The 112,500-nt window shown below is 36.0% G+C and overlaps 4 protein-coding genes across 9 annotated transcripts; 2 read left to right on the top strand and 2 right to left on the bottom strand.

Moving 5' to 3' along the window:
* Positions 1 to 22,347: 22,347 nt before the first annotated feature.
* LOC144957018 (protein usf-like) lies at positions 22,348 to 38,377 on the top strand. Of its 4 annotated transcripts, none has more exons than XM_078887941.1 (5): positions 22,348 to 22,480; positions 32,414 to 32,557; positions 34,263 to 34,447; positions 36,007 to 36,202; positions 38,128 to 38,377. In XM_078887941.1, exons 2-5 carry the CDS (start codon positions 32,447 to 32,449, stop codon positions 38,320 to 38,322), a joined length of 687 nt encoding a protein of 228 aa, XP_078744067.1. In that variant the 5' UTR covers positions 22,348 to 22,480; positions 32,414 to 32,446; the 3' UTR covers positions 38,323 to 38,377. The 4 variants fall into 4 exon arrangements, with proteins under 4 accessions (XP_078744067.1, XP_078744071.1, XP_078744069.1 ...); XM_078887945.1 differs by lacking the exon at positions 22,348 to 22,480 and adding an exon at positions 28,196 to 28,312; XM_078887943.1 differs by lacking the exon at positions 22,348 to 22,480 and adding an exon at positions 28,241 to 28,340.
* LOC144956347 (uncharacterized) lies at positions 29,543 to 30,508 on the bottom strand. Its single transcript, XM_078886844.1, has 2 exons — positions 29,937 to 30,508; positions 29,543 to 29,771 (listed from the first exon to the last, which is right to left on the bottom strand). Exons 1-2 carry the CDS (start codon positions 30,506 to 30,508, stop codon positions 29,543 to 29,545), a joined length of 801 nt encoding a protein of 266 aa, XP_078742970.1.
* Positions 38,378 to 48,628: 10,251 nt separating the features above from the next.
* LOC144957011 (uncharacterized) lies at positions 48,629 to 91,824 on the bottom strand. 3 transcript variants are annotated; one of them, XM_078887928.1, is made up of 19 exons: positions 91,214 to 91,824; positions 90,292 to 90,440; positions 88,839 to 88,950; positions 86,886 to 86,971; positions 84,354 to 84,445; positions 81,395 to 81,506; positions 79,136 to 79,242; positions 78,282 to 78,408; positions 72,544 to 72,664; positions 71,747 to 71,832; positions 70,828 to 71,102; positions 68,252 to 68,311; positions 67,081 to 67,242; positions 63,022 to 63,150; positions 62,589 to 62,703; positions 57,516 to 57,668; positions 53,432 to 53,634; positions 52,323 to 52,438; positions 48,629 to 50,046 (listed from the first exon to the last, which is right to left on the bottom strand). In XM_078887928.1, the coding sequence occupies exons 2-19, from the start codon at positions 90,398 to 90,400 to the stop codon at positions 49,845 to 49,847; spliced, it is 2,367 nt and encodes a 788-aa protein (XP_078744054.1). In that variant the 5' UTR covers positions 90,401 to 90,440; positions 91,214 to 91,824; the 3' UTR covers positions 48,629 to 49,844. The 3 variants fall into 3 exon arrangements, with proteins under 3 accessions (XP_078744054.1, XP_078744055.1, XP_078744056.1); XM_078887929.1 differs by having other exon boundaries at positions 91,134 to 91,220; XM_078887930.1 differs by lacking the exon at positions 91,214 to 91,824 and adding an exon at positions 90,757 to 91,010.
* Positions 91,825 to 110,052: 18,228 nt separating this feature from the next.
* LOC144956346 (uncharacterized) lies at positions 110,053 to 112,166 on the top strand. Its single transcript, XM_078886842.1, has 2 exons — positions 110,053 to 111,209; positions 112,040 to 112,166. The coding sequence occupies exons 1-2, from the start codon at positions 110,053 to 110,055 to the stop codon at positions 112,164 to 112,166; spliced, it is 1,284 nt and encodes a 427-aa protein (XP_078742968.1).
* The last annotated feature ends 334 nt before the right edge of the window (positions 112,167 to 112,500 follow it).

Below are 112,500 nucleotides of genomic sequence, written 5' to 3'. Positions count from 1 at the left end.
CCTCCAGTTTGCTCACACTTGATACAGTACAGATGTTCTTGATTGACTATCATTCAATCGTGTCATAGATTATTTTTATATTTTCATGAAGTGTCTTGTCTGGCATCTTACAACTACAATTAGAGAAAGAGTTGAAATGTCAACTTGAATATTTCATTTTCATATTCCATGTATTTTATTTTTCTGTTATGATATTGCTTTAGATTGCATTAATTGATTGATTGTAGCCTTCCTAAACATTTATAACTTGAGTTTCACGGAGAATGATTTCATTCAATTTCTGAAACCAAGCGCCATTATTTATAAACTAAAGCTTTCGAATCAGTTGAAGATGATAAGTCGTCTATGAAAATGTCTTGATTTATTTACATTATATATATATAGATAGATTTCTTTCTCTTCCAGTTTTTAGAAAATGTCATTCAGAATAATTTATTTTATCTTCTTATCTCTCACGTTTGACAAAGTGAAACCCGTTTATGTATTGTGAAGCTGGTGGGGTTCCCGACCTCCCATAGAGGGCAGGGAGGTACTAACTGTGTCTTCTATCCCCCCCCCCCCCCCCCCCTTATATCTGTTTTCCAACTTGCTTTCTGTCTTTGTCTTGAGATTACTTGGTTTTGTCCTGACCCTGGCCAGATACCCTGGCTGAGAGGGAAACAGTCAAATGCATAGTGAAGAGTTTTGGGAGGATATTTTTTTTCCTTGTAAATCATCTCTCTGTTATGCACTATATTATGTTTTGTTTACGTAGTATATATGCTTTGTAAACATTTGAATGTATTCCTCTTAGTGGGGACCTGTGCTTGTGTCTGGATGAGACTTTTAGGTGATCTCAAACTAAGTACTTTGAAAGTGTGCTCTTGGAATCTACTTCTGTTCCCTATTTAAACCAATTCCCCTTTGTCTTACCTTTTTTTTTTGGGGGGGGGGGGGGGTGCTTTAATTGTAATTCTAGAACTTTTTACTATCCCATTTTCTTCCTTTTTACTGGCACTGATATGACCTGATTATGTTGCAAGTGCCGTAAAACCCATAAAAACAAACAATAAACATGAAGCAAGTCTAAATAAGTGTGTGCTGCTGTAAGCCTTTTCAACTTTCTAACAGATAATGCCTCGGTACAGAATTTGTCAACTTAAAATAGATCCAAGACCAAAAATGAAACATTTTAACACTAAAACAGCATATTTTACCATCCATACTTCTTTTCGTCTCGCTTTTCATCATTCTCCATATTTTTATATGACTTCTTGTTAATTTATTTAACACTGCCAGTAACGAATGAAAATCAGAACTAAGGGTCATCTTCATAAATTGATTTTTAAATTTGTACTTAAGACTCTACTAATTTCAATATTTAATTCCCTATCCATAGCGTTCGTTATTTCCATTTCACAATCTTGCATGTTTGATATTCTATGAAATACATTGACTTTGGTGCTTCTTTTTTCACTTTCTCTGTTGAGCTCTTTGAATCGCTAGGCTAGGAAGTTCCAAAACAGTTGAGATCTTTGAATCGCTAGGCTAGGAAGTTCCAAAACAATACTTCCCCATGGTGGTAAGTGATATCACCGTTGCTGTATACTCTACCCCCCGTCCCCCTCCCTTTAGTCTTCATTGTCCTTTCTATTCAACGACGTTATCTCCGTTGTTCTTTAAATGAGACCATATCTGTCGTAAACTGACCATTTTGTATTTTGACCAGAAATTTTTACTGCAAATATTGATCAGTTGGAAGGGGTTAGTTCTATATCATGTTGAATGTTTCATGTCACTAAGATTTGAACTTGAACAAAAAAGCATTTTTGCCAAATTATGTACATAAGTTGGCATGATTGACCGTTTCGAGCTCTCTCCTACTATCAAGTAACCCAGAGACATTTATGCTTTGTTTCATAAAGTATATCATGTCGTATCAGATAAAATGTTCATGAGGAATTCATAGTCTAACCACAATACTTTTTAAATTTTCCGTTTAATTTCCAACATCCTCCAGAGGATTTTTGTCACAATATATTTTTTCCATTAAAGCCATTTCACACTTTCCCGACTAAGCTGTGATTTTTCTATTCCCGTCTATGTCTATATAGATTAGTTGTATGCCTAGTGGCTCATGCTCTCTGGGGGTTGAATCTTTTAGTTATTATTGACTTGCAAAACAATACACAACACTGTATTCGCTAAACAGTAATTTTCATCAGTTTTCAGTTTTTCGTTATCTTTTTTATTACACTTTATTCCATTCCTCCGTTTTTTGACTTTTTGGTCATCTTTGTAACGTGTATATTTTATTTTCAAATTATGCGCAAAAAAAAATAAATAAATAAATGTATGTAGATTTTTATTGGTTGTATTTATTTATTTACTAGTTATCTTTTTAGTTATTTTGGTTGTGAATTTATGATGTAGCAGCGGGTGGTTGGATGGGAGCATCACCCTTGAATCATATACCTATGATGTTCGCATGGGTGTACGATCCGATAGTGATGTCGTTTTTCTTCTTCTCTTTACTAGCCTATCCTGCTTCTTTGGTTTGTGATTGTATTTTTGACAGGGGATATTTTTTTTTCTGTAAATCTTCTGCTGTTTGTTCTTGGTTATTTATAATTTAGCTTATGATATCTTTAGGTTATGATTTTGATTTACATTTGTACTATTTTTGTTAGATTGCTTGTTTTTTTGTTTCAGCGGTCTCTCATAAACCTCAATTGTGTTGGAAGAGACTTAAAGCAACAAACAAAAAAAAATATGATGTAGCACTCTCGTCAATGCAATTTTTTATTTTTTTCTTAGATTTTGAAAACTTAACAAAGATTGTTAAGCTATTACTATTGGTCACTTAGCATGCGCATTGGGTGAGTACTGACAGAAAAAGCGAATGTGAGTTTACGTTAGAAGTATAAAATGGTGACTGTCATGTCATGAAACGTTTAATTTATTCTAAGATTTTTCTTAAGCCATATAAGAAAATATCAAAGGAAAAGGCATTGATTTACTCATTAATGGACGGTGATAATCCAAATGTAAAGGAAATGTTGATTTACGGGGTTGAAGATTCGGATGTGGGATGTGGGAGTGGAATCCCCCCCCCCCCTCCCATGGGAAGAGGGAAACCAAGACCTAATTTTTTTCAGGTTTATCGTATGTTTGTAAAAGATTATAAACTTCAGATCCAGAGTAATTCTAACGTTTAACAGCCCTCGAAGTAGTCCGGGAAAACCAGGAAAAGCCGGGAGTTTTATTTTGAAATTTCCCGACCAGGAAAATCGGTGAAAATTGCCTGGGCAAAGGTTATTTCTTATATTTGTAAACGTTCAGCGTTTAAATTGGCCTCTTGTGAAAATCCTCTCAAGGTCGATGATAATTTCTGTTTTCTTTTGGGAAATGATGATGCAGGGTAAGAATTAGATTTTTTTTTTTTTTTGGTTTTATTTTGAAATAAGTCATAAATCAATTTAAATTTTAGCTGGTTTTGATTTGTTTTACATTTATTTGGGGTGTTTTTTGTTTGTTTTTTTTTTTAATTATTATTATTAGTTATGATAAATCATGATTTCATTTTTGCTCACCAACATCACTAAGGATACATAATATTGATGAAGAGATGGATGTTGTTTTATTATTTAATAATTAATTTCTCACTTTGGATCATAAGATATAAAAAAAATGACAAGATATTTATATTGATTACGATATATGATTAGTTTAATGTGATAATGAAATTATCGCTATATTATTATTGACAATTGTGATTGTCACTTTCGTCTATTACGAGTACATTTTTAAAAAAGAAATATTGACTTTGTTTTGAGTGCAATACTCCCATACATTATGTAAAACACAAAACAATTATAATATTTTTCATTTTTGGCCAGAAAAGTTTACTTTGTCTATAAAAATTACCCCCCCCCCCCCCCCCCCCCCTACTTGTTAAAGAGTCTTAAACTGGAGTTTTTTGTGAAGTTTCATGTTTGAGGCTTTTTTAGCCAGTTGAAGATTATCATAATAATCTATGAATATATAGATAAAACAATTTCTTCATTTTCTGGCCAAAAAGAAAAAGAGCAAAACGTGTTTGGCATTGTGGGTTTGTAAATGATGCAACTTCATAAACAGTTCATTCTATTTTTGTTACGGCGTGTCTTTCTTTGTTTGTTTTCACAATTAGGGTAAGGTCTATCAGATGTATAATTTAATCTAATTTTTGTTCTTTTCTATTTTGTGTAAAAAAGATATATTTTAAAAAATTTGTATTGATGACGTTTGATTTTTTAGATGAGTTATTTATAAGATTTGGAAAAAAAAATCTAAGATTATATTTTAAATATTTTACAAAAATGACATTTTGTTTAAGAGATTATTATTATTATTTCTATTCTTATTACCACTACTACTACTACTACGACTACTACTACTACTACTACTACTACTACTACTACTACTACTACTACTACTACTATACTACTACTACTACTACCACTACTACTACTACTACTACTACTACTACTACTACTACTACTACTACTACTACCACTACTACTACTACTACTACTACTTCTACTACTACTACTACTACTACTACTACTACTACTACTACTACTACTACTACTACTACTAACACTACCATCTACTTTTACCACTACTACTACTTCTACTACTACTACTTCTACAACTACCACTTCTACAAATTCTCGCTGTCAAAGTATGTCATCATCTCCTTATTTAACCTCAATATTTCTGATTATTTCCCCCTTTTGCATTTGCCAATTATCGATGATCTGTGTATAATAATTTTGATTTTGATTTTATTTATTTCAATTTTTTGCATTTACAAGAAAACACTATGTATAAATCATTTGTCAAAATTAAAAGGGAACTTACAATGAAATAGTATACCCTAGTTCCTTTCGTTTTGTTTTCATTCTAGGACAGAAAAGTATTTTATACTAGAATGGTATATCTATATATTTTGTTATTTCATCTTCAACCCGCATTCCTTTACAAGAGTTCTTGATCTTTAATCATTTGTTGGGGAAAGTAAAATCTCGCCATATTTACTCTCTCTCTTTGCAAGCATCATGTCTCGTCCTACATGTTAAGCGTTGGCCTACATGTTGGCCAGGGACCCCTTTTAAAGAGCTTTGAGCACGTTTAGTGGATAGTGCATTAGGTATAAATAATGCTTCTCCTATAGTGGGCAGGGAGGCACTTAATGAGATTACTTGTTTTTTTCCTGGTCTGTGCTTGTGTCTGGATGAGATTTTTAGGCGATCTTAAACTAAGTACTTTGATAGCGTGCTCTTGGAAAATTTCAGCTGTTTCCTATTTGAACGAATGTCCTAGCTTTTCTTGGTGCTTTAATTGTAATTCTAGAACTTATTCCTGTCCCATTTTCTTCCTTTTTATTAGCGATGATATGACTTTAATGCGTTGCAAGTGCCGTAAAACCCTTAAACAAACAAATCCTCCACCCCTACCCTCTTCCTCTTTCTTTTCCCTGGCACTAAAATGATCTAAAAGTAAAGCAAACGCCTTAAAATATCTATAAAGACTTTTTTTTTTTTTAAAAAACAGCTTCTGCTATAACCCAATCTCTGTTGTCCTTCCATTTACTTTTGATGCTGTGTCCTGAGCCCTGTCTGGGGTTCTTAGCGTGGCGTGGAAAATCATCTATTTGTTTTCTTAATCTACTTATTCCCCTATGTTGTCCCCTTTTACATTGCATCCCGTCCATAATTATGCCCTTCCGTGCAGTTCCGTGAGATACCATCGCCCAGGCATTCCATGAAAGAATATAGATAATCCATCAAACAAACTTCTAATGTCAACAGGAATCACCCATGTTGTCCGCAGCATTCTGTCTGGGGCAGATTTTTTAAAGATGGTATCAGAGATGACATATGAAATGATAGAATAGGATTTCAGAGACAACATATGAAATGATAGACTAGGATATCAGAGATAACATAAGGAATGATAGAATAGGATTTCAGATACAACATATGGAATGATAGAATAGGATATGAGGGATGACACTTGAAATGATCAAATAAGATATCAGAGATGTATTATAGAATTATAGAATAGGAGCTCTTCGGATTTAATAATAATAGTAATATAATCTTTATTGAAAAAAAATAGCAATTTATCATTTGGTTTATAATGTTGGAAATTAAAAATACAATACATAGATAGACAACAATACATTAATAAGATAATAATATATAAACATCAAATAAATGAAGACGTTTCATAACAGTTTTAAAAATCCATACATTCTCTCTCTTACACACACACCTCCACACACTTTTACTTCAGGTCTCTGTTTGAATCATTAGCTTTCATTGTCTATTGACTTTTACGTGATCTCAAACTAAGTACTTTAATAGTGTGCTCTTGGAATCTACATCTGTTTCCTTTTTGAACAAATTCCCCTTTGTCTTATCTTTTCTTGGGTGCTTTGATTGTAATTCTAGAACTTTTTACTATCCCATTTTCTTCCTTTTTACTGGCGCTGATATGACCTTAATGTGTTGCAAGCGCCATAAAACCCTTAAAAACAAAAAACAAGAACAATCATTGTCTAGTTTTTTTTACTCTTTGACTATTCTCTTGATTTAAATCTATAGACTCTCCCTCATATGTGGCCTACCATATCATTTCAGTATTATGTCAGTATCAGATTGGCTTCTGAGTGTGGCTCAGTGGTACAACCTTAGCTCCGTACCCAAAAGGTAACTTGTTCGAACATCTGCTGCACTGTGTGGCCTTGAGCAAGTCACCTCGCCCTAGTTCAGTTTGCGGCTGATGCCTGAGTTATTCCAGCCTTCTCTCGGAATGTGCGACGATGTGGTCTTGTGATATGACCACTCGCTTTCGGATCGGAAGGTCCTGGATTCGAGCCTCACTCTGCGCATAGTTCGAGTGCTTGGAAAAGGCTCTTTACTCACATTATCTCACCATAATCAGGTGTAAAATGAGTACCTGGCCATGAACAGCGTTGTCTTTGTCTGGAAAAATTGTAATATCGTTGATGTTAGTCAAGGACCCTTTGTAAAGAACTTAGAGCACGTTTAGAGGATACTGCGCTATATAAAAGCTCAATTTTTTATATTTTTTTTTAGACCCTATAGACAAAATTTCCCCTATGGTGGGCAGGAGGTCATTTGCTGTGTCTTCAATCCCCTTATATATATATATATATATATATATATATATATATATATATATATATATATATAATATATATATATATGTATGTATATATAAACATATATATATATATATATATTTATATATATATATATATTTTCCGAGTTGCTCTCTGTTTTTGTGTTGTCTTGGAATGGAATGAAGATTACTCTCTCAGCCAGGCGAAGGGTGCCTTATCAATTGCATCCTGAGTTTGGCTCTCTGACACTGTTAGATATATATATTTTTACTCTCTGTTTTTCATCTGGTACTTCTCTGTATCCGAGTATTTCTCATCATTTTAAGGTGACATTCAATTATTTTGTTTTGTTTTGTTTTGTTTTTTGTTTGTTTGATATCAAAGGAGGAAGAGAAGAAATCACAAAATACCCACTTGTTCTTCTGTTTGTTATTGTTTTATTCCATACTTTTTCTTCCAATTTACACTATCATGATTTGTGTTTTAATGAGGTTTACTTATGATAATATGTTCATTATATCATCAGCATTGTCAACAACACCATCACCAACATCATCATCATCATCATCATCATCATCATCATCTGCATCACGTCTACCAAAACTGTTCATTATTATGACTTAATTCCAATGTAAACGATTTCGTTTCATTTGATTTTTATCCAATGGACGCCATTGCCAGTATGTAGATTTGCCATGCCTAAATTTGTAAAATTCTTTGGCTGTTTTATATTATTTTTTAATGTTTTGCATTTTATATTGAAATTATAATTCATGATCAATTGTCATTCGTCACTCATTGTAATTCATGATTCATTATGATCCATTATTCATAGTAATTCGTAATTTGATTGAAATTCATGATTTGTTGCAATTCGTGGTTCAAAATAATTCATAATTGATTGTACTTCATGATCCATTGTAATTCATGATTCATTATAATTCACAATTCATTCCTGTTCAGGATTCATGTGATGCATGAATTTGTCCTTCGTGTTTCATTGTAATCATTGCAATTCATGATTCATAGTGATTCATGATTCGTTCATGCGTTGGTGATTGTCTTATATGTATTATTATTATTACTGATCCTTGCTGATTGTTAAATTATTGAATCTTCGTTGCAACAGGACCTGACAAATGATGGCTTGAATATTAATCATGTTTTTTGGTGTTACAAATAACACATTATGTTTTTGGGGTTACAAATACACATCATATTTGTTTGGTTACAAATAACACATCTTGTTTTTTGGGGTTACAAATAACACATTATGTTTTTGGGGTTACAAATAACACATCATATTTGTTTGGTTACAAATAACACATCTTGTTTTTTGGGGGTTACAAATAACACATCATATTTATTTGGTTACAAATAACACATCTTGTTTTTTGGGGGTTACAAATAACACATCATATTTATTTGGTTACAAATAACACATCTTGTTTTTTTGGGGTTACAAATAGCACATCATGTTTGTTTTGGTTACAAATAACACTCTTGTTTTTTTTTTGGTTACAAAAACAAATCATGTTTTTGGGGTTACAAATAAAACATCATATGTGTTGGGTTGCAAATAACACATCATGTTTGTGTTATAACAAATAACACCTTTTTTTTTTTTGGTTACAAATAACACATCATGTTTGTGTTATAACAAATAACACCTTTTTTTTGGTTACAAATAACACATCATTTTTGTTATTTTGATATTAACACATCGTGCTTGTTAGGTTAATAATAACACTCTGTGTTTGGTTTTTGGAAACAAATTAATGTCAAAGGGCTGGGTGGGGTTCCTGGCCTCCCATAGTGGGCAGAGTCTTACTGTGTATTCTATCCCCTTATAGCTGTTTTCCAATTTGCTTTCTGTCTTTGTCTTGGAATGAGATTACTTGGTTTTGTCCTGGCCCTGACCAGATACCCTTGCTGAGAGGGAAACAGTCAAATAAATGAATAGTTAGTTTTGGGAGATGATATTTTTTTTTTCTTTGGGGTGAGAGTCTCTCAGAATTGGAGGGCCAAAAGTGACGCAAGTGCTGTAAAAATCCTTTAAAAGAAGTAATGAACAATACAAAACATGAATTAATTATGGTGACGTTTTCCGATTTCGTGTCTTTTTTTGGATGTCGTCTGTTTGGCAGGCTTTATCACTATCACGTGATTTCATGCCAAGTTTGTTTTGTTTTGTTTTGTTTTGTTTTTTTGTTTTTTTTTTTTTGTTTTTGTTTTTGTTTTTTTGTTTTTTTTTTTTTTTTTTTTTTTTTTTTTTTTTTTTTTTTTGGGGAAGGGGGGGGGGGGGTTCTTCTTTTCTTTTCTTTTACATGGTCGTTTGAAGACAAGTGGGTTAGAGAGAAGGAGGTGGTTGTGGTGGTGGTGATTGTTATTATTGTACCCAGTGATTTTGTAGCCAAAGCGAATAATTTATTGCCAATTTTCGTTACCAATAATGACATAGATAATTTGGGCCTGTTTTTGTGATATTATTATGCGGTCCGGGTTTGTTTGTTTTTTTGGGTTTTTTTTTGGTGATGTTTGTGAAGGAAAGTCATAAAAGTTATCATACTATGGTCATGTTTAATGTTGGTGTTGTTTTACTGACACCATTATCGTTGTCTTCATCATCTGTATTATCATTATCATCATTATCACAAGTAATCTTTGTTACCATCATCATCATCATCACCATAATCATCGTCATCATTATCATCATCATCATCAATATCAGCAGCATTATTCTATTCACCTGACAGCAGGGTTGCCAAAGTTATACTTAATCAAACACGGAAATAGAAAATATTTTATTATAAGAATTTAATTCGATTAATATTTATCATTCTAAAGAGTGCGAAATAAATTGGTATTGTATTTTTTTTTTTTTCAAAATATTTTATTTACATAAGAGTCTTTAGCATTGTCGATACCATCCAAGTCTAAATGGAAAAAAATTCCCTTCTTTGTTATTGGAATTACAGCGCATGACATAATCAGTCGGAAGGTGAAAAAAAAAGGGGGGGGGGGGGAATCGTCTTTTTTTTCTTTGCAAAATATCGAAAATTTGCAAAAATTTGCACACAAAAATTGCAGATTCTGCGGCCGCAATGTAAATCAGTGATATTTTGCGATTTTTTTTTTTTTCCCCGATCGCAACGCGGCCGCAGGCGGTGCAAAAAAAACAAAACTGCCATGCCAGATAAGCCCATGAAAACTTGGGTTATCAGATCTGAAAATAAATACACCTAGGACTGGAATTAGTTTGTACTTGTTATATGAAGGAGTGGGGGGGGGGGGGGGGGGGGGGATAAATATCTATCTAGATCTATTTTTTTGGTCTTCTCTTCTATGTTATACATTATCTGCTGCTGTCCTGGACAGAATTTTGACGTCATTTGCCGACTCTTGTAAGGCCGGGGCAATAACTCTTACCTCTTCATATTTATTAGTTTACCTATCGTCATCTTTTTAAATCACCCTCATCATCATCATCATCATCATCATCATCACCATCATCATCATCATCATCATCATCATCATCTCTCTACCTTACCATCATTATCATGAAGGCGATTTCTTTTTCATGCAATACCTCATATTATGTCATTCATTTATCCACCATTTTTTTTTGCATTGAATAATTTATTCATGCATTCATTCATCCAGTCAGTCATTCATTCATTTATTCATTCATTCATTCATTCATTCAGTCATTCATTCATTCATTCATTCATGCATTCTTTAAATAATTCATTCATTTTTTTTTCAATTATTCATTCATTCATTCATTCATTCATTCATTCATTCATTCATTCATTATGCCCACCCTTCGTTGCTCTGTGCATAATTTATTGGCTATTAAAGAGAACACAACACCATTAATTGCTTGCTTACTAATTTTTTTTTTTTTTTTTTTTTTTTTAATTTAATTTCTTCAGTCTCTCACTTTGAATGGTTTTAATTTTTAAGAATCTGTATGTACGAATAAATAAAATCTTTTGATGATAAATAACAATGTGTTAAATAATTTTTGACTGGGTGGGGTTCCTGACCTCCCATAGAGGGCAGGGTGGTGCTTACTGTGTCTTTTATCCCCCTATATCTGTTTTCCGACTTGCTTTCTGTCTTTGTATTGGAATGAGATTTCTTGGGTTTTATCCTGGCCCTGGTCGGAGTCCTTGGAGGGAAACAGTCAAATGTATGGTTAATGTGTTGGGAGATGATAGTTTTTTCCTTGTGTAATGTAAACATTTGAGTGTATTCCTCCAATTGGAATCTTGTGCTGGTGTCTGGGTGAGACTTTTAGGTGATCTCAAACTAAATACTTGGATAGAGTGCTCTTGGAATCTACACCTGTTTCCTATTTGAACCAGTTCCCCTTTGTCTTCCCTTTTCTTGGATGCTTTAATTGTAATTCTAGAACTTTTTACTACCCCATTTTCTTCCTTTTTACTGGCGCTGATATGACCACAAGCGCCGTAAAACCCTTAAAAACAAAACAAATATATTTTGATTGTTGATAGTCCAACGGGATCCCTCCAGCTAGTGCTTTCCATTAGTGCGGCTATGTGGTCTAGTGGTATGACCCTCGCTTAAGGGTTAAATGTTGCTGTTGACCAGGGACCCTTTGTAAAGTGCTTTGAGCACAGTTAGTGGATATTGCGCTATATAAAGCTCAATTTATTTTTTTAAACCTCAATTATTGGGCGTTGCTGGTGTGGTCTTCTTTTACCGTAATCCGATCTTTGTCGCTTTCTCTGTTGCTTTCTGTCCTTGTCTTGGAACGGGGTGACTTGGTTTGGCCAATTTATGAGCTTTTTTTTATTGTTTAAAAAAAACGATTTCCTCCCTGGTGTCTTGTTATCTACATGTAAATTATTTATAGACGACACAAATATTTTTAACACTAAGAATACTAGTTATATAAATTATAAAAACAAAAACCATGAAATAATAGTGCTCAACTTTTAGATAAAAGGAGCTGTTTATAAAACATTTCAAGTATAATCATGATCTTCTACAATATTGTTTCAAGCGTAAGCTCTCATCAGGAAGTGAAAGTAGATTGTTGTGTTTTTCGTATTACGAAAAAAAAGTACCGATTTTCTTTGTTTAGAACCAAGCTGCTCGTTGCTGGGTGACGTGACATCAGAATCTATTGAATCCTATTCTCACTAAACTGTATTAACCATACTATATACGGTCAAGATTACACATAGTTTTGTGTGTTGATCCGTTATATTTCCGGATGGCAATGTTGTGAGCTTCTTAGTCAAGCGCATATTATCTATATATTATAGGATGATCTTCTGACTTTATTTGCTTGGTCAAAGACTTGGATTCTATAGTCTGATGTCACGTCGCCCAGCAACGGCGGACATCGTGGTTCTAAACATAGAAAATCGGTACTTTTTATTCTTCATGCTGGCCAGAGTTTTTTATATGTCTTGTGATCAGAATGTATTAAAGTCAAAACAAGATCAGATTTATAATGTGGTTTTTTTCTCCTCTAGATACCTTTTTTATGCTCGTCGGAGAAATATTTCATAAGGGCGTCCGCCATTGTTCCGATAGTTTAGAGCCAGTTACTAAGTTACCATGCGTCATTACGAGGGAAGTGACGTCACGACTGTTGAAGCGTATTGGCAGTGGAACGTGAATCTTTCCTATAAATGTCACGTTTTACATTTTGGGGAGGATGTCAAATTTAGACAATTGGGAGGAAGCACTGCTGTAAGAAAAAACATCAGAAAAAATGTGAATGAAACAGTACCATACAAACCAAGAAAGAAAAATACAAGAAAAACACCCCCCCCCCCTCCCCCCTAAAAAAAAGTCTACCTTGGGGATCGAACCTCAGACCTCCTGATTACTGGTAGAAATCGTAAGTTATATCCTGACACTGACCAAAAATTGACGTCAAAATGCCAGTCTTTTGTCACAAAAGAAAACAAATCGTGAGTTGTATTCAATAGTTCAACCAATGAAATAACTTGTGTCTATGAGCTCTACTAACGACAACTCACTAGGCGGTGCAAAAACCAAATAATGACGTCAAACTGCCAGTCCTTTTGGATTTCAGTATCAGGCTACAACTTTACGATGGCTACGATGAAACAGTACCAGACAAACCAAGAAAGAAAAATACAAGGAACCCCCCCCCCCCCCACACACACACACACTAAAAAAAAAAAGTCTACCGTGGGGATCGAACCTCAGACCTGATTATAGTACAGAAGTGCAACCATTACACCACAGAGGTTCCCGATAGTTGGGACTATTTTGATCCCTGAGATCCCTTAACAAGGGTTCGCATTTTAAGCTGTGAACCCTCACTTGCATCACACAACACAAACAATGAACACAGAAGACGAGATAGAGAGTATAGATAGAATGCGCTTGGCCAAGGAGTTCACAACATTGCCATCCGGAAGTATAACGGACCAACACACAAACTCTGTGTAACCATGAACTTTTATAGTCTGGTTAATACAGTTTAGTGAGAACAACTCACAAACGCGGATGGCAAAAACAATAACAAAGGCCTGAGTGACGTCATCTGCATACTATCTATAGATAGTTCGAAGATGACGTCACTCATGTGTTTGTTATTGTTTTTTTGCCATCCGCGTTTATGAGTAATGCTCACTGAACTGTATTAACCTGACTATAAACATTCATGGATACACACAGTTTTGTGTGTTGGTCCGTTATACTTCCGGATGGCAATGTTATGAGCTTCTTCGCCAAGCGCATACTATCTATAGGATGTGTGATGGAGGATTTGTCAGTATATAGATAGTAGGCGCTTGGCTAAGAAGCTTACAACATTGCCATCCGGAAGTACAACGGACCAACACAATTCTATGTTTCACCTTGAACGTTTACAGTTTAGTGAGAATTACTTATAAACGTGGATGGAAAAAAGCAATAACAAAGACCGGAGTGACGTCAACTTCATACTATCTATAGAGGGATAGAAAATTATTACAAATGAAAAGGAGAAAATTAATTGACATAATTTATATCTTTAGTCGATGGTCCTTGTTTTGATCTAAGAGAGATGTGTAATAGAAAACATAGATTTCCACACCTCTCGAACAGTCGTCACAATGTAAACAATGGCAGTGATTGGTAAACATAACGTACTATAGATAGTATGCAGATGACGTCACTCAGGCCTTAGTTATTGTTTTTGCCATCCGCGTTTGTGAGTTGTTCTCACTAAACTGTATAGATAGAATGCGCTTGGCCAAGGAGTTCACAACATTGCCATCCGGAAGTATAACGGACCAACACACAAACTCTGTGTAACCATGAACTTTTATAGTCTGGTTAATACAGTTTAGTGAGAACAACTCACAAACGCGGATGGCAAAAACAATAACAAAGACCTGAGTGACGTCATCTGCATACTATCTATTAACCAGACTATAAAAGTTCATGGTTACACAGAGTTTGTGCGTTGGTCCGTTATACTTCCGGATGGCAATGTTGTGAACTCCTTGGCCAAGCGCATTCTATCTATAGGTAATGTTAGACAGTTCAAAATGTGTGAACACTTTTCACTATGTAGGTCACTTTGAGCACATGTTACAACGTGACCAATGCCCTCGAGCACACGGAAAGTTAATATAGATCATGCCCATTTTAAGAAGAGCCGCGAGACCTACCCATACCAAGCTTGAAAAAAAAAACCGACAGAGGACGTCGGGTGCTTGGTATGGGTAAGGTCAAGCGAATCTTCTCTTTATTTTTAGTATTTTGTCCGTGCCTGACGTCTTTATCCGGAAGACGGCAGTACCGGGTCGTCGGAGTAAGTCAGTAGCCATCGATAACTTTTGCCTGACACTGACCAAAAAATGACGTCAAAATGCCAGTCTTTGACCACAAAAGAAAACAAATCGTGAGTTGTATTCAATAGTTCAACCAATGGGACCACTTGTTTCCATGAACACTACTAACGACAACTCACTAGGCGGTGCAAAAACCAAATAATTACGTCAAAATGCCAGTCTTTTTGGGTTTCAGTGTGAGGATATAACATAACGATGGCTACGGTCAGTCTCCGGTGTAGGTTAACCCTAAGGAACCAGCTGTTCCGTATGCCCCTGAATGTCCTACTCGTGGTTACCGTGATGTGGTCACCCAAGTTGATGGATCACGTGTGTTTCTGTTTTGTCGTACTTACTCTGAGTAACATACATTTAAAAAAAAAAAAAAGATTTGGCCAGAAAACTCGTTCTTCAAATATCGATCGATTAAAATGACCCTTGTCTTGTCAAAAAAAAAAAAAAACAACTTTCAATCCTGGGACTTCAGGGTGTTCTATAAAGAAGTCCCAGGTTTGAGCGTTCTTGACAAGATGATGGACATTTTGATCGATCGATATTTGAAGAACGAGTTTTCTGACCATTTAAAAAACAAACAAAAACTTGGTTTGTTTTGCATGTGTTTTTTTTTTTTTTTTTTTTTGTTAGTTTGTTTGTTTTTTTCGAGTACGATAGTGAATAGTTTTAATTCGCCCTGTCGTGTTGCCAGTGTGTTAAACCGTACACATCGTAAACTTATAGATAGAATGCGCTTGGCCAAGGAGTTCACAACATTGCCATCCGGAAGTATAAAGGACCAACACACAAACACTTTGTAACCATGAACGTTTATAGTCAGGTTAATACAGTTTAGTGAGAACAACTCACAAACGCGGATGGCAAAAACAATAACAAATGCCTGAGTGACGTCATCTACATACTATCTATAGATAGAATGCGGTTGGCCAAGGAGTTCACAACATTGCCATCCGGAAGTATAACGGACGAACACACAAACTCTGTGTAACCATGAACTTTTATAGTCTGGTTAATACAGATTAGTGAGAACAACTCACAAACGCGGATGGCAAAAACAATAACAAAGGCCTGAGTGACGTCATCTGCATACTATCTATAGATAGAATGAGCTTGGCCAAGGAGTTCACAACATTGCCATCCGGAAGTATAACGGACCAACACACAAACTCTGTGTAATCATGAACTTTTATAGTCTGGTTAATACAGTTTAGTGAGAACAACTCACAAACGCGGATGGCAAAAACAATAACAAAGGCCTGAGTGACGTCATCTGCATACTATCTATAGCCTGACACTGACCAAAAAAAAATGAGGTCAAAGGACAAGTCTTTGACCACAAAAGAAAACAAATTGTGAGCTGCATTCACTAGTTCAACCAATGGAAGCCATCGTTACCTTTAAGCTCTACTAACGACAACTCACTAGACGCTGCACAAACCTAAAAAATGACATCAAACTGAAAGTCCTAGATGGTTCTCGTGTCAGGCTATTTATGTTAACGATGGCTACGGTTAAACCGCCCTATCGGGGTTACCACCGTGTTCAACATGACATAGGTATGTGTATCTCTTCATTTACCTTCCATTGTTGTCAAGTTGTTTTCTTATTTCCTTCATTTTATTAACCATCTATTTTTAATCTGTTAAACACTCACTCTCCCATGCACTGCCTCCATAATGTAGAAAGAATGAATTTGACATCATTCAGCTCTTTGTTGCTGTTTATAGACAGCCAATTGGGTGATTAGTTCTCACTCAAGTTCCTCTACCAGATTATAAAAGGCTCGGTTACACAGTTTAGTTTGATGGCAGATTGATCCGGTGTGCAGAGCAAGTGCGTATTTTACCTTCCGATCCGAAAGCAATAAAAGTGTCTGACCACTAAACCACGTATACCCCATGGGTTGTGATATTCACTTTCTTTTGGTGGTCGCCGTCTTTTAGTGAAATATAAAAATATGTAGACGGGACTAGACTATTGTTGGAAAATAAATATAATGGAATTGTAAATAAATACAAAATATAAGGAATGTCGGTATTAGTATAATCATTAGTTGCAGTAGCAACAGCAGAAGCTACAGTAGTACTTTTAGTAGTAGTAGGAGTAGTAGTAGTAGTAGTAGTAGTAGTAGTAGTAGTAGTAGTAGTAGTAGTAGTAGTAGTAGTAGTAGTAGTAGTAGTAGTAGTAGTAGTAGTAGTAGTAGTAGTATAGTAGTAGTAGTAGTAGAAGTAGTAGTAGTAGTAGTAGTAGTAGTAGTAGTAGTAGTAGTAGTAGTAGTAATAGTAGTAGAAGTAGTAGTAGTAGTAGCAGTAGTAGTAGTAGTGGTAGTAGTAGTAGTAGTAGTAGTAGTAGTAGTAGTAGTAGTAGTAGTAGTAGTAGTAGTAGTGGTAGTAGTAGTAGTAGTAGTGGTGGTGGTGGTGGTGGTGGTGGTAGTAGTAGTAGTAGCAGTAGTAGTAGTAGCAGTAGTAGTAGTAGTAGTAGTAGTAGTAGTAGTAGTAGTAGTAGTAGTAGTAGTAGTAGTAGTAGTAGTGGTAGTAGTAGTGGTAGTAGTAGTAGTAGTAGAACAAATCGCGACAATGGAAGGCCTAGAGGCAATAATAATATCTTATCTTATCTTACTAAAGTCTTAATAGGAATTATCGTTTAAATGCATTATAGATAGTTCGAAAATGACTTCACTCAGGTCTTTGTTATTGTTTTTTGCCATCCGCTTTTATGAGTAATGCTCACTGAACTGTATTAACCTGACTATAAACGTTCACAGTTTTGTGTGTTGGTCCGTTGTACTTCCGGATGGCAATGTTATGAGCATCTTAGCCAAGCGCATACTATCTATACAATAGTTTATAATTAATTACAGAATCTCATATAGCTTGCATTGTATCATTCACAGACAGTTTTACATGACACAACTTTGAAATCAGGAAAAATGTATCAATACGGCAATGTAAAATCGAAAATAGATACTATCATAGAATACTGGTAATACTCTTCAACAGTCGCAACGTCACTTCCTTCCTAATGACGCATGGTAACTTAGTAACACTGGCTCTAAACTATCGGAACAATGGTGAACGCCCGTATGGAATATTTCCCCGGCGAGCATAAAAGCGTATCCAGACGAAAAAAAAACCCATAAATCTGATCATGTTTTGGCTTTTACACATTCTGATCACAAGGCATATGAAAAGGGAATGAAAAGTTCTCGCCAGCATGAAGAATAAAAAGTAAAGATTTTCTTTGTTTAGAACCAAGATGGCCGCCGTTGCCGGGCGCGTGACATCAGACTATTGAATCGTATTGAAAACTGGTCATGATCGAATAAATAGCAGATAGGTGTCAAGTTCAGGTAACACGAGCTCTGGCCGGAAATGAATAACCGGAGGTAGAACACCACCCGATGTCACGCAGGTGTAGGCTCATGGGGGGTTTCTTGGAATAGAAGTCACAGCTTGATACCACAGGCCCCAACCTGTTGAAACCTGTAAAGTACTATGACTATTTATGACTATTATATCGTTATTGCCTGTGGTACGAGATCCTGTCCATATCCCCGTTGGCCTCTTCTCGGAAACAAAAATATCGGATGTTCGTGTTTGTGTGTGTGTGTGTGTGTGTGTGTGTGTGTGTGTGTGTGTGTGTGTGTGTGTGAGTGTGTGTGTGTGTGTGAGAGAGAGAGTATATAATGTATATATATATATATATATATATATATATATATATGTGTGTGTGTGTGTGTGTGTGTGTGTGTGTGTGTTGGTGTTTGTGTGTGAGTGAGGCGGGGAATTGGCTGCGGGTTGGGAAGAGAGAGAGAGAGAGAGAGAGAGAGAGAGAGAGAGAGAGAGAGAGAGAGAGAGAGAGCGAGAGAGACAGAGAGAGAGAGCGAGCGAGAGAGAGAGAGAGAGAGAGAGAGAGAGAGAGAGAGAGAGAGAGAGAGAGAGAGAGATATTTCAGTCACCTATTCGTATATTTACATATTACAATGACATTTTTTTTTTACATGTAATGAAGTGACGTCATTGACTCTATGTGGAGTTGTAGTTTAGACCGCCATCAGTTGGGTGATTCATTCTCACCAAGTCCGTCTCGTCGTAGCCATTGTTAAGTTATAGATAGTTCGAAGATGACGTCACTCAGGTCTTTGTTATTGTTTTTGCCATCCGCGTTTGTGAGTTGTTCTCACTAAACTGTATTAACCTGACTATAAACGTTCATGGTTACACAGAGTTTGTGTGTTGGTCCGTTATACTTCCGGATGGCAATGTTGTGAACTCCTTGGACAAGCGCATTCTATCTATAGCCTGACACTGAAACCCAAAAAGACTGGCATTTTGACGTCATTATTTGGTTTTTGCACCGCCTAGTGAGTTGTCGTTAGAGTAGTGCTCGTGGAAACTAGTGGTCCCATTGGTTGAACTATTGAATACAACTCACGATTTGTTTTCTTTTGTGGCCAAAGACTGGCATTTCGACGTCATCTTTTGGTCAGTGTCAGGCTTTTACTTCACGATGGCTTCGGTCTAAAAGGCTAAAAAAAAAAAACAACCTTACATCACACAGTTCTTGTGCTGGTATGATTGATTTGGCGAGCAAATCTTCTGAGTATTTTATTTCAACGCATACCACCGATTGTTTGCGATTTACTCATGAAATTGCGACAAAACAAGTCTAGAAGGTCCATTAACTCACTCAACCCTAACACCGACTATATCCGTAGTTAACCGGGGGTACTTTTACCTCCTGCCTATTTATTACACTTTTCTGAGACAAATTATAAGCGTAGTATCAAAGCTAATGTTTTTAATTGTTGCATGTTAATGAATAGTAGTTGAATAAAACTATCTATGCACATGCTTTTTTCAATAATTATTTTCCCAGTTTTGATAAGTAGCAAAACATTCTAGAATTGAGTGAGTTAAAATGCTCACAAATGGACCATTAGATCTCGTCGCCAAGGCATTCCATGAAGGAAATAATATTAATAGATAATTCATCAAACAGGATGTCTGTCTGATGTCAACTAACAGGAATCACTCATGTTGTCCAAGTGAGCGAATGTTGCCCAATGAAAAAAAAAAAAAAAACGAAAGTGCCTGAAGCGGGGATCGAACGGCCCTTCCGGATCACAGGACAATGCCTTAGCAACTCGGCCACTTCTCCCCGCCCCCCCCCCCCCCCCCCCTCTGTCTATTATAACCGAGACTAAAATAAATAAAATAAGAGAGAAAACATGGGGTTTTAAAAAGCAGACGATGCGTATCGCGATAACGCCATGTCACGTCGGTAAACAACAGCCTTTCGCTCTAAATATGTTTATTTTCATCAGTAATATTACTTCTTTGACACAGGTTTTCGCAGCCTCTAACGTCAGTTGGGTGATTACGTTTTATTAAATTTTCTCCAACATGCGATTGATGCTGTGGGCTTAGGTAATTTACTCACAACATTCCGCCAGCCGGATATAACGTACCAACACACAAAAATATGTGTGTAACCTTGACATTCATTTATAGTCTGATTGATACAATTTGGTGAGAACTTCTCATAAAAATGGCTGGCTAAAAAAAAAACAATAACAAAGAGCTGAGTGACGTAAGTTTCGTTCTTTTAATAAACTCAAATGCTATGTTCACCGACTTGACATTTCATACACAACCTACCTAGCTCCCTACGTTTCTTGACTCGACTCTTAACACTTCATTCTCGGGTTATAACAATCACACGTCTTGGTAACCATCTCAATAACTTTTGTGTAACTATAACAGTTTTATCTTTCGTAAGAGAAAAAAATCGAAAATCTATCACATATTATCTAAAACAAAATAAAGATGAACAGTTATGTAGCAAATTTCTACGGCTTTACCATGTTCAATGGGCTTCATAAAGCTTTATTAACCCCCCCCCCCCCCCACACACACACACACACACACTCCCAGTAGACTTTGACATGGAACTTTTTTTCAGTTTATACATTACACATTGTCTGTTAGGCGTCCCTAAAATACTCTCACTCTTTCTCAATGTTATAGATAGTACGCGCTTGGCTAAGAAGCTCTCAACATTGCCATCCGGAAGTATAAAGGACCAACACACAAAACTACGTGTAACCTTGAACGTTTATAGTCTGGTTAACGCAGTTTAGTGAGAATTACTCATAAACGGGGATGACAAAAAGCAATTACAAAAACATGGGTGACGTCCACTTCGTACTATCTATAGCCAGCAACTTATTCACACCTGACTGGCTACAAAATACAACAAAATGTTTGGTGACGTCAAACTCATTCTAATCATTTTCGGGCTTGGAATTCCAGGTAGGCCTTTCCAGTAAACCAAAATCGATTTTGATCTGCATCCGGGATCCGTTTTGGCTTTCATTTCATGTGTAGTGACCAGGACATGACTCATCGGGTTGGCGCGTCTCTTCTCGGTCCACGACTGACCTTTTTGACCTGTTTGTGTGTGTCTGTGATCTGTGGTTAATCGCGACGAGGTCATGTCGGGCCATGGACGAGGTTATATCTCCATAGAACAATGAGTCCCGTAAGAAATTGAATTACCAGACCTGCGAATAGTTACACGTCGGTCACGTAGATAATATTACTACCACAGAGTGTAGATCCTACTCTGTGTTACTTCTAAGTTCATGTAGAAGGAATCTAGCAAGGCCGTCGCTCACGATCGATAGTATCCTTGTTTTGCTTCATCATTCAGCCTATACCTGTTCTTTTTATATCCGGGGAAAAAACCGTCGACTCCCCATTTGGTGGTCAGGATACGTTGGCGTTGACCAATGACAAGGTTTGTGAGTAGGATGCAAATGGTTCTCTCATTCATAACGCACTGCCAAAGTTGCCAGTTTGCCATTTTAATGCCAACTTTTAAAACTTGCTGTTTAGCATGGAAAGGATTGGATTAATTTTTGACATTTTTATTTTTATTTTTCCTTTTTAAAAAAAAGATTTGACCACTTTTAAAAATCATAATTTCACAAATCCTATACACATATTAATACATAATCTCACAAAATATTTTTTTTAAATATTCACCCGCATATCTCCAAGGTGTTTTTTTTTCTCTGTATATAAAGTCAAGACACTCACCCATGGTCGCGGAACAAGAAAATTAAGATTAATTTACTTCCACATTCGTGGGCATTATTGCAGAAAAGTGATGGCTGCAAAAGAATTGGTATCATTTTTTCCTGATATATTTATTTAGTAACTTTTCTATGATTGTTTGACATTTTATTCAAAACTAATCTGGCCACCTTATCCTACTGTGTGACGTGCCGTGGCATTTATTCACACCCCCCTCTCTCTCTCTCGTCTGTGACCGGGTCTAACAATGTCTATTGGTCTTAACTTAATATATAAACGCACGACTTGCCGGTTTTCAATATTATTATAATTATCTCAGCCTGTTCGAGAGAAGTTGATTCAATTCAGTCATTGTTGAGGTAAAGTATAAATAAATAAATAAATAAATAAATAACCTTTGCATTGTGGAATAGAATATAGATTGTGGTTATAGTTAATTGTTGAATCGACTTGAAGGTAAGTGTTACATTTTATTTAAAATTGTATTTATTATCTCGAAGTAGACTTTATTTTTTTCTAGGTGGAACAAAAGTGACGTCTTTCATTTCTTTTAAAAAAATAGTTTTTAGACAGCCATTTTGGCGATTAGTTCTCACCCTTTTTCTTTTTTCAATTAGACTATAAACGTTCAAGGTCACACATAGTTTAGTGTCTATATGTTATATATAGATAGAATGCGCTTGGCCAAGGAGTTCACAACATTGCCATCCGGAAGTATAACGGACCAACACACAAACTCTGTGTAACCATAAACTTTTATAGACTGGTTAATACAGTCTAGTGAGAACAACTCACAAAAGCGGGTGGCAAAAACAATAACAAAGGCCTGAGTGACGTCATCTGCATACTATCTATATATTCAGTTGGCGGATGTTGTAAGTATTTTGACTAAAAGCATAGCATTGTCGTGTCTGTTTAGGAGAAGTGGCGCGTAGGTAAAGACAAATAAAATAGTAAAGAAGTTTTCCCCAAAGACAGAAGTCGCCTGGTGCCTCATTTTAACCAGATGGTCAATTAATAGGTAACCAGATCTACGAATATAATAAAGGGGCAAAACTTTGACTGGTTGCAAAACCTTGTGGTCCTTATGAGCTGTGATATTGGAAGAATTTCAATTTACAACCCTTGACAACATCATGATCTCATTTTAATACTATGATAATAATAATATTGATAATAATAGCCACAACGAGATACAATTAGATTAGTGGGATGGGGAAAGATAACTAGCAATGAGAGCATAAGCATCAATACATATAAATGCATACTATTACTATAGCGCATAAGAGAAAGCATATTTATAAAATGTAATTCATGTAATTTTGATTTATTCATTTGAAAGACATATAAACATATACAATTATATATACATATATGAATATAGAGAGTGAATGAAATATGTTTCGTTTATAATAACATGAGTTATCAATTTCTATTATTTGATAGGTTGCGTCTACTTACGGTCCAGGCCAAAACACTATATTAATTATTATTCACTACACATACATTAAACCTCTCTCGAGTTCATATGCATGGAAAATCGAACACATTTGTTCGATTTTCAATGAGGCTGAACTCGAGAGATTTTTAATCATAACACAATTATTAAAGTCCACAGCTGTAATATTGATGATATAAGTAATCCTTACCCCCATTTACACAGAATATTCCTCTAAATATGATGTCAGGTATTGATCACAATAGCATGCCTGGTTCTTGAGTGATTCAATGATAGAAAGAACGAGATGGCTTAAGCATCTCTGTTTTATCTCAAAATGGTCGGTGTTGATCCAATCGCAGGAACCAATTAATTATGTTCCTGGATTTTTACTGGTCATTTAGCCAAATCCAATCACATTTTCGAGTTTTAGACACGAGTTGTGCCTAGTCAGCTCAGATGAGATATTCACGAAGTTATGCGTAATCTCTTGTAGAATTGGAAACTTGTATTGCCATCATAAACGTAGTTCCGGGCGGGGCAGTGCTGGTCGCGGCCCTACCTTTTGATCTAGGTAGCGTCAATGGCAGGCGATAAATTATATAGTCACCTGGCATAACTCTCGTCTCTCGGCTTGTCTGTAATTAATTTCAACGTTATAAATTCATAAGGTCGGCTTTCTTGTAATTTATGCAGGGCTGTAAAATTATGTAGGTTATGAAGGTATGTGTGATTTCGAACTCACTACAAGCATCGATCGTGACACTTGACCCGTCACCTCTACACGGTGCTATGTCGATATTTTTATTTTTGAGGTCACCCCAGCATTATAACGTTTTGATGATGGGACACATAATATGATTTGCTCATGATTAAAGCGCTCGCCTTTTTATGCACAAAGGGACTGGTATCGATCCAGCGTCATTTGGTAACTGATATGCACTTTTCAATCTGGCGGAGACAACAAGAGATGAAGTGAGTAGGTAGGACAGTGCAAGAAGACAATAGAGAATAAACATTTTTTCACGGCGGTGATGGCGGTTTGAACCCGTGACCTTACTGGTACGACAACTCCACCTGGCCGAGGAGAGAGTGACTCTACCATATGAGCTATCCACGATCCCAAAACAGATCGACTCTAACTCTTAGTCATTATTAGAGCCCTCACTGCCCGACTACTTGAGAACACACACAACCTCCGCCAAGTAAGTTGGCCAGCAGTTATTAAGCTTAATAGCCAATATTCTCAACACAAACATATAAGTGGCTGCTCCACTCACTTTTCTGAATCTGGCGGAGAGTATTTTACGATAGACTTGCATAAATATTAGCATATCTGAATAACCGAACGCAAATAATATGGCCTTGATTTAACATTATTATAAATTGTAATGGACAATAGTTTGCTTTAGTTTGAGTTTTTTTTTGTTTTTTTTTTTTTGTTTTTTTTTTTTTTTGTTTTTTTTTTTAATTTCCCCATTCCAACAATGAGTCCCTAAGAATTTTGATGATCAGACCTTCGAATACGTACACGTCGACTAGCATGTTATCCAAAGAGCAACAATAAATGCTACTGTCTTTTTAACTTTAAAGCCACAGAGACCATAATAAACGCCGACTCCATTGGCATCGTAAGTCATGTACATATATGCAGGTCTGACATCCGTACTCAATTATGGGCCTAGTTTAACTTTGTTGTAATAGACAATATTTTGCTTTATTTTAAAAAGATTTGCATAACAATGAGCCCATAATGAATTGGGTTATCAGACCTGCACGTCGGCCTCATAGTTTAGTAAGCGGGTAACCCACACCGGAGACGGACTCCGATGATCCGGCACCCGCCGTTTTTTTTTTTTTTTTTTGTTTGTTTGTTTTTTTTTTTTCTCGAGCTTGGTATCGCACAGTACTTTCCGCCAAATCTAACATATTCAACTACACATTCACTGCTGGATGGACAGGGGAGTCAGAAATAAATCTTGACTGCACCCGGGATCGATCTCGGTCCCTTTGCATGTGCAGCGAATGCTCTCTACCAACTGAGCTATCGGGACCCCCCTCTGGAAAAACTGGAAATTAAAAGTTTGGCGAGCGGGTGGTTGGATGGGAGCATCACCCTTGAATCATATACTTATGATGTTCGCATGGGTGTACGATCCGATAGTGATGTCGTTTCTTCTTCTCTTTACTAGCCTATCCTGCTTCTTTGGTTTGTGATTGTATTTTTGACAGGGGATATTTTTTTTCCTGTAAATCCTCTGTCTGTTTGTTCTTGGTTATTTATAATTTAGCTTATGATATCTTTAGGTTATGATTTTGATTGACATTTGTACTATTTTTGTTAGATTGCTTGTTTTTTTGTTTCAGCGGTCTCTCATATAACCTCAATTGTGTTGGAAGAGACCTAAAGCAACAAACAAACAAAAAAAGTTTGGCGAGACATTTGAAGGACGAGTTTTCTGGCCAAATTTTTAAATACGTGTATTTTCACAGTACCACAGTTAACTTGACGGAGAAACATAGAGTATGGAGAAGTCTAGATGAAAACAGAGAATAAAAAGTCACGGGAGTCAGTGCCAAACTCAGCATCCAATTGACACGACACCCTCCGCCTGGCTGGGAGAGAGAGAGAGAGAGAGAGAGAGAGAGAGAGAGAGAGAGAGAGAGAGAGAGAGAAAGAGAGAGAGAGAGAGAGAGAGAGAGAGAGAGAGAGAGAGAGAGAGAGAGAGAGAGAGAGAGAGAGAGAGAGAGAGAGAGAGAGAGAGCAGTCATACAACCGACTGAGCTATCCAACCACACAAAAATTATGGCTTTCAAACTTAGTAGGTACCAATCGTGCGCACCTCTCTCCTGACTTCCCTGGGGAAGTTAATTTGGTAACATTCAATTGGCTAAACACGACATACTAACACACACACACACACACACACAAAAAAAAAAAAAGCCCCAAAAAACAAACAAAACAAAACAAACAAAAACAAAACAAAACAAAAAAGCCAAAAAGGTCCACATCGACTGAACGTGACTTTATGGCGTATGTAATTCAAAGCATTTAAAAACAATGGTTTAGAGTCAATCTGTGCTTAGAGTTCAGAGAGTGTCGATGTTCAGAGGGGATCATCAGGGTCCTATTATGGAGCGACGAAAGAAAGAAGTTGGTTTCCCTTTCTTTACCTGTAGGGGGGCGTATTATTTACTTTAAGTTAGCATGAGCTATCTGAGTATTTATTTTTTTGTTTGTTTTTGGTTGTTGTTGATTGATCAAATCCCGTACTTATTATCTCTTCGTCTGGGGAGTGTGGGTGAGGGGGGGGGGGGGGGGGGGCGTGCCAAGGACGTAATTTCACACGACGGTACGTGTATACAATTAGATTGAAACTCAAAACTTGAGCGCTTTACATGTTAATAGCATTTTAACCCCCCCCCCCCCCCCACACACACACACACACGTACACAGACCGAACAGGGACAATGTTTACTTGCAGCTAACATTACTGAGGAAAATAATGCGCTTTTAAACGATTTTGGTCAGTCTCGTGTCCACATACACACACGCACACACGCCCCCCAACATACACACACACACACACACACACATATATATATATATATATATATATATATATATATATATATATATATATATATATATAGACATAATATAATAGTTTATATATATAGACATAATTATAACTAGCCTCTTATTTCTATATATGATTGGCATTTTCATTTCAATTTAATTGTTTTACCTTCATCCTTAATTGCAACATATTCCTTGTTTTATGAATGGTTTTGCATGAGAATTATGTGTAATTATAAGATTAAATCATGCCTATTTGGTTAAAAGCACTTATTTTGGTTAAAATGAAAACTCGAGTTTATAACCCTAAAAACTTGTTTTAATCCTATAGTTGGTGACACAGCTGCTGCTGTAACAGGTTGTCTTCTACTGCATAATCCGACCACTGCATCTGACAACTAATAATTAAACAGTCGTATAAAAGTAAAATACTATGAAACCCTCTTTAAACAATTAATCTATTAATATCTATTAATTAAATTTTCGATAATTTAATTATCATCATCACCGTGCATTTATTTGCAGGTCTGATAATCCAATTCCTAACGGACTCATTGTAATGGAAATCTTTAAAAAATGACGCAAAATATTGTCTATTACTATTACAACAGTGTTGAACTAGGTTCAAAAGTGGGTTCGGATGTCAGACCTGCATATAAGTACAAGTCGATGTACGAGTTATATTGGCAATTGCCTAAAAATAAACATTTGAATTGAATTGAATTGATTTATTTTCTTTGATCGGACAAAACCTCAAAACTCAAAACCTTCTATCTGACCGTAAGCGTTGATCTGACCCTTCGCGTAAATCTGGCATCATGTCAGAAAAAAAATCCAGATAGATATGAAAGAAAAAGAATAAAAAAAGAAAAACTAAATACAAAAAAAAAAAAAGAAACAGCAAAAAACATACCAAACCCCCCCCCCCCCCCCCAAAAAAAAAAAAAACAACAAACAAAAATCAATAAACAAAAACAAATCACACACACACACAAAAACCCCACACAAAAAAAAACACAAAAAAAAAAAAAAAAAAAAAAAAACAAAAAAACAACCGTTTGTGTAATGTAGTGTTTGGCATTTTCCCTCCGGAAAATTGATCTGGCAAACAATAACGACACATCCTCCACTTCCTTTCGCTTTCTCCGAAAATCTGATATTGATCGTTGACCGGTAACTTCTATTTTGCAATTCCTAGAAGGTTAGGTAAAAGGAAATATTCTACTACTTGGCGCCCATGCCAGTATTCTGATTTCTGTAATTATATGAGTAGTAGGTGTGACAATTCTAAGTCTAGTTATAGCCTCGCCCAAATTGTTTATGGTTATGGGCTCATCTCATGCACACTTAACGTTGTAATTTAATTATGAATTTGAATGGAAATACTGTCAAACTCAAACTAACGCAAAATATATTACCAATTATCACAGGAGTGTTGTTAAAGTGAAGCCCACAATCGTGATTAGTTGTCAGGCCTGCAAATACTTGCAGCTCAGCTAGATATATGTAGCAGTAGAGCATTATTATTATGACATGATTATGATTATGATGGACTGGAAACTGGTTCAAATCCCTTTTTATCAAATATTTGAAAGTTGAGGGGGGGGGGGGCGCCATACCAAACCATTGCTATTGTCCGCTTCACGCTACAGACACTAGGATAAACTCAAACTCCATGGGCCTGCCTTATGGCGCTGAAGGACTAAATACTTTAAAAAAAAACAACATTAATCAGAAAATAAAATCATGGTCACCGTCATCATCATTTTCATCATCATCACCCCCATCACCGTCCTAAATTTGGTCTTACTTTGAAAAATTGACACGTCTACTTTTACTTATTTATTATCATCTGTTGACTGCAAGTTGCTAGTTCCATAGCGGGCAGGAGGTTACTTGGTATCTTCTATCCCCTGTCTATCGACTAAACTAGAATCTGTTTTCCGAGTTGCTTTCTGTCTTTGTCTTGGAATGGAATTACTTGGGTTTTGTCCCGGCCCTTGCTTGAGTTCATTGCTGTGAGGTCAACAGTCAAATGTTGTCTTTGAACAATGTTAACAATTTTGGTAGGAATGCCATAGTGCCGTAGAATATTCCAGAGAGCTGGCCTGTGGACACTATCAAAGGCCTTCTCAAAGTCTATGAAGTTTGCAAATAAGGTGAATTCCATTCCTGCGACTGTTCGAATATTTGTCTTAGGGTGGAGATATTGTTGGAGCATGAAAGTCCTTTTCGGAATCCCGCTTGCTGTTTTCTGAGCTTCGGTTCTATTGCTAAGTTCATGTGGTTTAATACTATTCTGCTAAATAATTTGCTTGTGATTGAGAGCAACATGATGCTCACCAATTTCCACAATCAGATAGGATTCCCTTTTTTGGACAGTGTGACAATTAGCCCAACACTTCATTCTGTTGGTAATTCTTCTGATTTCCAGATATCTGAGAATATCTTTTGCAAGATCTGGGGAGTGATTTCCTTTTCTAATTTCAACATTTCAGCTGTCACTCGGTCCTCACCTGCTGCTTTGCCTGTGTTGAGACTTTCGATTGCACTTTTTATTTCTTCGGTGGTTGTTTGTTCTGTATTGATTTGTAGAATCTGAATCTGAATGTTACTCGAATTCGACTCAATTCTGAGTGTTTGTATTCAAGGGTGGAGAGAGTTGTTCTATAAGTGCAGGTCTGATGTTTGTGCGTAGTCTTGGTGGTGCTCTCTTCAATACAGTTTCAAAATGTTCTTTCCATCATTCCATTTGCTTTAATTCTCCAGGTAGTTAATTTCCGTCTGCATCTTTTACAATGTTTCGCAATTCTGGAAGTCTTTCAACAGCATTTTGGATGTCTGGTACAGTGTTCTCATATCTTGTCTTTGGTTTGCTTTCTTAGCTCTATCAGCAATCATGTCATAATAGTTTTTCTTGTCCTGTCGTAATGATTTTTTAATGTTTTTGTCTAGTGTTGAATACTCTTCTTTTAAGTGACCTAGAATTCTTTGAGACTTCGTTTCCAGTAGTTTTTCTTTCGTCTGCTTCCTTTCTCCAATCAGTTTCAAAGATTCTTCTGATATCCATTGTTCCTTTTTCCTTTTGACAGGTCCTCGTACTTTATGGCTTACATCTAATAATTCTTGATTGAATTTAGCGATATTCAGTTCTTGGTCATCAGCTTGTAACACTTGATATCTATTTGATAGCTCGAGTTTCAATTGTAGTTTTCCTGTATCAAATTTTCCTTTTCTTTCAGAGCCTATCTTTACATTTCTCAATTTCAGTCTGATTTTTGCAACAAGCAACTCATGATCACTTGCAATATCAGCACCTCTTTTAATTTTCACATCTAGCAATGATGTTCTCCATTTCTTGTTGATCATAATATGGTCGATTTGGTTTTTTGTATTACCATCAATGGAAGTCCAAGGGTACTTGTGTATTTCTTCATGTTTGAAAAGAGTGTCTCCAATGATTCCATTGTTGTCCACAGAACTCTATCGATCTTTCATCCTTGTCATTTGTCTCTTGTAATAAACCATATTTCCCATACATCTGTTCTCTTGTTTCATTATCTCGTCCAACAGTTTAGGTCACCAGGTGTGTCTTCTATCCCCTTATATCTGTTTTCCAACATGCTTTCTGTCTTTGTCTTGGAATGAGGTTACTTGGTTTTGTCCTGGTCCTGGCTGAGAGGGAAACAGTCGAATGTATAGTTAGTTTTGGGAGATGATGTTTTTTTCATTGTAAATCATCTCTCTGTTATGCACTGTATTATGCTTTCTTTATTTTATATATCATCTCATGTAGTTCCATATCTGAAGCAGACGTCGGAGGTCATCTTCCGCCAAGCTGATCTATCTCTTGCCAATTTTATTAAAGCAGCGCCACCTTTCTCAGCTTCATCTGTCCAAGTTCTTATCCCTTTCAAATACGTTATTCTTTGTCTTCCTCTTATTCTTTTTCCATTCATCTTTCCAGTCAAGGCGAGTATTTCCAAACCAGGGTGGCGGATAATGTGTCCTAAAAATTCCATTTGGCGTTTGATGATTTTTGTTATCAGTGATCTTTTTCTGTTTGCCATTTCTAAAATTTCTTCATTTCTTTTCCTTTCCATCCATGACACCCTCATCATTCTTCTGTAAAACCACATTTCCACTGCCTCCAGTCTTTTAACCATGGTCTTGTTTATGGTCCAGCTCTCACAACCATATAGCAGCACAGACATTACATAGCAATCCAGGACTTTGATTTTTGTTTTCATGCTAATATTCCTGTTTTTCATAATTGTATGCAGCTGGTTGAATGCATTCTTCGCCATACCTATTCTTTTCTTTATTTCACAATCTGATTTTCCATTATTTTATATATGATTTGTAAAACATTTGAGTGTATTCCTCTTAGCGGGGACTTGTGCTTGTGTCTGGATTGGACTTTTAGTGATCTCAAACTAAGCACTAAGTGCTTTTGGAATCTACACCTGTTTCTTATTTGAACCAATTTCCCTTTGTCTTCCCTTTTCTTGGATGCTTTATTGTAATTCTAGAACTTTTTACTATCCCATTTTCTTCCTTTTTACTGGCGCTGATATGACCTTAATGTGTTGCAAGCGCCGTAAGACCCTTAAAAACAAAACAAAACAACATAGGTCACCAGGCACTATAAGTACATCATGCTTTGGAGTCTCTTGCACAGTTTGATTTAGCTTATCATAATAAACACTTTCTTTCTCGTCCCCACTCTTGTCCTCTTGTGGGGCATAACAAACAATTACTGTCAATTAAGCATATTTTGAACAGCCACCCCCCCCCCCCCCCCCCCCCCCTTCCTCTTATTGTACGATTATTATTGCTGTGGTTGGTGGATATTGTTTAAATCATTGAATAATCCAGTAGTGATTAAATTAGTTAAAAAAGGATTACTCATTCTCTCTCAACCGTTTAGTTTTAGTAGCCTGATCAAATATAAGGGGTGCATATTATAAAACGATGATCACAGTAAGTAAGCATTAAGATTGCTATTGGAATTCTGTTGTAGTTTTTATGTTTCAATAAATGTGTTTTTATAACCTTTTTTATTTTCAACTAAATCAAGGTTTCCTGATTCACATATCAGTGAATTCAAACAATTAATTACTAAACACACATGCATTTTTGATTTTAGAGATTGTTTTATGGGGCATGCTTGATTAACTAATACAACATTCTACGGGTGGTTTGACGTCAATTCAACTTGTTTCCTACATTTAACTTACTGATCCTCAAATCAATTCCTACTCAAACATACAGGTTAACTAGAGAGGAAACGATCAACCAGACAGAATGGCTTCCAACAAGAAAGTTAATGTCCCTAGTGCCAACAAAAGCGGTGCACTTCCTGCTATGATGACTGGAGACCCAAAAACCATGAGCAAAGGACTTATTGTATTGCAGGTATTTACATTTTTTATTAAAAAAATATTTTTGTGAAATTCAAATTTTAAGTAATAATTCTGCATCTTAATTAATAATTAAGTTTGAGTTGAGGCCGAGGCGGGTTATTTTTCCTGAAAACTGCAAAAATGATTTGGGATAAATGAATATGGGAATAATATACTTACACCCTCATACTCAACCCCTGCTTGCGTCTTACAGATAGAGAGAAAACCAAACCACAAGATTTTAGTGTGACAATAAATCAAAAATTTGTGTACAAAAGCAAAGAAGATTACAACACGAACCTTCAAAATTGTAGTTGTAGGATCGGATACAACTGCTCGTGAGCAATGGTTTTATAGTTTATTTTTTACACCATCCCTATGGGCATAGTAGGGAGTCTCAAAAGCTGAGTTCGTAGATCACTCGCTTCACATGCAATGCGAATGAGATCAATCTCGGGTGAAGTCAAGCTTTTTTTTTTTTTTTCTGACCACCCAGCAGTGTTTGGATAGCGGGGTCTGTTAAATCTAATGAATGTAAAGTACTTTTTGCTATAGACTAGTGTTCTATCTAAATAATAATAATAATAATAATAATAATAATAATAATAATAATAATAATAATAATATATCTTTATTGTCCCCAAAAAAGTGGCAATTTGTCATTTGGTTCCACATTTATAACAATACAATATTGACATAGACACACTCACACAAGATGCACACTAGTAACATAGTAGTTATCGTAAAAAAAAAAAATTTAAAAAAAAAAAAAAAAGGGTAACAATAAATCTTTATTATTGTCCATTTCACGCGATAGAAAATGGAATAAACTCTTGAGTCTTAATGACTCTGAAGGACTACTTTTTTTTATGGACGAAGTGTAAAGCAGGGATGCCCTTTTTTTCGGTTAAAGCCAGACAAAAGCCACACAAAAAACCCTCCCCTCCAGATTTTTAAGAATCTTCCTGCTGACCTTTGTTGGTATTGGTGAAAGTGATTTTGAAATTGAAATGACTAAATATGTGAGATTTTTAGTTCTTGTCACTTAAGTTATGAAGAATGGCGATCACCCTCTTCGCAAATATATTACGTTCTCTATGAGGAGCCGTCGCCTCATATCTATAGAAACAAAGACAACACGTCAGCTTAATTCATTTTTGCCACATGGTGTTCGAATTTTTAAAGCGCAACTGTGATTTAAATTAAATCCTATCTTTTAAATATACACACACAAGTTCGGACTAAAGGCCAGAGGTATGGCCTATCTCAATTTATTAAATTAATATATAAAGTGTTGCTATTGGTTCTTGGTTGTATATTTTTACATTTTTGTACATTTGCATATATATATGTATACATTGTCGCCATAGATTCTCAACTTTGTGTTTATACATTTTTATGCATGCCACATCTGTAAACAAATTTCCATTTTTTAAAAATAAATAAAGTATATATTATTATTATTAGTATTATTATTATTATTATTATTATTATTATTATTATTATTATTATTATTATTATTATTATTATTATTATTATTAAAGAAACAATATCTATTCTCCTTAATAAAATATACAAACTTAAGCCGGTTTTCATGTTTATAACTACATATAGATTCATTTATCACCATTTCAATCTTTCCCGTCATACTGTTTTGTAGCGGAATGTCTCATTATGTCAATAATTTCATCTTTTTCTATATTTACTAAAAAATTCAGGAATGGTGGGGAATGAACGAGCAGATCCAGAACTGCGGGAAGGATCTGTGTGGTCAAGGTCAAATGGTGACCCTTGTTCCTGACCTCTATCGTGGCAAGGTCACCAATGACAATGAAGAGGCAGGTCACTTTATGGGAGACTTGGATTGGAAAGGGGCAGTAGATGACATCCAGGCTTGTGCCAAGTAAGTCTTTCAGACAAATGCATATGTGACCCACTGTCTCAATATGGTATTATGTCGAGATGGTTTTATATATAAAATTAAAATAAATAAAATTGAGCTTTATATAGCGCAATATCTACTAAATGTGCTCAAAACGCTTTACAAGGGGTCCCTGGTCAACAGCAACATCTAACATGTAGGACGGGACATGCCGCCTGTTAGGCAATATTACAAATTTACAATGCTGGTAACGGCCAGGTACTCATTTTACACCTGAGTACGGTGAGAGGAAGTGAGTAAAGAGCCTTTTCCAAAGGACTCAACTATGCACCAAGCGTGAGGATCGAACCCAGGACCTTCCGTCCGAAAGCGAGTTTCATGGTGAATTTATAGTCATGCATAGGTATGAAATTGAGTAAAAAATGTTTTTTTTTAGTAAGGCCTAATAATAATAATGCCTTTAACTTAAAGTGACAAAGTGAAAAATTTCACATTTCTTATCACTTTTACTTAAAAATCAATTTTTAGAATTTAACTCTCGCAGACTTAAATACTGTTTTGATACAATGTGTTGCGTGTAGTAGTAGATCTGATTTTGGTTCTTTTTCTGTTTGTTTTTTTGTTTTTTCATTTATTTTTTTTTTTTTGTGCAAAAAAGTTTTTTTATCTGAAAAATGTGTTTGATTATTCTATTTTCATTTTAAAGCTGAATTGCAACATTATGAGCTGGGTTCACAAACATCATCATACAATGCACGTCTCCTCGACATATGCTGTATAAAGGGCATGATTTGGCTGAATACATGCGTCGTCAATTATAAGATAAAAGTCCATCGGCGCCATTAGGTCCATTGGAGCCGGAGTTGAATCCTGGTTTCTGTGGCGTGAAACGGACAATAGCGATTGCTTACTACCCTTTAGATAGGATGCTTATCTATCGCAAAGTACTTTCCACCTGATCAAACAGACCCAGCAACCCAATATATCCCTGCTGGGTGGACAGAGGGATCAGGAAAAAAATGTCGACTGCTCCTGGGATCAAACTCGGTCCCTTTGATCATGAAGCAAGTGCTCTACCAACTGAGCTATCAGGACCCCGAATCAATATCAGTATTATTATTGTTATTATGATTATTATTATTATTATTATTATTATTGGGAGGCAGAGTGGTTAAGGCATTGCACTGTGACCCGGAAGGTCCCGGGCTCGAGCCCCACTTCAGGCACTTTCGTTTTTTTCCTTGGGCAAGATTATTAACTTCAATTTGCTCACCTTGACAACATGGGTGATTCCTGTTGACATCAGACATCTTGCAGACATATTATTATTATTATTACTATTATTATTATTATTATTATTATTATTATTATTATTATTATTATTATTATTATTATTATTATTGTTATTATTATTATTATTATTATCATTATTATTATTATTACTATTATTATACTATTATTATTATTATTATTATTATTATTATTTTTATTATTTATTATTATTATTATTATTATTATTATTATTATTATTATTATTATTATTATTATTATTATTATTATTTGTGCATTCGTATTTTCAGATTCCTTAAGAGCAACGGAGTGAAAAAGGTTGCAGTGGTTGGATTTTGTATGGGAGGAGCCCTGAGCATGGCGGCTGCTGCTTTGGTGCCAGAGGTTGATGCCGCCGTTCCTTTCTATGGCATTCCATCGTCTGGGTTGTGCGATGTCACCACCATCAAGATCCCAATGCAGTGTCACTTTGCCCTCAATGATGCTGTGAGTAATCAATTTTCAATTCAGCTAGGTATCATTTAAAAAAAAAAAAAAGTGATGTATTAATATGATGTTACATGACTAAACATTCACCTGTACATTCTCAGAGATAAGTCAATTTTTTTGGACATATTTTGGGGCTGGATATGCCATACCCTCAGGAAAAGCCTGCAAGCAATATCACCCGGCAGGATTTGGACTGTAACTCGCAAGTAAAGAGGAGGGTTGGTCGATTTGATCACCATATTAAAACCAGGTAAACCAATGACTGAACCATCCAGCTACAGACCAATATCTCTACTTTGTTGCTTATACAAGCTCCTGGAAAGAATCGTACTAGAGCGAATCACCCGATATGTAAATCCCTGCGTACCACCAGAACAAGCGGGCTTTATAGACCACAAAGAAGCACAAGTGAACAGGTTTTTGACTGACCTCATACATTGAAGCAGGCTTTGAGAACGAAAAGAAGACCTAATAGATTTACCTGCAGCTCACGACACTGTTTGGACAGGCGGACTGATGTTAAAGCTTTCAAAAATGATTCCTTGTATAAAGACACTTAAACTGCTGTTTACCAAGACAATTTCATATCATATTGGGAGGAAACAAATGCAAAACATGACAAATTAAAAACGGGATACCACAAGGTTCAGTTTTAGCACCAACTTTCTTCAATGTTTATATCTCCGACATGCCAATCTGCCAAGCACTCAAACTTGGATGTGTTGACGACTGGGCCTTAACCTATCAATCGAAAATCTGGAAAGAGATTGAAGAAGTTCTAAGCAAAGACACCACCTGCCTGAAACAATACTTTTATAATTGGTACCTAAAAATGAACACCACCAAATCAGTTTCCACAAACTTCCACTTGAATAATGGACAAGCAACAAAAGAATTGAAGATCAGTCGGTAACTCAATACTACCCCCAGACCCCAATCCTCTGCATCACATTTGACAGACAACTAAATTACCGCAAACGCATTGCGGGAATTGCCACTAAAATTGCAAAAAGAAACAGCCTGATGAGAAAACTTGCAAGTACCTCCTGGAGAGCCTCACCACAGGAACTGAAAACGACTGCTTTGGCACTGTGCTACAGTATGGGAGAAAATACTGTGCCCATGTTTGGATGAGGAGTCCACATGTAAACCACATTGACATCCGATTAAGAGAATCAATGAGAATAATAACAGGGTGTCTCAAGTCAACTCCAACTCAGATCCCATTACTGAGGGGCATTGCACCGCCAAGTCTTAGAAGACAAGACGCTAATCAAAAGGATGCATGCTAGAATTGATGGAGCCACAGATAACACTCCTATAAAAATATCATAAAGGGAACACTTTCAACAACAAGGCTCAAATCGAAAATACTGAAAAAAAATGGTAGACTTCAACGTGGAAGAGAACTGGAGAGAAATGTGGAATAGGGAAACACTAAAAGGGGGAAACATCATAAAAGATCCCGCCAAAAGAATGCCTGCATTCCACAATGCCAGGAAAGACTGGGTTTCCTCAAATCACCTCTTAACAGGGCATGGCAAAACTGCAGATGGAAACTTGGGAACTGTGATGCCTGCCGGAAATGTCAGGCAGCTCCAGAAACCAGCGATCACATTGTCCTCCACTGTCCAGTTACTAAACTAGCAGGTGGATATGAAACAGTTCTTAGGGTGGAGGAAGACTTCTGAAGCTTACGAAATGAATTTGGAGGTGTAGCCATACGCCACTACTACTACTACCCCAAATTTAGTTTTGAAGAAACTGGGTTAAACTCTAGTTTCATGGGCCTTTATGGCTCTGAATAACTTTTTCTTTTGGGAAACTGCCAGCAGTCTCTACTTTTTATCTTGGTTATCTGATTATGATAAAGAATACATTTTTATATTTTTAACTTCATTTTACCCTCTTCTCTCTTTTAGACTTCCGGATTTGCTTCACCTGCTGAGTGGAAACCTTTGAAAGAGAAATTGGAAGGAAAGTTGGCAAAATTGGAATTTTACGAATACGATGCAGGGCACGCATTCACAAACACAACTGGGCCAAACTACGACAAAGGGCATTGCGATCTTGCCTTTTCTAGAATGTTTAAATTCCTGAACAATCACTTAGTTTGAATTTAGTCTTGTTATTGGTATTCATATTATTAAAATGTTGAGATTCTAAATCCTATCCATTCATTAAGATGTTTTTATTTATGTTGTTAATCTGTTATTCCAGATATTTACAATCCCCCCCCCCCCCCCCTAAATAAAATACAATTAGAACACATTTCTGTTACAGAAGTACAGAGGCATGAGCTCACTAAACCCTAACACTGACTCTCTCAATTTTTGGTTGTTGTTACTTTTACCCCATCACAAATTTATGCATATTATTTCTCTAGTACTGTTTAAATTTTTACACGTTATTGATAGGTGAATAAAACTTTATCCATGCCAATTTTTTTTTTTAGAATAAGTAAATGAGTACTTTTTTTTGTTTGTTGCGCATTTTGAAAAGTATCAAAAATCTCTTTGGAGAGTGGACAGTACAGAGCCAGAGGGCTCTAGGGTTTAGTGAATTAAGGATTGTGATACTAAGCCATAACCTGACACCATCCCACACTACACAAATTTTGCATTTACTGAGTCTTCAATGTTTGAGCTGTAACAGTATGATTTGGATTGGATAGTTTTCCCCTAACATTGAATATTCAGGAAGCATCAGTTGCAGTGAAAATTTGTTAAAACCAAATTCCAAGGAACCTGTTTATTGATTTTGGTCTTGAGATAAATTGATTTAGGCACGACAAACGATAAAATGAGTGTTTGGTTACCTTGAACTTGCCTATCACGTCAAAGTAAAATAAATTAAGCAGAATATTTGTTGATATAATCAGTAAACGGAACGCATATGTATATATTTATATTTATAGATATATATAATGTTGTCTGTTTTTTTTTTTTTTTTAGTTTTGTGTTAGTGTGGAGATTAACTTTTTTTTTTGAATATGGTGAGTTTGTCCATAAAGACAAAGAAAGAAAAAAATGACTTCACTTTGAATTCTTTTTGGTACTGTGAACTTTATTAAATTTTTTTTTCTCATTTGTTTTAGTTTGAATAAGCAGTTATTACTGTAAATTAGTCGATCCTTCGATATCTCAGTGTTAGAGCACTCACCTAACAGTATTGCCATTCTCTTAACCCTATTCCACTCCCAATTTTCATAGTCCTATTCATACCCCATGGGGTGGATTTACACCCCTATTCCAATGATAAGAAAAAATGTGAGTTACCCCATTCTTTTCCATTGGGGTGGTTTTACACCCCTAGTCAAATGGTAGGAAAAAAGCTTTTTACCCTATTCTTATCCAATGGGGTGGTTTTGCACCCCTAAGTTAATATAGGAAAATATGAAAAGAACTATTGTTGTTATTGCTTTTATTATTATTATTATTATTATTATTATTATTATTATTATTCATGCCGCCAGTTTTTACCATAATTAGTGCAAAGAATAGAGATAATGAAATAGAGTTTTGTTTCACAGCTTGTTCTATTTTTATTTTTTACATTTTCCACACCATGACTCTGACCCAACTTTTTCATTTCTTCCCCTTCCTGTTTGTCACATGTTCCTGTTACAATAATTACAACACAGAGCAGATGCTCCTATCTCCCTGTTCCTAAGGTTGTTCTATTTTGTTTTGAGTATTAATTTGATTCATTCATTACAATAAAATCAAAACGAAGTGAAAATGGCAGCGGATGCAAATAGGAATGTTTTTCGAGCATTTCAAGTGCCCTCAACAACTGATGAAAACAGTTCAGACTTTATTGATCTCCAGCCAGTTCATCTTTTAGATCCATCACTCTTAGAATGAAGTTCCAACCCTACATCAGGTAAGTCCCTTATTCTGAATCTATTCTTGCTTGTTTTATTTTGTTAGGGTTAACCTCTCTTTCAACTACTATAGGTCACATAAAGATACTGCACTACTTTGACAATTATTTGTGCGAAGCAGACTCAGACATGCAGTGTAGCACAAATCTTAGCCAGTAAGTTTTTTTTCACCTATTTGATATCTCATGTTTCAGATGTCATTGTACAAACCCTGAATGATCTAGAAGAGGATGGTGATGAGGATGATGGAGACGTTTTAGATTATGCCAGCAGCCAAGGTGATGAAGTTGCATCCATTCTAGACGATTCAGATCCCGAAATACTAGTTGATGAAGTTGAGGACAGAGATGAGGATATTCAAGAAGATGCAACTTTGACAACGTTACCAACTTGAGTAGCTCAAACTTTAACTTCAAATGATGGAATAGTATGGTCTGAAGAGCCTGTTGTCCAAAACTTTAGGCAAAGGCAATGTAATGTTTTTAGACAGGTCAAATCTCATAATGTAAGGAATGTTAACATCAAATGTGTTGTTGACCCGCTATCAGTTTTTACTCTTTTTTACGCCACTTGTCATTTCTAGCATTGTTAGATTTACAAATTTGGAGGGGATGAGATGCCAGGGTGACATGTGGGTGAAGACAGACGGTATAGAAATCATGGCTTTGCTTGGATTATATTACCATTTGGGAGCAAGAAATTTGAACCTGGTCAATGTGGCAAGAATATGGAGCGGCATTGCAGCAGACCCTGTGGCCAGAGCAACAATGACAATGAAGCGTTTTCTGAACCTAACAAATGCTCTAAGTCTAAGGTTTGACGACAGGACTACTCGAACAGTCAGAAGGGCCAGGGATGTTTTTGCGCCAATCAGGGACCTTTTTGATACCATCAACAATCAACTTTCTAAGATATATACTCCAGACATGAACCTTACAGTGGATGAGCAATTAATCCCATGGAGGGGAGAGTCAAGTTTCTTCAATATTTACCCAGCAAACCGGATAAGTATGGATTGAAAATATTCTGGATATGTGATTCTAAGACTGCTTATCCACTGAAAGCAATTTCCTATATTGGAAAATATGGAGAAAGGAGGACAAATTTAGGAAGAGAAACTGTCAAGGAATTAACTATGCCATATTGCAAAAGTGGTAGAAATATTACTTTTGATAATTTTATCACGGACAAAGAGCTTTTGTTATGCCTCAGAAAGCAAGGATTGACAGGAGTTGGGACAGTTCGTAGAGTCAAACGTTTTCTTCCTGAGAAATTTAAACATGGCAAGGATTTGAAAAAATCAGAATGAAGCTTTGCTTTCACCTCTGAATTGTCTTTAGTCAGACATAAATCAAACCACAAGAAATATTTTTGTTGTTACCCTATTAAATTTTGATTTTGAAACTCATTTCTTCCAGTTGGTTACGAGAAGAAATAAATTTAATTCATGTTTTTTAACAAATTAACTGATATGCGTGTAGTTTATCATACATATCAAAAATTAAAATACAATAAAAGTTGCCACAGTGTTATATTTCACTTGTTCCAAAGATAAAATTTAATTTCAATAAAATTCACTTGGTTTTTAAAAATAAAACTCATTATGGTCTCAGTTTTACTTATTGTGTTATTGTTTTTCTATTTCATGTGTGTTTTGTATATACATTTATATAATACTATCAAAATAGGCTAATGAAATCCTTGTCTGTTTATTGCTTGTTTATATAGGTATTTGATTTAGTTGCTCATGTTTTCTCTATACATAGGATGGGGTGTAAAACCACCCCCTTGGATTAGAATAGGTGTAGTCTTATATTTTCTATTAGACAGGATGGGGTGTAAAACCACCCCATAGGATTGAAATAGGAATGTTCCATTTTTTTCTCTTTATTGTCATGGGGTGGTTTTACACCCCATCGGATATGAATAGGGTATCTGACATTTTATACCTATATAACTCAAAATATATTATACTGATATAAATGATACTTTGTGGTCACAATTATCATATAACAATTAGCGATTACATAAAATTTCAACTTTCTAGCTCAAAAAATAAAAAAGTTATTGGTGAAAAACATAGGGCTGGGGTGTAAAACCACCCCATGGAGTGGAATAGGGTTAAAAAAACACATTAAAAAAATTTTGGCCAGGAAAATCGTCCTTCAAATATCGATTGATAAAAATGTCCATCCCACTGTAAAAAATTCTCAAACCTGGGACTTTAATGAAGTCATGAGTTTGAGAATTTTTGGAAGTCTCAGGTTTGAGTTTTTTACTTGATGATGTGGGTCGTTTTGATCTGTCGTTAATTAAAAAAGAAGTTTTCAGGCAAAACCTGTTTTTTTTTTTTTTAAATTTACGACAGAATAAAGGCATCTGTGTTTAGCTAAAATATTTTCCGATCCTGTTGTCCACCCACTAGCTTTTGGATTGCTGGGAAATTTAGATTTGGTGGAAAGTACTTTGCAATGAACTATAGGAAGCAAGCAGGACCTCTCCTCTCCCAGTGCTCAAACTATTTATGGCTAGTTTAGGGAGAGGTTAGCACGAGAGCTATGGGAGGCAGAGTGGAGACGGAGACCTCTTCCCGTCTCTTGGTGAATAAGAAAGGTGTGGGCTAGTACTTGTATTGTTTAGTGTTATGATTGAAAAGAACAAACAAAACAAGCGTCATCCGACTCACCAACACCATGGATAAAAATACCATAGAAAATTTCCTATAGGTATATATTATCCAAAGCAACATTTATTTATAAAAATCTTATCCTCAATGAGTGCCTAACAGGCTGTGCGTTCCATTAGGAGAAAAATGTTTCAAGTGAATAGTGCTTGGTGTTTTTCTCGGATAAGTAATTTTATATCATATTATAAGCGCAACATTTTTATTATTAATTTTTTATAATATTAAATGCTCTGTTGTTGTAGTTAATGATTTATTTCTAATATATCTTCATGGAATGTCTAGGAGATGATATCAAACGTTGCTGTACAGAGGGGTGGAATTAAAAAAAAAATCTCTGAAGAAAAATACAATAAGATAATAAAAAAGGGGGTGGAATTTGTGCCAGTTGGTTCTTAATTCTTTTTGACGAAGAAGTCCTTAATTTGACAAAGTCAGGGAGAGAAGGCTCTAGTTAAGACTACGGTTTGAAGCGACTTTTTTGGGGGTCGTGGATAACTCATACGGTAGAGTCATGATCTCCCCGGCCAGGTTTAGTTGTCGTACCAGTAAGGTCGTGGTTCGAGCCCCCAAAGTTTTTATTCTTTGTTGTCTTCTGGCACTTTCCTACTCACTTCATTTCTTGTTATTATCATTAATTTGTGGATTGCTTCTGTGTTGTCGTGATGCATTGTTGAATTTTCTTGAGAACTCAGTGCTGAATGCAGTTTCTGATGTCATGCAGTTAGATAATAATAATAATAATAATAATAATAATAATAATAATAATAATAATAATAAATCCATGAACAGACGAATGATTGTCGTCACTTTTCCACCTTGCATCAAGTTTTTATTCGAAGGCATAGACTATTGTGGTTCTTCTTCCTCTTCCCCAACTATATCAAACTGCTGGTATGTATTGGCAATATGCTTCAACAGTCGTAACGTCACTTCCCTCGTTATGACACATGGTAACTTAGCAACTGGCTCTAATTGGAACAATGGCGGATGCCCTTATGATATATTTCTCCGACGAGCATAAAAGGAGCATAAAAGCGTATCCAGAAGAAAAAAACCCTCATAAATCTGATCATGTTTTGAGTTTTACACATTCTGATCACAAGACATATGAAAAGTTATAGCCAGCATGAAGAATAAAAAGTACAGATTTTCTTTGTTTAGAACCACGATGGCCACCGTTGCTGGGTGACGTGACATCAGACTATTGATTCCAATTGGCACCGCGCTTATCTACTTCATCCAACCCAACTCGTCCCAAACAAAGTCACTCATATTAATGCATTGACAATGTCTAGATGGCTCGTAACCGAGTTGTATGACTTTTACAAAAAAGTTTATTACGCTGAATAACATAGAATCAATTAGGGTTTTCTGACACTGCATGTTGACAAAGCATGCTGTAATACGTAGTAATATGTACCTAGCATGTTATCTCAACTTGTTATACAGAGAAAAATTTGGTCACCAGCTCCAGTGTGCTTTATTGATTGCAGAGCATACTGGAATTCAGCTTGTTAGGATTTGGCGAGTACTGTAGTAATAATAATAATAATAATGATAACTATAAAATTGCTAATAAGTCAACTTGGGTCAGAAATCACAACTAGGAACTTTCACTATTTGAGCAAATATGCCCGTTGTAACAACTTAACACCGAAATGACATTACAATAGTCGGATGAAAAAGTACAAAAAACAAAAAGAATATGGAAAACTTTAAAATGCAACCCAACGCTCATGAACGCCTTTCTCTCCATGTGATGGGGGATAATCCAGGAAATTCAACTCTGAGATATGAGTTAAATGCTGTAGACTGGTTGTGTCCCCTGACTGTACCAGGCTGAAACAGTTCACTTTCAAGGGAAATAACTCGTTTCAAAATACTAAAAAAGGGGCAAGTAACCTATCAGAGGTAATAATATTTTTCTTAGATAATGGGATACAATCCAGGAAATATAACTTGCACTCTAGTAAACTTTTAATGAATGAGTTGTGTCCCTTAAATTTTTGGACTAAAATTCAAGGGATGCAATCCAGTCAGGACAAATTATTTTCAAGCCCCTGTCCTATTTACTGAATTACCTCTCTTGTTTTATTATTCAACTCGGATAGGTTATGTGCCCCTATTTTACCACTTTGGAAAGGGTTAATTCCCTTGAAAAGGAAAACTTCAAAAAGGGTTTTTCAAGGGATGCAACCCATTGTTCAAATAATTTTCATATCTCAGTCGTATTTACTGGATTGCCTCCCTTGCTATTCAACATATCAAAAGATCTCTATTTTTAAGGGATGCAACCCTTTCATGATGAATAATTTTCAGATTTGTCGTATTTACTTGATTGCCTCTCTTGCTATTTTTAAGTCCCGATTGTTTAGGTGCCCTATTTTGCATCATTGGAAATGAGTTACTTCCCATAACAATTTAGACCTCTTGAACAGGTGTGGTCAAGGTGTATGCAACCAATCCTAGTAACCGTTACAGAGTTGCTTTATAAGGATAAAAATAACTCTCACAAAATATAAATTCAACAGTCTGTCGCCTCCCTCTGTATAAGACCTAAAAAAAAAACCCTGAAAAAGTAAAATCCAGGACAAGTTCGAACCCACATGGAAAGAACACAGGCAAAAAGTGCAAAGAGCTGGAGTTTATTCCAGTATTTGTAACCTTAAACGGAGTACTATATAGCAATTGCTTGCTGACCTTTGGATAGGATTTTAGTCTACCGCAAACTACACTATGCTTGATTTAAGGCCCCCCCCCCCCCCCCAAAAAAAAACTTTGCTGGGTAGACAGGGTTGGGGGGTGAGGGATGTCGGAGAAAAATCGTAACTGCACCAAGGCCAGATGTCGGTCCCTTTGCTTGAGAATGATGACAAATACTCCAATTGGGCTGCCAGGACCTCCATAGCTTTTTGTTTTTAAGGGTTTTACAGCGCTTGTTACACTTTTAGGTCACTTCAGCGCCAAATAAAAGGATGAAGATGAGATTCAAGTTCTGAAAAAGCGCTAAAGAGAAAGATATGAAGTGAATAGAAAAGTGCCAGAAGACAATAGAGAATAAAAAAATTTTTCGCGGCGGTGGTGGGGTTTGAACCTGCGACCTTATTGGTACGACAACTCCGCCTGGCAGGTGAGAGCGTGGCTCTACCGTGTGAGCTATCCACGAACACAAAAATATTCGTTTCAAACTCAAAGTCATTACTAGATCCCTCTCTCACCCACTTCTTGAGACCGCCGATTCGTTCGTACACCACCATCGCGAATAATTTTGACCAGCAGTTAAGCTTAATAGCCAATATTCTCAACACAAACATATAACATAGAAACGATTGAGACATTGAGTATGCTCCGGTGTATGGGGTGAATTTTTAATTCAGAAAAGTGAGTGGAGCAGGCACTTATGTTGGTAACAACAAGATATGAAGTGAATAGAAAAGTGCCAGAAGACAATAGAGAATAAAAAAATAAAAAAATTTTTTGAGAATATTTTGAATATTTTTGTGTTCGTGGATAGCTCACACGGTAGAGCCACGCTCTCACCTGCCAGGCGGAGTTGTCGTACCAATAAGGTCGCAGGTTCAAACCCCACCACCGCCGCGAAAAATTTTTTTATTCTCTATTGTCTTCTGGCACTTTTCTATTCACTTCATATCTTGTTGTTACCAACATAAGTGCCTGCTCCACTCACTTTTCTGAATTAAAAATTCACCCCATACACCGGAGCATACTCAATGTCTCAATCGTTTCTATGTTATATGTTTGTGTTGAGAATATTGGCTATTAAGCTTAACTGCTGGTCAAAATTATTCGCGATGGTGGTGTACGAACGAATCGGCGGTCTCAAGAAGTGGGTGAGAGAGGGATCTAGTAATGACTTTGAGTTTGAAACGAATATTTTTGTGTTCGTGGATAGCTCACACGGTAGAGCCACGCTCTCACCTGCCAGGCGGAGTTGTCGTACCAATAAGGTCGCAGGTTCAAACCCCACCACCGCCGCGAAAAATTTTTTTATTCTCTATTGTCTTCTGGCACTTTTCTATTCACTTCATATCTTGTTGTTACCAACATAAGTGCCTGCTCCACTCACTTTTCTGAATTAAAAATTCACCCCATACACCGAGCATACTCAATGTCTCAATCGTTTCTATGTTATATGTTTGTGTTGAGAATATTGGCTATTAAGCTTAACTGCTGGTCAAAATTATTCGCGATGGTGGTGTACGAACGAATCGGCGGTCTCAAGAAGTGGTGAGAGAGGGATCTAGTAATGACTTTGAGTTTGAAACGAATATTTTTGTGTTCGTGGATAGCTCACACGGTAGAGCCACGCTCTCACCTGCCAGGCGGAGTTGTCGTACCAATAAGGTCGCAGGTTCAAACCCCACCACCGCCGCGAAAAATTTTTTTATTCTCTATTGTCTTCTGGCACTTTTCTATTCACTTCATATCTTGTTGTTACCAACATAAGTGCCTGCTCCACTCACTTTTCTGAGCTAAAGAGAAAGTAAGTCAAAGGGGACTGGTTCAAATAAGGAACAGATTCCATGAGCAATCTATCACAATGCGTCTATTTTGACATTACCACCAAAAAGCCACAAGCAAAGGATACTGCTATGATGGATACACTCAAATGTTTACAAAGTATAAATTCGAAACTAAAAAGCGAAAACAGTACACAACAGAAAGATGGTTGACAAGGAAAAAAAAATTCTCTCTCTCAAAAAAAAATAAAAAAAAGGAATAAATTCGACTGTCCCCCTCAGCAAAGGACCTGGAAACAAAACCCGAGCAATGTCAATCCAGAACAAAGAAAAGAGTCGGCAAAATAGACAAAGGGGGATAGAAGACATAGCATAGCAATAGTGACCTCTCCCTGAGGACCACTACACTATATAATAGGAGATAGAAAAGATAGAAAGGACGTAAACAATCCATTGACCCCAAAAGGACCAACATTCCCCTAACCTTAACTCACTCAACCCTAACACCGACCATATCCGTAGTTTTCCCGGGTTACTTTTACCCCATGCCTATTTAATACATTTTTTGGAGACAAAGTATAGGCCTAGTATAAAGCAATGTTTTTAATTTTTACATGCTAATGGTAGTTGAATAAAACAATCTATGTACATGCTCATTTTTAATATTTTTTTTTCCAATTTTGAAAAGTAGCAAAAATCTCTAGGATTGAGTGAGTTAAGAGGAATTCAACTACTAACTACATTGCCTAAAAAAATGAAAATGATAAACAACATAGAAGAGCTGTGTGTTAAATTAAAATATCTAAATCAAGAAAACAAAAATCCAAATGAAGTACTGGAATCTAGCAAACCCTCTGGAGAAGTAAAAAAGCGTGACAGAATCCGAGATAAAATCAAATCACCCAGCTGTACCATACCTATTTGCAGAGTGTGCTAGAACCCAGCGAGTATTGTAATATGCTTCAACAGTTGTAACGTCACTTCCCTCGTAATGACGCATGGTAACTTAGTAACTGGCTCTAAACTATCGGAACAATGGCGGACGACTTTATGAAATATTTCTCCGATGAGCATAAAAGCGTATCCAGAGGGGAAAAAAATAATTATTAATCTGATCATGTTTTGAATTTTACACATTCTGATCACAAAACATATGAAAAATTCTAGCCAGCATGAAGAATAAAAAGTACAGATTTTCTTTGTTTAGAACCACGATGGCCGACGTAGCTGGGCGACGTGACATCAGACTATTGAATCCAATTAGACATGGCGTTCACCCATGGATCAGTTAAGTACTACTAATATAATATTGACTGATAAAAAAAAACTCCAAAAACAATCTCCAGCAGAAAACAACAAACATTAAAGTATTAAGATTGAAATCTTTTATTCTTCTATCATGAACATCTTTCTTCCTGTGTGAAACATTCACTCATACTAATATAAAATCTCAATCACATGGAAAATGAAAATGATTGATTATCACAAAGTACATCATGAAAAAGCGGATCTGTTCCCATGCAGAGTATAAAATATGCAGTTCACAAGTGTACATATTCTATTAATATATGGATATAGTTTTGACAAAAACGTTCATTTCCTTATTTCTCCTTTTGGGCGTTTCAATGGATTGTAAAAGCACTCACATTTTTACACCTGCTATCAGACTTGTAATTCGAAATATGCTAGTATTTCTAATTCAGAAAACTGAGTGGAGCAGGCACTAATGTTGATAACAACAAGAGATGAAGTGAGTAGGAAAGTGCCAGAAGACAACAGAGAATAAAAATTTCACGGTGGCGATGGGGGTTCGACCCAGCGACCTTACTGGTATGACAACTCTGCCTGGACGGATTATTGTGGACCCTTGACCTCAAGAAGCTCTGATAATGACTAGGGTTAGAGACGATCTTTTTTGGGATCGTGGATAGCTCATATGGTAGAGTCACGCTCTCCTTGTCCAGGCGGAGTTGTTGTACCAGTGAGGTCGCAAATAACTTAGAATTTGGAGTATTTTTGTGGAGAACGTCGCAAAAACGACCTTTTCACACAGCCTCGTAAATCTAAATCGACGTAACCCAAGTTTGATATTTTCACTCAATTTTTAGAGTCTACATCACCCGACATAATACCGTTTAGGACGGTGGCTCACAAATTTGCTGTGTTCTGGGATAAATAACAATGTGAAATTGAATGTAAGGCTTCCCCACCTTCCCTTCTTTTGACTTAATTGTGCACCTTTTGTATCTATTGTTCTATTTTTATTCGCGCTTCCTTACAAAGTAGCATACTATTTCCTGCCCATCTATGTTTTTGTTTATTCATCTTAACAACGCTACTACCACATTTTCATTTATCTGTAGTGTTTCATTCATCCTGTTTTGTTGATAAAGGGGAAACCCGAAACATCCATTTTATCTGTTTTCGTTTATATTAAATTGAAGCTTACATTCAATTTCACATTGTTATTTATTTCTTCGAGCTCCAAGCAGCAGCATTTACATTGTATTCTGGAATATTATATGACAAAAAAAAATTATGAAAGTTTGACAAAAATTGCTGATCGGAACGTCTGTAGTCCAAGCATCATCTCATTCCTTTGGTGACGTCAATCCTTTCCATCCGTGCCCATTGTACAGCCGTATCCTCTGACACAGACGATGGGCAGATCCCTTCAGGTATGGCACTGTAAGTCCCCAGGGATAGCGATGCTGCTAGAAGGCCCATTTTGATACAAGAATCCACGCTGAGGCCCTGGTGAAGGCCTGTCACAAAGGCAGCTGTCAAACTGGAATGTAAACACGGGTAATTTGACGAGAGCAATTTATTTTTGAACTACGTATTCAATGTTTAGAAACTGGCTATGTGGTCTAGTGGTATGACACTCGCTTTCGGATCAGAAAGTCCTGGGTTCGAGCCTCGCACGGTGCATAGTTGCGTCCTTGGAGAAGGCTCTTTACCCACATTCTCTCACCATACTCAGGTGTAAAATGAGTACCTGGCTCTTAACAGCGTTGTCTCTGTCCGAAAAAAAATTTATTGTAATATCACCTAACAGATGTCATGTCCCGTCCTAAATGTTAAATGTTGCCGTTGGCCAGAGACCCTTTGTGAAGTGCTTTGAGCACGTTTAGTGGATATTGCGCTATATAAAAACCAATTTTTTTTTTAATGTGACATTATTGTGTGTCCATTGGGGGGGGGGGGGGGGGGGGGGGGGGGGACTGGCAGCTAAGTTGATAGAGCACTCGCTTCACATGCAAAGGGACTGAAATTGACCCCGGAATGAATTCTAGATGTTTTTCTGCTCCCCCCCCCCCCCCCCCCACCCCCTGTCCACCACGCAGTGATTGGGGTAGCTGGTTCTTTTAGACTTGCATTCTATCCAAATGATAGCAAGCGATTACCATTGTCTGTTTCACGCTAAGGAAATCCCCGAGATATACACAGGCTCCATGAGCCTAATGGCTCCGAATGACTACTTGTGTGTCTGTTGCAAAGTACTTTGGCCAAGTTATAGACCCTGTACTCCAATCACTACTGGATGAACAGAGGGAGTGGGGTTGGTGGTGGGGTTGGTGGTGGGGGTGGGGGGTGGAGGAGTTGTCGGGGAAAATATCAAGTGCCATGCACCCATGATCGATATCAGCCCCTTTGCTTGTGAGACAAGATATCTATCAACTGAGCCATCCAGATCAGTGTGTTTTTATTATTATAGGCTGAATAATAAAAGGTAGGGAAGGATTGTCAGGATGTCAAAAATAAGATAACGATGTGAAATTGAATGTAAGCTTCAATTTAATATACGAAAACAGATGAATTGGACATTTCGGGTTTTCCCTTTATTCAGGATTTCCTGCCTATCAATGTTTTGTTTATTCATCTTAACAACGCCCTTACCACATTACCTCATTCGTCTGTAGTGTTTCATTCATCCTGTTTTGTTGACAAAGGGGAAACCCGAAACATCCATTTTATGTTTTTGTATATTTGAAGCTTACATACAATTTCACATTGCCATCTTATTTCTTCGAGCTTCGAGCAACAACATTTAAAAAATAAGATGGAATGAAAAAATTTAAAAAATTTAAAGATGAAAAAAAAATTGAATTTGACTTACGTAATAATAACCATAACCAATGATCATTACAAATATCATTTACATATTGTTCACTGCAGTATTTAAAAAAAAACAAAAACAAAAAACCTAAACAAAGAACCCCATGGCCCACCACAATGAAAGAAAAAGAAAATCAAATTACAAATAAATTAAAGTAAAAAAATAAGGTTGTACAGCATGAAAGGATTAATAAGCTGACTAATATGTTAAGAATTTACATTTAGAGGTCTTGACTTGTGGACTACTGAGTACATTTATCTATTTCCAATAGAAAAGAGTTCCAGAAATTAGGAGGGGGGTAGGAAATTCAGAAGTTTGCTCAACAATATTGCTAAGATATGTTTTGCCAGAAGAATTTTGTTGTAAAATATTTCAAATCGGGGGTGTAGATTCTTACGAAATCTTTACATATGGGTACCATACTCTAAAAGAAATGAGCTTTATAGGCAGAGTGATTTGGTAGCAAGGTCTGTATAGATTTGGTAGAAAGTACTTTGCAACAGACTAGCATCCTATCCAAAGGGTAGCAAGAAATTGCTTTTGTGTTTCACGCTGCAAAAACCAGGATATACTCCCGCTCTACGGGCCTAATAGCTCTGGAGGACTAATACAATGGAACAAAATAACAAAATATAGACCTTTTCAGCCTCCGTTTCAGCTCTAAACGTACATTTGGTGAAACACAGAGAGAGTGAGAGACAGACAGATAGAGGGAGAGAAGAGAGAGAGAGAGAGAGAGAGAAAGAGAGTGAGAGAGTGAGAGAGAGAGAGAGAGAGGAGAGGAGAGAGAAGAGAGAGGGAGAGGGGAGAGAGAGAGAGTGTGAGAGAGAGGGAGAGAGAGGAGAGAGAGAGAGAGAGAGAGAGAGAGAGAGAGAGAGAGAGAGAGAGAGAGAGAGAGAGAGAGAGAGGAGAGAAAAAACCCCAGAATCCCATAGTCCACTCACCAATCACCTGCTCCAGACACACTGGCGATTTTTGGTTGCACCATTCCATCACCCAGGGCAGGATAAAACCAGGCGCGAAAAAGAGAGTTTTCAGTTTCACCATGTTGTCGTTGGATCTGAGTGATAAAACAAGAAAATTTTGTAAAAGACTGCTTTTATATAGCAATAGATCTCTGGAATTAATGTAGAGCTTTTGACCTTTATCGGATTTTCAGAACAAGGGGAAGCCTGATATTGGGAGGGTTCTATTAGGTCACAAAATATACAATATAGAGATCAAACACTGTAGCACAACACCCCAGTTGTCCAGTTTCTACAAAAATCATCAAAAGGGGGGCAGCGTGTGAGTAAAGAGTCTTTTCCAAGGACTCAACTATGCGCCGAGCACGAGGCTCGAACCCTTGACCTTCTGATCCGAAAGCGAGTGTCATACCACTAGACCACATAGCCGCAAAACAGCATTGTCTCTGTCGGAAAAAATGAAATATCGCCTAACAGGCGCCGTGTCTTGTTCTATGTTACATGCTGCTGTTGGTCAAGGACCCCTTGTAAAGCGCTTTGAGCATGTTTAGTGGATATTGCGCTGTAGAAATGCTCTAGTTTACCATTGATGTCTCATAATTGTGTATATTTATGGGTTTTTGACACAGGCTTACTTCACAAAGGAAATGATAAACCAAAAAAACAAAAACAAAAAGAATCAGGGGTGTGATGAATAGAAATAATGTTACAAAAACGACCTAAAGGCAAAGCTTCATAATATACTAAGTCTGCACAATAAGTGGCTGTACTATTAAATAGAGGCGGCCTGATAACTCATTTGGTAGAGCACTCGCATCACAAACAAAGGGGACCCAGATCGATCCCGGGTGCAGTCAAGATTTTTTTCTGACCCCCCCCCCCCCCCCCCTGTCTACCCAGCAGTAAATGGGTAGCTGGGTCTGTTAGATCTGGCAGAAAGTACTTTGAGATTGACTAGTGTCTTATCAAAAGGTTAGCAAGCAATTGCTATTGTCTGTTTCATGGTAAAGACACCGGGATAAACTTCGGCTCCATGGGGCAAAATGGCTCTGAAGGACGATTGATAAATAGAGCACATCATAGGTTACCTCTTTATCACGTCTTTCCCTGTGCTGTCCGGGCACCGGTAAGGGTGAGAGGTGCGACACGTCTCCACATGTGTGACACAGCAAGGCACCATGATGACCTAAGGTCACCAACACCACGGGTGTGAACATAACGAGGTCACGACACAGGGATACGGCGGTGTTGACGACATCGGACAAAACTTCACTGTTACAATCTAAGTGATCTGTTGAGTAAAAGCAAATGGAAAAAAAAAAAAAAAAGAATTAGCAATATTGTTATCAATGTGTACTCATTAGTCACTTTCAGGATGAGTCTAACAAAACTCAATGCTACAATCTATGTGATATGATGGGTAAAAATAAAAAAACCCAGTGCTATTGCTATCAATATGTACTAAGTTACCACTCTAGGGACGAGTTGTGTATATTTATTCTTATTTATTTCACTAGCAAGATATGTAATTTTGTTGTAAATATATTGAGAACCATCGGTCTATGAACTAAATTTTGTTTCAAGTGGTCAATAGATAGTTTGAAGTTGACGTCACACGGGTCTTTGTTATTGTTTTTTGCCATCTACGTTTATGAGTAATTCTCACTTAACAGTATTATCCAGACTATAGAAGTTCATAGTTACACAGAGTTCTGTGTGTTGGTCCGTTATACTTCCGGATGGCAATGTTGTGAGCTTCTTAGTCAAGCACATACTATCTATATTGTGAGGAAATTTGATTAAAATTATGTTAGAGTGTATGTTCTCAATGTCGACCTTTCTCGAGAACTTTATGAAAAGACCTCATGGTCTACCAAAGGCAACAACAATACCTTAATTATAATATGAATTGAACAAAGCTAAAAATCTAAACTCAAGATTAAAGAAGACCTTATGAATATGTTTTGTTTTTTTTTTGTTTGTTTGTTGCTTTAGGTCTCTTCCAACACAATTGAGGTTATATGAGAGACCGCTGAAACAAAAAAAAAAACAAACAAGCAATCTAACAAAAATAGTACAAATGTCAATCAAAATCATAACCTAAAGATATCATAAGCTAAATTATAAATAACCAAGAACAAACAGGCAGAAGATTTACAGAAAAAAAAATATCCCCTGTCAAAAATACAATCACAAACCAAAGAAGCAGGATAGGCTAGTAAAGAGAAGAAGAAACGACATCACTATCGGATCGTACACCCATGCGAACATCATAGGTATATGATTCAAGGGTAATGCTCCCATCCAACCACCCGCATGAATATGTATGATATGGCACATGATCACAGGGCATGGAGGTCTATCACAGATTAGGAGAGTTGCTGGGGATGCAATCTTTGTTGACAATTGGAGGGCACTTAGTCAAGGAAGTCAAGTTTGTACTCAGGTGAAGAATAACAGATTATTTGAGGATAAAGTTAGATAATAATGAACATGGTGATTTCAGTATTTCAAAATTGATAACATGAGATTAGGGACTTGTTATTTCAAGTGGTCTGTTACAAGGTGGGTTATTAATGAGTGTATGATGGTGGTGGTGGTGGTGGTGAAGATTATGATGTGATTGTGGTGGTTGTGGTTATGTTGTTGGAGGTGATTGTGGTTATGATCATGGTGGTTGTGGTGGAATTGATGATGATGATGATTGTGGTGATGTGATAACTGATGATGGTTGTGGCAAGTGATGATGGTTGTGGTAAATGATATGATGATGGTTGCGGTAATGATGACGACAATGGCTTGGTGATGTGATGGTTGTGGTGATGGGTGCGTTAGTTAATGGCGATGACGATGGTTGTGGTAATGGTGGCAGTAATGATGAAGATGACGCCGGTGGTGATGACAATTTTTAATTCAATAAAAATTGGGGGGAAAAAGCTGGTAATTAAGGAAATAGGGTATGAGTTAATATGCATAAAAAGAACAGAAACTGCAAGGAGTATTTGAAGACCCCGTTACTAAAAGTACTTAAGTCACATTTTCATGATCCTTAAATAATCAGTGATAAACTTAACTCACTGACTGCCACGGCCACTACATGTTGGGTTTTTAGATTTTGACCTTTGACTGCCATAGCCAAACCCACTCGATTTAATATTTGCTATTTTTTTTATTCTTCTGACCGAACTGTTTCGGGCATGACAGTTTGACGACGAGGTAGTTCATTTTTTTTATCTTTCATTTCATACCAAACTTGGAAGGGGTACTTTTTTTATCTTGACATTCTTTCTAGCAGGCCAAAGTAATAGATGAGGTATTTTTTTTTTCTTTTAGTTTTCCAACATAATGGAGAAATGAAATCAATTATTTGTAATTCTTGAGTGAAAAATAATATGAAACTACTTGTTTTTGTTCTACTTATTATTCTGATTATGTTGGTGATTGGGGGCACAAAATTACTTCCTTTTCAATCACTGTGCAATCCAGAATTAAAATGCAACAATACAAATGGTATCATTTGAAAGAACAACACAAGCAGGTTTGTTTGCTTTTTGAACTGTACTATTATCATAAAAATTGTGAACATGGTGAATTTTTTTAAAAAGCATGCATAAATGTCAGCGGCTTTTGCAATTCGGAAAACCTTGGCTGTCAGTTATTGTTGTTGTTTTTAAGGGTTTTACGGCGCTTGCAACACATTTAGGTCATATCAGCGCCAGTAAAAAGGAAGAAAATTGGATAGTGAAAAGATTCTAGATGTACAATAAAAAAGGACTTGAGGAAAAAAGTAAGACAAAGGGGAATGGTTCAAATAGGGAACAGATGTAGATTCCAAGAGCACACTATCAGTGTACTTAGTTTGAGATCAGCTAAATGTATCACCCATACACCAGCACAAGATCCCACTAAGAGGAATAAACTCAAATGCTTACATTATAAATTTAAAATAACAAACATAATAATACATAACAGAGATGATTTACAAGGAAAAAAACTATCATCTCCCAACACAATAACTATACATTTGACTGTTTCCCTCCAAGGACTCCGACCAGGGCCATGACAAAACCCAAGTAATCTCATTCCAAGACAAAGACAGAAAGCAAGTTGGAAAACAGATATAGGGGATAGAGACGATTTTAGTTTACTTGCTAATATTATGTTCTTATTGACGATTTTAGTTTACAAGCTAATATTATGCTCTTATTGACGATTTTAGTTTACAAGCCAATATTATGCTCTTATTGACGATTTTAGTTTACAAGCTAATATTATGCTCTTATAGACGATTTTAGTTTACTTGCTAATATTATGCTCTTATTGATGATTTTAGTTTACTTGCTATTATGCTCTTATTATGCAGGAGCGATATGTTTAAGTTCAAAATTGAATTTATAATGAAGAATATTTGACTTGAGTATAGTTTTCATGCTAATGTTATGCTTCTATGTAGGAGGGTGTGTTTATGGTGAAAATTAAATTTATAGTCAAAAATATTCGACTTGAGTATAGTTTTCATGTTAATGTTATCCTGTAATTATGTAGGAGTGACATGTTTATGGAGAAAATTAAATTTATAGTATAAAATAATCGACTTGAGTTTAGTTTTCATGTTGATATTATATCGTTATTATGTCGGAGTGATGTTGAAGACTGAAAATGAAAATCTATAGTCAAGAATGTTTGATTTGAGTTCAGTTTTCATGCTATGGAATGCACTCAGTCCTCGGACAAAGTCCTGTGAAAATTTATCATCTTTCAGGAAATGTCTGAAGACTGAGTTGTTCCACAAGGCTTATTTTTCATGAAATAGATGTTGCTTTGATCTGTTTTTTGTATGCATGCTTATTATGTATCATGTAGTGTCGTGATTTTTAATTTTGTTGTTTTTAAACATTTTTATTTTTATTATGTAAAGCGCCGCAGAGCACGATTAACGTGGATGTTTAGGCGCTATATAAATTCATTATTTACTATATTGAGGAAAATGAATACAATCCATCAAAGTGACTAAAAATTGTTTTTTTTTAATTAAAAAATTGACATTTTTGGTCATTTAAACTTTAAATATCCCCTTTTTGACATCTGGTTCATCCCCCCCCCCCCCCCCCCCCCCACACACACACACATAATACTGTTTTGTGACAATAGGCCACACATGTCCACACATACCGATATCTTTAACTGGTTGACCCGTCTTATCCATCAATGCGGAATGCATGACCTTCAACTCAGCAAGGTTAGGAGAGGTAAAGGTCAAGTTCAGCCAGGCGTCTGTCGAAAACGGCTTAGCTGCTTTGTGTAAATCTGTCGGTTCGTACCAAACTGAAATAGAGAGAAATAAAAGATGTTTCATGATATTTCATGTATTCATTTCCAGCTTATTATTGATCCATGAGTCAAATCGAGCTTTTCAGGCTTTTATATAGCGCAATATCCACTAAATGTGCTCAAAGTGCTTTACAAGGGGTCCCTGGTCAATAGCACCATTCAACATGTAGGACAGGACATGAAGCCTGTTAGGCGATATTACAATTTTTCGGACAAAGACAACGCTGTTAATGGCCAGGTACTCATTTTACACCTGAGTACGTTGAGAGAATGTAAGTAAGGAGCCTTTTTCAAGGACTCAACTATGCGCCGAGCGAGGCTTGAACCCAGGACCTTCCGATCTGAAAGTGAGTGTAATACCACAAGACCACATAGCTGATCCATGAGTAACATTGCAGCCCTTATTGTCACTAGAACTGCCTGTTGTACAAACTAGAATATCACTGATGAATCTTCATTGGCTGCCCGTTGAGGGACGTAATATTTATATAATAGCATGCATTTGCCACTAAATCGACTTTAAATAACGAAGCGCCATCCTACCTTAAAGATCCTTTTATCTTTTATTCACCTGGGCCCAATTTACGATCGATCGTCTATGTCAGTGTCTTTTAAAAAACCCAAAGTCAGGTTAAAAACATATGGTGAAAGATCTTTAAAATTTGCAGGGCCTCAAATTTGGAACAGCCTGCTCGAGGACATCCGATTTTTAGACTCAAAATATTCTTTTACAAAACACTTAAAAACTTAAAAATATTATAAGATTTTATCATTAGATATCAAGAAATGTTGTGACATAATTATATTTTTTTTATAGACCCTATAATATGTTCATTGGTTTTAAACAATCACAACTAATGGTTCAACTTATTATACAATTTTTATGTATCTATGTAATTATGTCCCTGTTACGTGTTTTGAAGGGTTTTATGGCGTTTGCAACACATTAAGGTCATATCAGCGCCAGTAAAAAGGAAGAAAATGGGAAAGTAAAAAGTTCTAGAATTACAATTAAAGCACCCAAGAAAAGGTAAGACAAAGGGGAATTGGTTCAAATAGGAAACGGATACAGATTCCAAGAGCACACTATCAAAGTACTTAGTTTGAGATCACCTAAAAGTCTCATCCAAGACACGAGCACAGGTTCCCACTAAGAGGAATACACTCAAATGTTTACAAGTGATATATAACAAAACATAATACAGTTCATAACAGAGAGATGATTTACAAGGAAAAAAATATCATCTCCCAAAACTAACTATACATTTGACTGCTTCCCTCTCAGCCAGGACATCCGACCAGGGCCAGGACCAAACCAAGTAATCTCATTCCAAGACAAAGACAGAAAGCCAATGGAAAACAGATATAGGGGGATAGAAGAGACAATAAGTACCTCCCTGCCCACTATGGGAGGTCAGGAAACCCACCCAGGCTGTTATGTGTGACACAGTTTTCATTGCATTTTCATTATATATATATATATATATAATGTACAGACCTGTTGCTAATATTTGTATGTCATGTTTTCATGTTTCTTTTTATTCTTGAGATTTTATTGTAAAGCGCATAGAGCCCGCCAATGGGAATATACATTATATAAGCACAATTTATTATTATTATTCTCAATAACAACAACAATAATAAGAATAGTAGTAATAATAATAATAATAATAATAATAATAATAATAATAATAATAATAATGACAATAATAATAACCATCTATATAATAATAATAATAATAATCATCTATATAATAATAAAAATAAAAATGGTAAAAATAACAACAATAATAACAGTAATAATAATAATAATAATAATAATAATAATAATAATAATAATAATAATAATAATAATAATAATAATAATAATAATGATACTTCATTCATCCTAGAAAAAAAAAGAAGTTTGTGTAAACAAGTACATGCAAATAAATAAATAAATAAATAAATCATGCGGGTAAAAAAGTTTAAAAAGCATGCAAATTGTAAAAACAATTGAGGAAAAATGAATCAAGTGGCTTCAAAAAAAAAAAAGAATGAAATACTTGACACGGAGCATTTCAGGCTCAAAATCCTTCTTCAGTCAACAACAAAAATACTCTTAATGGAAACAATTTGTGTAAAATCAAAATAAACAGGAAGAAAGGTCTCTGAATGTCTATCTCTGTATCCAAAAAAAAAAAAAAAAAAGAAAAAAAAAAAAAAAAAAAAAAAAAAAAAAAGGTTAAACACACTTGGTGACAGATCATTTGAAAAATTTTATACCAACCATTTGGAATTCTCTGCCTAGGCCTTTACGATCAATGACCTCTGTTGACAGCTTCAAGAAAAATCTCAACTCAAAACTTCCCATTTTCATAAACATCTTTTGGATGGCAACTCATGAATTCTGATTATGTAACCACTGCTATCACGGAATTTAATGGTATTAAAATCTGAAGCGATCTGAGGCCTTGGTAAAGAGCACTGTACAAATATACTGTTATTATATTAATGTCCAGTGAGTGTAACGATTGGGGCCGCTCCCGGAGATTCAATAGAGCCAGATAGTCCGAAACGTCAACATAAAGAAAAGACTAGGAGAAAGATAGAGAGAGGGAACTTATCAATTGCAGACCTGCCAACCTTTTGAAAATGAAAAGAGGGACACCCGACCGAACTGAACATGCTTACGACACAAACCATTTTAACCGTAAACGATAGAACCCCATATAATTACTTGAAATCCATAGTAAATAAAGTAGAGGTTTTTTTTACTATTATTATTTTCTTTTTATAGATTCGATTCGTTCTGTTTTGATTTTTTAATATTTTTTATAGATTCGATTTTTTTTTTTTTTTAGAAAATAATTTTCAAAAATGAAGGACGGCTTGGCGCAAATGCGGACGGTCCCGCACAATGCGGGACGGTTGGCAGGCCTGCAATTGATAAGAGAGAAGAAGATCAGGCTGATGCATTAAGCCTAGCCTGAGCAAAGGGAAGAGAAAGAAGGAGAGGGCTCATGTTTCATGACTAGACAATGGTAACCGTGATAAAATAAAGGAAATAAAGATTAACAGACATGATACATTTATTATGGAAACTAAGTTACATTTACAACACAAAAGGAACGACACAACTCTACTTATCCATTCATCCTTCTTTTCTCTCCCTGACATCCACGAATAAGGAACACCACTACAAAAATGAAATATAAAAACACAACCGCTGGAATGACGATATTGTGTTCAGTTCAATAAAACTTATAAGAATTCCCTCTGATTTCCCGCGCCTCGCTTATACAGCGCTGGTTCGAACCCTCTGATTGAATGGTGAGGTGTTCAGAAAACCTAGCAACCCGAGGAAGGTACGGTTAACTCCATACTTGTTAGGGTTATGTCCTAGCAACCAGTGCCGGGGCAAAACACCTGGCATCTATCTTTAAAGCTTCAATAGTCTGTAATATGCTTTCACTAGTGCGGCGTCCTGCAGCTAAGGACCAGGTTCTCCTTGGGAAATGAAGACCGCAAGGACCGGTCCTAGGACCGGTCCTTTTCGACATTGAACATTCCTGAGAGACTGTTGGAAATTCGAACCGGTTTGACCTTTGAGACCGTGGGATCGTTCATTCTTGAACCGTTAAAGACCGCTACACGATGAAAACCGTGGTCTACAGGAGTAAAACACACGGAGTAGTCACACTCATTTCAAATTGTAACCTAATTAGAGAAGAGGGGTGATGCCTTCTTTATTTGCTCACCGTACTTCATTGTTACTTCGATAATTTAATAAAATTTGAAATTTATCCCCATTAACGGAGATAATGGCATCGCCCAAGGCGTTGATCGAGTTGTTCGTGGCGTTGATACACACACGCAACTCCTACCCCCCCCCCCCCCCCCCCCACACATTAGAGGGCAGCGAGCATTGAAGAGTAAGAGAGAGACGTGAAGTTATAATAAGAGGGGGTGGATGAGGTAATAAGAGGGGTCGATGGTGACTTTTCGCCAGATCTAACAAACTCAGCTACCCATTCATTGCTGAGTAGACAGGGATTCAGAAAAAACTCGACTGCACCCGGGATCGATCTCTGGCCCTTTGCGTATAAAGAGAGTGCTCTATCAACTGAGCTATCGGGGTCCCCAAATATTCTATTGGACTTTTTAAAAATTCAGACGTTATAACTGGGTTTTTTGGAAGGAAGAAACTAATGAAACTCATATTATTTGATTAGTAAAAACACCAAACGAAATTTTAATATTATTGTATTATTTTAAATGACAACACTGCGATAGAAAGGAGTGGTGACAAGAGATGGACAAAAGAAAACAAAAAATCGGATTTGCTACTTGCTAGGTTCGACACACACACACACACACACACACAAACAATCTTTAGTAGTCACATACATTTCAAACAATAACCCATTAGAGAAGAGGGGTCATGCCTTCACCATAGATCATTGTCATTGCGATCATTATGGTGTAGTAAATTTTGAAATTGACCCCGTATAATGGAATCGTCCAAGGTGTGCGCCTCCTGTTCCCCCCATCTCACACACGAAAGGGCGGTTTGCGGAGTGGAGGTTGGTGGTCGTCTGTGTCGTTTAGTTTATGGCAAAGGGGGATGGGTGCGATTAATTAAGTGGGATGGGTGGTGATTGGTGGAAGATAGGCAACCGAAGCAACGAATCGCTGGGGAAGTAGTAGGCTATGGCGCGAGACCGTAGGACCGTGGTCCTTAAGCTTGCCAAGGACCGCCCCGCACTAGTTGAAAGGTGATAAGAAGTGAGGACCGCCGCCGGTCTTCCCCTATGGGACCGGTCTCCGGTTCACAGCTAAAAGACCGTGGGACTGCCGGTCCAGACCGGTCTTCAGCGCGGCACTACTTTTCACATCCCCAGTTAGTGTGAAAAGTCGATTGAAAATACCTACCAGGTATGGCTAGATCACGACACTGACTGACAACATATCCTATTGCATCATGGGTAAAATTACCGTCCAAAATGACCAATGAGGCTTTGGATAAAATAGAGTATAGATCTTTAACCTGGTGATGAAAAAAAAAAAAACAAAAAAAAATAAAATAAAATAAATAGGAATAAATCATAATCTATAATGATAAATAGAATAAAAGAGACTTTAAATGCAATTATATGGGTGCATTAAGTGCAATGGGCGGGCTGTTATCTCAGTTGGTAGAGCACTCGCTTCACAAACAAAGGGACTGAGATTGAGCCTGGGTGCAGTTGAGATTTTTTTTCTGAACAGCCTGTCCACCCAGCAGTAGATTGGGTAGCTGGGTCTGATAAATCTGGTGGAAAGTACTTGTTGGGTGTTGTTGGGGGTATACAAATCGATTTCATACCTTGGAAGCTTCAAATTCTCCATTGATGTCCATATCTCCCACACCGAAGAGCACTTGACCCTCCAGATTCAAGATGGGACAGTAGGAGGCTGTAGTGGACTCGGACAACTGCTGGACGTGGCTCATGTCCTGTGTAAAGAAAAGAGATGATAAAGACAAATAAGCTTTGTTTTTGTTTTTAAGGGTTTTACGGCGCTTGCAACACATTAAGGTTATATCAGCACCAGTAAAAAGGAAGACAATGGGATAGTAAAAAGTTCTAGAATTACAATTAAAGCCCCCAAGAAAAGGTAAGACAAAGAGCAATTGGTTAAAATAGGAAACAGATGTAGATTCCATGAACACACTATCAAAGTACTTAGTTTGAGATAGATAAAAGTCTCATCCAGACACAAGCACAGGCCCCCACTAAGAGGAACACACTCAAATGTCTACGATTCATGTACAATATGTAAACAAAACATAATACAGTACATAACAGACAGATGATTTACAAGGAAAAATATATCATCTCCCAAAACTAACTATACATTTGACTGTTTCCCTCTCAGCCAGGATATCCCCCCCCAGGGCCAGGACAAAACCAAGTAATCTCATTCCAAGACAAAGACAGAAAGCATGTTGGAAAACGGATATAGAGGAATAGAAGACACAGTATGTACCTCCCTGCCCACTATGGGAGGTCAGGCTTCTATCAAAGAGGTCCTGATAGTTCAGTTGGTAAAGCACTCGTTTCACATGTAATGGGACCGAGATCAATCCCGGATGAAGTCGGAATTTTTTTTTTTTTTTTTCCAATCCGCCATGTCCACCCAGCAGTAATTAGGTAGCTGGGCGTTTGATCTGGTGGAAAGCACTTTGCTATAGATTAATTAGCATCCTATACAAAGAGTAGCAAGCAATTGCTATAGTCCATTTCACGCTATAGAAACTGGGAGAAAACTCCAGCTCCATGGGCCTAATGGCTCTGAAGGATTACCATGGCTTCTGTCAAAGACAGAGGTGCCAACTAAAACTTGATCCATTAAGAAGAACTGCCAACCCAGAGTGACTGTAAAACAGAACAAGACTAATACAAAAATTTTTAAACAGGATTTTGACGTTAAGTCCCAAGATTATTTTTTTTTTCATCAAAGCAAACAATGCAAACAATTTTCATTTTTTTAATTAAAATTCTGATTAACTTTTCTATTATACCAAAAAATCAAGGAACATGAGCACTTATAACTGTTAATTACATCAGAATTTGTGCATTGTAATAACATGAGGGCATCAAACTCTAACTGTGCAAGTGGCAAGTAAGGTAAACAATTTTTTGCTTGTTTTTTTTTCTTTTGGGCATATATTAACCCTTTCCTTACCAGCCATTTTCAGAATTTTCCCCAAAATTTCACACCCACCCAACACAAAAAAATTTTTTTTTTTTACTCAAACACAAAAGCAACAAATACATTCTATGCAGAAAATTGATCAAGAAAATGCACTCTACAACACAATGTTACGTTTTTATAGCTATAATAAAACATTTTTCTTTAAGTTGTGTGATTTACAAAATGATAAAAGTGCTGGTTGGATCGTAATGAATGTGATGATTTTCATATGGTTGGTAAGGAGAGGGTTAAAGCCTTCCCCTTCCCCTTGTGATCAACAGAGACTAAACACAATCCCGTTATTTGACGGGAATAGTCATGTGATCTTAACTTTTTCAGCACTGAGGCTATATTCGCATTTCCGTCACAAAATGGGTGAATGAGGCAGCATAAGAATGACAAGCTAAGACAATGCGACATTCGAATTCAGCGCAAAATCTCAATTAAAATACCCCCTTAGGGCCAACTGAATGTTCTGATGAAAGAAATTATACCATTGGTTCCATTTATAGTACTTTTGTTTAAAAGTAGGATTGAATTACATTATTGTTTTTGCCTTTCAAGACCGGCCGCACTGTGCGGCCATTGGCCAATAGAACAGATTCTGCTCTGGCGGCACAGTTCGGCCAATGGCGCTGAAAGAGTTAAGACAAATGACAAATAATTATTGCAGAAGCCATACTGTTTTTTTTTCATTTTTTTCCATATTTCTCCCAGTCAACTGACAGGGTGATGACATCTCTTGCACGCGGTTAGAACCGGACACCCTCAAATACGACAGTAAGGCTTGAAAGTCTTTTGCAATGAAATTCAATCGATATCGGAATCAATAACATTTAAAGGCTCTCAGTGTTTGTTTGTTGCTTTTAGGTCTCTTCCAACACAATTGAGGTTATATGAGAGACCGCTGAAACAAAAAAACAAGCAATCTAACAAAAATAGTACAAATGTCAATCAATATCATAACCTAAAGATATCATAAGCTAAATTATAAATAACCAAGAACAAACAGGCAGAAGATTTACAGAAAAAAAAATATCCCCTGTCAAAAATACAATCACAAACCAAAGAAGCAGGATAGGCTAGTAAAGAGAAGAAGAAACGACATCACTATCGGATCATACACCCATACGAACATCATAGGTATATGATTCAAGGGTGATGCTCCCATCCAACCACCCGCGTTAAAGGCTCTCAGATTAGCCAAAATCACATTGTAAATATCATTAAATCGAAAAATGTAAATAATGAAGTAATGAGTGAAATAAAAAAGGATTTCAAAAATCTGTTAGGATAAAATTGTATGCTCTAAAAAAAAGATAGTTAGTTGACAGCAGCAAAATTTATGAAATAGATCTACAATTTTTTATAATATGTGTGGCTGGCTGTAAAAAACCCAGAAAGATGTGCACATTTATAAATTGTGAAGTGGTGTAGAGCACATCATTCTGATCATTTACCACTTTAAATTTTCTTTCTATGTCTATTAGAACCCAAGTTATGATTTTTTTTTTCTGAATAAAATTTGTTGCTATGGGAATGGAAAAAAAGTGTAGTAAAATTTGAAAAAAAATAAACAAAAAGCTAAAAAAAGAGAAAGAAATAGAGAAAAACTGGCCTCACTGTCCATGAAAAAATATTATATAAATCATCAAAATAAACCAATGCAACAAACAATATAAAGAATGACAAAAGAAAATTTTATAAGACAAAATACAAAAATGTTACCCAAAGCCAAGATTGATCTGGAAAATTGTTATTATTTTTAAAAGAAAAGCTTTTTTTCATCCACAAACAGTTAGACCAAAAAAAACCCCAAAAAAACTCCAACAAAAACCCCCCAGAAATAACAAAATATGCACCCTTTATCAAATTCATACCAGACAGATGCACCTCAAAAAATATAGTCCTTCAAAAATTTATTTTAAAAAGCACAAACCGAATTCTCAGTTAATGTTATTTTAACTGTAATTTTTAAATAATAAATAAATAAATAATAAAATAAATTCCCTTTATTCATCCCTTAGGGGAAAATTTGTCTCTAGGCTCTATTCAAAGGGAAGACTGGAATAACCCAGGCCTCAGCCGCAGTGCAGCGCCGCAAATTGAGCTAGGGTGAGATGACTTGTTCAAGGCCACACAGTGCAGCGGTGGGTGATCGAACTCGGTACCTTTCGGGTACGAAGCAAAGACTGTGCTGCTGAGCCAATGAAATCATCTAAAATTGAAGGAAAGTCTCATGCTTTTTTAAAAATTAAAATTTTATACAGACTTGACCCCAGAGGTTAAGTTGTCTTTAAGGGTGCATCACTCTGGATGAATTTGTACCGCCAATGGAAAACAGATACATTAAATTATCATAATCAAGAGTCCTTCCATATTTAATATCCCGAGTCTCTCCCTCCATCATTACTTTAAGAAAAAAAAACTGAATTAAAGTCTTATTGTCACATTATATAACTTACAGTAAATAACTCGATCAGTTCTGGTTTGAAGCAAAACGAATCATTTCAAGAAAGCTATTTTAAAACTTCAATTTAAAAAGAGTATACTTGATCAGGATGACCAAAATAAAACAAACAAAACAAAACAAAAAAAAGATTGTAGAGATGTTGTGGGAACACTGTCAATTGTCAGACATTTTACAGTTCTATCTGTGTTTATAAACCAATTTAATCCGTACACTCACCATGTGTTTACATCCAGCAAACAATAACGACGAGAGTGAGTCCGTCCCGACAACGGACACAAAAGCAGGTTCCATGCCCAGTCGAGACAGGCAGTCGGCTAGATTTCTTCCCACACCTCCGAATGACTGAAACACTTTGCCAGGATAGGTGGCTCCATTCATCTGAAATAATAATGACAGAAAATTTATTGTTTTGTTTTGTTTTTAAGGGTTTTATGGCGCTTGCAACACATTAACACCATATTAGCGTCAGTAAAAAGGAAGAAAATGGGAAAGTAAAAAGTTTTAGAATTACAATTAAAGCACCCAAGAAAGGTAAGACAAAGGGGAATTAGTTCAAGTAGGAAACAGATGTAGATTCCAAAAGCACACTATCAAAGATCACCTAAAAGTCTCATTCAGACACAAGCACAGGTCCCCACTAAGAAGAACACACTGAACTGTTTACAAATCATATAATATAATATGTAAACAAAACATAATACAGTGCATAACAGAGAGATGATTTATAAGAAAAAAAAATATCATCTCCCAAAACTATACAATGACTGTTTCCCTCTCAGCCAGGGTATCCGGCCAGAGCCAGGACAAAACCAAGGATTTCAAAATATTTCTTTTCAATGGAGTTTTTTTTTACCCATCTTGAAGTCCCAATAGCACTCAAAGGGACTGAGATCGAACCTGGCTGAAGTCGAGATTTCTTTTTAACTGACAAAGGAGCTGGGTCTGTTAGATCTGGTGGAAAGTACTTTGCGATTGACAAGCATCCTATCCAAACGATATCAAGCAGTAGCTATTGTCCGTTTCACTATAGAAACTGGAAAAACTCCAGCTCCATGGGGCTAATGGCTCTGAAGGACTCCTTTTCCACCCCATTTGCAACATTCTTAAGTCACTTCGGCATGGGAAGGTAAACTGGAGCTTTTATATAGCGCAATTATTATACTATTAATTTTTATTATTAAAAAAAAATATTAGCACTTAACAGAATATATAGAGTAAAATTGTATTGTCAAAATTCCAACAATAGTCGGAAGATTTACAGGCCTGAATGATAATAATAATAATAATAATAATAATAATAATAATAATAATAATGATAATAATAATAATAATAATAATAATGACAATAATAATAGTAAAAATAATAAGTGGGGAATAAAAACCCTACCTTGTAATTACTATCTTTTACTTGAACTAGAAAATCTATAATGGAAGCACCGATTACAACCTGTAAGGACAGAAAGGAAACGCATTAATTTTCAGGCAGACCTAGATCGAAATACTAATTTTAATGAAATATTCAGGTGAGAAACTCAAATTCCATGAAGGAATATAGACAACCATCAAACAAGCTGTCTGATGTCAACAGGAATCACCCATGTTGTCCAAAGTGAGCAAATCAGGGGTTAATGATCTTGCCCAAGAAAATCCCGAAACGAGACTTGGAACTTTCTGGGTCATAGTGCAATGCCTTAACCACTCTGTCTGCCCCCCCCCCCCCCCCCCCCCCTCCCCCAAAAAAAAAAAAAACAAAAAAAAAAAACACACACACAAGAAAAAAGAAAAAAAAATCTGTCTTGAGGCTCCTGATAGCTCAGTTGGTAGAGCAATCATTCACATCATGGTATCAACTGGTGCATTTGAGTTTTTCTCTGCAGTGATTGGATAGCTGGGTCTGTTAAATCTAGCAGAAAGTCGTCACCTATATACTATAGCATCCTATCCGAAGAGAAAGGGGATCCTGATGGCTCATCTCATTTCATATGCAAAAGGGATATGGATCAATCCTGATCCCCTATTCACCCACAAGTAATTGAGTAGCAGGAGGCCTATCAGGCCTGGGGGAAAATACTTTGCGATAAGACTAATGTCCTATCCAAAGGGTAGCAAGCAATTGATACTGTCAGTTTAACGCTGTAGAAACCAGGATTAACTTCCAAACTCCATGAATCTTATGGCTCTGAAGGACTGTTAGGGTATTGCACTTTTCATAAGAGAGTGTTCATACCCCACAATTTATGAGTTCATCTTAAAACTGAAATATGTTTTGCTTGCATTATTGTACAAAAACACAATTAAACCACAATTAAAAACCTGAGTAAAAGTAAATCGACACTTAGTTTTAGGCAGCTTATCTTACGAACAATTTTCAAACCACTTTCATACCCGTTACTCTGAGCCTACTAAAAACACATGAGGCCAAAAAGGGAGAGAAAAGAAAGAAAAAAAACCCTAACAAAACAACCCCCCCCCCCCCCCCCCCCCGAAAAAAAAAAACAAAAAAAAAACTACAACAATAACAACAACAACAAAATCAAAAACAAAAGAAAATCCATGGGTTTTCCACTGTGGTTTTATTGCTCAATTCTTTCGAGCCAAATTTTTATCCATGGGTAAAATGTGAAGTTCCTTCTGTATTTATTGGGAACAAATAGCAGACCTGCAAATTCAGTAATTCTTATGTCAATTTTTAGTAATTTGACAAGGAAATTCGTAATTTCTGAAATTGGTTCATACCACAATATTATTATTATTATTAGTATAAGTGAAGTAGTAGTAGTAGTAGTAGATGATGTTCTTCTTATCCTTTTTTTATTATTATTATTAATTATTATTATTATTATCATCATTATTATTATTATTATTATCATTATTATTATTATTATTATTATTATTATTATTATTATTATTAATTATTATTATTATCATTATTATTATTATTAATTATTTATTATTATCATTATTATTATTAATTATTAATTATTATTATTATTATTTATTATTATTATTATTATTATTATTATTAATTATCATTATTATATTTATTATTATTTTTATTATTATTATTATTTATTATTATTATAATTATTATTATTATTATTATTATTATTATTATTATTATTATTATTATTATTATTATTATTATTATTATTATTATTATTATTATTATTATGATTATTCAAATATTACTAAGAATTAAAAATTTGTAATTTTTCATAAAAATTTGTATTTGGCCATGAAATTTGTCTAAAATCCGTAAAATTATGAAAAATTTGTAAGATTCAGCAGGTATGAAATAGATACCATTTTAGCATTTCTGACATCTATTATTTCATGTGGAGAAAATTGTTAAAACAATAGACGAATATTTTAACAGATTATAAGGGCTGCCAACCTCAATACAAGAAAAAGTATACGATTGGTTGCCAAAAACAGTAAGATTTGAAAAAAAAAGAAAAAGTATAGTATGTAAATGGGACACTTCTGCCATTTTACTCTCGGCCGTCGAGTGATTTTGGAAATAACTAATTCTTACAAGTTTGTCTGGCTGAAAAATTTCCACAAGCTTAAAGGAAAACTTGAAAATAAAATTATGAAACAAGGCAATCAAAGCACTTTTTTAAAACGTTGAGCTTTTTTGCAAAGGGTTCCTGACCAACAACACCTAACATGTAAAACGATACATGATGCCTGTTAGGCGATAGTACATTTTCTTTTCGACAGAGTCCTTGGAGAAGGCTCTTTACTCACATTCACTCACTGTACTCAGGTGTAAAATGAGTACCTGGCCATAAACAGCGTTGTCGCTGTCTGAAAAAATTGAAATATCGCCTAATAGGTGTCACGTCCCGTCCTACATGTTAAATGTTGCTGTTGGCCAGGGACACCTTGTAAAGCGATTTGAGCATGTTTAGTGGATATTTAGCGCTATATAAAAGCTCAATTTAACTTTAAATGACTTACAGGTCTACCTGACAATTCGCCTTTTATTCTTAGGCTCTCATCTCCTATTGAGGCTGATGAAGACGACAATGATGATGAAGATGACAATGATGAAGATGACGATGACTCTGTTGATAATGAAGACGAATGCTGTATAAGGGAGGATGTCCTATCACCAATGGAAATGACAAAAGGATCGGCCAATATTTCCTCCACGGTTACACTCTGTCGAAGTAGAGAAAGGCAACGGGCTATGGTGCCTGCTGCTATGGCGTTGTTTTCTATTAGGACAATATCTTGGTAGAAAACATGGGTCAAGGATCTTAAAGAAAGGATTGACTCTTAATATTCTGTGGTTAGTAAGCATTAATCAGAAGTTAATATAATAGCTCTAATAAAGGACAAAGGGGGTTCCGATAGCTCAGTTGGAAGAGCACTCGCTTCATATGCAAAGGGACCAAGATCGAACCCGGGTGCAGTCGATATTATTTCTGACCTCCCTGTCCACTCAGCAGTGAATGGGTAGCTGAGTCTGTTAGATTTGGCGGAAAGTACTTTGCGTAAGACTAGCATCCTGTCCAAAGGATAGCAAGCAATTGATATTGTCCAGTTCACGCCATAGTTCAGTTCGTGGAGAAGACTCTTTACTCACATTCTCTCACCGTACTCAGGTGCAAAATGAGAACCTGGCCATCAACAGAATTTTCTCTGTCCGGAAAAATTGTAATATCGCTTAACAGGCATCATGTCCCATCATAAATGTTAAATGTTACCGTTGGCCAGGGACCCCTTGTAAAGTGCTTTGAGCACGTTTATTGGGAATTGCACTATAAGTAAGCTCAATTTAGAAGACAAAAAAATAGGCCAAGGTGAAATATAGCAAGATTTCGACCGCATTTCATATTTCTATTTTTTAAAAAATAAATCCAGGAAAGGATACTGGCTTGAAGAGAGCTACCGGATGTTATCTTGTTGACGTGTTCCAGGATAAATGGGGTCACAGCTTTGCCCATTATCCCTTGATTCCTGAGGATGGAAACAGAAAATTGTTTTTTTTTTTTGCAAGACATTTACGTCATATCAGCGCCAGTAATAAAAAAAAAGGAAGAAAATTGAAGAAAATTGAGAGTAAAAATATTTTAGATTTACAATTAAAAGGACTTGAGGAAAAAGTAAGAGAAGGGGGAATGGTTCAATGCAAGAGGAAGCGGAAACTGCGAGGACAGTTTGGGCTATGCAACTTTTTTTGTTGTTGTGAGTATTTTTCAATGTCTTTGGAGCGCACCTAGGGGGAGAGGTGGATGTTTTGTGGTAGTTATATGTGGATGTAAGAATAAGTATTGGAAAATTATTAATCACTAGTATTAGTGATAGGTTATAGATAGTGTGTGAATGCAAATTTCTGATGAAATTATAAAGCACTATTGAGCATATAATATTATCATATAGTATAACTCAATTTAACTGAGAAAAGTGAGTGCAGCAGGCACTTATGTTGAAAATAACAAAAAATTGAAGTTAGTAGGAAAGTGGCAGAAGACAACAGAGAATAAAAACTTCACTATCGTGGTTAACTCATACAGTAGAGTCACAATCTCTAAGGTCGCAGGTTCGAGCCCCCATCACCGCCGCAAAGTTTTTATTCTCTGTTGTCTTCGGGCACTTTTCTACTTACTTCATTTCTTGTTATTATCAATTTAACTGGCAAAGTCTTCGTAAGAAAATTTGAACACCCACCTGGCCATTTCTAAAGCTTCCTCTATGACAGCCTCTATATCCTCTCTGGGTAGTCCACTGTCTTTTGGGATGGGCACAGCAAACAGAAGGCCACTGGTTAGGCCTAGATCCAAATGTCTATCTACAAAGAATGGAGACAAAGCAGAGTCGTACACGAACAAAACATAAATTTTGTGTGGCTATGTGGTCTTGAGGTATGACGGTCGCTTTCGGGTCGGAAGGTCATGAGTTCGAGCCTCGCTCGGCGCATAGTTGAGTCCTTGGAAAAGGCTCCTTACTCACATTCTCTCACTGTACTCGGGTGTAAAATGAGTACCTGGCCGTTAACAGTGTTGTCTCAGTCCGGAAAAAACTGTAATATTACCTGACAGGCGTCATGTCTCGTTCTACATGTTACGTGTTGCTGTTGGTCAGGGACCCCTTGTAGCAGAGGGAATTAAGGGCAAAAAATAGCTCAATTGTGCAAACGAATGATGAAAGCATGAAACTTTCAGGGATTGTAAAGCACGTCAAGGGCTACAAAATGTGATAGAGAAGCACTTTCAGCGATGTCTGTGAGCCAAGAAATTAAGTAAATAAAAGTTGATATTTTTAAATCGGCAACAATATTTATCATGGCGTCCGATGTGTGAATGCGACATATCATTGTGACAAACACGAAGCGGCGCGAAGGTAGAAGCCGGGTGGAGGGGTGCAGTCGGTGGAAATTACCCAATCGGCTGACAGTTTCCAAAAAGTTATTTTTAGAATGGGCCAATATTGGGGCTGGCGGTGGTGTTTAAAGGGAAACATAAAACGTAAACCGGTGTTGACTCATTATAACTCTTTGTTAGCATGGATTGGTAATGATATAATCATATTACTATACACAGTTACATAGAATTATTTCATTGATTGAAATGTAATGGTGGGGATGTTCTCTCTCTCTCTCTCTCTCTCTCTCTCTTTCTTTCTCCCTCTCTGGAAATGGAAGATAAGATACTTGCTACAGCAACTTTGATAAAAGATATTACAATGATCAGCTACATCGATGGTGGTGAGTTAGTAGCGAAAGAGGTTTGTTTTGTTTTGTTTTTAAGGGTTTTACGGCGCTTGCAACACATTAAGGTCATATCAGCGCCAGTAAAAAGGAAGAGGCACACTACCATAAACTCTGCCACATCAAATACATGAATAAGGGTAGAAAATCGAAGACTAATCATATAAAGGGAAAACATTCAGGTCCTGATGAAAGTTTCGCTTTCGCAGCAGTCGTGTCTTATGTAGAGGAGAACCATAATGCAACCCACCAGTTGTCAAAACTTACTAAGAAGTTTAAAAGTGAGTGCACCAATAGAGGCTGTGGAAATAACTATGCACACCTTACCCGGTTCAAAGAGCGGCTTATGAGAGTCTTTCCAAGCATAGAATTATATTCTTCTGGACGAAATACATATGTAGCACACGATAGCAAAGTTGCTGCGTTATTAGTAAAGAATCAAAAGGAACAAGCAGATGATAATGCAATGTCTTTGTGGCGTGCAGCAAAAACTATCCGACAAGACATCATTCACAAATGCCCTCAAACACCAACACAATGGGACATCGGGATTGGAAGTCAAGAAGACGCAGTGCCTAACTCCCTGTTGACATTAATCAAAATGATTTTGGTTGGATCGTCTCCTTCAGAAAAGTCTGATTCCAGGCATCAAGAAAGCCTATCTATATCACAACTTATTGTGTCAAATACCAAAAATAAAAATAAAACCGGGCCGACTTTTCAAAAAAAGACAATCGCAGATCAAAGAGACGCCATTACCGTTGTATGAAAGTCTTTTTTTTATACACACATACAAGATCAAAGAAGATAATTGACACATTATTTTCGCTAGAGTTGTGTTCCTCATATAAACGTATGTTGTCATTGTCATCGGATATCGCATCAGCAGCTGAAAATAGATTCGAAGAGGAAGGAATTCTTTGCCCAATCAATCTGAAGAAAGAACTTTTTACTGTTGCTGCTGTTGATAACATTGATTATAACCCAAGCTCAACAACTCACAAAAACTCCGTCCACGGAACAAGTATCTCCATGTTTCAGCAACCTACAAATGATGAGTCCGGTGTTGATCGAGAAAAGTTGAATATGAATACTTCTGACGTCATTCACACTGACAGCAATATTTTGTCGGATTTTCTAAAGGTCGCCCAAGAAATTGCATTTGGAGTTAAACCAAATATACCTGCAACAAACACTGGTCCATCGAACATTATTTCAAACATGACAAATGACCCTTATATGACAGAAGAAACGGACTGGCTACAACATATTTCATCAAATTACTTGGAACAAGATGTAAAAACATGGGCTGGATTTCATTCTTAACGCTCTTTGTCTCATAATATGCCAAAATTAATCAATACAATGCTTCCGTTGTTCGAAGAACAAGCAAACAAAGGAAACCAAACGTCATTACGGATCATCACGTCACCCAGCTCAGGGCCTTTACTGTCACTATGTACGACAAAGCATTAGATTGCACAGGTGTTAATGCAGCAAGAAAATATTCATTTTGCCAAAAAGGTCGTGAAATAGAGAGACTTCCTCCCCACAAGAAGTGCATTACAGCAACACATTAAACGGGCGGCATCTCAAGCTGGCTATGTTTTGAGCTCTGCAACAGAAAATGATCCTGTGCTACCATCACCTCTGGAATGGGGCTGGAAAATGGACGGAGGAAAGCTCTTACCATACTGGTCATCACAGCCGGAAGTATCCAAAGTGTGCCAACAACTTGTCAAATGTGGCTGCAAGAAAGGATGCACATCACGATGCAAATGATTGCGAGCCCGCTTACCATTACCATGCACAGACTTATGTCGATGTAGAGGATGTCATATCACAAACAATTAGGTAGGTTGAAAATGTAATTTGATTATAAAGGACTATAAGGAAAAGCCAAACAAATAAAAGCCAAGCAACTTTGGTCAGGCTTAACTCTTGACTTTAAACAGTCAATATCAGGTCTCAAGGTAGTTAGCATTAGCTTGAAAGCTTACCCCGTCCGGGAATCATTGTAAAGTGCTTTGAACAGTTTGGTGGATACTGCGCTATATAAAAGCTCACAGGGTTTTTTTTTCATTGTAAAGCAACATGAGTATGGAGTTGGTCATGGATTTTGTACTGTGTAATATAATTTTTCATGATTTTATTCATTTTCAAATAATATTTAATTTCGCCCTGTTTGACGCTGTTAACATATGCCCGTTGAAAACCAACAGCCCTAAATCTTTCAAAATGAAAGCTATAAGATAGGGAATATGTCTATGGTTGATATACAACAAAAAGTACGAGAGAAAATATGGTAATTTCACAACATAATTAATATATTCAGTACTAATCAGTAAGAGGGCGAATAGAATTTCCTCGATTATTCCCCCTGAATTTACTAATGTTTATATAGTAAAATATAAAATGCTTTAAAACCAACTTTTTTGTAAAATGTCAGAATGCTTCTCTATCAGATTGTGTTCTTGGTGGTATAAGGTACCTGTGTGCCAATTTTCATGCTTTCATCACCTATTTGCACAATTATACCGTAATTCCCCCTGCTATTGTAAAGCGCTTTGAGCACATTTAGTGGAAATTGTGCTATTTAAAACTCAATTATTTATTTTTTTTAAACTCAATAAATTTTCAATTTTGGCAAGAAAAGCTTTCAACTTCAAATATTGATCTAGTAAGACATACATGCCAATTTGAAATTTTTTAATAAAAAATTAATAGTGTCCTTAATATAATTATCTCAATCTTAAAAATAACATTAATAATAATGAAAACAATTGCAAAGGGACATAACCCCAATAAACCCAATGCGCTTTACAAGGGGTCCCTGACCAACAGCAACTCGTAACATGTAGAACGAATCATGACGCCTGTTAGGCGATATTACAATTTGTTCCTGACAGAGACAACGCTGTCAACGGCCAGGTATTAATCTTACACCCGAGTACGGTGAGAGAAAGTGAGTAAAGAGCCTTTTCCATGGACTCAACTATGCGCCGAGCGAGGCTCGAACCCAGGACCTTTCAATCCGAAAGCGAGTGTCATACCACAAGACCACATAGCCACACAAAAATACAAGAAAATTACTATCCCACAAAATGAGCCTGCCTTGACACAATTTTCCAAATCTCTATCCACAACAAGAAGAAAAAAACCCCCAAAAAACAAAACAAAACAACATGAACAACAACAGCAACAAGCCTTATCCTAAATGTTAAGGGAACCCTTTTAAAGCACTTTGAACATAATTATTAAATTTGTAGATATTGTCACTTTATAAAAGCACGATTTTTTACAATAACTAATGGAGATCTATAATATTTACATATAAATATAGACGATTACAAACAGTCACTCATCTGTTTTAATTATTAGACTTGCCAAATAAAAATTTCATAAAATATTAATTGGAGCCCCCAAAAGTAGTAATTTGGGACAAAAAGTAGTAATCAGTCCAAAAATAAAGAGAAAGTTGCCTTTCCATGTTCCGACTTGAATATGCCCGGCCAACTGGGCAAAAAACGTCACTTCGTCGTAGATTCGCAATTTTACAACCAATTAATCATATTTCCTTTTTTTTTTCGCTTTTTAAATAAATTTAAAACAAAATTTCGTAATTAACGAAATTTCGTAATTGCACAGGTAAAGTCGTAATCAAGTAATGGCGGTCTCTGTATCGTAAAATTACGATAAACTCGTAATGCTTGGCAAGTCTGTATTATACTAAGTCTAATGTTTTGTGAAAATTAAAATAGATTAAAATAGATCTTTTGAGCCATCAACGATCACAATCAGTCGGATAATAAAGTTTGCAGATGTGTGCAAATGAATCTGGCAACGAGGCGGGCAGATGGCGATTCCCCAACATCAATTGGATTCAATAGTCTGATGTCACGTCTGCCCAGCAACGTACAGATTGGTTCTAAACAAAGAAAATTGGAACTTTTTATTCTTCATGCTGGCTAGAACTTGATCAGAATGTATAAAAGTCAAAACATGCTTACGATTTCTAATGTGTCTCTCCTCTGGATACACTTTTATACTTGTCTGAAAAGTATTTCATCAGGGCGTCCGCCATTGTTCCAAACCAGTTTAGAACCAGTTACAAAGTTAAAATACGTCATTACGAGGGAAGTGACATCACGACTGTTGAAGCCTATTGACCTATCATGATGGATACTATCATTATGCCTTAGCAGATTTTATAAATAATGATTTGAGTCAACAGGTGATAGAATTACCCTCAATTGAAAAAAGGTTTGCAAGTTACTCATATATCGATATGTAAAAAATAATTTTATCATTTTTAGATTTGCCAGTAACTCTGTCCCCGTTGGCAAAAATTGAACATGGGATGTACGGAACAATTGACTCCCCAACCCTATTTTCCTTTCAGAAGTCTTAATTTAAATAGATTCAAAAAACAAAACAACCCCCCCCCCCCCCCCCCCCGCCGGAAAAAAACCCCAAAAAACAAAAACAAACCACAACAAAAACAAACCCACCACAAAAAATTTGTAAAGAAAAAAACAAAAAAAAACAAACAACAAACAGAAAAAAAAAACCAACCACAAAAAATTTGTAAAGACAAAAAACCGAAAAAAGAAAAATGACAAAAACCAAATGTAATCTAATAAACTGGAACAATTCCAATTCCTGCAATGTGAAAAGAAACAGCACCGGCGTCACTAACCAATGATTTGAGCAGCCTCCAAGGCAGACGATACATTGTACGGAGATAAATAGCCACTATCTGTGGTGAAAAATGCTGGGAAACTCTTCGACTTGCTGAAGGAACTCACAAAAACGCCTTGTGTCTCCTGAAGATAGATTTTAAAAAAAGGGTTGCAAAGAAAGGACAGATACTTTAAGTTGAAAGGCTGTATGTAAATAAAATAGAGAGCACAGATGATTGTGCACTCTATTGAAATTAAAAAGCAAAAATACCATTAAATTTTTTTTTTCGAGATTGAAGATTTCATAATTTCTAATTTTGATACCTACTTTTGAGAGATGCCATGCTTTTGAGTTTGACCAAAAATTAGAGGTGCCTAAATGAGTCAATAAAAATGGAGAGAAAGAAAAAGGGAGTATATGTGACTCATAAATTAGGTCTTTCGGATTGGAAGGTCCCGGGTTCGAGCCTCACTCGGCGCATAGTTGAGTCCTTGGAGAAGGCTCTTTACTAACATTCTCTCACCGTGCTCAAGTGTAAAATGAGTACCTGGCCGTTAACAGCGTTGTCTCTGTCCGAAAAAATGTAATATCGCCTAACAGACGTCATGTCCAGTCCTAAATGTTAAATGTTGCTGTTGGCCAGGGAGCCCTTGTAAAGTGCTTTGAGCACATTTAGTGGATATTGCGCTATATAAAAGCTCTTTTTTTTTTTTTTAAAATAACAAAACATCCTTTCAGAGAACATGAGTATTTTTCATTGGTTAAAAAAAAAAATCAAATCAAATCAACCAATACTGGAAATAATTTGAAGCCAAAGCTCTCGAGAGGCATTAGTAGATATATCATTCATCTGGAAGAATAATGACTCACCAGATATTCCAATGTTTTCCCAATGTCCAGTATAGACTTGACGCCTGAGGACACCACCGCCACTGGGGTCCTGCCCAGCTCTGTGAGGTCAGCACTGATATCAAAGGCTGTTGGGATAAAATTATAATCATATCCCGTCATGGATGAAAAAATCAAACAGGAGTAAATTATTTAAGTGCCTTTTATTATAACAAATAAAATGAAGTTTCTTTTAAAAAAATCATCAATGAACAAAAATTATGTGTCAAACGTTATCCTACGTCATGGCACAAGACCGAAGGGCTAGAGCTCAGGTGGTCGCTGGTTCGGATAAGTAAGTAAGTGAGTAAGTAAGTCAAACATTATCCACTATCTCTACAGTCAAAAAGAAATCTTAAATTCTTACAATCTTAACTTTTTCAGCGCTGAGGTTATATTCGCATTTCCGTCACAAAATGGCTGACAACTGATTGAGGCAGCATGAGAATGACAAACTTAGACAAAGCGACATTCAAATTCGGCGCAAAATCTCAATTAAAATACCATCCTAGGGTAAAGTGAATATTCTGATGAAAGAAATGATACCATTGGTTCAATTTATAGTACTTTTGTAGAAAGTAGAAAGCCTTTCAAGACCGGCCGCACTGTGCGGCCATTGGCCAGTACAACAAATTCTGCTCTGGCCGCACTGTGTGTCCAATGGTGCTGAAAGAGTTTTAAAAATCATCAAAGAACAAAAATTATGTATCAAACAATATTCACTATCACTACAGTCAAAAAGACATCTTAAATTCTTAAAATCTTAAGAATCTTGAAACGACCAAGAGAGAGAGAGAGCATACATTTGTATACAGTGGAATCCTGTTAAAGTCCACACCACTGGACCAGAATGATTGGTTGACTGAATCTATTATCAATGGAACACACTTAGATAGAGAAGTTATAGTGGGATCAACAAGAGGGCACTGGCTGTAAGCAGAAGTTGTCGTCTTTACGCGCTTCTACAGTATATTATATTATAGTCACAAAATATGTTAATATCAAGCCATTTGAAAAAATCAGTTGCAAAATATGCAAATTTTCAACAGTTGGAAGAATTAATAGTCGTGAAAAGTAAAATACCCTGTAGCTGAGAAAATTCGAAGTCCGGTAACAAATTGTTGCATTTGCAATACCTTTAGGTATACTACTACTACTACTACTACTACTACTACTACTACTACTACGACTAATACTACTACAACTACTATAACTACTACTGCTACTACCACAACTACTACTTTAGGTACCTTTAGGTCATTTTAATACCAGTAAAAAGATACTAATAAGGATAATCAAATTTGTTTAATAAAGTGCTCAATTAAAGGATAATGTAAGACCGTTATTTTAAACTTTGTACTTTTCAGATTTAAGTGCATAGAATATCTATACTTTAAAAAAGAAGCCCTATACAACAAAATATACTTCCATTTTCTATACCCCCCCCCCCCCCCCGCTCCCTTTCTTCATCCTTCAAATGAATCCTAGGATTATTTGTTTTGTTTGTTTTTAAGGGTTTTACGGCGCTTGCAACACATTAAGGTCATATCAGCGCCAGTAAAAAGGAAGAAAATGGAATAGTAAAAAGTTCTAGAATTACAATTAAAGCACTCAAGAAAAGGTAAGACAAAGGGGAATTGGTTCAAATAGGAAACAGATGTAGATTCCAAGAGCACATTATCAAAGTACTTAGTTTGAGATACCTAAAAGTCTCCAAACACCAGCACAGGTCCCCACTAAGAGGAATACACTCAAATGTTTACAAATCATATGTTAAAAATGAAAAGAGTAACAGTACATAACAGAGAGATGATTTACAAGGAAAAAAATATCATCTCCCAAAACTATAACTATACATTCGACTGTTTCCCTCTCAGCCAAGGACTTCGTCCAAGGTCAGGACAAAACCAAGCAATCTCATTCCAAGACAAAGACAGAAAGCAATTGGAAAACAGATAACAGGGGATAGAAGACACAGAAAGTACCTCCCTGCCCGCTATGGGAGGTAGGAACCCCATCCAGAATCCTAGGATTACATCCTATGCACCACCATCGCCTTCAACTACAGACAATGTCCAACTAAAACCAAATCTCTTTATTTAGAGGATTACACAAACCGATTGGGCTAAACGTCAGCTGGCCACTTGTTTTCAGGAAATAAGTAATTTCATTTATATTTGTATTGTGATGTTTCAAAGTTATCATTTAAAAAAAATCATTGCATCTTATTCCTCAACATACTTGTCTCAGCACCTCTATGTACGCCTCCGATACCTCCAGTAGCAAATATGGGAATTCCTGCCATGTGGCAAGCTAGCATTGTGGCAGAGACTGTCATTCCCCCACTCAAACCCTGGAATTTAAAAAGTCAAAATAAGGGCTGTGCTGAAGGGCATTGTAAAAGCATAGATATAAAATCTAAAATGCACAGTGATCATACTTATTTTATATTGAAAGCAATTTTTTTTTTTCGTAATAATTCATTGTGCATACTCATGAAATAGACAATAGCAACTGCTCGCTACCCTTTGGATACTTTCCACCAGATCTAACAGACCCAACTACCCAATCACTGCTGGGTGAGACAAGGGGGTCGGGTCAGAAAAAAAATCTGGACTGCAGTCAGGATTGATCATGAAGCGAGTGCTCTACCAACCACTACCAACTGTTGCTAAATTGCAATACCATATTATAATTCTATTGGACAAGGTGATTTTTACTTTTCTGGTCAATAAATTATTATTAAGGGTGATCCTGATAGCTCAGTGGTAGGAGCAATCTCCTAACAAGCAAAGGGACAGGGATCGATCAAGAATATAGCTGAAATGTTTATATTGTCTTCTGGAACTTTCCTACTCACTTCATTTCTTGTTATTATTCACCATTGGATTGACTGGGTAATTAATTGGGTCTGTTAAATCTGGTGGGTAGCACCAAATCATGGTATTCACTATTTGGAAAAAGTGAGTGGAGCAGGCACTTAAGTTGATAATAACAAGAAATGAAGTGAGTAGGAAAGTGCCAGAAGACAATAAAGAATTTAAAAATTTGGCAGCGATGGGGGATCGAAACCGCAATCTTACTGGTAGGACAACTCTGCCTAAGCGGGGAGAACATAACACTACTGTCAGAGTTATCCACCACTCAAAAAAAAAAAAGTGGTAATAATATTTTTATTCTCTATCGTCTTCTGACACTTTCCTACTCACTTCATATCTTGTTATTATTCACCATTTGAGAACTCAAAAGTTTTCATTACTTTATACTAAAAACACTTCCCTCTATGGTCAAAATGTTGTCAATCACTATTTTTTTCTCGAAAATTTAGGCTTTTTGAAAAATAAGATAGTGAAAATACATCAATCCGAATTTGTTGAAGTTTGGCTTACAAAATAACTGGTAGGTACGGTATATGCCGATGAAATTTGTACAAGAGGCAGATCAGGATATATACTACTCATTATTTCCTTATTATAAAACAGAAAATTTAGTGGAACAGGCATTCATGTTGATAATAACAAGAAATAAAGTGAGTTGAGAAGACCCAGAAGACAAAAGAGAATAACTATTGTAGCAATGGGGAGTAGACCTAAAAAAAGCCCCAAAAAACAAAGCATTTATATAGCGCAATATCCACTAAACATGCTCAAAGCGCTTTACAAGGTGTCCCTGGCCAACAGCGACACTTAACATGTAGGACGGGACACGACGCCTGTTAGGCGATATTACAATTTTTTCGGATAGAGACAATGCTGTTAATGGCCAGATAATCATTTACACCTGAGTACGGTGAGAGAAAGTGAGTAAAGAGCATTTTCCGAGGGCTCAACTAAGCTCGAACCCAGGACCTTCCGATCTGAAAGCAAGTGTCATACCACTAGACCACATAGCCGCATCTAAAGACCTAACTGTTACAAAATCTCCATCAAGAAAAAGCCTGTCTACCATCAGAGAGGTGGATAGCATCCATCTTGTGGTCAGAGAGACGTACCGTAACGGCTGGGTCCTGGGTTCAACTCCCATCAATGCAAAAGTTTTTATTTTCTATCGTCTTCTGGCACTTCTCTATTCAATTTCCTGTTAATTGAAAACAGATGAACTCAGCCTGTTTAACCGTAGCCATCGTTATGTTATAGCCTGACATTGAAATCCAAAAGGACTGGCAGTTTGACGTCGTCATTTGTTTTTTGCACCGCCTAGTGAGTTGTCGTTAGTAGAGCTCATGAAAACAAGTTATTTCATAGGTTGAACTATTGAATACAACTCACGATTTGTTTTCTTTTGTGGCAAAAGACTGGCATTTTGATGTCATTTTTTGGCCAGTGTCAGGCCATAACTTTACGAAGGCCACGGTTTAACCCTCTCCTTACCAGCCTTTTTCAGGATTTTCCCCAAAATGTCACCCCCCACATAGCCGCATCTAAAGACCTAACTGTTACAAAATCTCCATCAAGAAAAAGCCGGTCTACCATCAGAGAGGTGGATAGCATCCATCTTGTGGTCAGAGAGACGTACCGTAACGGCTGGGTCCTGGGTTCAACTCCCATCAATGCAAAAGTTTTTATTTTCTATCGTCTTCTGGCACTTCTCTATTCAATTTCCTGTTAATTGAAAACAGATGAACTCAGCCTGTTTAACCGTAGCCATCGTTATGTTATAGCCTGACATTGAAATCCAAAAGGACTGGCAGTTTGACGTCGTCATTTGTTTTTTGCACCGCCTAGTGAGTTGTCGTTAGTAGAGCTCATGAAAACAAGTTATTTCATAGGTTGAACTATTGAATACAACTCACGATTTGTTTTCTTTTGTGGCAAAAGACTGGCATTTTGATGTCATTTTTTGGCCAGTGTCAGGCCATAACTTTACGAAGGCCACGGTTTAACCCTCTCCTTACCAGCCTTTTTCAGGATTTTCCCCAAAATGTCACCCCCAACTAACGCAAAAATAGACTTTTTATCACTCTGAAATAATAGCAGTAAGCTCTTGCCATACATAACTTCTTGATCAAAATATGCTCTACAACACACTGTTCATTTTCTATAAATTTTATGATGTATAAAAGAAATTTGAATAAGAAAAATATTGGTTGTATCGTAACGAATGTGACGATTTTCCTATAGTTGGTAAGGAGAGGGTTAAAGTCAAAACATTGCTATAACCTCAGCTGATGACTTTCAGCAAGTTGCAAAATTCAAAATACCTGACTTAGAACATACGACAAATCTCTCCTGGAAATTTTGACTAAACTTGAGCATTTCTCTGCCAGTAGTAAAAGCTCTGTATCATTCAAACCTGTAAAATAAAAATATCTTTACAGTAATGAAAATCGTAAAAGTAAGTTATTGTTTGATATCAATTGATTCAGTGCCAATTCACATTAATTCATCGTTATATTTCACAGATTTATAGACTGTCATGAACTAATCGATGAAAATATGAAGCTAATTTAAAATAAAATGAACATAAAATATAATAAAATATTCATAAAATGTACAGCAGGTAACAAGCAAATCTATAAAACTCGGACAAGAGGTAAAATAGATTTGTAAAAATGGATTTGTAATGCAAATAGAATTTTGAAAATAGATTGGGGAAGGATTGCACACAGCAGTCAACACAGGTTGATAATAAGTAAAAGTAGAGCATGGCATTTGAATGTATAATTAATAACTAATGTAAATATAAATCACTAGGTGAACATGCATAAATAAATAGATTTTAGAGCGAATATAGTATCTTTCAAAGTTCATGAAATACAAATCATCCTAAAGTTTCGTAACGCTGATGGTAAAAATAAATTAAAATATCTTCGTCTTTTTGATTTTCATGTGTCTGTTACTCTTCTGGCTTGCTTATTGTGATTTCATTGTACAGAGGGGACTTGCCTCTTTGAAATTTGTTAATCTTAACATTTAGCAATATCTTTGTGGAAATCCCCAAAGTTAAAAGGTCCCATTCATCATTTTCTAACATTCGATATGCATCCCTGATTATTCTATGTATCTTTATGACTTCAGATTGTTTACAATTTCCACCCCAAGCAGCTATGCAGAAACAAAAGAGACTTACATTACATGATTTATAAAACAAAGATAAAATTGCTTTGTCAACATTTATGGAGTATGGTCTCCTCATCATGAATAATCTTGTCTTCATCATATTTAGTACTTTACATGAATGAGTTGTCCAGTCTAAGTCTAATCTTTCATTGACAGTTATACCCGAGATATTTATAAATATATCAATCTGTGAAATATAATCTTATAATTTTAGATTTGCCACTAATTCTATGCTTGATGACAAAAAAATTTAACCTTGGCTGTACAGAACAATGTTGATCCCAAACCCTTTTTTTTTTTAAACAACAGATTTTGCTGAAGAAGAGTTTTGAGCCAAAAATTTGGGTTTTTTTTTTCTCTCGAAGTGGTTATATTCATGTATGTTCATTACCTTACACAGTCAACAGCATCTAGCAGCTTAGGGGAGAAGAACAATGGCAGCACCAAGATTTTAACAAATAATTACTGCTGTGTTGTAAATATTAAAATTAAAAAAAAAAAATATGCTTCCACCATGACATCATAAGATATCATCGCCTAGGCATTCCACGAAGGAATATAGATAATTCATCAAACAAGATGTCTGATTTCAACAGGAATCACCATGTTATCCAAGTGAGCAAATTGGGGTTAATAATCTTGCTCAAGGAAAAAAACGAAAGTGCCTGAAGAGGCGCTCAAACCTTCCGGGTCACAGTGCAATGCCTTAACCACTTCGTGTTGTAAATTAAAAGTTAGCTAAAACTACCTTTTCCACATGTGACAAACAGAATACATATTGCTGTACCCATCATACATCTATTCTTTCACCGAAAATATTGGCTTGGTAAAATATTAAAATCCTTGATTTGTACAAATAGCTGCTCTTGCTCCTCACTCTGTCAGGTAATGATCAATTTTTTTTTTAAACACTGAAAACCGCAATCCACAAAAGATTACACACAATAAATTGGGGGTTGATCTGAATCTGAATGTTACTCAAAGACGATTCAATTCTGCATATTTGTATTTGAGGGCGGAGACAGTGGTTGAATGTGACAGCAATTGTTGGTGTTTAGGCTGAAGAATTTTGATAAATAAATTTTGTTTGAATATTTCTTAATCTTTTGTGTTCACACATGATTCCGGAAGAGCATTTCAGTCTTTGATAGTGTCGGGTGCAAATGAATACTTGAAGATGTTTGAGTTTGAAGACCGGTGTTTTAGTGTTTTTGAGTGGGATTTTCTTTGAATGAATGAATTTCGTTGTATGTCTAGTTGTTCTAGTGAGATGGCTATCATTTTGTTGGTAATTTATTAATTGATAATCTTATCTACAAAAAAAAAAAAAAAAAAAAAAAAAAAAAAAAAAAAAAAATATATATATATATATATATATATATATATATATATATATATATATATATATATATATATATATATATATATATATATATATATATATATATATATATATATATATATATAAATAAATAAATAAATAATTAAAAAAAAAAAAAAAAAGCTCCCAAAGTCATGTCCCAACTTGAGATGAATTAACAGTAAATGCAAAACCACTGCATAGATTAATCTTATTTAATCTTTTAATCCAATACATTTGCGCTGCGATCCAAAGCTTAAGGAATTACAGTATTTATTATGAAATGATTAGAAGATATATCTTTGTTACAAACCAACTCTCAGCTTGCCATCCAAAACTGCCACTGTTGCTGGTACAGATCCACTTTCCCTGATCTTTTTCTCAACTGACAATGCAGTGCTGGAAAATATAATATTTCAAACATTTAATTTATTCACAATTCGGTCTTATTCAGGATGGACTTTTTGGGTACTTGAAGTGTACATCAACAATCAGGGATGCCAAATGGTTTTAAAAAAAAAAAAAAAAAAAACCCTGAAAATTAGTTGAAGCATCACATCTCACCTAAAACGAACCTTGGACACGAACAACCAAAACATCTATCTTAACTCACTCAACCCTTACACCAACTATATCCGTAATTTACCCGGGTTACTTTTACTTTTACCCTATGCCTGTTTAATTCATTTTTCTGAGACAAATTATAGGGGTAGTATGAAAGCTAATTTTTTAAGTTTTTGAATGTTAATGATAGTTGAATAAAACTATCTATGTACATGCTCATTTTTTAATGCATTTTTTCCAATTTCAAAAAGTAGCAACAATCTGGAGGATTGAGTGAGTTAATTCTCCCCTTCCCCTTTGCAAGTGTACATGGTCTTTGTTGCATCAATACTCTTCAACAGTCGTAGCGTCACTTCCTTCCTAATAACACTGGCTCTAAACTATCGGAACAATGGCGGATGCCCGTATGAAATAGTTCTCCGGCGAGCATAAAGGGTATCCAGAGGGGAAAAAAACCCATAAATTTGATCATGTTTTGACTTTTACACATTCTGATCACAAGGCATATGAAAAGTTATAGCCGGCATGAAAAATAAAAAGTAATGATTTTTTTGGTTTAGAACCAAGATGGCCGCCGTTGCCGGGCGGCGTGACATCAGACTATTGAATCGTATTGCAATAATATTATTTCTGTCTTGAAAAGAAGGACCTTCAATGATGACATTCCTCTTGGAGACAGGGAAAGCTGCTCAGGTGTGAACTGAGGTGTAAAAAAAAAAACCCGGAAAAAGGTGGAAAAAGTGGACATTTGGCATCCTTGAATAATTGAAGAACACACACTGTTCAAAATGAAAGAAATTGTGTGTGGCATTACGAATTTTTTTTGTTAATATTGGGATCTCACAGCAATAAAAACAGCATAAATCATTTACAATAAAATAATACATTAAATAAATAAATAAATATAAATAATAATAATAATAATAATAATAATAATAATAATAATAATAATAATAATATTAATAATAATAATAATAATAATAATAATAATAATAATAATAATAATAATAATAATAATAATAATAATAATAATAATAATATAATAATAATAATAATAATAATAATAATAATAATAATAATAATAATAATAATAATGATAATAATAATTTTAAACAAAATTTGTTTTCTTAACTGTGTGCTAGTTTGAAATGGCCTGTAAATTTGATTTCATATATAAAATAACATGAATGCAAAAAGGAAAACAAACAAACAACACACACACAAAACACACTTACAGTACAGGCAGATGAGGGCGTGCATACATAAATATTCATGGAAACAAAGTTATGAAGATGGAAAAAGAATATCATGTATCATTCCAGTAAGGGTAAGAATATAGTATAACATTTGTGACCGAAATAATAACTGTTTGATTTCAGTGAACAACAAAACAGTCCTTCTGTGGTGTGCCAAGAATGAATTAAAAATTGATTTTTAAAACATAAACAAACAAAATTCCTTTATTCATCCCATAGGGGCAATTTGTCTCTAGGGTCTATTCCAAGGGAAGACTGGAATAACACAGGCGTCAGCCGCAGTGTAGCACCGCAAATTGAGCTAGGGTGAGATGACTTGCTCAAGCCCAAACAGTGTTGCAATGAGTGATCGAACTCAGTATCTTTTGGGTACGAAGCAAAGACCGTACTGCTGAGCCACACTGCCCCTAATGATGCATAGGTGATTAACAATTATCAAACATTACCTAAAATTATGAGGGTATGGCATTCCATGTGTGATGATGGTGCTCTCCAAGCCTACAACTCCCTTCCCAGAATGCAATGCTTCCTGCACCTCTTCTGATACGTGCAAATGGTCTAAAAATTTAAAATTAATAAAAACACACAGGGAAATCAATGTCTTATGACATAAATTTATCATCCTATGAAACATGTCCGAAAAAGTTTGCATCAATAAATTTTAAAGTTATATGTCAATAAATAAAGGAGTGAAGGAATGCAACAAATGAATGAATAATTAAAAAAAAAAACAACAAACCCCCCCCCCCCCCCCCCCCCCAAAATCCCAGCTGGTACAAGCATTTACCCTGGTCCATAGAATTAATTATGTCACACAACAAAGTGATTTCTGTGCTGTGTCCAGGACGGTATGCCGGTTGGAAAACTGGCAGCATATTATGTGTCATCAGAAAGTCATTCAATCTTTTTGCTACTGGTTTTATCGGTGAGTTTGGTAACGAAGTGCAGGTTGGAAATTGGTCGGAAATTTCAGACGTTATTGGGATTCAGTGACGATTTCTTTAACAAAGGCAGAACTATGGCATGTTTGAATCTGTCTGGAAAATCGCCATTTTTAGAAATGCGTTTACAATTGACATGATTGATGGCGCGAGTAGTTTTTAAAAACTTTTTAATACGCTTTATTTGGGACGGCTGAAAATATTAGAATTATCTCATTTTCGGATGCAGGATCAAAGTATGATAGTGGTTTGTTGTTGGTTTGATTATCTTGTGAAATTATTGCGCTTTGCGCTTCTCGACTATCGAGGTCATGATGTATCTTTGCAATTTTGTCTAAAAAGAAAGTTGATAACGTTTCAGCCAGTTGTTGTGGATAGTTTGACGTGGGTAATTTTGATACCGATGACTCAGTTCTTATCATAGTATCATTTATTAACTTGAACATTCCTTTTGAATATTTTTTTTTGTGTTTGTTATGGCATTTCTCATGTGGTTTTGTTTACATTCCGAAAATAATTTATTCGTCAATCGTTTGGTAGCTTTGTGTATTTGCCTGTCTTCGTCTAATCCAGAAGATTTCCATTTTCTCTTTTCTAATGTCTTCATTGAACCAGTCATTGTTGGGCCTGATAGTGATTATTTTAGATTCCAAAATAGATAAAAAATTTTCAAAAATTGTTAGTTTTCATCACGCTATGTCCTTTGGTAACTTTGTGATATCGGATGTATATATTTCCTGTCTCAGTTGTTCCATGTCAAAGTTTTAGGTTTTACGGTTGACTATTTTTCTCTTAATTGGTTTTGGTTTGAAGTAATTCAAATTGCAGATTATTATATTGTGCTCTGCAGGTCTACATCAACAATTGATGGGTTGTCTACATTTTTTAAACTTGTGCTTGTATTCACTAAATTTTTCATGTCAAAATAATAATAAAAAATAAAGTATGAATTGCTTACTTTTACCCGTTGACAACAATCTTATGAATTTGAACAATCTCTGTGGCCTGCATATTGATCTGATTGTCTTGGTCGCCATATAGATAGGTGGAGATGGGACTGCCAACATCGTGTTGCAGTTGTAGAGGCGAAATTTCACCCGGTCTTAACTGGAGAGATAAGGGAGATTACAGTATTGTAGTTTAGCAAAAATGAAAGGATATCGCAATCACATCCACTAACCTAGATAAGAGAGGTGACAGTTCTGTAAGATCAAAATTTGAATCAATCACTACCTATGATTTAAATGGCAGGACTTTAATAAACTCAATAAATTCAACTGAAGACATAATGACTTTTTTGGGGGGTCAATTTTGAACAGAGATTTGTTCATAAACAAGTCCTCATTCAATGAAAATGATTTTACGCAGAGGTGGGCCCGTATGTGGTGCCATCATACTAATACTCATCATGAAAATGTCTCACTCAGTCACTCAGTTTTCTATCTAATCCAGACCAACGATGGTAGATTTTCCGACATTTTTTGTGACATTATGTCAATTATGTGCCTGGGCTAGAGAAAAAAAAAAAAAAACAAAAACAAAAATACAAGGAACATAGACATTTTAAAAATATTATATTCAGTATGACATATTAGAAGAGAGCATTTCCCCAGATTTCAAGACACCCGAGCCCGAGAGCGAAGTAAGAAAATGAAAATGTTGTGTCTTGTGATTTGTCCTCTACTTGGACTTTTGTCTTTTTTATGTAACGTGGCCTCCGTTTGATTTTGATGAATTATAAAGAAACTAAGCAAAGCGTATCATTCTAAACATGATGGTCCATAAGGTTTTAAAAAATACTTTGTCTCAAAATCGATCTTTGATCTATGTTGGCGTTTTGAGAGTTTGCATTGTTTGTTTTCATTTGTGCACTCGCTCACCTATGTCAGCACTCATTTCACGACCACCGACCATGTTTCAATTTTCCGGGAATAGCAGATAGTTTATGAAAAGAATTCCAAATCAGACAAATTAAAATGCCAAGTTTTCATTATAAACACAAATGAATATATTTTAATAATATTATTAAGCTCGAAATGACTTATTTCACCAAAAAAAAAAAAAAAAAAAAGATTCCTTCCAAGGTATACAGCAAGATTTTATCCGGGTTTTTATGGTCAAATATTGCTTGCCATCCTTTGAATAGGACGGGAATCTATCTCAGAATAGGCTACTTTCCTCCACATCAATTGATGCTACGCACTTTAAAAAACAAAACAAAACAAAAAAAAAAAAAAAAAAAAAAAAAAAAACAAAAAAAAACCAACAACAAAAGAAAACACACAACTCACAAAATTCGCCAGTTGGATATAACGGACACAAAATGATGTGTTACCTTAAACCTTTTTCGTCTGATTAATATGAGAAATACTCATAAAAATGGCTGGCTAAAAACAATAACAAAGAGCCGAGTGACGCCAAATCGTTCCTTGGTCGACGGTCCAAATCACCGACGAGGCGATTGCCCTCCTACTACTGAGCTTTTAGGACCCTTACATTTATCTTTGCCGCGGGCGAGCATCATTGCTGTGATAAGTTTCAGATTTGTTGTTGTTTTTATTTTTCAAAATTCGATTTATTTGTTCCCCCAAGTCAGTTCACAAATCGAGCATTATCGTTATAGAGACAATAACTTAAACTTTTGCCATTCAAATGACTTGCCAATAATAGGGTTTGGCAAGATTCTTTTATATCCACCCTATAAGGGTTTGGTGTGAAAATCGTCAAACTGGTCACTTAATAACTTTCTTCGAAGTCGTCTTTTATTAGTCCCTCCACGCCTCGTTCTGAAAAAAGTCCGCGAAATTAAAGGGGAGGCAAGAGAAAAATCAGCTGATCGTTAAAATAGTAACAGAAAAGTGGAGGTGCTCGGCAATGAATGCAAGAAAGACAATTAAAACGCCGTAAAAATGTTTAAAAATCACTTAATGTTATACGAGTAATTACCATCCATAACAACCTGTCAAATTCACATATGTAAGATGCCAAGCCAAAATTAATAATAAAATAATAAAGAACACGATTGACCGTTGACTACACATGCATACGAGTACCAGAAATATTTTGTAAACAATGTAACACAATATAATGTGTAAGTTTCAAAGCAAATGCAACCACAAATAACATCAAAGAACAATGTGGGACTACTGTTTTAATTTCATAAAACCAAACGTATATTTTCTGCCCCCGATATTGAACGTGTAGTTAGTATGTATCGTACAAACAACATTCGTTTAGACAGGTAGTCGGGATTCTAGCGCCAGTTTTATTTGGGCAACCATGATTGGGATTTCACTCAATGCACTTATTATTATTATTATTATTATTATTATTATTATTATTATTATTATTATTATTATTATTATTATTATTATTATTATTATTATTATTATTATTATTATTATTATTATTATTATTATTATTATTATTATTATTATTATTATATTATATAATATTAATAATAATAATAATAATAAGTAGTTGAAAGCAGTCTGTGGTGTATAAGTGCATATGTACATTATTTCTTAATAAATGCTTCAAAACAAAACTAAAAAAAAAAAAAGAATAAATGAAGAAAAATATCTATTTGGGCATTTACTTACATTAATAGTCTTGAAAATCACAATCACAATCCATGAAAATTAAATATCCCAAAATCCGAAGAAGACATGAATGTAATCCAAAATCCAACACAGGAATGTATTTTAATAGGAGACAGATATCCTATTAAAACCATAGCATTACTTGCAAACAACAATACCCCACTCTGCGTTTAACGGGCTTGTGGCCGTCACATTGTAAATTGTGGCCGCATTAGGGTAATCGGTGTCCTAAAGACTGACATACTGACATACAATCAATGAGAACTATAAAGAATCCTTTCTAGAATTCAACTACAAACTGAAAAGCATGATAAATATCACTCTCAAATAATTTCCTTTGCACAGGTTCACTCACACTCTCCTTTATTGCAAAACATTGATAAGTGAGATAAAGTTTGTATTTCAATTATAAACTTAATCACATAATCTAAATGATGGAGAATAAAAACAGCTAATAATAAAAAATTTCAGAGATCAAGTTATCTATTTGAACTCCGCATATTTAGCTTAATTACTCAATGACCATATATTTTTTAAAATTGCATTGTTTCATTTAAACAAGACCATGACGCTTATGTCTGGACCGGGTATTCACAACTTCTGCATTTGCATTCCACTTTCGAATCGAATTAATCTCTATCTTATCCGTTTATTTGCAAAGTTTCTGCACTTTATAAATAAGACCATAACGCTTATGTCTGGACCGGGTATTCGCAAATTCTGCATTTGTGTTCCACTTTTCGAATCGAATTAATATCTAGTCTATCCGTTTATTTGCAAAGTTTCTGCATTTTATAAATAAGACCACGACACTTATGTGTTAGGTTGTTCGCAAATTCTGCCTTTGTGTTCCACTGTTCGATTAGAATTAATCTCTATTTTTTCCATTTATTTGCAAAGTTTCTGCACTTTATAAATAAGACAATGACGCTTATGTCTGGACCGGGCATTCGCAAATTCTGCTTTTGTGTTCCACCTTTCGAATCGAATTAATCTCTATTTTATCCGTTTATTTGCAAAGATTCTGCACTTTATAAATAAGACCATGACGCTTATGTCTGGACCGGGTATTCGCAAATTCCGCTTTTGTGTTCTACTTGTCGAATCGAATTAATATCTAGTCAATCCGTTTATTTGAAAAGTTTCTGCATTTTATAAATAATAATAATTGTTCAAAAGTTTACCTTACACCCGATATTACAAGTACAAGTGAGCCAGGTGATGAATATTGTCAAACAGTGTGACAGATGAAATAGGAAGAGAAGAGAGAGAGAGAGAGAGAGAGAGAGAGAGAGAGAGAGGAGAGAGAGAGAGAGAGAGAGAGAGAGAGAGAGAGAGAGAGAGAGAGGGGGGAGAGAGACAGAGAGAGAGAGAGATTCGTTTTTTGTTCAAAATCTCTCTCTCTCACTCTCTCTCTCTCTCTCTCTCTCTCTCTCCTATTGCACAAGGTTGTACTATTTTACTATTTATCAAGAACAGCCAAGGTGGCAACCCAGTCTCTGTATAAACTAAGCAAGATGGCAACAGGGACCTCGCTCCTTATCCAATGCCGAAGCTTTAATTTGAGTCAAACGGTTTTGTTAAAAAAAACAAAAAAACACCCAAAATAAGTTCGTGTCGTAAGTGATGGAAGTTGAAGTCGGCTTATTATAAAATCGTTTTTATGGTCTGTTTGGATTACCCTTTTTAAATAGAAAAGGTGAATATAACATAAACCTGAAGAATAGGCAAGCTAAATGAAAATTAAATTGACTGATTAAATGAGTACGCGAGGCTGAGTTGCGAACGACTACTGGGTTCCGACATTCCGATCCCAGTGTCATTCATGTTCACCGTACCGTGTTACTGTCTACACACTACACTGCATTGTTAGTGACTGGTCATGTCTTTTTTGTTTGTATGTTTTACGCAAGCTTAATAAAAATTAAATTGACTGATTAAATGAATACGTGAGGCAGAGTTGCGAACGACTCATGGGTTCCGACATTCCGACCTCAAATCAGTGTCCGTCATGTTCACCGTACTGTGTTACTGTCTACACACTACACGGCATTGTTAGTGACTGGTCATGCCTTTTTTGTTTGTATGTTTCTTTTAATATAGGTCAATTTACAAAGAATAATAATAGAAATGTTCAAAACAAAAACTATATTCACTATTACGTGCCTGTAATGAAGTGCTTTCCACAAACCGTGAGCGAGAATGATGGTGGAGGTAATGGCAACCATGTGGGTTTGTTATTGCTTCCTGCCTCCGTCAACCCGCGCATCCAGTTGCGCACCCACGCTGATTCTAACCAATTGATCGTTTTAATGGCCTATGGCTTCTTTTCTCCTCCTTCAAGAGAGAGTCGCAGTTTAAATGGAGAAGAAATGCCAGATGAAAATAGAGAAAACGCGGTGTCAAAGTCAACAAGAGTCATGGAGTCAACTTAGTATCCATCTGACACGGCAACCTCCACCTGGCTGAGAGAGAGAGAGAGAGAGAGAGAGAGAGAGAGAGAGAGAGAGAGAGGCCCCACTAGCCACTGAGCCATCCAATCACACTAAAATATGAAAAGATGACTTTCAAACGTGGTTACCTATCGTTCGGACTCTCTTCTCTCAACTGCTTAGGGGATCTTCTTTTTCTTCTCTCGCCTCATGGTGTTTAAAGGCTTAATTAAGGCCAACAAGATGCAGGAATGATGTGGTCTTCCCTAGCTTCTGCTGCAACCCATAGATTGGTGAGAATAGGAGCAAAATTATTATTAGTAGCATTGATCAAACCTTTTTGGAGTAAATGGCAATGAAGTGCCTTATGTCAATAGATTCCTATTTGATTCGGATCTTTCAATGAATGAACGAGTGTAGATATTGGTTAGCGTAGAAAATTATTTGTATTCATGAGAAAAATAAGTTCGGTGTGATATTTTATAACGGAAGATGACTGCCAAAAGTTATCTGCCTTAATACTTAATAGATAATAGCGCCCTTTTTTATGTGACGGAGCTCAATGAGAATATGAATCGCAAAGATGTCAGCGTTCCTTTTCCGATTAAAAAACGCTAAAGATCCCTTTAACTAGACTTAAAGCCGGGGAGAAAAGCTTTGTTTGATCTGACACTAGAATTTGGAATAAATTGCCTATAGAAAATTAAAACTCATCTTTTGCGGTCATGCTTCAGTAAGATCCTACTAAAATAATGTATGTATGCGCTCCCTCGTCGCCCCTAATTGTGCTTGTATATATATATGTGTGTGTGTTTTTGTGTAGTATTCGTGTCTATATTCATGTTGTCTATGGATGAAATAACATTTATACCTATATATGCCATTGTACAAGTACACATTAACTTTGTCACTTTGATGTCATTGTATCGCGTGTAGAGCCTTTTATATTGCGGTATAAGTTGTGCTTAATAAATGTAAATTATTGTTGTTTGGTGTTATTATTATTATTATTATTATTATTATTATTATTATTATTATTATTATTATTATTATTATTATTATTATTATTATTATTATGATGATGATGTTGGTGATGATAATGATGATGATGGTGGTGGTGGTAATGATGATGATGGTGGTGGTGGTAATGGTGATGATAATGATGATGATGATGATGATGATGATGATGATGATGATGATGATGATGGTGATGATAATTATGATGATGATGATGATGATGATTACTTCGGATGATGATATCAAGATATAGTCGTTCTCCAGCTGCCTCATGAAATCACGTGAAGAGAGGATGCTCTGTGGTGTGAGCGGAAATTCCAAAGTAATGTAGTCAGATATAAACTGACTTAACTATCCACTCCGTCGAATGACCAAATTTATCATGATTATAGATCTTTCATGGATTTTGATCCACAGGAGAGAGCGAGCGAGAGAGAGAGAGAGAGAGAGAGAGAGAGAGAGAGAGAGAGAGAGAGAGAGAGAGAGAGAGAGAGAGTTATTGGGTATTCCTACAGGTTATTTTGGTGCTTTAAATAGCCGTGGTAAGTCTTTTCCTATGAAGAATGTTAATACTTATTGACTTACTTGACTTTTGAGCCTTTGATATCTCTGTCATCGGATTTGGATGCCTCGGTTGTCTCCGTGAAGTCGTGCTTTAGGTCTAACTAACATTGTCGAATAGGATTCAATAGTCTGATGTCACGTCCGCCCAGCAACGAGCAGCTTGGTTCTAAACAAAGAAAATCGGTATTTTTTATTCTTCATGCTGGCTTAAACGTTTTCACATGTCATGTGATCAGAATGTATAACAGTCAAAACATGATCAGATTTATAATGTTTTTCTCCTCTGGATACACTTTTATGCTCGTCGGAGAAATATTTCATAAGGGCGTTCGCCATTGTTCGGATACTTTAGAACCAGTTACTAAGTTACGATGCGTCATTACGAGGGAAGTGACGTCACGACTGTTGAAATCCATTGTCTCCAGTGCCCGAACTCAGCGTTTCTATGACGTTAAAAACAAAAAAAAAAAAATGATGGGAAAGAATGAAAGATCACACGCATCCGCTGTCTTCATGTTACAACCTTTCACCACCGGACAGACACTAAAGTAGGACAAAAGTCACTTGTACCAATAGATACACACCGGCGACTCTTTTCAACTAATAATATCATCTTTATTGTCATTATTGTCCATCCATAAGCGTATCCAGAGGGAAAAAAAAACATAAATTTGATCATGTTTTGAATTTTACACATTCTGATCACAAGACATATAAAAATTTCTAGCCAGCTTGAAGAATAAAAAGCAATGATTTTCTTTGTTTAGAACCAAGATGGCCGCCGTTGCCGGGCGGCGTGACATCAGACTACTGAATCCAATTACAACCTCAATATTTCGTTTCACATTTTATGGGGTTGTAGTGTCAATGAACTCTAGGTCTAGCATATAATAAAAGATCGTAATCATTTTGGACATTCATAAATATCACGGCTGCTGAATTATCGATTTCTAAAGCACGTTGCAGCTGGGATTAAACCCCATTATCTTTCGGTTATGGTTCAGATGCTTTACTAGTAGAGATAATGTACGAAATAATGATTGACTGTTTAAACAAATAATACCCCGACCACCTATTACCCCCCTCCCCCAATCACTATTAAAAAAAAAAACAAACAAAAAACACTTTGCCCGTCGCCGAGAATATGAAACGATTTTGTCCTTGAAATAAGCAGGTGATGTATATCTCACATTCCTGCCAACCACAAGAACATTTTTGGCACACTGTCCAAAATCTCATCTTGACTAAAAAACGACACATCTCCAATTGATATATCCGGTGGCAAGTTGTTTGGGTTTAAATATCTAGTGACAAACTGATACATGAATATAGCCCCAACGGAATAAGCTGCCATGAGAGCCGAAGTCATTTTACCGGAGTCTCCATCTGACCACTCGATGGCGTATTTCAAGGCCACTCCCTCTAGGATACCGTTTGACGATCCTATATGGAAGGAAATTGTTGTCGCCAAGGCTGAGAATGAGACCCCGACTGTGAGATATGAGAAAACATGTCCTATGCATAAAATCAAAATCCCGCACAGCGTTGTGGCGCGTTTTCCAATCAGAGAAGAGATTCGTCCACAGAATGTCAGCGTTATTAATTTGCAGATTATAAGTATAGCAATGATCCAACTGGACTTAACTCCGACAGACGATGAGCCGGTAACTCTAAATTAGTAGGAAATTACATACGTTGACAAATTGCTCCAGCTTTGATTTAACCCGAAAGATAAAGCGATCAAGAACGTACCAATAACAGTGCGAATTTTACCTAATCTGTTGGCCATTGTGTTTCAAACAATAGTTTCTTTAACTCGTATAAAACGTTTGCCTTCGCATTCCTATTTCTTCATTTTATTATTTTTTTTATGCAATCAAAGAGGTTAACAGCTCACTCTATGGTACTCGCCCCAATAGACAATTGGTGGTTAGCGTTACAGGAATGTTTCTGTGTTGGTTAACTTTACAGAAAAGCTATGTTATTTACAAGAAGACAAAATATGTATTCAAGCGACAGAATGGGGTTTGCATGTTGAAGCAGGTCTTTATTATTTCAGCCAACAGGATATCCTAATAAAAGACGTGTTTATGGCTTCCACTATTCACAAATAAATCAGATTGGAATACGTCAGAATTAAGATAAGATGAATTCAGTAAATCCTCTCTAGGGGTCTACTGAACTATTCATCTCTCAAAGACCTAGAAATGTTCATACGGCTTTAAGCGTCGTGAGTCGAAAATAGTATAAGACATTTTACAATTTTGCAGTTCTAAGTCCAAGCGTTACGAATACCGTTCTTGAAAATAATACATTATAATGTCAAAAGGCTGTTAGAGGAGCGCGTTTATTACCTAATGGGTCCCTTAGTTGATTCCAACACAGTAAAACACTATAAATAAGACATTTCGTCTAGATATCTTATCTTACAGAGCTTGATGTTATCTACAAATGAACAAAACTTACAAATTACACAACACGTAGAAAACAATAATAGTATGCGCTTGGCTAAGAAACTCACAACATTGCCATTCTGAAGTATAAAGGACCAACACATAAAACTCTGTGTAACCATGACCGTTTATAGTCTGGTTGATACAGTTTAATGAAAATTATTCATAAATCCGGATGGCAAAAGAGAATAACAAAGACCTGAGTGACGTTAATTTCATACGATCTATATACCACGACATGACGGATAACAGGCGAGCTGAGCATTTGTGAGTCCATGTGATTATTCCTCAGCATTGATTACATGACTGAATGACGCATTCAACAGAGGCTTTCGCTTAATATATGTCGTAAACATTGGATTTTAATATGCCATAATTGCACTTGATAAAAAAAAAACAAATTTAAAAAAAAGGAACAACCCCCCCCCCCAAAAAAAAAAAAAAACCCAAACAAACAAATAAACAAACGAAACACAAAACAAAGCAAAGCAAAAAAAAACAAAAAACAAAAAAAAAAAAAAAAACAATAAAAATCAACAAAAAATACACACAAACAAAAAACAACAAAAGTAAAAAACAAAACAAAAACAAACACGTTTTTCAAAGATTTAACCACAAAAAGAAACCGTCCTTTACATAACGAACGGTTAAAATGACCATTTAAAGTCCCATATTTGAGAGTGTTTGCTAATATGAGGGTTCCTCTAATCAATAAAGTCCCATATTTGAGACTGTTTGCTAACATGAGGGTTCCTCTAATCAATAAAGTCCCATATTTGAGACTGTTTGCTAATATGAGGGTTCCTCTAATCAATAAAGTCACATATCTGAGACTGTTTAATAATAATATGAGGGTTCCTCTAATCAATAAAGTCACATATCTGAGACTGTTTAATAATAATATGAGGGTTCCTCTAATCAATAAGTCAATATTGAGACGTTAATAATAATATGAGGGTTCCTCTAATCAATAAAGTCACATATCTGAGACTGTTTACTAATAATATGAGGGTTCCTCTAATCAATAAAGTCCCATAATTTGAGAATGTTTGTCAAGATGAGGGTGTTTTTAATCGATCGATATTTGAAAGACGAGTTTTGTGGCCAAAATGTAACCCCCCCCCCCCCCCCCCCCCCCACCCAAAAAAAAAAAAAACCCAAAAAACGTTTCATTTTTTCTGGAGTACGATAATTGTGTCATTTTATGGCAACAACAGATGGGGTATAGGAATTAATATTGAGTAAAAGTAAAAGCCAGGTCAACCATAACTTGTAACATTTGCTAATGATGCTTTGTGTCTATACAGAAAAAAAAAAAAAACTCACAACAATTCGCCAGCCGATTTTAATAGTTGATCACCGCCTGTGAAAAAAAAATTACGAGTTGTTTCACATTTTTTCTTATTTTTCTTTACAGTTGGTAATATTGATATCTTTGAAAAACATTTGGTCGATTGAAAGTACAATTCGACCATTTGAAGGGCAACCAGATGTCACAAAAGTTCAAATGAAGTCAACTACATTTCACAATATATTACTATTTTATAACATTTTTAAGAACATAAAACCTTTATTATATGATTAACAAATGAAATGTACACTTTTGTTAATTTCCCCTTCGATTTGTAAGAGTTATTTCACTTGATTTTATTTTTAGATGAATTAAAACATTCCTCTTTTTAAAATAGCGTGCGAACCGCACTTTATTTTATACTACTCAAATTATAAAAAAGTTTACTCTTTTGGATGTCAGTAACGAGCGTATACAGTTACAAGAATATTTGAATGAGTTATCACCCATTATAGTAGAGTCACTGCATCGTTAACAGACTGGAGTTGTTTCACTTTCCGTGTGGAAGTTTATTTTGCTTCAAATTTGGTAATATTAATATATTAGGAACAACTTTGGCCGATTGGAATTTCAATTTGACTTCTTGATGGTCATCCAGAGGTCAATCAAGTTCGAGGTCAGCTATATTAAACATTTAATTACTTGTAAATTATTGAAATTTTATAACATCTTTAAAAACAACTTTATTGTATGTTAAACACACTACAGGTACACTTTAAAAAAATATTCCCTTCGAGTTGTACGAGTTATTGCCCTTGCTTTGATTTTTAGATGAATAGAAATATTCCTCTTTATAAAATAACTTGCAAATCACACTTTATATACTACTACCCAAAAAATAAAGTTTACTGTTTTGGATGTCAGTAACAAAACAAATACAGTTAAAAGCAAACTACACAATATTTGATTGAGTTATCGCCCATTATGATAGAGATATTGAACTGTGCAAAAACTCAATTTGTTTCACACTCGTGTGTAAATTTGTTTTTCTTCAAAGTAAGTAAGATCGATATTATTGAAAAAAAAAGTTGGCCGATTGGAATTTATATTCGACACAAGGACAACTGAAAGGGCAATCATATGGAATCTTCAGGCAACGCTAGTGGGGGCCAACAAAAAATATAGAAAATTTACACCAAAATAACAGCAGGGGCATTATATGGCAAGATCTACCTTTTTAGAGAGTGATTGTGAATTCTGGGTCCAAAAAAATATTTAATGATTATTATTATCAGCAGTGAATAGGAGTAGCCAAGAAACGGAAAGGATGAGTAGTTAGATATTCTAAAAACTGACCTTATAGTGATTGATTCAGGATGATTTCTTTAGAAGCTTGATTAATGAATGTACATGTAATGTGATTATGAGGAAGAGGATGAACAATTAGATGAAGGGAAAGGAGATGTACAATATCAACAAAGGGAGGTAATCTGCGAAGGATGATCCCAAGAAAAATATGAATACCGAAATATCTACTAAGGAATGCACTACATAGTAGTTGTAATTAGGATCTCTCGAATTTATTAATTTTTTGAACACTATTTCATCCCTATAAGGGACGATCGGTCTGCCAGGTAGAATTTTCATTGGAACACCTGCAGACCAATGTCTTTCACAAATAACAAATTTTGTCGGATGTGGCTCAATATCATCACGAGGAGGGATTTGTTTAACCATGTTTATCGGTCTGGTTCCTCTTTATAGGCAATCTGAACACACAACATTTGTTGGCTTTATTGTAGTTACCATTGTAATTCGCAACACCACAATTTTCCCCATCTTGAATTTGCTAACAAATCACGTCCATGAACATCAGACCCACAAGAGGCAAAAGTTCATGTGAGGAAAAACATTCAGAGTACTGGTTCATTCAATATAGTCAATGGAGTAGCATCAAATTCATAGTTCCATTCCATTCCATATTCATAGAGTTGATTAATAAAGTAACATATCAGATCAATATATATTCAGAGTACAATAGTCAGATTTTTAATAAGGGGCGCGTCTTTTTCTTCTTTTTCTCAGCTAGCTGTTCACGATGTACAGCTGCAAAAATTTGTATGAAACTCTGGATCATTTTGTCTTAATAAAAATGTTTTATCACGACTTAAAAAAAATAATAGGAAAGTATTTCGCTTATTACAGCTATATTAAAATCGATAACGGGTGAGGATCTGAACTCAAAAATGATTTATAGTGTCGAAATGATGATTTTCTGCTTATCCATTTTGAAAGAATTTGTTAAAATGGAATGTTCAGTTAATCGAAACTTATATGATGTTCGTACAGAATCTGAATATGAAAGAACGACAGACAAGTTTACATTTTATAACAATCAATATACGTGTTTGATGAATACAAATAAAAGTGAACATTACGCACTTCCAACATTATTTTGAGTTCAAAGTTTTGAGAAATAGCTTGGTATTTATGCCAAAGAGGATTACATAAATTAAATGTAGACCAGTCAAAAGTAGAAATTCATCAATTTACGATACAGTGTTTCCACAAAATGTGCATGTGTTCAACAACAACGTAACAACAATAACATGCAAAACTCAGAGTTGATTGTGAAATTCCAATTCCATAGATGTCCTCTTTTATGGCTTATCGATAGATACAAGTAGACTTCTTTTCGCAGCTTTACGAGAAAGGAACCGATAGAGATTCCGTATCATATCGTATTGTTTAAGAGCTTATAGGTTTAAAAGAAAACTTTAAATGCTGTGTGAATCGGTCATGCATAGATACAATTTTTCAAAGTTAAATATAAACATTCAATGTTAATTTGACAATTTTGAGTATTTAATCACTAGTTCAAATAAGTTAAAACTAGAGATTCATATCAGTCTTCGGTAAATGCGACGTGATGTAAATAAAAAGCAATAAATTATAAAGTCAAAATTGGATGCAAACTACATAAGTTTTTATTTTATGTTAATGTGTTTTGCTTTTATTCGGAAAATAGTAATTTTTGTAATAGTATGATGTGAACTCATAACCACTAGCCGGAACTACTGTGTCACAAGATTATTTTGAAAAACGATGAAGTCATCTCTTACTTTGCGGTGCGAAACTGTTTAAATATTTAGCAGTGTAAAATCTCTAATTGTATGACAGCGGTTTTAAAGTGGCTTTTTATAGGTCGTGAAGAAGAAATCTTCTTTTGTGATATGGCATCACAATTCATTACGGGCCAAAATCTTTATTCAGTTAAGAGAAATTGATTCGGAGGTTGACACAAAGTTTTGCAACTTTTGATAGAGGGACATCTTAGAAAAACTAGGAAAACATGCGCCATTCATAAAACATCTGACTACTATAGTTCATTCCTGAAGTACAGTCAATGAGTAGCATCAGAATCAGATCCATAGTTCCCTTCCATAGTCATAGAGTTGTTTAATAGAGTCTCATCTTAGATCAATGAGACAAAACTATATATATTCAGACTACTAGTTCATTCCTTTTAGTCAATGGAGTAGATCAGATCCATAATTCCTTTCCATAGTCTCAGAGATAATAGTAATAAAGTGAGTGAGTGTAACTGTAACTGTAACAACAGTAACATCTCAGATCAATGAGGCAAAACTATATATTAAGAGTCTTAGTTACTAGTCCCATACGATTGACAGTCATATCAGCAACACAGATCCATGTAATGGGCATAACTATATATTCAGAGTCAGAGTCCAAGTTCCATCATATATGAATATGATATGGTAATATCAGACCCACTAACTAGCAACTTCTAGATAGTAACTAGTAGTAGAAATAGAAAGGACTGTTCAAGGTAAAGTTGTGAAGTTGACGTGACGAACAAAGGGGCCCTCTAGACTTATACACTAGACTAAAACAATAAAGTCAATATTTGTCAGTTAACCATATTGAAAAAATATATAAATATAAAGCCGCAGGCCATAATTCATAATAAAATAAGGAACAGTCCGATTTGGATTCCGAATCAGGCGGTGTCTGATTCTGATTATCTGTGCGACTCGACAGAACAAGCACGACAATGGGCCCAACTATCGTCTGCAGGAATTACAGTTGATAATTCTAAACATGTCTCAAATAATTCTTACGCAATTATTATTGGTACTACCACTTTTCAAAGAATCTGGGTCGATAAATTAGCCATAGTTATTAACAGGTATTGAAATCAGATTCGTACTTTCGATTTCAAAAAAGATAACAAACCCAATCACTCAGTTTGTAAGAGGGCGTCAAAGAAAAATAGTTCATACTTTCCTGTGAAATTTTTGATAGTTCACTACTTTTTGTATATTTTCATAGCATTCAAGACATAAGAAATATTATTTAAAACTTATGGTTGCCAATTAACCAATTTATTATAAAGTACCGAAATTATAAGAACAGAATCAATTATTGCGCATTCAAGGAAATTGTACCAAGGCAGAAAAGCGGTAGTTTTGCTTGAAATCGTTATCCAACCAATGGCCCCCACTAGCGGGGGCTGAAAATCCAAGGCGAGCCTCCTTTCTAAAGCCCTCCTTGATTCGACCACTTAAAGGTCATCCGGAGTTCACTCAAATTCAAGGACAGCTACATTTAACATTTAATTACCTCTACACGTTTGATAATATTACACATTTTAGAAAAGGAAAAGAAAACTTTATTTTTTTTGTTGGATGCGGCGGTTTGGTGAAATAATTAAACAAAAAGCGATGTCCCCTCATTGCCTCCTTCAGTCCACTTAAAAGATGAAATGTCATAAAAATGTCGTCTGGTGAATTAGTAAGGAGGGTGTGATAGCATTGTCTATCAAAATGAATGATGCAATAACCTCCCTTTTCCTATCACTTGTGTGTGGAAACAGCACTCGTTCCAATAACCTCCCTTTTCCTATCACTTGTGTGTGGAAACAGTACTCGTTCCAATAACCTCCCTCTTCCTAGCACTTGTGTGTGGAAACAATACTCGTTCCAATAACCTCCCTTTTCTTAGCACTTGTGTGTGGAAACAATACTCGTTCCAATATCCTCCCTTTTCCTAGCACTTGTGTGTGGAAACAATACTCGTTCCAATAACCTCCCTTTTAATAGCACTTGTGTGTGGAAAAAATACTCGTTCCAATCCCAAAGCCCGGTCTAACGAGGAATTCTTGCTTTCTGTTGCTTCAATGTCTATTTATACCGTTCAGAGTTGACAGTGGCTCCCTGTGGTAGGAAATCAACGAGGATTACAACTCTAATGTCTCATAGGTGTTCGCTTAATTTTCCCCAGCTGATATCTCAGCTTTGACGTATTTTTCTTATCTTTGGGGAAGATGGCTGTCACCATTCCAATAATTTTGTCTCTTTGATTCTGGTTCAACCCACCTAAAACACTACCTCTACAAAATGCTGGAGTTTTATAGACTAAAAAGATGAAATGTCATAAAAATGTCGTCTGGTGAATTAGTAAGGAGGGTGTGATAGCATTGTCTATCAAAATGAATGATGCAATAACCTCCCTTTTCCTATCACTTGTGTGTGGAAACAGCACTCGTTCCAATAACCTCCCTTTTCCTATCACTTGTGTGTGGAAACAGTACTCGTTCCAATAACCTCCCTCTTCCTAGCACTTGTGTGTGGAAACAATACTCGTTCCAATAACCTCCCTTTTCTTAGCACTTGTGTGTGGAAACAATACTCGTTCCAATATCCTCCCTTTTCCTAGCACTTGTGTGTGGAAACAATACTCGTTCCAATAACCTCCCTTTTAATAGCACTTGTGTGTGGAAAAAATACTCGTTCCAATCCCCAAAGCCCGGTCTAACGAGGAATTCTTGCTTTCTGTTGCTTCAATGTCTATTTATACCGTTCAGAGTTGACAGTGGCTCCCTGTGGTAGGAAATCAACGAGGATTACAACTCTAATGTCTCATAGGTGTTCGCTTAATTTTCCCCAGCTGATATCTCAGCTTTGACGTATTTTTCTTATCTTTGGGGAAGATGGCTGTCACCATTCCAATAATTTTGTCTCTTTGATTCTGGTTCAACCCACCTAAAACACTACCTCTACAAAATGCTGGAGTTTTATAGACATTACCAATGCGTTTTAACATGTTACTCGAGGTTTCTTCTTCGAAAACAAGAAATTTAACGACAGTTATCTGTGGCTGACGGACATCCATGGAGGGCAGCCATTTTGAACTGTCATAATTTGTCAAAACTTGACAAAATTAAAATTTTAAACTTTTTGTTTAAAGAGTACACGTGTAACTTCAATTGAGCCAAATATGACGTCACATGAAAAAAGGAATGAACGCAGAAAGAGATTTGTCCAATTACGTTTTGATTCACCCTCCTGTGAATGAACCTTGTGTAAGAATCACAACCTTTAGTGAGGACAACTGATAATTTACAAAAATCTAGAAATGTCAAATTTCTCGTAATATTTACTTTAAAATCAGTTTTTGAAATATGACCATTTTGGTGTTCTGGAACTCATTCACACCTGAGTCGTATGGGGTAATGTGTGTAAAGAGCCTTATCCAAGAAAATGAAACCAGGCCCAGAATTCTCCACGATCACTGTCACCCATCCGACCATAGACCACGCATACCACCGCTTGATCTTTGTGTCAAAACGAGACACGACGACACCGTACGCCCTAGTCACCAAACCACACATCTGGTTCATCACAACAGAATACCTGTTTGAAGTGATGGCTCACATTAAGGCTATTCATGTTATGTGTTAATACAAATTACTCACACCATCTTCCAGCCGGATGTATTGCAATATTAGCACACAAACCTATGTGTAATTTTGAACGTTTATAGTCTGATAAAATTTAGTGAGAACATCATACGAATGACTGGCCATAAAAAGACAATAACAAAGAGCTGATTGACGTCAATTCCGTTCATTCTATTGTCAACATTAATGTGACAATTAATTTATGCTTGATTTGGCTTTCACATATTATTAAAACCTATCCGCATCTGTTATTGTTATGACATTGACAAAGCTACCGCGCTATGAAAAAAGGGAGAAAAAAAAACCGTTTTTTGAAATTTTGGCCATAAAAATGCGGCTATGTGGTCTAGTGGTATGACACTCGCTTTCGGATCGGAAGGTCCTGGGTTCGAGCCTCGCGCTCGACGCATAGTTGAGTCCTTGGAAAAGTCTCTTTACTCACATTCTCTCACCGTACTCAGGTGTAAAATGAGTACATGGCTGTTAACAGCGTTGTCTTTGTCCGAAAAATTGTAATATCGCCTTACAGGCGTCATGTCATGTCCCGTCCTACATGTTAAATGTTGCTGTTGACCAGGGACCCCTTGTAAAGCGCTTTGAGCACATTTAGTGGATATTGTGCTCTATAAAGCTCAAAAATCGTCTTTCAAATATTGATCACTTTAAGTAACTCTCATTTTGTTGTGTTTTTCTTAATCTCAAGTGACGTCATTGGCTTGAGAGTTTTGACAAGTTGAGCGTCATTTCAACCGCTTGGTATTATAAGAACGAGTTTTCTGGCCAAATTTTTTAAAACGTGTTTTTTTTTTTCAGAGTACGACAAACTTGTTTGTTTTGTTTGTTTTTAAGGGTTTTACGGCGCTTGCAACACATTTAGGTTATACGAGTATCAGCGCCAGTAAAAAGGAAGAAAATGGGATACTAAAAAGTTCTAGAATTACAATTAAAGCACTCAAGAGAAAGTAAGACAAAGGGGAACTGGGAACAAATAGGGATCAGATGTAAATTCCAAGAGCATACCACCAATGTACTTAGTTTGAGATCACCTATAAGTCTTATCCGGACACAGGCACAAAATCCAACAAAGAGGAACACACTCAAATACTTACATTATACATTTAAAATAACACATACAATAATACATAACAGAGAGATGATTACAGGGAAAAAAATATCATCTCCCAAAACAATAACTATGCATTTGACTGTTTCCCTCCCAGCCAGGACTCCGACCAGGGCCATGAAAAAAACCAAGTAATTTCATTCCAAGACAAAGATAGAAAGCATGTTGGAAAACAGATATAAGGGGATAGAAGACACAGTATGTACCTCCCTGCCCGCTATGGCAGGTCAGGATCCCCACCCAGACGACAAACTTGTGCAATTAATTGATTTTTCATTCTAACACACTAACACATATTATAAAAATGAATGAGCACGTTGAACGCTTTAATCCAGTACTCAATGGATGAAGAATAATTCCAAGGACTCACCAACACATTAGTCGCCTGGTAATCAGGTATCGAGGAATATTATTTTCTATTTGTGTAATTCGTGAGTTTTGTGAAATCACCAAGCCCTATGAAATGGCTTACGTATCCATTGAAAATGTCCTTTTTATTTTGTTTAACTGAGTTGGAATGCACTCCTCTAATAGAAATATTGACATTATAATGTATTTGTAAATATCACAGTCGTAAAATCAAAATTAGACTGCAATATTGTAATAAAACATATATTTTTAATCACCAGGCTTAAAACCAAATGAACATTCCAATTTCTATTTCTTGAAGAGCTGAATAATTCCATTGAAAGGATGTGGTGAATACATCTTGATTTAAATTCGACGTATTCCGATCTCTACTCGTGGATAACAGAAACTGTTAACACATCTTCTCCAGGATATCCTGTCGGCTGCAGCACTAAAGACCTCCTTCAAGGATGCAAACCCCATTTTTCCTCTTGAATACACATTATGGCTTCTTGTAAACAACACAATAAACTTTCCTGTGAAGTTAACCATCAATTTTTCAATTGAGGCGCGTATCATATCGTGAACTATTAACCTGTTTGATTGGCTAAAAAATAATTCAAAAAATGAACAAATAGGGATCTGACGACAAATGTTTTTATGAAATTAAAAAAAAATTCTTGGAAACACAATGGCCGGCAGATTTGGAAAATTTAGCACTGTTATCGGAACATTTTTTATTGTACTGCCTTTCGGATTTGTTCAGAGCTGGAGCAATGTATCAACATATTTAATTTCCTACTTATTTAGGGCTACCGGCTCATCGTCTGTCGGTGTTAAGTCCAGTTGGATCATTGCTCTCATTATAATCTGCAAAATAATAACTCTGACATTCTGTGGACGAATCTCTTCTCTGATTGGAAAACGCGCCACAACGCTGTGTGGGATTTTGATTTTATGCATAGGACATGTTTTTTCGTATCTCACAGTCGGGGTCTCATTCTCAGCCTTGGCGACAACAATTTCCTTCCTCATAGGATCGTCAAACGGTATCCTGGAGGGAGTGGCCTTGAAATACGCCATCGAGTGGTCAGATGGAGACTCCGGTAAAATGACTTCGGCTCTCATGGCAGCTTATTACGTCGGGGGTATATTCATGTATCAGTTTGTCACTAGATATTTAAACCCAAACAACTTGCCACCGGATATATCAATTGGAGATGTGTCGTTTTTTAGTCAAGATGAGATTTTGGACAGTGTGCCGAAAATGTTCTTGTGGTTGGCAGGAATGTCTTTTGGGATTCAGATGATAGGTTTTGGTCTTTTGAAAGAAGTCGATAGAGGACATGGATATGAAACGATTCCTGATAAAAGAAAGGCTGAAGATTCCAATGGTAAAACCGACGAGTCTTGTAGTATCCCGTTCAGTGAAATGAATAGAAGAAATGAGGGACAGAACAGCTGTCAGGAAGTTGTGGATGGGAAAATGGATAAACATTTTGAGAAACATATCAATGCAGATGACCAAATCAATGAAATGAAACACTCTGAAGTCTGCGATGAAGTTATCCAGTCCGTTTTTGAAAATTGTGATTTAAGCTTACAAAATAAAACCGGGATGAATTTTGAAGAGATGGAAAACTCGAACTGTATCAAACATTCTCCACTACATAATCAACATAAGCAAGTTGAAAACTGTAAAAATCGGGAACAACCTACAATAAGTACTCAAGATGATTACAAAAATGTGTCAAATACGATGGAAGAAGCTAAACATCCAACATTTCTAGAAGGAGCGTTAGTCATTCTCCGGTCACCCTCGCTGTATGTTCTATGGATTGGTTATTTCTGTGCAGACTTTGCAAGCATTCTATTATCAAACTTCCAAAAGATCTACGGACAGCAATTCATCAAAGACGATTTTTTCTTTAGTACCATGGCCTCAGTTTTATCATTCTCCGCTGTCGTCACTCATCTCACGATAGGAGTGGTACTAGACAAATTTCATTATAAAACAGTCATGATGGTATTACTTACAATAACAACAATTCTTCAATTCTCCATGTATTTTTCCGCGTTGGAAAACAAATGGTTTTACTTTGTCTCTGTTGTCTCTTTGGGATGTGTGTGTAGCATTTCAGGACAAATTTGGATAGTTGCTTCGGTGGAAATCTTTGGGAAAGAAAACGTAAACACGAGCTTTGGTTTGGTGATGACGTCAGCCCCTGTCGGTTATCTTATTTCTGCATCTATTTTTCCGTCTCTTCTGGCAAACTATGGTTGGTTTGGAATATTTCTAACAACGTCTGCTATGACATCAATTGGGCTGATCACCACTGTTTTGTTTTTGAAATACAATTAAGATTGTGTTTTTAATCAGAATAGGTTACCCAACTAGTCAATCTGGTATTTATGTCAGAATGAATTGATCTAGACATGACTTAAAGGCAACGTACAAGCTTAACTGAAGTCTCATATTTTTGACAATAAATTCAAATATTAGCATTTATATCATTCCGGCATAATACCGTTTTCAAGCAGTCGGTTGCATATTGGACATTAGCTGGCATTATAAATTTTGTTAGTGTTTTATTTTTGTATTTTACTATCGGTTTTGCCTGGCGCTATTTAATAATGTTAATCTATGCAGTGAATTTGGAGTAATCTTATCTTTAAAAAAAACCTTCCTATAATCTTCCTATTAATATATATTATATTTGGCACCCGCCGCTGCGCTGTATGGCCTTGAGCAAGTCACCTCACCCCAGCTCAGCTCAATTTGCGGCTCTGCACTGCGTGTAAAGCCTGGGTTATTCTAGTTTTACCTTGGAACAGACCCTAGAGACAAATTTTCCCTAAGGGATGAATAAAGGGGATTTTTTTTCTTCACTTATTTTTGCCCTAAGGCTCCCCTTTAAGCGTCCCAGCTATTGGGTGACCAGAAGTGTAATGGTAGAATTTCCGGCAGGTAATGAGGAAGTCTGAGGTTTGATCCCCAATCGATAATTGCTACGTTTCCTTCTTTTTTTTTTTGAGGCCGAAAGGGGGGGGGGGGGGGGACTATTTGTGGAGGATATTTTCAAAAATTGCTAAGTCAAATGTTCATCTTTCAGGTTCTTAACAAAATACCGTGTCACACCTCATGCGACTACAGGTGTTGCACCAAGTGAGTTACTTTGTGGAGAAAACTCAAAACCCATCATGACCTCATTCATCCCACAGTACATAAGTCTGTTTTAAAACAACAACAAACACGAACATTTCATCATGATAAAACTGCCATTGACAGAGAGATAAGTGTAAATGATTCCGTTTATTTCAGAAACCACGGAAGGGGTGATAAGTGGGTACCTGGCCGCATCACACAATGTACAGGGCCAGTGTCCTATACAATAAGAAACAGTCTTGGGAATGGTTTTGCAGACATGCTGATCAGATCAAGGTCACATGTTCTGAACCAAAACCAAATAATGATGAGAACCCAGTGATTAATCATAGCCCAACCCCAGTTAATTCTGCTAATGTTAACACTAATCCCGATAACGTATCACTGGCTCAAACTCAGTGCAATATC

The sequence above is a fragment of the Berghia stephanieae genome, chromosome 11 (assembly GCF_034508935.2).
Source record: "Berghia stephanieae isolate SIO BIC M18660-M18661 chromosome 11, UCSD_Bste_1.3, whole genome shotgun sequence".
Taxonomy (NCBI): Eukaryota; Metazoa; Mollusca; class Gastropoda; order Nudibranchia; family Aeolidiidae; genus Berghia; species Berghia stephanieae.
This window is presented reverse-complemented; position numbering and strand designations above follow the sequence as displayed.

Bases quoted from the DNA above. Each gene is read 5' to 3' on its own strand.
- LOC144956347 (XM_078886844.1), bottom strand. From the start codon at position 30,508: ATGATCAACAAGAAATGGAGAACATCATTGCTAGATGTGAAAATTAAA. The intron at 29,772-29,936 runs GTAAAAGATGCA...ACAAACACTCAG, and splicing joins TTCCAGAATTGCGAAACATT to AATTGAGTCGAATTCGAGTA.
- LOC144957011 (XM_078887928.1), bottom strand. From the start codon at position 90,400: ATGTTGGCAGTCCCATCTCCACCTATCTATATGGCGACCAAGACAATC. The intron at 72,665-78,281 runs GTTAGTGACGCC...CATTCTTTGTAG, and splicing joins GGAGGCTGCTCAAATCATTG to ATAGACATTTGGATCTAGGC. The intron at 71,103-71,746 runs GTATCCTTTCCT...TTTTCTACCAAG, and splicing joins CGGTAGCTCTCTTCAAGCCA to ATATTGTCCTAATAGAAAAC.
- LOC144957018 (XM_078887941.1), top strand. From the start codon at position 32,447: ATGGCTTCCAACAAGAAAGTTAATGTCCCTAGTGCCAACAAAAGCGGT. The intron at 34,448-36,006 runs GTAAGTCTTTCA...TCGTATTTTCAG, and splicing joins GACATCCAGGCTTGTGCCAA to ATTCCTTAAGAGCAACGGAG. The intron at 36,203-38,127 runs GTGAGTAATCAA...TCTCTCTTTTAG, and splicing joins ACTTTGCCCTCAATGATGCT to ACTTCCGGATTTGCTTCACC.
- LOC144956346 (XM_078886842.1), top strand. From the start codon at position 110,053: ATGGCAGCTTATTACGTCGGGGGTATATTCATGTATCAGTTTGTCACT. The intron at 111,210-112,039 runs GTTTGGAATATT...TTCATCTTTCAG, and splicing joins CTTCTGGCAAACTATGGTTG to GTTCTTAACAAAATACCGTG.